Source organism: Cricetulus griseus, assembly GCF_003668045.3.
Source record: "Cricetulus griseus strain 17A/GY chromosome 1 unlocalized genomic scaffold, alternate assembly CriGri-PICRH-1.0 chr1_1, whole genome shotgun sequence".
NCBI lineage: Eukaryota > Metazoa > Chordata > Mammalia > Rodentia > Cricetidae > Cricetulus > Cricetulus griseus.
The window spans coordinates 99,004,521-99,146,047 of record NW_023276807.1 but is presented as its reverse complement, the minus strand read 5'-3'; the positions used below and the strand labels follow the sequence as shown (position 1 = coordinate 99,146,047).

The 141,527-nt window shown below is 44.8% G+C and overlaps 6 protein-coding genes and 1 long non-coding RNA gene across 20 annotated transcripts in view; 4 read left to right on the top strand and 3 right to left on the bottom strand.

Annotated features, from left to right (window-relative positions):
* The window catches only part of LOC100768060 (ankyrin repeat domain-containing protein 36A), a 236,859-nt gene extending 221,213 nt beyond the window's left edge, over positions 1 to 15,646 (top strand). The window contains exons 25-27 of the mRNA XM_035452430.1: positions 1 to 11; positions 9,056 to 9,159; positions 15,505 to 15,646. The exon at positions 1 to 11 is cut by the window's left edge and continues 83 nt beyond it. Of these exons, the coding sequence (XP_035308321.1) occupies positions 1 to 11; positions 9,056 to 9,159; positions 15,505 to 15,517 (128 nt within the window). The 3' untranslated portion in view covers positions 15,518 to 15,646. The remainder of the gene's footprint in view (positions 12 to 9,055; positions 9,160 to 15,504) is intronic.
* Positions 15,647 to 25,881: 10,235 nt separating this feature from the next.
* On the bottom strand, positions 25,882 to 29,715 carry Mrps24 (mitochondrial ribosomal protein S24). Its single transcript, XM_027388207.2, has 4 exons — positions 29,586 to 29,715; positions 29,448 to 29,516; positions 29,220 to 29,331; positions 25,882 to 26,300 (listed from the first exon to the last, which is right to left on the bottom strand). Exons 1-4 carry the CDS (start codon positions 29,622 to 29,624, stop codon positions 26,017 to 26,019), a joined length of 504 nt encoding a protein of 167 aa, XP_027244008.1. The 5' UTR covers positions 29,625 to 29,715; the 3' UTR covers positions 25,882 to 26,016.
* An 8,006-nt stretch (positions 29,716 to 37,721) lies between these two features.
* On the bottom strand, positions 37,722 to 85,273 carry Urgcp (upregulator of cell proliferation). Of its 4 annotated transcripts, none has more exons than XM_027388197.2 (7): positions 75,841 to 76,496; positions 75,485 to 75,603; positions 49,984 to 50,010; positions 49,531 to 49,601; positions 45,728 to 45,778; positions 45,456 to 45,494; positions 37,722 to 41,026 (listed from the first exon to the last, which is right to left on the bottom strand). In XM_027388197.2, the coding sequence occupies exons 5-7, from the start codon at positions 45,759 to 45,761 to the stop codon at positions 38,442 to 38,444; spliced, it is 2,658 nt and encodes an 885-aa protein (XP_027243998.1). In that variant the 5' UTR covers positions 45,762 to 45,778; positions 49,531 to 49,601; positions 49,984 to 50,010; positions 75,485 to 75,603; positions 75,841 to 76,496; the 3' UTR covers positions 37,722 to 38,441. The 4 variants fall into 4 exon arrangements, with proteins under 4 accessions (XP_027243998.1, XP_027243997.1, XP_027243999.1 ...); XM_027388198.2 differs by lacking the exon at positions 75,841 to 76,496 and adding an exon at positions 85,138 to 85,273 and having other exon boundaries at positions 37,732 to 41,026; XM_027388196.2 differs by lacking the exons at positions 75,485 to 75,603; positions 75,841 to 76,496 and adding an exon at positions 66,446 to 66,572.
* Positions 65,725 to 68,249, top strand: LOC118239635. Of its 3 annotated transcripts, XR_004772318.1 has the most exons (3): positions 65,736 to 66,787; positions 67,639 to 67,768; positions 67,986 to 68,249. It is a non-coding gene; the product is annotated as an uncharacterized LOC118239635 (long non-coding RNA). The 3 variants fall into 3 exon arrangements; XR_004772316.1 differs by lacking the exon at positions 67,639 to 67,768 and having other exon boundaries at positions 65,725 to 66,787; XR_004772317.1 differs by having other exon boundaries at positions 65,737 to 66,787; positions 67,639 to 68,249.
* Positions 85,274 to 85,315: 42 nt separating the features above from the next.
* Ube2d4 (ubiquitin conjugating enzyme E2 D4 (putative)) lies at positions 85,316 to 103,075 on the top strand. Of its 6 annotated transcripts, none has more exons than XR_004772315.1 (7): positions 85,319 to 85,450; positions 91,642 to 91,705; positions 96,801 to 96,832; positions 96,927 to 97,004; positions 98,002 to 98,107; positions 99,892 to 100,359; positions 102,124 to 103,075. XR_004772315.1 is itself a non-coding variant. In XM_027388203.2 (7 exons), exons 1-7 carry the CDS (start codon positions 85,427 to 85,429, stop codon positions 102,235 to 102,237), a joined length of 591 nt encoding a protein of 196 aa, XP_027244004.1. In that variant the 5' UTR covers positions 85,321 to 85,426; the 3' UTR covers positions 102,238 to 103,075. The 6 variants fall into 6 exon arrangements, 5 of the variants coding, with proteins under 5 accessions (XP_035308324.1, XP_027244004.1, XP_027244005.1 ...); XM_027388203.2 differs by having other exon boundaries at positions 85,321 to 85,450; positions 99,892 to 100,064; XM_027388204.2 differs by having other exon boundaries at positions 85,322 to 85,450; positions 99,892 to 99,985.
* Positions 103,076 to 106,748: 3,673 nt separating this feature from the next.
* Positions 106,749 to 120,806, top strand: Dbnl (drebrin like). 4 transcript variants are annotated; one of them, XM_027388201.2, is made up of 13 exons: positions 106,749 to 106,906; positions 111,651 to 111,706; positions 113,510 to 113,622; positions 114,239 to 114,313; positions 115,462 to 115,608; positions 116,738 to 116,815; positions 117,033 to 117,184; positions 117,315 to 117,363; positions 117,734 to 117,827; positions 118,168 to 118,263; positions 118,365 to 118,474; positions 119,384 to 119,489; positions 120,038 to 120,806. In XM_027388201.2, the coding sequence occupies exons 1-13, from the start codon at positions 106,824 to 106,826 to the stop codon at positions 120,175 to 120,177; spliced, it is 1,299 nt and encodes a 432-aa protein (XP_027244002.1). In that variant the 5' UTR covers positions 106,749 to 106,823; the 3' UTR covers positions 120,178 to 120,806. The 4 variants fall into 4 exon arrangements, with proteins under 4 accessions (XP_027244002.1, XP_027244001.1, XP_035308322.1 ...); XM_027388200.2 differs by having other exon boundaries at positions 117,312 to 117,363; XM_035452431.1 differs by lacking the exon at positions 113,510 to 113,622 and having other exon boundaries at positions 106,750 to 106,906; positions 117,312 to 117,363.
* A 1,069-nt stretch (positions 120,807 to 121,875) lies between these two features.
* Positions 121,876 to 123,944, bottom strand: Pgam2 (phosphoglycerate mutase 2). Its single transcript, XM_027388202.2, has 3 exons — positions 123,518 to 123,944; positions 123,245 to 123,425; positions 121,876 to 122,042 (listed from the first exon to the last, which is right to left on the bottom strand). The coding sequence occupies exons 1-3, from the start codon at positions 123,929 to 123,931 to the stop codon at positions 121,876 to 121,878; spliced, it is 762 nt and encodes a 253-aa protein (XP_027244003.1). The 5' UTR covers positions 123,932 to 123,944.
* Between the last annotated feature and the right edge of the window lie 17,583 nt (positions 123,945 to 141,527).

Below are 141,527 nucleotides of genomic sequence, written 5' to 3'. Positions count from 1 at the left end.
ACGAAGGTTTGGTGAGTCTTCTTTCCTTGTGCCATTCTAAAACTGTTTCCCCCTTGTGGGATTATATGTTGTTTGATGTCAGTCATAGGTGCCACAGTAGAGAGAGAAGCTCTCCTAGATGTGAAGCCTCCATTTTCCAAAGGAGCAGAGGAGTTTAGCCTTCTTGGAAAAGACTAACAACCAGCTAGCTCACTCCAGTTACTTTATTGAAACATATACAAGATTAATTGGGGCTAGGAAGGGTTCCAACTACCAAAGCCATCTTGCTCTTGCTGCCCATGAGAGCAGACAACCCACACAAATCTCAGTCCCTTTAGACTGAGGCAGCAATAATCAAATGTAAGAGCTCCAGGTCTGCCAGGAATGTCTTACAGACAAGGTCAGTGCAGCTGCAAGCTCTCGTGTGGCACCAAGTGCAGACTCTCTAGAGAGACAGCGTTTCTTCCAGGATTAAACAGTCTCAGAACAATTTCTCCGCCTCTACTGATTAAGCCAGACATAGCAAAGGCTTTGCTGAAACATTTCATTCAAAGCCAGACACAAAGTCTTTACACATCATTACAATTATATGGGAATATTTTAGGATATATGAAAAGTGTCATTGATAAAAGTTATTTCCTGTGTCTGGGCATAGTGGCAATGCCTTTAATCCCAGCACTTGGAAGGCCAAGACAGATGGACTTCTGTGAGTTCCAGACCAGCCAGGGCTACATAGGTGAGAGCATGGTGTGTGTGTGTGTGTGTGTGTGTGTGTGTGTGTGTGTGTGTGTCTGTCTGTCTGTCTGTCTGTCTGTCTGTCTGTCTGTCTGTCTGTCTGTCTGTGTCTGTGTGTATTTGTCATTTATAATGCTATTACTTTTTTTACCCAATAGTGGACATCCTCTTGATTTTACAGAAGTTCATTAAAATGATAGCAATAAGGGCCTTTGGTAGCAAGATTTTACTAAACAAGCAGCTAATGAGATAGCTCAGGGGTTGAGAGCATGAAGTTCAGTTCCCAGCACCCACATCAGGAGGCTCACAGCCACCTGCAAGTCCAGCTCCAGAGGATCTGATGCCCTCTTCTGACTTCTATGGGCACCTGTGCACACATGGTACATATACACATAAATGAAAAGAAATCCTTATTAAAAATCATGAATTCACCAGGCATGTTGTGAACACCTTTAATTCAAGTATTCAGGAAGCAAGAGGTAGGTGGAACTCTGAGTTCAAGGCTTACCTGGTCTACATAGTAAGTTCCAGGACAGCCATGGCTACACAGAGAAACCTTGTCTAAAAAAAAAAAAAAAAAAAAAAAAAAAGTTACTAAACTAAATAGGATTCTTATAAAATGAATGGCTTATGATTTTGTATTGTAATTAATAATATAATATCTTAGATATATTATGACATATAACACAATGCTTTAGAACACATTTTGTTTCTCCATTAGCTGAGTAATGGACTTGTGGATTATTTACACTCCATGGTTGCTGTGGAATAAGTGAATCCAGTGGGGAAGGCCCTTAAGCTTAGCAGGTGTTGGAGTGACAAGAATTACCTTGAAGGGGCCCTGCCATTTAGGGGAAAGGGTGAGGGGTGTTGGTCTTGAGGAGAAAAAAGGACCTGGTCCCTGGTGTTAATTGAGTATGCGCAAGGTTTCGTACATGGTTGAGGTAGGGAGTGGTCAGTAAAGTCCCATAGGAGGGAACGGAGATGATGAAGCAAGGGTGTAAGCCGGAGGTCAGGGAGAGATGAGAGTTCAGATGAGAGGTCAGGTGTTAGAACTGGTCACCTCTATATGAGTTCAAAGGGTGAAATGGAAAGGGGTCATTTGGGGAGAGCCCTAAGCCTGAAAAGAGCCAGAAGCAAGAGCTTCACCCAGTCAAGGTGAGTTCATGTGACATTTTAACAAGAATGTTTTTTAAAGAACAGTTAGTTCGTTCTACCTTCCCTGAGGACTAGGGGGGTGATATGGATATGAAAATGCCAAGGAATATTGAGAGCTTTAGACAGGGTTTGTGAGATCTGAGAGGTGAACTCAGGACCATTGTCTTGACTGAGGAGAGGCTGGAATTCCAAACCGGGAAATAATTTCCCTGAGAAGGATGTCAGAGACTGTCTGGGCTTTCTTTTTAGTAGTAGGAAATGCTTTTACCCACCCTGAGAAAGTATCCACTAGTACCAGGAGGTATTTAACTCGCCTAAATGTGGGCATGTGGTTAAAGTCAAGTTGCCAGTCAGTCCCTGGGAGAGAGCCCCTGTGTGGTGGGTGGGAAAAGGGGGGCTATGATACCTGGAGTTAGGGTCGGACATCTGACAGGTTTTACAAAAGGCAGTGATAGCTTTTAAGAAATGTAAGTCCTCAGGAGTGGGTTGGAGGTGAGCTTGACAAAATGAGACAGAGCCTGACTGTTGGGGTGGAAGAGCTGGTGTAGATAGGACAGAATTTGTTGAGTGTTAGGAGGTGGCTGTGAGGATGTGGGTTGTAGTGTATGGACTCCCTGTGGTGGGTGAGGTAGATCTGGGTCTCTGGAGGGCTGCACCCTCAGCTGCTTTATCAGTCGGGTTGTTTCCCTTAGAGATAATGGAGCTGTCCATCTGATGACCAGCAGTGAATAATCCCTATAGCTTTGGGTAGGTGGGAGGCCTTTAGCATGGCCATAATATAACCTGAGTTAGTTATGGATCCTCCTTTTGTAGTAAGTAACCGCGCCCTTTCCAGATAGCAGCATGGGACAGTAGGATATGAAAAGCATATGCTGTGTAAACATTTAGGGATTGTCCCTGTGCTAATTGGAAGGCACGGGTGAGAGCTATTAGTTCAGCCTGCTGGTTAGTAGTATGGGCCGGGAGTGCCCATAACTCCACCACCCTGGTATCTGACACTATGCCATAGCTTTCTCTACGGGTTCCCTCATGTAAAAAGGAGCTGCCACCTGTGTACCAGGTATAGGTGGCTGGAGGTAGTGTGCATTCCTGTATGTGTGAAGGATGGGGCAATAGTTCCTCTAAGGTTTCAATGCAGGAATGAGATGGGAAATAGTATTAGGTTGAGGTAGAAGTTTTGAGATTTTGAGGGGTGGACAGGATTGGAAAGTAAGAGTGGCATCTTCTACCAGCGCCACCTGGAGGGAAAGAACTTGGGAAGGAGGTAGAGTATGTAAGCCTCTGTAAGCTAGGAGAGGAGACAGGTTGTGGTGGGAGAAGACAGTGATGGTTGCCCCAAAGTTTAGTTTCTTTGATTCACGAATAAGGAGCTCAGCAGCTGCTAAAGCACATATGCAGGATGCCCTTCCTTGGGTAGTTAGGTCTAGTTTCTCTTCTTCCACAGATATGCTACAGGTGCAAAGGAAGGTCCTTGCTGGTGACCTACATCTCCAAGGGCAAATCCCTCCTTTTCCAGTACATAGAGGGAGAAAGGACGAGTTAAGTCTGGAAGATGAAGGGCTGGGGCCTGGAGAAAAGCCTGTTTGAGTTTCTGAAAGGGCTCAGTAACAGGATTAAGGGGGGGGTTCATATGGAGAGCCAAGAGCTGCCTCATATAGGGGACAAGCAAGGAGAGAGTAAGAGGGGATTTAGGAGCATAAGAAGCCAGCTATTGCTAGAAACAATAAAATCTCCTCTTTAGTAGAAGAAACTGCAAGAGACTGATTAGGTTCTTTCTGTCTAAGGTAATGGCTTTGAGAGTTGGGGTAATGGTTAGTCCCAAGTAGGTGACCTGAGGAGTGGACAGTGAGACTCTATAACCACTGCTGAACAGGAAATTTAGAAGACCAGAGGTGTCAGTCTGGCTAACTTCTAAGGACGAGCTGCAAAGTAAAATATCATCTACATATTGTGTGAGTTTAGATTTGGGGAGAGACAGAGAGAGCAGGTCAGAAGCCAGAGCCTGGCCAAATAGTTGAAAATGCAATTAAGTGGTAGAGTCTGATGAGGTAGTTAAGGCTGTCCCCTACCCCAACAATAGGAAGACGAGAAGGAGAGGTGGGTCCCCAAAACTCCCTCAGGACTGAGTATATGGCACCAGTGTCCAAAAGGAAGGAGATGGACCGCCCTGATACTTTAATGTCTACCCAGGACTTCCTGTCAGAGATGACAGTGGTCAGGTCAAGAGAGCCTGGGCCCCTTCACTCATCCTCATCCATGGCCAGGGCTAGGAAGTCGGCTACAGGGCAGTTAGTGTCTGATGTCCTCTTGCCACAGGGGCACAGGGACAGTCCACTGACCAGTAGCCCTCTTCCTGGACACGGTTTGAGTGGTGCACAGGGATTAGGGCAAGCTCGGGCTCAGTGCCCCTCCTGACCACATTTAAACCATGGATGCTGCAGTCCTCGAGCCCCAGAGGGCAAGGGATTCTGGGCAGACTCCAAGGCCGGTAGGTTGGCCTTGGCCAGCATCTGGTATTTGTGTTTAAGGGCTTTGTCATCTCTCCCATGATACACCTTAAAAGCCACCCTAAAGACTTCTGCCTGTGGCCGGGTGGTGTTGGCGCACGCCTTTAATCCCAGCACTCGGGAGGCAAACGGATCTCTGTGAGTTCAAGACCAGTCTGGTCTACAAGCACTAGTTCTAGGACAGCCTCTAAAGCAACAGAGAAATCCTGTCTCAATTAAAAAAAAAAAAAAAAAAAAAAAAAAACTTCTGCCTGTGAGGTTAGGGGTCCCAGCTCCAGACACTTAAGTTTAGCTCTAATATCAGGGTAGCTCTGAGAAAAAAATAAATGTCATGAGGAGTTGGCTCCCCTCTGAGTTCTCAGGGTCTAGGTTAGTGTACTGTAAGAAGGCCTGTATAAGGCATTCCAGGAACTGGGAGGGATTTTCCTTTTTGTCCTGAACTATCTCTAGAAGCTTTTCATAGTTTACTGGCTTTAGGGCAGCCTCATGGAGACCAGCCATGAGGCAGGTCGTAAACTGATCTCCAGCTAGAATTTCCCCTGGGGTATTGTAGTCCCAGTGGGGCTCCTGATCTGGAACAGCCTCTGACCCAGTAGGGTGAGCTGCATATGTCTGGTGAACTTTGTCTGCATGGGCTCTAGCCTGTTCCCAAACTTGTCTGCATTCCTTAGGTAGTAGGTTGTTGGTTAAAATCATGTATGTATCATGAAAATTGAGTCTATAAGATTGGGTGAGTTCCAGGACAACCTCCAAAGCAATACAGAGAAATCCTGTCTCAAAAAAAAAAAAAAAAAAAAAAAAAAAAAGATTGGGTGATATACTGAAACTCTTTTATGAAAGCGGTGGAGTTAGTTACAGGTGTAGCCAGGGGAGAACTGTAGCTGGGTTGGCTTTGGTAGGCATGTAGCAGGTAACAGGGGTGGGGGGGTGGAAGTAGGCACAAGAGTTGGGCATTTGGAACAGCCCGGTGTTAGAGACGAAGAAGCTGGAGGGGGCAGAGGAGGAGAAGGAGCAGAAGGAGTAGTCAGATGTTGAGGACGAAATGGTAGAGGTTCGTCAGTGAGATCTAAGTTAGTGGAAGTTTCCTCAGGCTCAGCTTTCATGGCTAGAAGGACATGAGATGGAAAAGAGGAAGAGGAAAGAGAATGTTTAGCAGAGGTAGAAGAAAGCTTGGATGTATGGTAGCTCCTTCCATCTACCTGTCACTGGCAGTAATTGGAAAGGTCCCATAAAATGTCAGATCTAGAGAGCCATTAGATGGCCAATGTGACTTATTATCTAGGGATTTCTAGGCCAATTCTTAGCACAGAGGTGAATGAGTCTGGGTGCCTTAACAAATGGCATGAAGTGAAGGGGTTTTAAATTTTCTAGCAGACATCCCAGTGGAGTGGATGGGCTTATGTCTTTCGTTGGTTTATTTCCCGTGGGTGAAGCAAAAAATGGTAAAAGTTGCTCTTGGAGTTCGTCAGTCTGAGAGGGAGGCCAAGGGGGAGGCCCAATAGGACTCAGAAGTCCAAAAGGCAGTAACAGCCGGAGGCAGAAAGCAAAAAGTCGAATGTACGGCTCAGCGAGGGCGGTGCTAGACCTCACGTGTGGGAAATGTAGCAGAGGTGATAGTCAGCGAGAGGGATCAGCCGCGGCACTAAAGACTGTGGCTGGGGAGGCTCCCCTGCTTTCAAGAACACCAGAAGGGTGCTGGACGATCAACGGTGAATCCTCCGGGTTCAGGGAAATGTTTATGCTGACCGGGAGAAGAGGTACCTTAACGAATCATAGGCACTGTTGAATGGTGGTCCCAGAGAACAGGTAGATGAAAAGTGGGCTGTCAGTTTGGGATCAGGATCCCCGAGTATCTCGGGCTGCCCGCCAGCAGGCGGCAGGAGAGATTATGGAGAGAGTATGTGCAAGTTTCACAGCACAAAATGTTGTTCTTTTGCTGCAGCGACAGGCAATGAAACATGAACTCAACACACCCACGTGGAGTTTATTGGAGGAAGGGAATAAGGGGGGTTAGGTGTTGGCCAAACAGGAGCAGAGAAAAAGGGAGGAAGGGGTGAGGGGCACTGGCTTAAAAGGGGAAGCTTGCACATGCATACTGAGTCCTAACAAGGCCATGATGTAGCCATGATGTGGCCACAGCAGTGTGCATGTCCCGCCCATTGTCAGGGGGCGGGGTCAGCGTAATGCTAAGGTTCCAACATACTTGATGGCTCAAAACTACCTGTAAATCCAGTTGCAGGGTATCTGATGCCCTCCTGGCCTCCATGGACACAAGGCATACACAGAGTACACATATATGAGTGCAGGCAAAACATTTGTGCGTTAGCTGGGCGTTGGTGGCATACGCCTTTAATCCCAGCACTCGGGAGGCAGAGACAGGCGGATCTCTGAGAGTTCAAGACCAGCCTGGTCTATAAGAGCTAGTTCCAGGACAGCCTCCAAAGCTACAGAGAAACCCTGTCTCGAAAAAAAAAAAAAATTGTGCACATAAAATAAATCTTTAAAAAAAAAGAGGCATATTTTATATATTCCCAAAAGATGGATAAGGAATAAGGCATAGAAATAATAGCCACTTTGAGGTCTCCTCTGACTCAAAAAAATAAGAGTTTTTTTTTATTCCCCAGCTCCATCAGTAGCCACTAACTTCTCCAGAATGTCCTGAATATATCAGAGATCACCAGAGCTGAGATATTTTACATGTACAATTTTACAATTTTGTGCAAAGCATCTGGGGTGGGTAGAAAATGGAGCTCTAGCTCACCCAAGCTTCCATCAATATAGTTGAGTTTCCATTTGAAAGGGAATTTTAGAACAATGTTTAGAACAAAGTTGTCAGTGTAGCAAAGGAAAACAAGAAAGGACTGATGATACCTGGATGAAAAAAGTCTACTGTTTAAAAAGAGAAACAAGACAAAGTTTCTGGACAACAGCTCCAAATTGCCAAAGTTCGAAAATGTGACTTTCTTTTTGTTTGTTTTTGTTTTGTTTTGTTTTGTTCTTGTTTTTCAAGACAGAGTTTCTCTGTGAAGCTTTGGAGCCTATCCTGGCACTCACTCTGGAGACCAGGCTGGCCTCGAACTCACAGTGATCCTCCTGCCTCTGCCTCCAGAGTGCTGGGATTAATGGCGTGCGCCACCAATGCCCGGTGAAAATGTAACTTTCAAAGTAGCACCAATCAAAATCAATAGGAAATACACACCATTAGCGTCTCCAATGGAATCCATGCAGTAATGATTGATGGGTGGTAATCCATGAAGACTGAGGTATAAGGAAGATATAAATGAAAGGATGACCTCAATAATAGGCTGAGACTGGAACTGTGGATTAGATGATCTAAAGAAGCCTAGAGGAACTCAGTAAGAAATGGGTGACTTAGAAAAGAAATAGCAGGGCTTCTGCATTTAGGAATGAAGTAGGGCTCAAGCTGACTGTGGAGAAGTGTGGGCATCTCTAGAATCTGCTCATGAGACATAAAACATGATGAGGACTCCAAAATGTCCTTGTCACCCTGTATTTTGTTAATGAATTTGTAGGATTAAATCCTACATTTTAAAAAGTTGGAGAGATGGCTCAATATGCATTTCTCTGGCAAAGGACCCAGGTTCCATTCCCAGCACTCACATGGTGGCTCATAGCCATCTGTAACTCCAGTTCCAGGGAGACTGGTGCCCTCTCTGGCCTCCATGTATGCCAGGTAGGTACACATACATACATGCAGGTTCTCACACATGCACGTAAGGTAAAATAAATCATTTTAACATCAGATTTTAAGTTAATAAAAGGTGATAGGTGATGAAAAGAGATTTTTAGATGGACTGTGTATTAAGGATATCAGAGCCCACTGGGAGGGCTTAATCAGATGGAAGGGGATCCAGAAGAATCAGGCAGAGATGATGCTTTGTGGTGTTAGCATGAAGACTCTCCTTAAAGAAAGATAATAAGTAGAGAAGAAAATTCCAAACTCCCCAAAGAATTCTTACAGAGAATATTTTTTTCTCATCCTAAAGTCAGATGAGAATGACTTAACAAATTAAAGGAATGTAAATTCTAAGGGGCTGGAGAGATAACTCAGAGGTTAAGAACACCGGCTGCTCTTCCAGAGGTCCTGAGTTCAATTCCCAGCAACCACATGGTAGCTCACAATCATCCATAATGAGATCTGGTGCCCTCTTCTGGTGTGGAGATATACATGGAAGCAGAATGTTGTATACATAGTAAATAAATAAAATCTTTTTTTAAAAAAAATAAAAATGTAAATTCTATAAAAATTAATGATGAGGGGGACCTGAGAGATGGCTCATCGGTTAAGAGCCCTGGCTACTCTTCCAGAGGATCCAAGTTCACTTCCCAGCACCCACTCTAGTGGCTTACAACTCAAGCTCCATTACATGTGACACACCTCTTTGGCCTCTGCGGGCATCTGCACACATGCATGGCATGTATACATACACATGCACACACACATGGGGGGGGCACAAAATAAATTTCTTCAAAACTTAATGATAAATATATAAATAAATGAGAGTTGGTTTTAAGGAGTTATTTTTTAATCTGATCCTAAATGGAATGCTACAAACTTGTATAAATGCATATTACTCATAAGCTCATAAGAAATGATTTTCTAAGAGAAGAACAAGGCTCCTGATACTTTTAAATATTTTTAAAATTATTTAAAGCTTGGAGATGGAATGGAGGAACTCATTCAGCAAGCACAATCTCTAGAATGTACTTTGGAAAAACAGATGGATAAAAATGAGGACTTGATGATAGAGCTAGCTGGGTAAGATTTTAATATTTTAAATCTTTTCAATCATTAATTAGCCTCATCACAATGTTATTTCATATTTTTGAGGATTTTATATATGAGTGCCATATCTACTCTATTTCCCTCCCTCTGACTCCTCTCATGTCCCTCAACTCCCTCTCAAAAATACGGCCTCTTTTCCTTTGATTTTCACTATTACATATATATATATATATGTGTGTGTGTGTGTGTGTGTGTGTATATAAATGTATAAATACAGTCTACTGAATTCACTTGATACTGCTCCTGTGCATGTGTTTTAGGGGTGACCACTGGTGTTGTATAACTTCATTGTAATTTATTTTATGTGTGTGAGTGTTTGTGTACCACATGCCTGCCTGGTGCCCACCAGAAGAGGGTGTTGGCTTCAGGGTAAACAACTACCAACAAGTAGTTGCATCTTTCAGTGACATTCACATATAAGTATGTTTTCTACTTCGCCCCAGTTACTAATCTCTGGGTTGCAGATTATCATTTTTGGGGGGGAGTGTTGAGACAGGGTTTCTCTGCATTGCTTTGGAGCCTGTCCTGGAACTCTCTCTGGAGACCAGGCTGACCTGGAATTCACAGAGATCCGCCTGCCTCTGCCTCCTGAGTGCTGGGATTAAAGGCATGCGCCACCATTGCCTGGCCAGATTATCTTTAATAATTTGTGTTTCATGCTAAAATGGATAATAATAGTTACAAAGCATCTGAAGGTGCTTCTAATACTTATTCCTCATGTGATATAAATGTCATAAAATTTTTTCCTCAAATTATTTGTTAAGTTTATAATTTGCACAAGAGCCATAGACTATCTAACAAAAACCCCAACACCAGACATGGGAAGCCAGTTTTTGAGTTGTTAGTCAGAGTTATCCAAGAGACTCCAAAAACAGTATAGGCTATTGCTGTTATCCTTGACTATTTCCCAGAGGTTGAAAGTAAGTTCCTATTGTGGAAAACGGTCCAGGGGCTCCTGAGCTGGAACTGACCTGAATGCCTCCTCCCTAGCTTTATCAGAAGGTGCTATGCAAGATTTCCAGGTGGGGGAAACAACAATAATCCTGCCTAATTATGATGCCTATAGACTACAACAACAACCAGCATGACACAATACCCATAAGGGTGCAACAGTGATATGCATACCTAAGGCCCACTCAACAAAAGTGGAATCACTCCTGGTACAGGAACTTAGACAGTAACACAAGGCCAGTGAAGCCATGGATCTTGGAGAAACACCTACAACCACTACTTTACTAAACCAGTGCAATTTCTAACTATATCCTAAATATCTCTCCTTAAACACACAACTGATCACAATGGAAAGAACAAGTGATTGTGCGGTGCCCTGTTCCAGCTGATACATCTTAACACAGCTCCCCCTCATCAGGCTCAGGTGTCAGGGCAGAAGAAGAGTGGGAAGGCTGTAAGAGACAAAGGAACATGGAGCTTGCTGAGAGAGTGTGTCTCATAGAAATGTCAAGAAGCTACAACCGTGAAATCTCATCAACATGACTTGGACAAGGATGACATCAATAGACACGCTAACATGGAAGGGGGGCTCTCATGGGGCTCAACTCCAGACAAAGAACTGCAGGCAGCTAAGGAATGCTGCGAGTGGAAAAAACAGTCTTCCCCACAAAAGAGCCCTCCAGTTAGTTATTCAATATCAAGTGGTCAGCCCCGAAATTGTATACATACAAGTAACATTTCATGGGTTGAGCTGAGTAAGTTGTCTGTATATATTTAGAACTAAATATATGTAACAACAATTAAAGAAATAGAGGCCAGGAATTAGAAAAAGAAAAAGAGCGATACCTAGGAAAGGTTGGAGGGAGGAAAGGAAAGGGAGAAAATTATATAAGTATTTTAATTTCAAAAAATAAAAAATTAAGATTATAATTTCAGGCTGGGAGAGATGGCTCGGCAGTTAAGAGCACTTGCTGCTTTTCCAGAGGACCCAGGTTCAATTCCTAGTACCCACATGGCAACTCATGACCAGTTCTGTAACTCCAGACCTGGAGACTTGACACACTCTTTTGGCTCCCATGAACATGAGACATGCTTGTGATGCACATACATATGTGTAGGCAAAACACATACAAAAAAATTACTTAAAGATTAGAATTTCATTAGAATATTTTCAATTCATTTTAAGTTGAGACAAATGAGAGATTCGTGACTTACAGTTTTGTTCCTTTTTATGATATTGCATATTGTCTGCTTAAATTATTAAATATTGATGCTGAAAACATGCCAATTCTATACATTTTTACAGATTTAAGAAGTTCTTTGAGGAGACAAAAAAGAAGTTAAATAAGCTTGAAAGCAGAGAGCTTAGTGGTCCTAGTGATTTAAAATCCAGCCAATTTGATATGCATATTCCAATTAATACACTAAGGCATGAGGTAATTTCAATAATCTGTAAGATTCAATATCTCTTGATTTGGGTAAATATAGCTATATGTTCTTTGGCCAGTAAAACAAAGATTTAAAACAACAACTTCACTGAAATCAATGAAAATATATATTTTTTTCTATTAAAGGTGAGTTGTGCTGATTCTCTTTATTTCTTTATCTTATTTATTTATTTTATTCTATAATGTATGAGTGCTTTGCCTGCCTAGCTATATGCCATGTGCATTCCTAGTGCCCTCAGAGGTCATCAGAGGGCATTGTATCTCCCAGAACTGGAGTTACAGATGGTTGTGAGCCACCCTGTGGATAGTTGGCACCAAACTCAGGTCCCCTGGAAGAGCGTCAAGGACTCTTGACCATTGAGCCATCTCTCCAGCTTCTCTTAATGCTGGCAGATGACTTAACAACAAACAGTCCACCATTACAATGTCAAAATTATAAGTACCTTGTCGGTTCTAGTTGCTAGCAGCATTATTGGGCTACAATTGACAGGCTGTGAAAGCCAGTCAGTTGAAGTATACATTACAATTTAGTAGCATGGTATATATTTACAGATACACAAATATCATCTCAATTTTTTACTATTTTTTACTATCCAAATATGTTCTAAACCTCTTAGCAATTGATCTGTCATGCTGAGACTTAAGGAACCCAGTATACGTAATTGCTGTCAAGTTCATCTATCTGAACAGTTTTGTGGAGAGACACAGTCTGCATTCTAACTGCCTTTGTGTCTGGTTCCTTTTATTGAGCATTCTTTTATTGTTCAGCCTGTTCAAACACCTGTATGTATTTCATTTCCATTTAATTGCTGATTAGTGTCCTGTCACATGGGTAAGTCGTACATTTTGTTTATATGCTCACCGATCAATGGACCTCTGGGTTGTTCCCACTTTGAATTTTGATTGCTGACACTGCTCTGAAAGGTCTTAGGTGCCAGTCAGGATCAGTGTCTTTCAGAGCAAGCCTGTAGTCAACACACCAGAGCGGCAGGGGCACATGTACATCCATGAGGCTTCAGTCAAGAGAGGAGCCGGAAGCAGAAGTTCGGCCATGCGAGCCAGTCCTCTTCCTCCACTATAGTACTCTCAAGCCTTCTGTTCTTGTAGCCCCAGAACATCAGAAATTTGGGGCCCTGGACCCTGATTGGCATGCAAATAAGATTATAAATAGGGCCAATCAAGGAAGAGCTGTCAAAAAGCTATCAGCAGCTCCAGTTGCTATGGTATCACCTGTTACTTTTCTGACCTGATCCTGCTTGGGGCTCTGACTGTCAAAAGCCTGGGCCTGCATGCAGCTAAGGAGGGCTTGTGTTACAATAAATCTTACCGCCAAAAGCCACTGAGCCCCGCCACCACGTGTATGCTTTATGCCAGCCGCCCGCCCGAGTTAGGGCCCCAAATAGTACACAGAGACTTATATTAGTTACAAATGCTGCTTGGCCAATGACTAGGATTCTCATCTGTTAGCTCAGTCTTAATTATCATAAATATATATATTTTTATAAGACTTATCTTATCAGACGCCTTCCAATGTCATCCTCCCTTGCCGGAGGATCACATGGCGATTCTGAAGGAAGAGCAGAGGGAAAAAAGGGACCACTTCCTGCTTGTCCTTCCTTAAATATGAGTCTCCCTGCTATGTCACTTCCTGCCTAGATCACCACTTCTTTACTACATTTCCCAGAATCCTCTTTGATTCCTAGTCCCACCTAACTTGCTTCCTCAGTGGCCAAACAATAATTTATTCAAAAATCAATAAGATGAACATACACAGTACATTCCCCATCAGGCTTGGCTCCCCTACATGCAGCTGAGGAGGGGTTAGATCCCCTGCATACAGCTGAGGAGGAGTTAGATCCCTGCATGCAGCTGAGGAGGGCTTGGCTCCCCTGCATGCAGCTGAGGAAGGGTTAGATCCCCTTGCTCTCAGAAAGCCCCTCATGGGGTGGGAAGCTCTTCATCCAGTTAGGGCTAATGTGGCCAGTTTATGCCTGCTGAGTCCCTAACATAGTAAGATCTGGCCTTCAATGATAGCTGGTTCTTTCTCTCTTCTCTACTGAAACATTCAGGCTCTCACCTAGTACTTCCTCTTTGTTCTCATTTCATGGTCACAGAATCTGTTGACCCAGTTCACTGCTGACAGCATTTAAGTTTTCTCATTTCATTTTAGTTCACATCAGTGTTTTTACCAACATGACATCAGCTTATTTTGTTGGGAATTAGATCAATGGTCATCTTACAGATTCCCTTTTGATGTAGTGTTGTGTGAGTTTTCTCGGGGAGGGGGAGGAATGGGGTATGATGACAGACCAAAAACACAAACAAACAAACAAACAAACAAAAACAAAAAACACCAAATCCAAGCTGGGCAGGGTGGTACACACCTTTAAGCCCATAGGTCAGGAAGCAGAGGCAGGTGGTCCTCTGTTTGAGGCCAGCCAGGTACATAGTGAGTTCCTGGACAGCCACAGCTCTGTAATAGAAATACCCTATCTCAAAAAACAAAAAATATAAAGAAATGAATTCATCCAAGCCTAATGAGTTTGTTGTGGTAACTGATAGGAGCATGGGTGACTCACCGGCAGCTGTGTCACCCAAAAGACCGTCTCAGCCTGAGTGATGACTCATGGAAGCTGCACCCCAGGAGTTCTCCTCACAGTTAAAGGCAGCTCTGCAGGAGAGCTCCCTCTCCCAGCTTGGAGGAAGCAGATACAACACCTGGCATCTAACTTTGTGCTAGAACCAAAGTTGATGTTCACAGCACAAACTTGATTCTCGAACACCACAGTCCCTTACATTCACGTCTTGCACCTAAACCACTAGAGTCACACAGCCCAACCCAAGATTCACAGGGTAATTGGTCAGCCCATTAGAAGAAATTCATGTCCAGCCCCTAAATATCTGTAGTAACCAAGGAACACAGCAATGAAATTGTGATCATAGCAATAACTTACTAAGTATTGCTTCCCTAGAGACATCCAGGAGCAAGCTATATCAGACTAAGTGTTTTGTTTTGTTTTTTGTTTTGTTTTGTTGGTTTTTTGAGACAGGGTTTCTCTGGGCTTTGAAGGCTGTCCTGGAACTAGCTCTTGTAGACCAACTGTTCTTGAACTCACAGAGATCCACCTGCCTCTGCCTCCTAAGTGCTGGAATTAAAGGCGTGTGCCACTACTGCCGGGCCTTATATCAGATTGTGTAAATCCCAGCATTTGAAGGCAAAAGCAAATGGATCTCTGTGAGTTTGAGGCCAGTTGGGTCTACACAGAGAGTTCCAGGTTAGTGAGGGATACATAGTGAGACCCTGTCTTAACAAAACAAAACAAAAAACCCATACTAGAAACTAGTTACCAAAACAAGCTCACACTCAGGAGATGGGTCTTATGGGAGAATGGAGCCATGTTTTGAATCCACCACCAAAGAACTAAAGGGAAGTCATCCTAATTCATCCAACTAAATTTTGTCAATACTTTTGTTTAATGTGTTCCTGTATTTTATGGAATGAGTCCAAAGTTTACAAGGCAATGCTCTTAAATCAGAACATATTTGTTTAAAAAGAAAGAAAGAAAAAGAAAGAAACTTAGAGGCACTGAGTATTCAGGAGGAAAGGGCCAGAGACTTCCGTTGGCATGTGACTTATTGTCATGTTATTAATGAAAGAATAAATTAGGCATGGAAAATGACAGCTGTGGTTGAGGCATAAGTGACAAAGATGTATGTAAAGAACATATTTCTGTCATTCCTGCTGTGTTTAATTTTGCTTATTTTCTGGATAATCCAATGGAGTACATTCTAATAGTCTGCTACAGAGTGTAACTTTAACTTATTATAGCTGAACTGGCATCAGTTGTCTACTGGCTTTATGCTAACCTAGCTTCGGTTTTTATCCTTCACCATGAAACCATATTTTTTATTCATACAGTTATACAAGCTGAAAGAAAATTGGGAAACTACATATTACAAATATCTACACATGGCTGTAAAACTTCAGTTTATGGAGCAAGAGCTAATAGCAATAAAAACAGAACAAAAGAAGCGTGGATGCCTACTCAAGGACCTCAGCGCTTAGAAGTTCTCTGCTGAAGAAGGTGGATGCAAGAGCACGAGGTAGGTAGTGTGAGAGCAGCAGAGCCCGCAGAGCCTGAGGAAAGCAGGCAGCTTGCAGAAAGCTTTTTCCCTTTTTAATTAATCTGCAACAAGTCTGAATTCATTTCAGCACAGTAGTAATGTGGATTCTATCCCTTGCGTTTCCTCTTCTCATAGCGGTTGACTTTGTAGACTTCTGAATGGCATACATCTCATTTTAAAGTTTTCAATGTATGTCATTGTTCTGGTTTCTATTGCTGTTAAAAAAAAAAACACTAATAACAACTAGGAGAGGTGTACTGGCTACTTTTATGTTAACTTGACATAAGCTAAAGTAATCTAAGAGGAGGGAACTTCAATTAAGAAAATGCCTCCAGCTAAACTGTGTGTTGCACGACTTTAATCCCAGCACTTGGGAGGCAGAGACAGGCAGATCTCTGTGAGTTAGAGATCAGTCTGGTCTACAGAGCACATTCCAGGACAGCCAGAAAACCTTGTCTTAGGAAAAGAAAAAAAAAAAAAAAAGGTGAGCAAGCCATGAGGACCAAGATAAACAGCACCCCTCCATGGCCACTGCATCAGCTCCTGCCTCCAGATTCTGGCTCTGCTTGAGTTCCTGCCCTGACTTTCTTCCATGAGGGACTTGGAAGTGTAAACCAAATAAACCCTTTCCTCCACAACTTGCTTTTGGTCATGGTGTTTCATTACAGCAATAGCAACCTTAAGGCAGGAGTAAAGTGTTATAATAGGTTTTTACATGTCCTGCTCACAGATCATTGCTGAGAGAAGCCAGTGCAGGAACTGAAATCAAGCAGGGCAGGAACTGATGACTCGGTGGAGGAACACCACTTACTGGCTGGGTCTCCATGGCACTGCCCACAGTGGGCTGGGCTGGGCCTTCCCACATCAATCACTAATCAAGGAGATGCCATATATTCTTGCCCACAGGCCAGTCTGATGGAGGTAATGCCTCCAGGGAGGTTCCTTCTTCTCAGATATGTATAGGTTAGTAACAAATTGACAAAAAAGTATTGATCCTCCACAAGATTTTAGACAATCATTTACATTTTAAGACAACTGAGAAGATAATAAAATTTTCTATGTGAAAGTTAAAACATACTGTTAAATATTTCCTTCAGTCACAGTTTTTTTTTTTTCCACCTTGGTTTTTTGAGACAGGGTTTCTCTGAGGCTTTGGAACCTGTCCTGGAACTCACTCTGTAGACCAGGCTGGCCTCGAACTCACAGAGATCTGCCTACCTCTGCCTCCCGGGTGCTGGGATTAAAGGCATAAGCCACCAACGCCCAGCCACAGTTACATTTTTGTTTTGTTTGGTTTTGTTTTTTTGTTTTGTTTTGTTTTTTCGAGACAGGGTTTCTCTGTGGCTTTGGAGGCTGACTTGGAACTAGCTCTTATAGACCTGGCTGGTCTCGAACTCACAGAGATCCACCTGCCTCTGCCTCCCGAGTGCTGGGATTAAAGGCATGCGCCACCACCACCCGGCCACAGTAACGTTTTTTAAATGTTTTTGAGCTGATTCTTTTGTTCTGTGTCTTGTGAAACTACATCGTGGTTAGCATGAGGGTGACTCAGAGCAGAATTAGCAAACACACAGCCCAGGCTCAATTCTATCGCTTTTCAAAGGAAAAGAGTATACTGATTTTATGTTTTAAACTTTCATCAGGTTTCTGTTGGTTTGGTTTCATTTCATTTGAGACGGGTTCATTATATAGACCAGACTGATCTCAGATTCGGAAATCTACCTGCCTCTGCCTCCTGTGTGTCACCATGCCTGGCTTTATGTTTTAAATGTAATACAGTTGACATTAGTAATAAAAATTTTAAATCCCAGCATCTTATTTAACATACTTACAACTGCTTGTGAGTTGATCATTCTTAACTAAAGGGAACAAGAGTAAAGTAACTGTTCGAAGATTAATTATTTTGAAATTTTGTACTTTTTGCTTTAGACCCAAACAAGAGATCAAAACAACACTAAGGACTTAAGAGACACTAATGAAATTGTGACATTAACCCAGATGGAACTGAGAATTAAAAACTTGGAATCTCCGCTAGCCACCAGGGGAGGAGCTCAGCAAAGTCTCCATGAAGGAGGAGTGCTAGAACCTGACACCACTATGCTGAAGAGAGTGGTATGATGCAGACATTGAGAACAGAGCTTGGTGAGCAAGCCTAACGGAGGCCACAGAAATAGCAGAGCTCATGTGTCTCTGCTGCAGGTTAATGGGTACCAGGGAACTCACAACAGACTGGGAGTTAGAAAATGAATGTGCATTTGAGCTGCCATTCAAGGAGGCTCTTCTTCCCCTTTTCACTTTGGATTTCTATGGCCTTTTGCTCCCTAATGCTCTCATGTAGCTAACATGATTAGACTAGTATTCTAAAGCTTTCTAAATAAGGCATTTATATTCTTATTAAACTACTTTGTGCCATTTTATTAAATAGAAATCTTAACGTGTGTGACTATTTGGGGAGTATTACAACTTGAATGGCTATGGAGAGGGAGTAATGACAAACTTCCCCTGGCATGTTCTGACATGGGGCTGACTTTCCTGGATTGAGATCCCTGTTGACAAACTGTCATTGACAGGTTTCCTAGGTTGTATAAAGACATACTTATAACACAGGAAAGAAGCACACAAATGAAGGGAAAAGTGACCCATAAAATCCTCAAAATGACTGCATCTCAGTGTGAAAGGGTGTGTGGACCTCGGAAAGGACAGGCCCCACCCTGGATGGCTTGGTAATGTCACAATAACAAACTCGGGAGCCACTCTCCCTCCCTCTGATCACCAAATCTGTTTACTCTCCGTCCCCCAGAAACTGTTCCTGCTAATCATCCTCAGGGTTAAATACTTACTTTAGCCCAGGTTTCAGGTAAATTGTGAAGATAGTAAAAGCAAAACTTTAAATGACTTCAAGGAAGGGTTTTTAAAGTCCTAAGCCAATTTACAAAGCTACTTCTAGATTGGTTTTCAGTTTAATTTTTAGTTAAATAGAATTAAGAGCACAATAATTAATAAATTTTGTATAACATGAGGTCTTTTGTAGTCAAACAGATTATTATACCCATTATCCACATAATTTTACTCTTTAAAGTACAAGTATTAGGCTGGAGAGATGGCTCTGTGCTTAAGAGCATTTGCTGCTCTTCCAGAGTAGTAGGGTTCAAGTCCCAGCATCCACAGGGCAGCTCATAACCATAACTACAGTCCCAAGGGATTCAGTGCCCTCTTCTGGCATCCCCGAGCACTGCATGCACATAATACATGGCCATACATGCAGACACTAACACCCATTCACATAAAAATTAAAATAAAGGAATAAAAATTCCTAACACAAACATTTTCATAATGTCATCAATGTTTTTAATTTAATTTTGTGAATTATGTGTACATGTGTGGGTATGTGCACATGAGTGCAGAGGCCAGAGGAGGAGTCAGATTCCCCTGAACTAGAGTTAAAATTGGTTGTGAACACTCAATGTGATTGCTGAGAATTGAACTCAGGTCCACTGGAAGAGCAGTATGTGGTTTTAACTTCAGAGCCATCTCTCCAGCCCCATCTTCAAGAATGGTGTCGGTGGATCCCTTCCTCCCAGAAGGCATGGTGTTACCTTTCTGTTAAGTCATCTCTCGAGCTGGTTAGCTCAGAATCCCTCTAGAAATGTTTATTTAAAGTAATTTTAAATCTATAATTGTGTGCAGTGGCATTTTCATCTTTAAGGCACGGTCTAAATGGGAATTCCGTTTAATTATATGAATCCTCTTAAGGAACTTTTCACTGGGGGAGGAAATACCTTCTGAAGTGTGCGGTCTTTGTGGGACTAGAGAGACTGGAGAGGTGGCCAGTCCACACCCTCCTCGGCTTACCAGCAGGAGAGGATTTGGCCAGGCATTGGGGGGAAGCCTATCCCACAGGCCCTTGTAAGGAGCAGCTTCATCACGGTGTTGTTATGGAGTTTGTGAGCCCTGGGACTGTAGACTCAGTCCAATTATAGTTAAAAGATTGATTGATTAGCTGCTAGCAAGATGACAGCCAAAGCTGAATCTTGGGAGTGTCATGAAGGAGGTATACGGGGAAAGGTTATTTAAGGCAAAACCAACCAGAAGACCTCCAAGCAAGCAAAAGCTGGTCTCTTCCGCCAAGTTTAAGTGGCCAAGGCATCTCAGAATAATCTTTGGGTATTTGTGTAAGAATGTTATAGAAACCAAAAAAGCATTTAGTCATAACAAGTAGAATGGTCATGGCTGGACATTTTTGGGTGGAGGTCACTGAGTCAGGTTGCTGGATGGATGCCTGGCATAAAGTGCATTTCCTTTAGCCATCACATTTCCACTGACTATAGATCATAGGAATCAAATCATTGATTCAAATTTATGTAGAGTTAAAGGTTGATATAAAGTTGTGTTGAATATATACATAATATATATGTGTGTGTGTGTGTGTGTGTGTGTGTGTGTGTGTGTGTGTGTGTGTAATATATTTATATTTAAGTAGCCAGTTTATAATACAAGGGCCAATACAAAACAAATTCCATGGTTTTTTGCATGTGCTTTTTAAAATTGTTTTGGTTTGCTTTTTATGTTTTTTTTTTCTTTTAGAGGCAGAGAACATGAAATTGGGTGGATTGGGAGGAGGGAGAAGATCTGAGAGCAACTGGGAAAGAGGAAAGAATATGATCAAAACATATTCTATGAAAAATTAATAATATGTAAAATACACTTTTCCAAAAAGCATTTGCTGCTCTATCCTAGCAGCCATATCAGGTGGTTTACAACATATGTAACTCCAGCTCCCAGGGATCTATCACCTAGTCTCCTCAAGCATCTTTATGCAAACATGCAGACATACATGCATACACATAAATCAAAAATTAAATAATTTTAAAATATTTTAAAGAAATAATGTTAACCTTACTCATAAATGCAAATAAAGTGATAACTTACAGTGAAATTTGATTCAAGGAATTGTATATTACTGCCTCTAACAGTATAATGCATGATGGTTTAAGTTGGCTTCTATGTCATTTAAGTTGGCTGTGATTCATAACAATTTTAGAGTTTTCCTGCAGCATGAAAGGGTTGACACTCCAGTCAGAGGTGAATGATTCACAACCAAACATATAACCACACATAGTTTTAATTTAAATGAAAATGATATAAATGTATCATATGAAGTAAAAAAAAACTACAAAACTAAATTCCTATTAAGTTCATTTTTCAGTTTCTTAAATACAAGTATCTCATGGATTGCTATATTATGCTACTGCGATTTTATCTTATTTTGTAATTATTGCTGTACACATTGTTGATGCAGTGAAATTTGGATAGTCAAGTTAGAATATATTTGAATTTATCTATAATTGCACAAACAAGTGAGGTACAAGATGACATGATTATACATCCATAAAACCTCGACATTCTGACAATATCCACTCCTGTATTACCCTCTTCATACCGCCTCCTCATTCTTTTCAAAACCCTTCTATATCCTTAGTAGTCCTGTTACTTTACTATCCTACACACGCACACTCAAACATACGCATGCACCTAAATTTCACACTTGAAATAAAACTTGTAATACATAGCTTTGTGATGTAGCTTATTTCTCTTAACATAATGATCTCAGTCTATTTTTTTCTGTTTTCCTGCAAAAAATAACTATCACTATGATTTCATTTTTCTTTCTGGAAAAATAAACTTTTATCATGCTCATATATAGTATTTTGTTACCAATTAATCTGTTGATAGGAGCCTGGGCCAGTTCTGCACCTTGAGTCCTGTGACTGGTGCTGCTGCAGACAGATGCGGGCAAGTATCTGTATTGTCAGCTCTTATTCCTTTTAGTGCATACCGGGAAGAGGCACAGCTATATCTGCCCACAGTTCTAGATTCAGTTAGTTAGTTGAGTATTCGTGCTTTGCCTGTGTGTATGTTTGTCTAGCACATGGCATGCAGTGCCCACAGAGGGAATAAAAGGACATTAGATCCCTTGGGACTGGCTGTGAGCCACCTTGTAGGTGCTGGGAATTGAAACTCTGCAAGAGCATCCAGTGCTCTTAACCAATAAACCATAACTCCAGCTCTGGTTATTATTATATAACATGTAATAATGAAATATATAGGGGTATTCCATACTAATTTGCACGGAAGTACATTTCCCCCAAGTATGTAGAAGGGATATTTTTTCTGCTACCTCACCAACAAATACTTTATAGTTGTTACTTGACTTTATTGAAGCTAACCATTCTGAATGGGGAGAAATGGACTTCCAGTGTAGCTCTGATTTACATTTCCCTGGTGGCTGAGAATAGTGGACATTTCTTCTTGTATTTGCAGGCTGTTTCTACATCCTCACCTGAAAAGTTTCTGCTTGTTTTGTGCATGTGTTTATTGGAATGTTTGTTCTTTGGGCATTTAAGTTTTGAGTTAGTTATTTATATGTGCTGTGTCTCAATCCTCTGTCATATATCTGGAAAATATTTCTCTCATTCTGTACATCTTCAGGCTGCCAATCACTTTCCTTTGTTGTGTGGGAGCTTTTAAATTTTACACAAACGGGGCAGTGGTGGCACAGACCTTTAATCCCAGCACACGGGAGGCAGAGGCAAGGGGACCTCTGTGAGTCCGAGGCCAGTCTGGTCTACTGAACGAGTTCCAGGACATTCTCTAAAGCTACAGAAAAACCCCTGTCTCAAAAAGGAAGAGGAGAAGGAGGAGAAGGAGGAGGAGGAGGAAGAGGAGGAGGAGGAGGAGGAGGAAGAAAAGAAAAGAAGAAGAAGAAGAAGAAGAAGAAGAAGAAGAAGAAGAAGAAGAAGAAGAAGAAGAAGAAGAAGAGGAAATTTTACACAATCTGGCAATCTGGTTGGGTGATTCTTACTGCTCTTTCCTGAGATCTTCAAATCCTATACAGAATAGCATTGCCTCTACACTGAAGCCTTCCCACAGTTATGGTCTTACACTAATGTCTGTTTTGTTTTGAGATGTTTTTTGTATAGCCTGGATCAGAGGAATGTCATCTTAGTCTTGTGTGTCTTCACTTTTCCCGGCACACTTGCTGCCTCTCTCCAATGAGTGTTTCAGGCACCTTTGTTGAGACTCTAACAGCTGTATTGCTGTGGGCTAACATCTGGTTTCCATTCCATTGGTCTACATGTCTGTTTCTGTGCCAGTATCATGCTGGTTTTGTTTTGTTTTGTTTCTTACCATGGCTCTGAGCCGAAGCTTGAAGTCATGTGATGTTTCTGACATGACTGTTTTTGTTCATTTGTAAAATGAAGTGTCTCTTGCTGTCATTTGGATGACATTTTCCTAAGATGGCAGTGGCATCCAGGCTCTTTAAATACCAGCTTCATCAGCTACTCAAAACTGCATGGTCTCTCTCCTCTGGTCTCTGCAGGCAACAGAACACATACATACACACACACACACACACACACACACACACACACACACACACACAATCAAAAATAAGATTGTTTAAAAGAATGTAAAATCTCACTGAAGTTTAAATTCTGAATTTCACCTGACATGTCCTTTGCCTTCTTTATACAGAAAGTCCTTATGGTAAAACCAGAATTCAGTCTGTGCCATCCATGACAGCACAAGCCAAGAATTGAGTCTTTCAGTTGCACAATTCAGAGAGCTGTGGGCAGCTGCCCTCCCCGAGCCTGTCCTCCTTAGTGCATTTTATGGAGACCCAGAACAAAGACAATAAAGTTGCATCTTTCCTCTCTGGCCAGGAGGTTGTCATAGTCTGCGATTCTGCCTTTCCCTCACTATAGTTATCAGAACACAGTCTAAGAATGGAGTCACGTAAGGGGAATTCTGAGTCTTGTGACTTCAGTTTCTTCAAAACACAGAATTGTGCTTGGAATGTGTTTTTGTGTTCTTCCCAAGTGTAGCAGATAAGAGTGAAGTCGGGGAAAAAAAAAATTAGCGGAGCGTTGGTGGTGCACGCCTTTAATCCCAGCACTCCAGAGGCAGAGGCAGGAAGATCTCTGTGAGTTCAAGGCCAGCCTGGTCTCCAGAGCAAGTGCCAGGATAGGCTCCAAAGCTACACAGAGAAACCCTGTCTCGAAAAACCAAAAAAAAGAGTTTACTTCAGCTGTTGTTATTCATGTGCCTCTATGAAAAACATGTTTTTGCCATGTGCAGCTTGTTCTTGTGATTACACACTTCACTCGGGTGACTCTTCTTGACCCTCAGAGTATAAATTGTCTGATGCTCTGAATAAAGTGGGCTACTGCATGAAACTTTAGTCAGCCTCTCCCAGGCCTGCTCTCCCAGGTTCACACTGCCAACTCGAGTGGTAAATAGCAGGGCAGAGTGTGCTCACACAAAGGCCACTGAGGCTCACATTTCTCCTGAAGACGTTGCTGACATCTAGAATGAAGGTTGATTCAGAACAAGCAGAGCTGAACTGTCCACAGTGTGCACATGTAAATTCTTGTCTGCAGACTGAAAGGCAAATATGTTCTTATAGCAAAGAATAGAAGGTGTTCCTGTTTGTCCCCTGAGGATAGTAACAATACCATACCAGCACACACAAAACATGCAGCAATAATGGTAAACATTAAGCCCAGCTGTGGTGGCACACACCTTTAGTCCCAGAACTCCAGAGGCAGAGGCAGGCAGATCTCAGTGAATACAAGGCCAGCCTGATCTACAGAGCAAGTTCCAGGACAGCCAGGCTACACAGAGAAGCCCTGTCTTGAAAAACCACTCACTGTGCCTTTCAGATAAGCCTGGGCAAGATTCAACAGCCTGGAGCTTCCTTCTGCCTCTGCCATGTCCCCAGCTTTTACTGTCTTTGAAGTGCACATCTCTAAGTGCCTCTTGCAGCTTCAAATGCCCCTGAATGACCCTGCGGCTGTAAACTCCTCACCCACTCACACTCAAGAACTGTTTTTCTCATCTTTCTCATCTCACTTCTAGCAATTGTCTTTTTTCAGGGTTTCTCTGTAGTTCTAGAGGCAGTCCTGAAACTCGCTCTGCAGACCAGGCTGGTCTCAAAACACTGTCCTAACATCTTAAAAGCAGATGCAGTAAACACATTTACCCTCTTCTTCAAGAGGAAATGATGCTTTAGTGCTTTAGATAGGGAGTAAGGAAATCTCAGAGCCAGGCATTCGGCTTTAATTCCAGTACTAGGGAAGCAGAGGCAGGAGGACCTGTTAGTTCAAGGCCAGCCAGGGCTATATAGTTGAAATTCTGTCTCAAAAAAAAAAAAAAAAGAAATGTTCCCTCAGGCTAGTACATAACCCTGTATGTTACCATCAGCACACTGAGTCCCATGCCCCAGGAAATAACTGACATCAACTCATAGTGAAAGCACACCTATTTGATATTTAGTAGACTTGCCCAGAACTTACACTTTCCTTAAGGCCCCAAAGAAAAAGGATCCAGAGCTAGCACCTTTGCCCCTACTGTAGAAACCTGTTCATTAAGAACAGCAGAGACTGTTGGTTAAGTGGACCTTTTCATTTGGATAGAAAACAAGCCTAAGGCAAGCCCCTGCAATGAAGTGCAGCCCTTTACCTCGAGTTCCCAGAAAACCCTGAGGACCCTCTGAGACACTCACTCAGGCTCCCACTAAAATATGACTGTCTTTTTATGGATGACCCAGTTCAGTTCTTAGCACTGGTCTGGACCAGCTGTATCAGGGTTCCAGACAGGGTCCCAGGGAGAGGACTGGGGCCAAAAAAAAAAAAAAGGGAGATAATGAGTCAAAGGCTGGGGTCAGAACAGCTACTGGCAACACAGCTCTTCATAACCCTCACTCGGGGAAGCAGCAGACAAATCAGAAAGAGCATCTGACAGAACTAGAGCTCAGATATGTCAGGTTCCCCCTCAGCAAGGTTCCACATCTGTGTCTGAAACATCTGGCCACATACATAGGTGGGAAAGGTCAAGTTCCAGTTCCCACACTACAGCCCCCAGGCCCTGGCACCAGTCCATAGCCGGCCTTGCCTAGCACCACACTCCTGGGTGAGGGACAAAATGCCTACAACCCAACACCAGTGCCTCCAGGGAGTCTCCAATCCATTCTAGACCCCAACATAGCACCTACTCTGGGCAGCTCAGTCACCTGTCACTCCAGCTCCAGGAATATCCAGTGCCATCCACTCACACATACACAGACACACCAATCCACATATAATTAAGTAAAATCTTTAAAAGAGACAGAGAACAAGACATTACAGGGTCTTTATTCAACAGCAGCTTGGAGCTGATGCCTCCATCCTGAAAGCAGGTGTTTCCCCTTGATCCACTTAACTTCTCTGGGTCTTTGCAGGCTCTAGCTTGGTGAAAGAAAGAGCTGTTATATGTACTTGTACACAACCTTGGAGGGCACAGTCTGAAGGTGGAGTCGCACAGGACACTTGTAAAAGTGTGACAACAGAGTCTCACTGTAGCCCACAAGAAAGTAGAATTTGTGTGCTGGCAGCTGCCTCAGGACCACGGCACAGATGTCCACTTGGTTGGCCCGGCGCTTCAGAACGATCTGGTCAGCCAGGCAGCCTGGAAAGGTGCCCAGCATGAATTTTCGAAGGAAAACATCTTCCAGTGTTCTCTCTGCAGCATGGTCTTCTCCATCCAGGTTACCTAAAGAGGGTGCCATAGAAGAGTCAGCCAAGGAAGCTGTGCAGACCCCAGACCTCATATTCAACAGGACTAGACTCTCAATCCTATCCCTTGCCCACAGCCATTTCCCTTTTCTTCTGCTGGAGTAAGACTAACATCTTAAAATTCAAAGCACAAGGATCCCAAGATGGCTCAGCAGGTAAGAATGCTGTGAAAGTCTAATGACCTGAGTTCAATCCCCAAAGCCAGATGCACTTTCAATGTTGTAGCTGCCTTTGAGTCCCTCTGCTCTCATGCATGAAGTGGTCCCATTAAACTCATTAGTTCACACCTCCCACAAAAAAAGCCAGCTGCAATTGCACACATATGTAAACCTAGCACTTTTACAGCAAGATGTCAGGTGGAGACAAGAGAATTGCTCAGGAAGCTCAGCAAACAGATGCCTGGAGTACAAACCATAGCAGACACAAGAGAGACACCCTGTCTCAACAAGGTGCAAAGAGGCAACTGGTTCCTGAAAGCTGCCCTCTGACCTCCACAGGCGTGCCATGACACACATGTGTGTACTTGCACACATACAAGTTTAAATAAATAAACTCAAAGTAGCACATTATTTCCCCCAATCAATCCTTTGAAGTCAGTAATATTACCATCCTCATTCTACAAAAGGCTGACATGAGCTGGAGCACAAAGCTGAGTACAACCTCCATCTACAGTTAGCCTGCTTTCCACCTTCAACTAATCACACAGGCCAAACTGATGAGGCCACTACCCACTTCTGACACCAGGTCTATTAGGGCTTCTGCTTCCACTTGCGGATTGATCCTCAGTATGCCCCAGGTACTCACAGCCATGTGGCATATTTTCAGAGACTTTGACTTAAGGGACCCAAAGCTGTATCTTACATCTTTGAGGGGATGGAAGGGGCTGGGCACTGAACCAGGAACCTGTATCTTCAAAGTTTTACATGAGAATCCTACTGAATTTTTTCTGGTGAGAACTCACATGCTGAAAAATACATTGGTTCACAGCAATTATGTTCTACATTGCCACACACTGAGCTAGTGAGTTCTGAGCCACTGCCCCAGTGTCAACTCACAGCACGGTTCGTGCAAGCCTCTAGTCACAATGATTTTATCAACAGATTAATACATAACTAATTTTATGTGTCCTATTTACAGGATATATAGAAATATATATACATATATATATCTGACTCATTAATATTGAGTTCTTATAATTTAGGCCCAAGTAAAGTTTATCTTACAAGCATTTTCTCCATAAGGCATACCAGTCTTCTTGAGCTTACAGGAACACTAGATAGCATTTCAAGGCCACTCAAAGTGCCACATCCCCAAGTTATGGCACAGTAATGTTTGAAATACGGCTCTAGACTACCAAAAGGGCACATCTGACATCATACACTTGTTCTACCTCCACTGGAAATCCACATATGAGCCTTGCTCTGCCCACATCCCAAAGTGACCTGGAATGACTATGAGGTTATAGATGCATTTTTACCAGTGTAAGGATATGCAAGGGCTGAAGAGCTGGGCAGACAGCTCATTGGGTGTACAGTCTACTAGCATGAGCATGAGCACCTGAGCTGGGATGCCCAGAACTCATACAACAGCAGGTACCAGCATCTGTAATCCCCATGCTCCTATTGTGAGATGGAGGACAGAGGCAGGAGAATCCCCAGAAGCTTGTATGCCAAGCAGCCTGGCATACACAGGTGGTGACAACAAAGAAACCTGTCTCAAACAAGGTGAAGGCAAGGACTGGCCTGAGGATGTCTTGGTTCACATACACAGTCACACATGAATATGTACATATAAACACATGTATAGATGTTTTACACATGAATACCATATACACATTATTAAACACACACACACAACACAACACACAAACACATAGATAGAGAGAGATGGGGGGGATTGGAAGTTGAAACTCCAGTATCAAAAAAAAAAAAGCATGTGAGTTCCAGGTCAGCCTGAGGTATACTGCCAGACTCACTCGCAGATGGCTCAGTGGGTAAAGGTGCTGGTTTGATCCCTAGGGCCCATACAGTAGGAGGAGGGAACTGACTGTGACAAACTGTACATACACACACCATGTATACAGAAATGTAAATGAGTAAGAAAAATAAAAAATAGGATCTCTGTGAGATCTTGGCCAGCCTGGTCTACAGAACAAGTTCCAGGACAGCCAGGGCTACACAGAGAAATCCTGTCTCAAAAAACAAAGGAAGGAGAGGAAGAGAAAACAGAAGTCTTCAAATACAGGTTCTGTGAGTGACAAAGACTGTCTGCAGTTCATTTGTGCAGAGTCCATGCTGCATTATTTGGGGCACTCTCTCCCAGGTCAATGATTCTATGTAGACTTCACTACCTTGTTGCCTCTGAGTCATTAAACATCTCTGTAAATTGTGACCAACCATAGCAATGCCAACTCACACAGAACAAGGAATGTTCAAATTCCTTTCAACATCCTAATCTGTGGGTCTCGCTGGAACGTATCTGGCTGTGCTCCCTCGATGGACCAGTGGAGGAAACCTGGCGTTAACAGCCAAAGTGTTCCTCTGTCACTCACCATTTCTATTGTTTATTTTTAGCAAAGCAGCTACTCTTTCAAGACTGGCTAGTCTGTCTCCTTCATCCTTACACCTCTCAGCAGTAGTTACAGGCCCATCAGGTTTTCTTGGGGGAGTTGGGGCGGATCCTCATGTGTAAGCGACACTGCACTTTACCAATCTTTATTCATCATCCAGCCCCATAACTAGACGTCATTCATTCATTTGCGACAAGGTCTCACTATGTAAGCCTGGCTGGACTTAAGCTCGAGATGTGCCTCCCGATGGCGCCCGGCGCGATCTTAGTTCGGCTCTTAGAAAGAGCAGGTTAAAGTGTCACCCGTGTCCTTCCCAGGTGCCCTCACCTGTATGCAGCGACAGCCAGCCCTTTCTGTGCGCGATGTGGTGCGGGGCGTGAGCCTCCTCGTAGCTCACCGGCTTGTCCCCCTTGGCCACGCGGACTCGAGCCGCCCGGTTCTACGAGCAAAGGGACCGTCGTGGGTCAGGCGCCCCCAGTCGCCCTCCCGCCACCGGCTCTCCAGCCTCCCCCAGCCGCCCCCTGCCTAGCTCGCGGGGCGGCCCGCGGCACTCACCTTGGCGCAGACCGCGGAGGTGTGCAGGGCGCGCCAGGCGCAAGGCAGCTCCCGGCTGCACGACAGCATCTGCGGAGAGACCGGGAGTGAGCGGACCCCGGGCGGCACCCCCAGCCCTCCCGCACGCAGCCCACTCACCCCGACCCCCAGCCGGCGGACGGACGCCGACAACGCCATATTGGACCGGGACGGCTCAACGCGCAGTCGCAGGAAGGAGGAGCCACCGAGCAAGAACGAATAGGAACCCGGGCGGGGGGCGTGGCGTGGGCGAGGAGCGGGCGTGACCTGGGCGGGTGTGTGAGTGCTCCGTTAATTTCCCCGGTGCTGCCCGCTAAGTCCGTGGTCGTACCAGGTGTTGGATTATAAATGCGAAAATTTGATGGTATAAAACATGAGGTTTGGGCCGGAGAGATGGCTCAGAGGTTAAGAGCACTAACTGCTCTTCCAGAAGTCCTGAGTTCAACTCCCAGCAACCACATTACTGGTGGCTCTCAACCATCAGTAATGAGATCTGGTGCCCTCTTCTGGTGTGCAAATATACATGGAAGCAGAATCCTGTATACATAATAAATAAATAAAATCTTTTTTTAAAAATGAGGTTTTTACCGGGTGGTGGCGCACGCCTTTAACCTCAGCACTTGGGAGGCAAAGGCAGGCGGATCTCTGTGAGTTCTAGGCCAGCCTGGTCTACAGAGTGAGTTCCAGAACAGCCAAGGTTAAACAGAGAAACCGTCTCAAAAAACAAAACAAAACAAAAAAAAGCATGAGGTTTTTAACTCTCAAGAAGCAGGTGATAGGGAAAACTTGGCGTCCTGTAGAGAACTGAGAAAACGCGTCAGCCTTAGTCCCCTCCCTTCCGTTGCTCCCGCTCCCACCTGAGCCAGCGTTTTTTTGCCTAAACTCCAGCATCAGCCTCCCTAGGGCTGGGAATACAGTCTTTGGCCTTCATCTGAGCAGATCCCAGAGAAGAGGCTGCTGGGCTGTCTCCTAATCTTTTAAAGAAAGAGGAAAAGGGGGCAGTGTATTGAGGATGTATCTCAATTGTAGAGCCAGCCAATAAAGAAAATTTACAAATGGAAAGGGAATTTATGACGATACGGCAGGACCTGCTAATGCTCAAGCTAGAGCGATGCCAATGTAATTGGTATCCAGGAATTACTAATGGCAGGGGGCATGGGAGGGAATAATAGACAGGTGCCTTCAGAAGCTAACTCCTTCAAGGCATCCTTTCCAGCCCGGCATGGTGATACATGTCTTTAATCCCAGCACTCAAGAGGCAGAAGCTGGCAAATTTCTGAGTTCGAGGCCAGTCTGGTCTACAGAGAGAAACCCTGTCTTAAAAAAGAAGAAAAAAGTGTCCTTTCCTTTATTACAGATAAAGGCGTATGAAACGGGCTGAGTGAGCCTGAAGCACTCTTATCCAAACAAAACCTTAGACTAACCACACCCATATATGTCTACCATTTTACCTTCTTAAATTAGGACTTTAAAATAGGAGTGGTCATGAGCACTTTTAATCTCAGCGCTTGGAAGGCAGAAGCCGGTGGATTGTTAATGAGTTCGAGGCCAGGATGGTCTATAAATGGAGCTCCAGGCCAGCCAGGTGTACACAGTAAGACCTTGACTTAAAATAAACTAAAAGAGCATGATCCGGAATGTACTCAACTGGTTATACTTATGACTAAGCTGACTCTTATACAAATATGCACAGGTTCTCTGGGTAAAACCCTCATTCTTTCCTTGTTCAAGGCCAGTGCTTTGGAAATAACTCCAATGCTACCTTGCCTGCTGCAGGTAATGTTTTTGAGATGGGGTATCATGTAGCCCATACTGGTCTGGAACTCAATGTGTATCAGAAACTATCCTTGAGCACCTGAGCCTCTTGCCTCCACCATCCAACTGCTGAGGTATATACCACCTTGTCTGGCCTCTAACAAATCCTCTACTCTTAGGTCTTAGCTATATTTATTTTGACTTTGCACCCACCAAGAGGCAGACATGTTACATTTGTACAGTTGACCCTTGGTTCCATTACGAAGAAATGGAGCATCTCACCCATAGGGCTGGTGAGGTGGCTCAGCTGATTGAGCACTTGTTGCCCTGACTTTTATCCCCAGAGCCCTTGTAAAGGTACAAGGAGAGGACCAGAAGGAATGAGAATAGCCCCGCTAGGCTCCAATCACCAGGAAGTGGAATCGTTGAGGAAAGATTAGGAGGTGTGGCCTTATTGAAGATGCATCACTAGGAGTGGTTTCAAAAACCCACACCAGTCTCCCCCACCCCAGCCTGGGGATCAGATGTAAGTTCTCAGCTACTTCTCCAGCACATGCCTGCACCTATCTGCCTGCTTGTCGCCATGCTTCCCATTACCCGTGATAATGGGTAAACATCTGAAACTGTAAGCAAACCCCCAAGTAAGTGCTTTCTTTGTTAAGAATTGTCTTGGTCATGTTCTCTCTTCACAGTAACAGAACAGTAACTAAGACACCCCACACATAAAGCATCCTTGAATTCACACACACACACACACACACACACACACTAAATTAATTAAAAAAAAAAAACACTTCTTTGAGCTGTTAGAATGAGGAAGGCTTTTAATAGTCAGGCATAGTGACTCACTCCTAGAACCCCAGCACTCGGTAGGCTGAGGCTGGAGGGCTGCTTTGAGTTCAAGGCTATCCTCATATATAGAGAACATTTGATGAATGGCAAGCTGGTATTGGTTCCATTCGCCTGAACTGTGTGAAGCTGTCAACTTTTGGCTGTTTGGAATATATATGGGTCACCTGATGGTATTCGAACCCCACTGTTTCCTGAGGGAGAAAGCTTAGACCTGTGGGGTGGGAAATGGAAGCAGGTAGGTGGATAATGTCTACATTAACAGTGAGGCAGAGGCAGAGTGACCAGTCTATTGGCTCCCATCTGTGTTTTGAGGCTTAAAATTTCTTTGAATCTGGGTCATTCATGTGGAACTCACTGGGAGTGTTTTATTCTTAACTTTTTTTTTAGACTATAGCCTCCAACTGTTCCAAATATTGGGTAAGGGGACTTACAGGGATGTGGCCTTTTTCAAAATCCACAATTGCTTGTGAATGTAAAATCTTGTAATTTTTCCTAAATAATTTTTTCTTTTTAAAGTTCACATAAAGTGTGATGATTTTATAGTTTGACAAATATAAATTAGCTCCAACATGGAAAGATGGTATCCAGCATCTGAACTATCCAGATTCAAATTTGAACCCACTTCCTAGCTGTGTAACATCAGCAATGACAACTTCTCTCTGGCCGGGCGTTGGTGGCGCACGCCTTTAATCCCAGCACTCGGGAGGCACAGGCAGGTGGATCTCTGTGAGTTCGAGACCAGCCTGGTCTACAAGAGCTAGTTCCAGGACAGCCTCCCTGTCTCGAAAAACCAAAAAAAAAAAAAAAAAAAAAAAAACTTCTCTGCCCAAGGTTGCTAGTGTGTAAAATGGGGTCAATAATGGTGACTGTGGGGTTGAGGGTGTAGCTCCATAGTAGAGCATAACTGTACAGCTTTGGGCTCCATCCCAAGCACTTGAAAAAAGGTGGGGGCTGGAGAGATGACTCAGCAGTTAAGATCACTGGCTGCTCTTCCAGACGACCTGGGCTCAATTCCCAGCACCCACATGGTAGCTCACTACTGTCTGTAACTCCAGCTCCTGTGGGTCTGACACTCTCACACAGATATACATGTAGGCAAAACACCAATGCACATAAAATAGAAAAATTAAAAATGTGAAAACTAATACCATATTCCCACAGTGAGAAATTAAATGTCATCTGGTTTGTTTGGCTGATTGGTTGGGGCCTTATTGTTTCTTTTGCTTATTTTTGCTTTATTGGTCCTCTGAAGCAGAGAGAAGAAAAAAACAGTGCCTTGGGCTACCCTCCAGTCTCTTAAAGGTGAAGTGACAAAGTCATAAGCTCCTCTCTGGTGGCAGCAGCAGGTGGGGCTAGCAACATGAGGAGAGCATGAAGACTGCTTGGCGTTTTTTGTCAATCAAGTGTGCTCTCTTTATTGAAGCCCCATTATGCTGGGGGGCTTCCTCAATCACTCCTTACTATAGTAACTGAAGCATGGGCTCTCCAGAGCCTCTGCAGAGCTCACCAATTCAGTTAGTCTACCTCGGCAGCTTGCTTCAGGGGTCCTATTTTTCTCTTACTTTTGTCTTTTGTTTGTTGTGTGAGACTGTCAAGCTCTGGTCTACAAAAACCATCCACCTCTGCCTCTCAAGTGCTGAGATTACATGCATCACCAAGCCAGGCCCACTCCCTCCCTTAAGCGATGGGATGACAAGCTTTTAGTGGATTTTAGGCCTCCCACTTCTGACCCTCATGCACAACCAACACTTTACCGACTGAGCCATTTCCCTAGCCTAACCAATGGAAACTTAATTTTTAACGTTTATTTTTGTGTGTGCCTGTGAGTATATGCTAGGTGTCTGCAGTGCTGTGGAGGCCAGAAGAGGGTATAAGAACCCCTGGAGCTAGGGATCTGTGAACTGCCTGGTATGGATGCTGTAAGTGTAAGTCCTCTGGAAGAGCAGAAAGTGCTCTTAATCACAGAGCCATTTCCCCAGCGCCAGGTGGAAACTTAAGGGAGACATTTTTCCTATAGTGTGCACTTGTTTTAATGGACTCTGTTCCTCCCATCCATCATGCTGAAGCAGTATCTCCAAGCTGTACAGATGAGACCATGGAAGCTCCAAATTCACTCAGTAGCTGGTGCAGGCCTTGTTCCGAGCATGTGCACTTTTGGTAAGGTGAAAGTTCAGATTCATGTTAGGATGAGGGGATGATCCCAGCCTTTGTGGCTAGTTGAGTGGCTCCTGGATATGGAGCAGCCTCAGCCAGGAGTGATCCCCACACAAATAGCCACAAAACACCCCTCCAGGCCCAATGCGAAGCTGGAGGTAGGCACTGCTCTAATGCGAGTTCTTGTCCTCCACATGACAACCAGGAGCCTATGTGCTCAGAAGTTCCAGACCCTGACAGAGCCCAATCAGCCTCATCTCCGTGGGAAAGCAGCTGCATGTGCTTTTTGAAATCCCCTCAGAGATTAGTTTGCAGTGGAGTTGTGAACTAGTTTGTGATGATGATGATAATGATTATTGTTTAATGTGTGTGATTATTGCCTGCATGTGTGTATACCCACCACATTTGTGCTTGGTGCTGGGTGGGAGGCCAGAAAAGGGCACCAGTTATGAGCCACCATGTAAGTGCTAGAACAGAACCCAGGTCCTCTGCAGCAGCAAGCGCTCCTGACCACAGAGCCATCTCTCCAGTCCATGAACTAGTGTCTTAACTTTTTAAGGGGAGGATGCCCCAAACCGCTGTCTGCAAACCTTCCTGGGGGAAAGACTGGCACTTTTCTGCCCAGTCCACCAGGTGGAGGAAGATGTCTTTAAAATGATCTGTCTATCCCTGCATAGGCAAAAAGACTGAACTATGGAATGACTTCGTGCAAGAGCAACAATCCAGCCAAGAGCACAGGAATGTTTCCTGTAATCACTAGAATCCAGCAAGGTGTTCTTCTCAGTTCCCAGTATAGCCCAATCTGGTCTCCAGTTCATGGTCTTTTCACTGTAGCTTCCCAAATGCACCATCTAATCCAGCCATTGGTTCTCTTTGCATCTGACATATCAACTCATAAGGGCTTACACTCACTTTCTAAACCTAGTTCCTGATAATTCATCTTACCCAGTCAGTAAAGAAGATCCCCAGTGCTTTTCCTGTGAAGCCCACAAGTTAAAGCAGAAAGGAGGGCAACAGGAAGCCTGTGCAGCTCCAACCTCAGTCTTTCTGTGGAAGCACAGGGAAAAGGGGCTAAGTGTGTGGCTTAGCACACACTACAGTTAACTTCAGCTCTGGGGACCTAAGAATGCCCTCTCTTCTGAGAGCCAAGGGCACTCAGAAAGGCTAACAGTCTGCTGCAGGGGTCCTGGGAATCACACTGGGTCTATACCGTTTGACTGCCAAAAGCAGCCCTGAAACCCTCTCCCAGGTCTTGGGCTAGAAACATCAGCCCTTCAAATGGGCATGGTGAACAAGCGACTTCCTGGAAGTCATCCAGTTCAGGCTGACCCCTTCTGTTCCTAACCTAGGTGTCAGTGGTCTAGGTTTGACTCTTTTTTTTTGGGGGGGGGGGTTCTCTGTGGCTTTGGAGGCTGTCCTGGAACTAGCTCTTGTAGACCAGGCTGGTCTCCAACTCACATAGATCTGCCTGCCTCTGCCTCCCAAGTGCTGGGATTAAAGGCGTGCGCCACCGCTGCCTGGCCTTGGCTTGACTCTCAACAGCCACAGAATTCTAACGTGTCCTGCTTTCAGGGGAGCCTCCACAACGTCTTCCTGGTCTGTTGTCCAGGTTTGACACATAAAGCAGATGGGTACTGATATGTGGAATAACTTCATTAATATTTATATTTTGTTTTGAGACAGTTCTGGAGCTCGATATGTAGACCAGACTGACCTTGAACTTACAGGGATCTACCTGCCTCTACCTCTTGAATGGTTGAGATATTTTAGGCAAGGTCTCACTATGTAGCTCAAGCTGGCCTTGAACTATCCTTTCCTGTTTCCCAAATGTTCAGAGTACGATACGTGTCACCACACCCTGTCCTATAATGTGTCCCTTTGAAACTCTGATGAAAGTTCTAAAATACAATCTCTCTGCATATATGTAAATATTAGAGATCCAGATTGAATTTTATTTCTGGGCTGTGGACAGACCTTATGTAGAAAACCTTGTATCTTCTTGGAGATGGGGGTCTTGCTATTTGGCCCAGACTGACCCTGAACTTTGGATCCTTGACTCTCAAGCACTGGCATCACAGCTATGCACAACCAATTCCAGCTGAAGAATCTTTTCCTAAACTGGAATGGATACTGTCTTCCTTGTCTCAGACTTTAGGAACAGTAGGAAGCCATCTTTAAGGATACTGGTTGAAATTCAACAATTCTTGAACTCCTCAGAGTGGGACTCTGAAGTGACTACCCTGGTTTTGTTCCTAGCATGTGTGCCTGTGATGTGTATGCATGGGAAGGTAGCATAGCATGTGTGGAGGTCGGCAAACAACTTTATGGAGTTCCAAGGATCGAATTCAAGTTGCCATGCTTTGCTGCAAGTGCTTGTATCCATCGAACTATCTCACAGGCCCCCTATACACAACAGCTCTAAGAGGGATTTCCTGTGCTTCAACTGGAACTTGGAACTAGGAATATGCTGTGTGAGCTTCCTGCAGTGCAGGAAGATGCCAGGGAAGCTTCTGTGGCTCTGGTAAGAAAAGTGGGGAGGGACATTTTTTGGATTTGTTTGATTATACTCTTGGCTGTCCTTGAATTCCCTCTGTAGACCAGGCTGGCCTCAAACACAGAGATCAACCTGTCTCTGCCTCTGCCTCATGAGTGCTAGGATTAAAAGTGCATATACCGCCATGCCCAGCAGGCAGAAGTGAAATTTTTAAAAAGGAAAAGAAAGGTCTGTGACTTCTAACTGAATCAGCACATTACGAGTCATTTTAATGCTCTAGGCAGATCAGAGTTTCTAGGTCTAAGAGTCAGATCCCCCTTCTCCTAACCTAGTCTAATAGGTTTGTGAAGCCAAGAGGTCATCCTGGGACACCCAGGGAGCCAGGCCAGAAGAAGAGTGAGAGTAGGGCCTTTCTTTGCTTTGAGAAAAGGTTCCAGATCAGAGGGTGGAAGAGTACGCTGAAACCAAGGGCACCTTTGTTGAACCTAGTAAAGGGACAAGACACAGGAGAGGCTCTCAGGCCGCTGCCTGACTTCTCTGAAGACAAGAAACATAGACCAAAGGAAACCCCAAAGCCTCGGCAGCAAGGAGAAGTTAAGCAGAAACCCATACTTGGAGTGGAGCTCTGAAACTTAATGAAGTGATGGCTGATTCCAGCTGAAGAATCTGCTGAGTAAGAGCTCACGCCCCTCACCAAGTGTCTGCCTCACACGGTGGCTACTTTGCTGTGTAGAGACACCAGAATGCCAGGAAGACTTTAGAATGCACAGCAGGTCCTCTCCACTCATGTTCTGCCATGCAGGGACTGCATGCAGTCTGGGGCTTCCTTCTGTCAACTACAAAGTGGGGTAGGGACTAAAGTGCTGAAGTTACTGTGACAGCATTGTTTCCCAGTCAACAGCCTGTTCCCAGAACTCTCCTCAGGCTGAGGCTGTTGTCCTAGGCACAAGGACAATGAAGGCACAGAGAGGCAAAACCTACACATTACTATCATTTGAGCATTCATTCAACTCATTAATTCAACAAACATTTATTAAGCGCCTATGTGTGCCAGGTCCTAGGGACCCAGAGCTGTAATGGTGCTTAGGTCCTGCCCTCAAGCAGCTCACAGTCTAGGGGCAGACAGTAAACACACAAGTGACAATGTGCCATGAAGTGTTGAGAAAGTATGACCAAGTGCTGGAGCACAAAAGGGTGACTGATGAACACTTCCTGGGAAAGGGTCAGAGAGTGCTTCATACACCAGTATATAAGCTCAGTGCCATGGCAGTGCCTTGCACTTCAGTGCCACATCACCAAAACCTTGAAGGGTGGCCCACAAAGGGCCTGTGAGCTGAATGGAAGCAAACCCTCTTTTGCTTCCTCGGAACAACCTGCAACATCCCTGTCTGCCAGCACCTGTGGTGACTAAGGGAGCTGTTCCCTAATTTCAGGGGCCAATGAAGGAACAGCTACCCAGAGGGCCAACTTCCAGGAGCCTTGACATGGGTTAGGAAGAGAGAACTCACTGCTTGTAACACCCCGTCCTGGGCCTCTGCCCTCAATATTTCTGAGCCAGTCTGAGACTGCTTCTTACCACTGTGACGAGGCCCTTAAGTCCTGTCTGTCACTAGCCTTCCTTCTCAGGTGCAGCAAGTACCAGCCAACCCTCAGGTGCCAGACACAGCCTTGCTGGCTGCTGTTACAACAGGCCACAGCAGGAGGCACCACCCTCAAAACATTCACAGCCTCCGCACCAGCTCAATGAGCTGCTGAATGTTTTTGTTTTGGTTGGACAAGCCATTCCTGATGTTTTCTAGCAGGCATCTCTTCAATTCAAAAATGGCCTCACTGTAGCCCAGGCTCACAGAGGCCATGGGTGGCGCTCCATGCCACAGGGCTGGGATGTGCCATACATGTTGCCTCTCTGCCAGGCCTGCCAGTGTCCGGAAGCTACCACCCTGCTTCTCCATGTGAGTAGCAGCCCTGCTCAGGTCGCTGGGCGGATCCAGGGGCTGTCTCCTGTCTCTCATCTTGGGACTGGGGACAGAGAGGTCATGAAGGTTCTGGTATACAAACTGATAGTTGGGCATGTGCCCCGTTTTTTCTAACCTTAGGAAAGCATGAAGAATAGCTGGTGGAATGTCCTTCATTTCAGCTAAACTGACCACAGTGACATTGCTTAACCCCATTAGCAGGGTGGCCAAGGAAGCCTCCTGTTCGAACCTGTCTCCAGCAGAGGCCAAGGCCCCACTGATCAAACCCCCAGAGTCTATCACCAGGATTTGGTCACAGCCTAGGTCCTGGCTGAAGCCCTCAGCTACAGGGAGGAGCTGCATGAAGGACCCCCGGGGACTACAGCTCCTCCCTGTGGCAAACCGCAGGCCAAACATGGTGTTAAGGAGTGTGGATTTCCCTGTGCCGGGCACCCCCAGAGCTGAAAGAACCACTAGTCGGGATCTCCTGTCTAGTCGCACATGCAGCTCCTTAAGAAGCCCAGTGACCCAGCGAACAGGGATGCTCAGGGTAGCCCCATCTACCAGCTCCAGTGGCAGCCCACCCAGCAGCAGTTCCACAGCCAGGCCTGGAAAGTGGGCAAAGCGCCTCTGGGCAGCAGATAGCCTCCCTGCCTCCACCAGGCAGCTCTCAGCCTCATAGAACTGCCCCATCTCCCGCAGGAAGTGCTCCACTCCCAGGGGCTCAGGCCAGAGTGGCTCATTCAAGTCTGAGGCCCCACCAAGTTTCGGTCTCAGGGTAAGAAGGGTCTCTGGAGGCTGTCTTGGCCGCGGAGGGCCTAGTCGAGCTAGTCCCCACTCCATCCACCTCAGGAAGTACTGCCTCTCACCCAGGGAGGGGCTGCTTATCCCCAGAATGAACTCCTGCACCCCTGAGGAGAGCTCTTGGCCATTCTGCTGCACCCGGAGCTCCAGGACCCGCCGCCTCAGCTCAGCCCGGTGCTTCTCCGGGGGGTCCGAAACCCACTGGAGCTGGCAAAACTCTCTTTCAACTTGGGCTGCCTTCCTTGCAGGGTCTCCCTGCAGCCTCAGCTCGTCTCTCTTGTAGGCATCCACATCCTTGATCTTTCTGATGATCTTCTCCATCCTGTCCTTGGCCTTCTGACACTCCTCCAAGTCCTCGTCAATTCTGAGGCCTAACTTCCTTGCCGCATGTGCCATGTCCTCCACGGACACCCTCCTGCAAGGAGAGCGTGCCACACTGCATATAATCGCTCGGATCCGCCTCACAAAGCTCTCACTGTCGGTGCTGCTGACCTTCACAAGGACATGAGAGTGGTCTATCTTCAACACAGGGATCAGCCTGTTCAGGAAGCGCAGGTTTGTGTTCCGTTTCCCCCGGTAGGGACTCAGGATGAAGTAGTACTTTGTGGTTGATTCCTTCATGGAGTACAGCAGTTTGTATTCCTTCTTACTGATGTTGTCAGTCAAAATAAACACAGCAGACGAGACTTCTGTCAAGAGCTTGAACTGCAGCCAGTGAGACCCAATGTCACCTCTCAAGTTCAGAAAGGCCACAGGTTCTGGGAAAACATCCAGGTCCTCCTTACCACTGGGGAAAAACCAGGAGATTTCTACTAACCCATCCGAAATCTCTCGAGGATTGGTGCCTAAATTGAGGTCCCGATGCCAGAAGCAGTCCCACTGCCGGCGAGCTGGGCTGAGGATGGCATTGAGCAGCTGGGACTTGGAGTTGCTGCTGACATCCATGCGCACGAAGGCAAAGGTGGGCAGTCTGGACAGGACCACACTGTCTTCTCGAAAGCTCCTGAGGCCCCGTGGGGGCTGGAAACAGCACGTCCGCATGACACCCCGCAGGGCCCAGAGCAGAAACGTGTGGTAGTGGTTTTCTGAGTCAGGCAACACAAGCGGAAGTGCAAACTGACAGAGGGACATCTTCAGCAGGACCTCCTGCTGCAGAAAGGTATCTGAAGACAGCAGGAGGGCACAGAGAAGGTCCAGGGGGTTCACGGGCGTGTCAGGCACAGGCAGCTCAGAGAAGGAGTAGATGTCATCAGTGGCGATGTCCTCGGCCGGGTCCCAGTAGATCATCTCCTCCTCCATCTGGCTCTCTTTCTCGGCAGGCCAGGCATCTGGAGGCATGTCCAGCACCATGGTGGTGTTCCTAGCTTCAGCATTAAGGGCCTGCAGCTTCCTGAGGAAATGCCAGGGAAGGTCTTTGGGAACCTGAGGAGCGCAGTTCTTCATGCTGTCAAAACTGATCTGCAGGGAGTCCTGGAGGGTGAGCTTCTGTACCTGGTATGTCTCCAGTCCCAACAAGGACAGCATTTCCTGAAGCCTGCTTCTCTCCACTGTAAGAAAAAAAAGAGAGAGAGAGAGAGAGACATAAATGTTTAGCCTTCATTCTCAAGGCCAAGGCAGAGCTGAAGAAAAGTCTGGCAGGGAGGGGAAAGAGAGAGCATTCCTCAGACTAGATGCAGGTCCAAGGGCCCAGGATATGCTGGGCTGACCTAAGGTCAAGTGCACCTCCTAACTAGAATGTATAAGACATTAACTGTAGGAAGGGAGATGGTTAAATGGACATACTGCTTCATTTCTCAGTACCCTCGGCAGGTAGCTCACACTCCTGGGATCCTGCAGCCTCTTCAGGCACTGACATTTACATACAATAGCCACACAGAGACAAACACTCAGACATGTAACTAAAACTCATCTACAGTCAGGCACAGCTATTCATGCCTTTAATTCCAGTTCTACGGAAGCAGAAGCAGGTAGCTCTCTTACAAATTCAAGGCTAGCCTGGTCTTCACAGAGCATTCCAGGGCAGCCAGGATCACACACTAAGATCCTATTTTGAGGGAGGCAAAAAACAGGGAAACTGAGGAGTTATATTTGAGAGTCCAGAGAGTTCATGTGAATGCAGTGGTTTTTAGTTTTTCTGGGTAACTGCAACATCTACCTCTGAGCTCAAGCATAAGCATTAGAATGAACAGCACGTTAGTTGGGTGCCAGACTCCACTTCTCAGCCCTCAAACTGGCCACAAGGTTATCTAACCCTCATGTTCCAGCCCAGTCAGGAATCTGGGGGGCACGGTGGAACATGCCTGGAACTCTACCACTCAAGAAGTTGAAACAGGAGGATTGATGCAAATTCAAGTCCAGCATGGGATACATAGCAAAAGCCTGCCTCAAAACCTGGAGGAAAAAATGTCACCAAGAAATTCCCATGACAGTACAACCATATTCACATTCTGGGTTGTCTGTAAGTTTTTTGTTGTTGTTTTTTTAAATCTTTGTTAATAACTAGATACTATTTTTTAAAGGAAAATAGCAACCATTGTTCAAGCACCCTTTTGCAAATCCAAGACCAGCAACGCAGGGCTCTGGTTTGTGTTGTGATTTGGGATTTTTGTGGTGCTGAAGATGGGGAGCCTTCTGCATGCCAGGCAAATGCTCTCTACATTGAAACTTTATTCATATATGAAGATATATAAGCATATATGTTTAATTTCTTATTCTTAAATTTTACTTATTCATTGATTTATTTGACAGGGTTTCTCTGTGGCTTTGGAGGCTGTCCTGGAACTAGCTCTTGTAGACCAGGCTGGTCTCCAACTCACAGAGATCCTCCTGCCTCTGCCTCCCTAGTGCTGGGATTAAAGGCGTGAGCCACCACCACCCGGCTTTATTCTTACATTTTAAAGTCTTATTTTTGTTTGTCCTGGGACAGGGTTGTTGCATGTAGCCCTGGCTCTCCTGGATCTCACTATGTAGCCTTAGCTACCCATAATCTATGTAGACAAGGATGGCCTCAAAATTATAGATGCATCTGAGCACTAGGATTAAAGATGTACACCACCACACCCAGTGAGTTCTTGATATTTTAAGACAGTCTCCTTATGTAGTTCATGCTAGTCTCAAAATTGTTAGGAGTGTATCTGTAAACTATCACTCTCTGTATAATTACTTGGGTTTTAGTGACTGCGATGGATATTCTTGGTTGTCAGCTTGACTACATCAGAAATGAACTAAAACCAAAAAATGGAGAGGACATACCTGAAAGAATATTTGCTTAATCTGAAGTGGGAGGATCTACTTCTAATCTGGATCTTGGAGGTGGTAAAACACACCTCCAATCTGGACCACTTCTGCTGAAAGCCATATGAGGGACATGGAAGAAGGAAGTTTTTGCTGTTTGACTGCTTGTTCTTATCCTGCTAATAAGTCCATTCCTTCACTTGCATTAGAGCCTACTTCTTCAGGATTCTGGCATATACTGAAGACCAGCTAAGACATACAGCCTCTTGGACTGACCAACTACTAGATTCTTTGGACCATCTATTCATAGGCAGCCACTGTTGGATTAGCTGGACCATAGCCTGTAAGCCATTCTACCAAATCTAAGTTCTGTTACTCTAGAGAACCCTGACTAACGCAGTGACAATGAAGCTTCTGGTGCTGACTGATGCCTGGTAGACACTGAATATTTTAGATATTCAAATGTCCCCTATATAATGCAAACTTTACAAGTTAACTGATGGTGGAGGTCCTTCTGTGTATATGTTTGTCTTATTGGTTGATAAATAAAGCACTGTTGGCCAATAGGGAAGCAAGTTAGGCAGGACTAAGAGTAGAGGAGGATTCAGTAAAGACAGTCATCACCATGTGATCCCGAGAAGTATGGACACATACCACCAGTGTCCTCGATAACACTTTATAAATATATAGATTTTTTTTTTTTTTTGGTTTTTCGAGACAGGATTTCTCTGTGTAGCTTTAGAGCCTATCCTGGCACTCACTCTGGTGACCAGGCTGGCCTCGAACTCACAGAGATGTGCCTGCCTCTGCCTCCCGAGTGCTGGGATTAAAGGCGTGTGCCACCAACGCCCAGCCGTATAAATATATAGATTAATAATTATGGTTGATACTTAAGACAGAGATAGCAGATAAGAAATCCTAGACATTGACCAGCAGCATTGTACCTAATAATAATCTGTGTGTTATTTTGGGTGCCCACATGTCAACGGTGCTCGGGAAGCTTGGCGTAAAGAGTTATCCTTACAGTTAACACTCATAAAAGTTATACCTGTACCCAGATCTTGGCCTGGCATCTTATCAATGTTCATAACCAACATAAGTGGTTCACTTCTTATTTATTTATTTAGCAGTGCTGAAATGGAATCCACATCCTAGGCAGTACTTCACCACTGAGCTATATCACTAGCTCTTTTTTCTTCTTCTTTCAAGAGGGGATGGGGGTGGGTAAGGGTGTTCCCCAGTCTCTTCTCAAACCTATGAACAGATTCAATCTTTCTGCCTCTACCTTGAACTACAGGCATACAACACCGAAAGTGTCCCATAGTGTTGGTTTTAGGGCTTAGAATTCTAAGCTTATTTGCAGACATGAGCTATATCAAGTGTCTAGGTGAGAGGAAAAACCTATAGGAGCCCTAGAACCGATTTTAGCCTGTGAATTCATTTTAAAAACAGAACAACTAGCCTGGTAATATGGTTCAGCAGGTAAACCACTTGCCTCCAAACCTAATACCCACATGGCAGAAGGAGAAAACAGATCCTCAAATTGTTATCTGACCTCTATACACCTGCACATGTACACACAAAAACATAAGTAAAAAACCTTAATTTAAAAAAAAAATTTATGTGTATGGGTGTTTCTCTCTCTCTCTCTCTCTCTCTCTCTCTCTCTCTCTGTGTCTGTGTGTGTGTGTGTGTGTGTGTGGTGGTGTGTGTGTGTGTGTGTCTGTGTCTGTGTGTGTCTGTGTGTTTGTGTCTGTGTGTTTGTGTCTGTGTGTGTGTGTTTGTGTGTGTGTTTGTGTGTGTGTGTTTGTGTGTGTGTGTGTATATGTGTATGTGTGTGTGTGTATGTGTGTGTGTTTGTGTGTATGTGTGTGTGTTTGTGTGTGTGTGTGTGTGTGTGTGTTTGTGTGTGTGTGTGTATGTGTATGTGTGTGTGTGTGTGCGCGCGCGCGAGCGCGCGTGCGTGCATGCAAGCCCATTACGTGCATGCAGTGCCCAAAAAGGCCAGAAAAGGACATTAGATCCTCTGGAACTGGAGTAGCATAGAGCTATTAACCACCAAAAGAGTGCTAGAAACCAAACTGAGGTCCTCTGCAATAGCACCAAGTACTCTTAACCACTGAGTTGTCTTTCCAGCCCCAAATAAATATAATTATAAAAATAAATTAAAAACAGAAAAAGTACACAGGAAGACTGCACTATGGCAGAAATTTTGCATAGCTACTACTCAGTTTTCTCTGTTATGCCCACATGAAGCCAGGGATACACAACCATTGCTACTTAAGTAGCATGATCACCAAAGCAACTTGGGAAAAACCACAAAAAATAATCTTATTTTACATATGTACCCATACCCAGCATTCGGTCCTTAGGAGACCATTCAGCAACTCTGGATCCAAAGTTGCCAATACACAAACGAAGCCATTGCTAGAGTTTCTAAATCTAGATAGCTGGGTATTAGAATCACTTCAGGAACTTGTTAAAAAATAAGATACATGGGGAAGCCTCCACTCACAAAGACAGTAACTCATGGTGGCTGTATTGATAAGTTACAGGAAGTAAGTTCCTGAGTGGTTTAGTTTTTAGCAGCATTACTAATAGTTTATAAAGAGGTGATAGACAAGAAGGGTCTAGAGTCAAACACCCAAGTGATTTGATATAGTCAAGTTTAAGAACTAGCCACCTGTAGGGTATCCTCCTCCAATAGAATGGAAAGCTGAAAAAGAAAGAGAAAATGTATACCTGTTGGGAAGTCATTGTCCTGAGCCTCGTTTGTACCATCTATGAGAAAAAGCAAAGGAAAATAAGGGGGATTAATCTAATAATGTGATAAGAATGTCAAATAGACTGACAAAAAGTAAATTAAGCCCTCTTTTTTTAAACCAAAATTGCAATTCCTTCAAATTTTAACAATATAAAAATATATAACACCATTAAGTCCTAGTTATTTTTCACTTTGCATTTATACCCTCGGCTTCCCCAACCCAGTTTGTCCTAAGTCCCATAGTTTCTACCTCCATAATGGAACCCGCAGTCATCTCCTTCCATTTCTCTCCATTCCAAATCTAGAAAAAAAGAAGTATACAGGCGTGTCACCTCATCAGCCAGTGAGAGCCTTTCTACAGAGAAGTCTGGACTGGCTTTTGTTGACTGTTGGTACTACAGGTTAAGGATTCCTGAAATACTCAGGACCTGAAGTGTCTCCAGGTTAGATTTTGAAATAAGCCCAGTTTAAACAAAAACAAAGACTGGAAAGATAGCTACAGCTCTAAAATATTTTATTTATCAACTTTATGATCCCCCCATAATTAACAGATAAACCTTTTTGTTTGCTTATTAGAGACAGGGTTTCACTACATATCTGGCTCTTCTGGAAGACCAGGCTGGCCTTGAACTCACAGAGATCTACATGCCTCTGCCTCCCAAGTGCTGGGATAAATATCACAATTTAAACTGTCTTTTTGATGATTTTTCTGGAGATGGATATAAGAGAGAGAAAATGGGGGGGGTGTGACTTTTGGAAGCAGGATGATTAGAGTGAAAATACAAAAGGGCTCAAGAACCAAAGCACAATATCCAGAAATTAAAAACATACTCAAAGTGAAAATACAATACTAGAAAGACATTTTCCCCAAAAAAGTCAAAATGTGGCGTGAAAAGAAAAAAATAACTACAGTAGAAAATAATAGCCAAGTATGAGGCTAGAGAGATGGCTCAAAGGTTAAGAGCACTTGATGCTCTTGCAGAGAGGACCTGGGTTCAATTCCCAGCACCTACAAGGTCGTCCATAACTGTCTGCAATCCCAGTTCCATGGATAAGATGGCCTCCTCTGGCCTCTGTGGGCACTGCACACATGTGGTATACATACATGCAGGCAAAACATACATATAATTTTGGTTTTTTTGTTGTTTTGAGGGTTTGGGGTTTCATTGTTGTTGTTTTTGAGACAGGGTCTCTATGTAGCTCTAGCTGTCCTAAAACTTGCTATGTAGGTAGGCAAGGTTGGCCTTGAGCTCACAGGGGTTTGCCTCTGCCTCCTGAGTGCTGGGATTACAATTGTGTACCACTATGCAAAGCTGATCATTTTTTTAGGAGGCTGGCATGATGACATGTCCATATCTTAGGAAGTTAAAGGATTACAGAGTTTCAGACCAACACACATAACTTAACAAAATATGTCTTAAAAAAGAGGCAAGGAATGGGTATGAATGTGACTGACTCAGTGACAGGCCCTATATATCAGGTCTTCATGGGCACCAGGGCAGAGTATGGCCCAGGCTCTACCGTGGAAATCACACCCTGTAAGAACTGTCCCAAGCCCAGGTGGAGGACTCAAAACTGAAAGCATTAAAGCAGTCTCACTGAAACCAAGTCATCTTTCCCTTCTGATTATCACAGCACCCAGCACATACTTGCTAGCTTTCCATTAAGATGTAGGATATTATGTGTTCATGAGGGGTCATTAGTGGCCATTCATGAATCGGGACTGCTCAGAACTGAGGTTCTTTGTGTCTCAATGTTTTAAACTGGAATGCCTGACACAGACATACTTTTGAAGACTCATTCCTGGTGACAGTTAGGTATTGAAAGATTATTGGTTTCTAACATTGAGCAGTGAATGCCAGTTGGCCTTGATGGCCAAGTACTGTACCCTCAGAAGGTTCTTTCCTTCTGTCGTCACTCATTAGTTGCAGAAGCTAAGATGGTAAGCGCGAAGGTGGAGACCATCCAACTTTGGAGGCTGCAAAGGCATTGGTTTTAGGTTTAGATGGAATTTTTTATTCCACAGCTAACAGGATCATGAGGTTTAAATTCAGTCTTGCAAATCATCGCTTGCCCTTGGCAAGTCAGGGGGAAGAAAAGAGCTGTTTCAGGCAGATGTTCTTTTGAAGTCATTAATTTACCATGTCTGCCGTCAGGATCAATAATTCTTACTGTCTCCTTTCATTCTTTCCCATAACTTCTTAGAAGGTGGGGGGGGGGGCGTAGATAAAGGGAGATCAGGATATTGGAAGGAGACCTGGACTTCGGGCCTGGGCTCTAGTCACAGCCTTGCCATTTGTAAGTTGGACGATCTTGAGGGAAGTCACTCTACTTTGAATCTCAGATGACTGAGGGTGTTACAGTGTGCCCTTTGCAGGATTGTTTTCATGAGTAGAGAAGATAAAAAAATTGAAAGGGTGGTGAAACATTTCAATAGGTATTTTATGGGTAGAGAAGTAAGTTGATTAAATTGGAGTATTTAAAAATAATTTCAGTGGGGCCTCTGGCAGTGGGTCAGTATTTATCCCTAGTACACGAATGGACTTTGGGAGCCCATTCCACATAGAGGGATACTCTCTCAGCCTCGGACCTGCTCCAAATGATATGAAAGACTTTGAAGATTCCCTATGGAAGGCCTCACCCTCCCTGGAGAGCAGAAAGGGGGTGGGATAGGGGATTGATGGGGGACAGGAGAGGAGGAGAAGATGGAACTGGGATTGACATGTAAAACAAGCTTGTTTCTGAATAAAAAAGGAAAAAATGATTTCAGAAAAAAAAGATGTAGGATATATGTTACTGAGCAATGAATGAATGTCTACCATGTGACACCTTGAGGCTATTAGCATTGGTTAGAATAAAGCTCATAGGTGGTCCCCCCATCTCACACCACACATAGATAAAGAGAGATCAGGATATTGGAAGGAGACCTGGACTTCGGGCCTGGGCTCTAGTCCCAGCCTTAACTTTAAATGGATAAACAATATAAATGTAAGAATTAAAAATCATGAAACTCAAAGCCAGATGGCGGTGGTGGTGCCTGCCTGTAATCCTAGCACTCGGTAGGAAAAGGCAGGTGGATAGCTGCGTTCAAGGCCAGCCTGGTCTACAGAGCAAATTCCTGAATGGTCAGGGTCACACAGAGAAACCCTGTCTCAACCTCCCCACCACCCAACCTCTGCCAAAAAATCATTAAACTCTTAGAAGACATGTGAGTAAGTCTTCATAATCTTTGACATCGTGCTGGATTCTTAGATGTAATACTAAAGACACAACTGACAAAAGCAAAAGATAAGTTTCAATATTATACTTCTAAGGAAGATATCCAAGTGAAAACAGACCGGCATGGTAGCCACACCTTTAGTTCCAGTACTCAGAAGCAAAAAGAAGGCAGATCTCTATGAGTCTGAACTAGTCCGGTCTATATAGTGAGTTCTAAGCCAGCCAGAGCTATTTAGTTAGAGCCTGTCTTTAAAAAAACAAAAACAACATCAAAAAAAAAAAAAAAAAAAAGGGCAAGCTGGGTGGTGGTGGTACACTCCTTTAATCCCAGCACTCAGGAGGTAGAAGCAGGAGCATCTCTGTGAATTCGAGGCCAGCCTAGTCTACAAAGTGAGTTCCAGGACAGCCAGGGCTACACAGTGAAACCCTGTCTCAAAAGTAAAAGCAGAGCTGGGAATGTAGCTCAATGATACAGTACTTTATACTTTGAGGACACACACACACACACACACACACACACACACACACACACACACACACACACAGTGGGCGCTAAACACAATGGGACAAAATAGTCACATATTATGTATGCATCTGTCTCTAGTAAAGGTCTAGTATTTGCACAACTTACGGCTTTATTACAAAGGAAACAATAATGCCAATAAAAAGTACACAAAGATTTGAACATCTTGGAATGAAATCTTTTTATAGAGAGAAAACAAGCCTTAAGCTTGTTTTAGGTCTACAATCCCAGCCCAGAAGAGTATAGACTCCAGAATCCCAATAGATAAAAGAAACCCCTCTATTTCAAAATGGGTCCAAGTCTGATATTACCTGCAATTGCCACGGATGTCTGGCTGTCTGAAGGTTTTACTTCTGGGGGCACTTCTCCCAGATCTGAATGCCTGAAAATTTTTCAGAAGAAAATTATCATCAAAATAATTTACTACCACTTTCACCTAATCAAATTGGCTGCATATAAAAGTCTCTTGGGCAGCTTTTAAAACCTACAAACTCGGGCCGTTGGAATGGCTAAGTTCCAAGAATACTGCTCTTCTACAGGACCTGAATTCAGTTCCCAGCACCCACACATACACATATACTTATAAGAATAAAATCTTTTAAAATTATAAATTCTGGGTACATCCCAGATCCATGAAATCAGACCCTCTGGGAGCTGCTCCCGGTCATGTCTGTGACTCCAATGTACAGCCCAAGGGAGACACACTAGCCTGGAAATACCACCATAGCTGCTGGCCACTCTGAAAGTCATAAAAACATACATACCCTTTGACCAGTAATTCCACTTCTATCCTAAGGGAAAAATGAAGACTTAGTTACAAAGACGTTGATGTGAGCTTGACATTCAATAGCAAATCTGTCAAAGTCCAGTGACAGGGAATTAACAGCTCTATTCTGCAAGCAGAACACAATATTCTCTGGGCTTCTTTTTGTGAGCAGAGCAATTTTAGATGAACTATTATGGAAAGACACTAAAGGCATGCAAATTAGTAGGGAATAAGTTAGAGAATAATGCAATATATGATTAAATTATGTACATTTAGAGAGAGATCTAGAAATATGTTCATCAAAAGCTAGGGGGCACAGAAGAAAAATGTCTATAGTGTAGAATTGTGTGTGGTAGCACACAACTATAACCCCAGCACTCAAGAGGCTGAGGCAGGAATATCTCAATTTCAAGGCTAGCCTGGTCAACACAGCAAGACCCTGTCTCAAACAAACCAACAGTGTAGACAAGAAGGAGTGACCTTGTTTGTTTTCATTTTGTGTATGTCCATTGCTGAGGTACAAATCCAGGGCCACCCACAAGTTAAATGCTCTACCACTAAACTATAACCCCCCGCAACCCAACACTACAGAGGCTAAGGTAGGAATTACAAGTTCCAGGCCCAAACAAAGCTACAAAGATAGACACTATATACAAAAATAAAATAAAATTTTAAAAATTATTTTAGGTGTATCATGTATCATAGAAACAACAAACATGAGCCAGAGAGATGGCTCCACAGGTAAAACCTGATACTTGAGTTCCAGCCTGACAACCCATAAGAAGCCAGCTGCAGGGCGCTACTATACCTCAGAATTCCTCTGGCAAGAGGTAATATATAAAGCACAGATGGGAGGGCCAGGCGTTGGTGGCGCACGCCTTTAATCCCAGCACTTGGGAGGCAGAGGCAGGTGGATCTCTGTGAGTTCAAGACCAACCTGGTCTACAAGAGCGAGTTCCAGGACAGCCTCCAAAGTCACAGAGAAACCCTGTCTTGAAAAACCAAAAAAAAAAAAAAAAAGCATAGGCCAGCCATGAGAGTGTCTGTACATGTGCACGCACGCACGCAAGCACGCAAGCACGCACGCACGCACGCACGCACGCCCATCCACATGAGCACACATGCACATATTGGACATGCACACATATACACATAAACACAAGTGCATATATGAATGCTCACACAATTTTTTTTTAATGAGAGCAAGCAGCAGGGTGGTGGTGATACACACCTTTAATCCCAGCACCCGGGGAAGGGAGGAATGGACACAGAAACAGGTGGATCTCTGCGTTTGAGGCCAGCCTGGTCTACAGAGTGAGTTCCAGGACAGTCAGAGCAACACAGAGATACCTAGAAGAAAAGAAAGAGAAAGGAAGGAAGGAGGGAAGGAGGGAGGGAGGAAGGGAGGAAGAGAAAAAAGAAAAGTGGAAACAAGCAAACCTGGGGGTGAAGATTCTGACTGAAGATGAACACACAAATACTGGGCAGAATTTACAAAACTTGCAAGGGTGCTGGGTTGAACTGTGACCTCTACATCCATACTCATGTGTGTGCACATGCCTATGTTTGTTTACACATGTCTATTTCCTAATTGTGTCCGCTGAAAGAGCCAGCAAGCAAAGACGGAGCAGAGAACTTGACCATGCCATCCTTTACCATCATGCTACACAAGAGAACTCAGAACTCCTTGGAGATGCTGGCTATCACCTTGACTGAGGAAAAGAAGAGGGACCCGAGCATCTAGATGTAGACAAAACAAAAACTCTGCAAAGTTTTGGGGATGTCTCTGGATTCATGCAGCTGCTCATGGGACTCCCATTGGCCAAAGCTGGAATAACGAGAGCATATGGTAACTAAAATGACAGGGCCAGAGAGATGGCTCAGTGACGAGGAGCACTGGTAGAGGACCTGAGTTCTACTCCCAGCACCCAGATGGGAGTTCACAACAATCCACAGCTCGACTTCCAGGGCCCTCTTCTAACAGCAAACAGGCAGATGGTGCACATAAAACACACATGCAGGAAAAGCACTCGTATGTACAACTACATCTAAAATAGGAAACACTAAAAACCAATCCACTTAATCCCAGCAAGCAAGAGGCAGAGGCAGTTGGATCTCTGTGAGTTCAGGGGGTTTCAAAGTGAGATCCTATCTCAAAACAAACAAGAAAAAAAAACATTGAAAAACAAATTAATTTGTCCATATAGGTAATAAATAGCTCAGGCACTCTTGTGTTCACAATAGAACGGTAAAGGCAGAGGAGTTTTGAAATTAACTGTGCCATTAAGTCCAGCAGTGTCGGGGCGGTGTACTCCTTTAGTCCCAGCTCTTGGGAGGCAGAGGCAGATGGATCTCTGTGAGTTCGAGGCCAGCCTGGTCTATGGAGTGAGTTCCAGGACAGCCAGGGCTGTTACAAAGAGAATGCCTGTCTTTAAAACAAACAAAAAAGAATAGCACCACCCTTGTTGAAATCATAGTAGAGTCAAGTCAAAGTGAATGGTCAACAGGGCTAATGAGGCTAAGCTGCTCACTCAGTCTTAGTGTCCCTAGGAAGCACAGGGAGGAAAAGCCAACAGTAATTATAACAGAGCTCAAGTGACACTTCCTAAGTTGATCCAAACTAATCTTAATAATTAAGTCAGGCCTTAGTGTGTACCACTGTGGCTTCCAAAGGAGGGACTAATACCCTCGCAGTGTTCTGTAAAGAAGACAAAAGCCAGGCCATGATAATAAAACTGAAAACAAACGACATGATGCTAGAGGGTAAGAGATAAAGTGCCTCGGATGTGCATGTCATAAGACAAAGGAAACTTCCCAGAAAACCAAACACAACAGCTGATCCTAGATTGTATCCTCAAGAAGAAACTCTGGGGTGAAATAAAAATGAAATATGGGTCCAATCAATGTGAACTATGTTGTTGGGTATCTTACTTCTTAGGAAAACAGTCCCTGAAAGGCTTAAGAAAAAAAGCACCAGGAAGAAGGCAACTGACTCCCTACAGACGGACGGAATGTACTTGGTACCTCGAAGTCCATTATGCTGAAAGCCTAAAGCCAATGTGATAATATTTGGAGCTGGGGTTTTGGAAGGTGATCAGAAAAGCTCTCATGAAGGCGGAGCATTGGTGGCGCACGCCTTTAATCCCAGCACTCAGGAGGCAGAGACAGGTGAATCTCTGTGAGTTCAAGGCCAGCCTGGTCTCCAGAGTGAGTGCCAGGATAGGCTCCAAAGCTACACAGAGAAACCCTGTCTCAAAAGACCAAAACCAAAACCAAAACAAAACAAAAGAAAAAGAAAAGCTCTCATGAATGGGATTCTTAAATTAGAAAAGAGGCCCTCAGCTAGAAGGAGAGTCTGGCTGGGGAGGTAGGTCAGTGGTAGAGCACTTGAATGGCACGGGCAAGGCCCTGCTGTGAGATCCTGCCCCTGAGGCAAAAAGGAATAGAGCAAAATGATGCTGTAAGTAGGTCATCAAAAGAGATGCTCAGCAGGCTAAGGTACCTGCTGCCAGGCCTGAAGACCTGAGTTCAACCACTTCAGTCTCCGTGATGGAAGGAGAGAACAAGTTGTTCCCTGACTTCCACATGCTTGCATGCACACAGGTGTACACACAGGTACACATGCACGTGTGCACACACATGCACACACACACACACACACACACACACACACACACACACACACACACACTAAATAACTAAAACATAAAGAAGTGTGTCTAGTTAAACACAGTTCCTCAGAATAGAAGCTGCAGGCCTGGCTCAGAGGTCCAAAGGCACTGCCAGAGGATCCCAGGCAGGGATAAACCAGACAGCAGGTTTATATAGCTCAGAACTTTGGTCCAGCCATGTTCCAAGGCTGGACACTTATTCCTAGGACATATATTCTGGCCAGTACTCAGGACAGATATTTGACTTCATCCCTTTCTGTTCCACACAAGAAAACAGTAAGCATGCAGCAGGCAAGGATGCTTGCAACCGTACTCATAGAAAAGTGTGTGTGTGTGTGTGTGTGTGTGTGTGTGTGTGTGTGTGTGTGTGTGTTGGCAAGTTCTGGGCTTCAATCTCATTGGCAAACCATGCCACAACTGAGAAGTGCAAACTATGGCTTGGGGGTCCATCACTGCTCCCGATATATCAGGTTTAACTGGAGGCAGAGCCAGGCTTGTGGCTAGTGCCTTTTAATCTACAGTTTCGCTAACACATGCCTTCTAACAGTTTAACAGACTGATTGTGTCACTCAAAATTCTTCGTTGAAGTCTTCCACCTATGTAATTATATTTGGACTTGAGATCTAACTTAAGATCAAAGAAGGCCACAAGGTGAGGCCTTCATGTGATGAGACTGGTGACCTCTAAGAGGAGGCTACTCTTCCCCGAAGGCAGACACCGAGGCAAGGCCCCCACCAGAAACCAAATCTCATGAACTTAATCTGCTATCTCAAGATCTTCCAGAAAAGTCAACCTCTGTGATTGATGTCCCCAGTTTTTGGTATCTTACAGTGGCCCAAATTCACACCACAAGGTGAAAGCAGGGCTTAGAGCAGTGTGGTGAAGACTGCTCACATCATCAAATATGGCTGGGACCCAAACATGAGCTGGTTCCTTCTAGTACACTCTTTGTTATTGAGGATTTTGCAAAGTTTTTCAGACTTTTCTCATCTTTTTTTTTCTTATGGTACTGAGAGTTGACAAGCATATGTAAGTACAGGCACCCCACTAAGCCTACAATGAACAAGTGTACCTATCAGCCCACAGTGAGCATGTGTACCAATCATCTTACAGTGGACACAAATGAACAAGGGAGCTTGACTGAGAGTAAGCACAGGTAACCATTCATCAACTGTAAACATCAATAGGTTACTACCTGCTTTGGATAATAAAGAACCTCTATGGTTGAAGTTCCCTTTCCCTTATGCCCTACATTTCCAGAAAGTGGCAAGAAAGCCCAAGGTTCCTCTCCTCCTTTGGTATTAACTGGGGACCCTCATCTTAAACCAAAACAATATCCCAAGACATTTGTTCTGCCTCCAAAGTCTCACTTTATGAGACATAAATGTTTAAAAACCCTCTGGATGTGTGTTGTGGGTTGAACTATGTATGACCTTAGTAGGAAACAGGATCCTTGCAAGCCTAATTAGCTAAATTAAAATAAGGTCACAGTCAGGTAAGGTAGTTCATGCCTGTAATCTAAGCTCTTAGGACACTGAGGCAGGAGGTTTATGGCTAGTTTGATGCCAGCCTGAACTATCTAATGAGTTCAAGTCCAGTCAGAGCTATAGAGTACAATCCTGACATGAAAAAGCAAAGGATGATTAAGTCACGGTGGGGTAGGATAGGTCTTTAATACAATGAGCACTTCCCTATGAAGAGAAGGAAACTCGGGCACACATGAAGGACAACATGTGTCAATAGGGTTGAGACCACAGTGACACGCGTACTAAGAAAAGCCAAGGACTGTCCGCAGTCATCATAACTTTGGGGTTTGAAGGCCTCCAGGATGGTGAGAGAATATTTTGTCAGGGGCTTTCTACAGTTGGTGTATAGCAGTTTCCTCTCAGATTGAAAGCTTCCATCTTGGAAGGAAGCTTCTTAAGACATGGTTAAGGTAAAGTGAAAGGAGATTCTGGAACCAGGTGGAACACCCCATCCTTCAGAGAAGCTCCATTAAGACAGAAAGTAAACAACTCAAAATAGATTCAGGAAGTCTCTGAAACTAGGCAGATTCACTTGGCTCCTCCCTCCCAAGAATAAACAGTAAAGACTGCTAAGAGCTACTCTCTGAGGAGCCAGGCTGCACAGAAGACTCTGGGACAAACTAAGTTGCCTGGAAGAAGCAGGGAGCAAACCCAGACTCCTGGACGAGGCTCAGACCAGCTAAGCCACCTGGAAAGGACACTTATATCTGCTGAGCCTCGTACAGCTGTGCAGTGTGCTCAGGTTCCCAGCTTTTTGAGCTGTCACTCATGCTGGGGTGGGCTTTGGTGATGCAGCTGTCTTTGAGTCATTTCTGCTCCTATAAGTGACCCCAATAAAACTGATTGGTTCATCAAATTAGACTTGCACGATATCAGTACTTGGTCTGTCATGGGCTCCATGTTCTGGAATGAGTAGATGTGTGTGGCATCTCCCCAGGAAAGTCTATCACACAACAGTAGTACCTTGTGACACCAGCCACAGGAAGTAGCATAGTGTATGTGTGGTTCAACAGCTGTGTAACCTCATTCACCTCAACCCTTATAGCTTTTGTTCTATGTGCCTGATTCTTCTTCTCTGCTTCATATAAAAACAATGGTCCTACTAATGCAGAGTCTGCCCTAATCCTGTATAAGCCTCATTTTAACTAATCAAATCTACAAGGATCCAGTTTCCAAAGTCACATTCACAGGGGCTCTGGTTCCAACATATCTTATTGGGAGGACATTACTCAGCATACAATAGCACCTACACTAGGTCTGGGGTGAAGCCATTTGTTGTATCTATTTCCTCCAAATTGACACAGTCCCTCCTGGAGGGAAGGGGCGCTAACAAGGCTCAGGGAGCCCAAATAGTTTAAAGAGCCAGAGGGCCTCCCCAAGCTACAAAAGCAATAAACTGCAGCCCCAAGATGGCTCAGCCAGTAAAGTGCCTGGCATATAAGCACAGCAGTGCACATCTGTAACTCTGTGCATAGACAGGCACAGAGCACAGACAGGCAGATCCATAGGGGCTCATTGGCTAACCAGCCTAGCTAAATCATTGCGCTCCAGGTTCAGTTAGAGATCCTTACTTAATAAAAAGTGATTAAGAAGGCTGGAAAGATGGCTCAAAGGTTAAAGGTATATAATACTCTTCCAGAAGACCTGAGTTAGGTTCCCAGTGCCACATGGGGTGGCTCACAACTACCTTTAACTTCAGAACCAGGGGACCCTGGTTTTCTAGCACTCATGTACAAATCCACACTCTGCCATCCATATATAGACAATTAAAAATTAAAATAGAAAAATGGTTAGAGATACCCAACATGGACCTTTAGTTTCCACATACATATGTACATACTACACAAACACGCATACCACATACATATGTGAGTGAGTGTGTGTGTGTGTGTGTGTGTGTGTAAGAATAAGGGGCAATTAAGATGGTGCAGCAGGCAGAAGTGCTTGCTGTCAAGCATGATAACCTGAGTTGATCCCTGGGACTCACAGAGTAGAAGGAAAGAGGCAATTTCCACAAGTTGCCATTTGACCGACATATGCCCTGTGACATGCCCCCCACTACCACCATACACATACAAGCATACATACAAAACAAATACAAATACAAAGTAAGTAAGAATAAAAGCAATGACTAGGAGACTGCCAAGTGGCACTGTCTGCAAACTCCAGGGATGCAGCTTCATGAGTCACCACCCATGCTGCATTTGAATCACCCATGTTCCTCTAAGTAAACTCTCACCCATGTTCCTGTAATTAACCCAATAAACTCAAATGAACCTGTTTCTTTGGTCTGTGCATCAGGCATATGCCTGTAACTCCAGCCTTGGAAGGAAATGGGGGACTGAGATAGGCAGATCCCTGAAGTTCACTGGCCAGTCAGCCTAGATGTATAGATGAATTTCTGGTTCAGTGAGACTCTTTCTCAAAAAAATAAAGGTAAAAAGCAACTGAAGAAAGGCACTGAACATCAACCATGGGCCTATACAGAACACAGGCACAAATACACACACACACATACACACAGGCAAATTCATTTTGGATCGAGTTTCACCTTAAAGCTTTGTTAGGCTTGATTTCCTAACAAAGGGACAGTAGGAAAGGGACAGTAATAGCACTACTGCATAGGCTTGCTATGAAGATTAAACAGTCAAGAGTTAGAACAGGGCCTGACAGCACACTTTCTGGAAGTGGGCCAGATCTAGATTTAAGAGCACTCTCTGGCCTGGAAAGTTCCTGACTCAGAGATTCTGGTTTGTTTCTAGGCACAGAGAGGTCAACAGCAGGACTGATGATGAAGAACTACTCCACAGAGCCAGAACACTCCAGCCTACATTACCCCTGTTAGATTGCCTGGTACACCCATATGGGGATCCCAGGTTCATGGAGCCACTGCAAAGCCTGAATGCTGAAGGCTCATCCAACCATGTGCCTTATACAGAGCTCATGACAGATCTGTGCAACAAAAGTGTTCCTGTTAGATTTTCCCTCAAAGCATGAAAAATATTTTGTTTTCTCCAAGTGTGGCAAGTTAATCTCTCTCCTCTTTCTCCAACCACCAATATCTAGTCCACTCACTCCAGACAAGCCCTTCCACTCCCACAGATGAGGTTGAGTATCTTCAGGAAGTGGAAGAGACTAAAATAAAGCCTTTTAATATCCAGCAAACGTTAATGCAATTGTTTTTAACTGCTCCAAGGAGCAGTGGGATGTCCTTGGGGGAGTGAGCAAAGTGGACACAAGGTCTCCTGATGGGGTAAGTCCTTCTGTGTATATGTTTATCTTATTGGCTGTTGAATAAAGCAATGTTGGCCAATAGGGAAGCAAGATATATGGGACTAGGAGTCAAGGAGGATTCTGGGAAATGTAGTAAAGATAAGTCTTGTGATCCAGGCAGGAAGTGACATAGCAGGCAGACTCAGAATATAAGCAGGGACAAGCAAGAAATCACTCTCTTCCTCCTCCTCTCTTCTCTGTAGTCACCATGTGATCGCCGGCAAGAGAGGGCACATACTGCTGGCTTCCTCAATAAGTTCTTATAAAATATATAGATCAGTAGTTATGGTTGATAATTAGACTGAACTAGCAAATAATAAATCCTAGTCATTGGCCAGCAGCACTGTACCTAATATAAGTCTCTGTGTGTTATTTTGGGTGCCCACATAGTGGCGGGACTCCAGTGGCTTGGCAGAAAGATTTATCGTTACAGTCTCCAGATGAGATTATAAAGATCAAGTAAGTAAGATCAGAACCTGAGAAGACAGTAAGGTAAGGACAAGAGAAGAAGGAAGACGGCAGGAGAGGAAGAAGAGGAGAGAGAGAGGAAGAAGGAAGGAATATAAGAAAGATAGAGAAAGAGCTGGAGAGATGGCTCAGTGGTTAAAAGTACCCACATGGCAACTTGCAGCCATTTCACTCCAGTTCCAAGGGAGCTAACACCCTCATCTGGCCCATGGTGCACATGCAGTAAAGATTTATTTACTTGTTTATATGTATGTACTTACTTACATAAATCTTTAAAAAAAAATAGGTAGAGAGCAGGGCAATGGTGGTGCATGCTTTTAATCACAGCACTCAGGAAGCAGAGGCAGTTTAAGGTCAGCCTGGTCTACAAGAGCTAGTAGTTCCAGGACAGCTAAGGCTACACTGAGAAACCTGTCTTGAAAAACAAAACAACAACAACAAAAAAAAACATAGGCAGAGAGAAAAGACTGAAAGGAAAGGAAGAAAGGAGGAGGGATGGAGGAGGAAGCCCTACTTAGGTTCCTTCCTGCTTAGGCACCAGCCTTGGGTTCCTGTCCAGGGCCGATTCCCTCATCCTGGGCATCACACCCCTGCTTTCGATAAGTTTCCTCACCACAGCCCCACTCAGACTCCTGTCTAACGTGGCACCCCTGACATTTACATCCTCTTCTTCTTCCTCAGCCTGAACATCTTCTTTTCTCAATGTGTGTGATGATCTCAGCCCAAACCAAAATTGATGAGTATGTGTTCACTTTCATACAAATCAAGTGTTACTTGTGGAATGTGAGTACTTAGAATTCAATGTTGTCAATCAGATCCAATAAATTGAGATTGAATATTACTGAGGAAATACAAGGGGCCAAGGAGGAAGCTCCTTACTTCTTGGGGAGGCTATTACATGTATGGAGGTCTATGGAACTCTCAAAATCAATAGCAAAGAGCAAAATAGTACCATTTATAGGAAACTTGAGTGGGTAGCTACTTTAAAATGGTCAAGATCTCCAGCCAGGAAAACCAACTTTTTTTTGGGAGGGGGGGGCGGAGGAGGGGGTGAAGGTGTGAGACAAAGTCTCAATATGTAGCCCTGGTTGACCTTGAACTCACTATATAAACTAAGCGGGCCTCAAACTCTCAGAGATCTGCATGCTTCTGCATCCAGAGTACAGGGATTAAGGATGTTGTGCCACCACAGTTGGGTAGAATTTGCATCTTCGCTTGAATTGTCTAAGAATACAGATGGGCAGCATTACCTCAGACAAAATTAATCATTCTTCACTGAACAGTACAACCATGCCACACAATAGTATACAACTAACAAATTGTAGGTATCTGTTTCTTTTGTCATAGAAAGAATTCCAATATCTGTTCAACAAAGTTCATAGCAGCACTATTTGTAATAGCCAGAAACTGGAAGCAGCCTAGATGTCCCTCAACCGAAGAATGGATAGAGAAAATGTGGTAAATGTGGTACATTTACACAATGGAGTACTACTCAGCAGGGGAAACAATGGAATCTTGAAATTTGCAGGAAAATGGATGGAACTAGAAGAAACCATTCTGAGCGAGGTAACCCAATCACAAAAAAGACAAACTTGGTATGTACTCACTCATATGTAGATTTTAGACATAGAGTAAAGGACTACCATCCTACAATCCACACTGCCAGAGAAGCTAGTAAACAAGGAGGACCCTAAAAGAGACAAACATTGTCCCCTGGAGAAGGGGAAAGGGTCATGATCCCCTGAGCAAACTGAGAGCATGGGAAGAGGGGGGAGGGAGCTACAAGAATGAGAAGGGAAGAAGAGGAAAGATGCATGAGGGAGCAGAAAGGTTGAGTTAGGTGAAGATTAGAAGAAAGGATATGTGATGGGTAGGGTTTTAGTTGGGGGGTAGGGAGGGACGGGAGGGAGAAGGGAACTGGGATTGTCATGTAAATCAATCTTGTTTCTAATTCAAATAAAAAAATGATTAAAAAAAGAATTCCAAGACATATTGTTAGTCAGGTGTGGTAGGTCATGCCTTTAATCCCAGCAGAAGCAAAGGAGACTCTCTAAGGCCAGCCTGGTCTACAGAGCAAGTTCCAGAACAGCCAGAGGTACACAGAGAAATAAAATGAGGACAGAACAATATGACAATATGACCACTCTCTTTTGCTCTTATGTACAGACAGATTAATAAAAGGCAGGCCTGGGTGTCATAAATGTGTAATCCCAGCCACTCCAGAGCTGATACAGGAGGATCACAAGTTCATGGCCTGCCTAAGATACAGAGTGAGTTCAAGGCCAGTCTGAACATGTAGTGAAACCCTGTCTCAAAATAAAAATTAAAAAGAGACCTAAGTAGGATGTACTTCAGACATAGAAGGCTTTCTTAATTTGCATATGTTCAGTTCCCCAGAACCCCTCTCAAAAAACAACAAAAATAAAGAGCAATTAACACAAAAGAAAGTTTGGAGGGTACTCCCCAAACTCAGATAAGGTACAGGGAAACGTCCAATTTCATCTACAAGGCTGTGTAAGTGTAACAGACTACATAAATTACACACACACACAGCAGTTTCACTTTCCAGAATTTTAGTTATTAAAGTCCAACTGTAGGATAGAAATACTAAGCTAAAAAATAAAGACAAAGAATTCCTAAGTTTCAAAGTTCATACTGTTCTGAATAGCTTGAGACGGTCTTCTGCCTCCAGCTCAGTCACACCCAGGACATGATTCATCCCTTTTGCTAGCATATCTTGATATATGTCACCAACCTGTTAGTCACTTAAAAATCTTCCTGATTACCAGGTCAACTGTCACGGTATCACTGCTTGTTTTCAAATGACTCTTATTTTGCTTACTAATAGCTCCAATTGCAAACTGTTATTACAGTATATTGTTATGAATATTCTAGTTTTATTACTAGTTATTAATTTACAAGTTAAACTTTCATAGGGATGTTTGTGTATAAGAAAAAACTGCATACAAAAAATTTGCTAGGAGCTGGGGAGATGGTTCAGGGGTTAAGAGCATTTATTGCTCTTGCAGAAGACCTGGGTTCAAGTCCCAGCATCCATACAGTGACTCACACCATCCATGACTCCAGCTTCAGGGGATCTCTCTTCTGACTTCCTTAGTTCCAGACATGCATGTGGTGCACATACATATATGCAGGCAAAGCACTCACATACATAAATAAATCTAAAAAGAAAAATCTTAAAGGTTTGCTATATTAGCAGAGTGTGATAATGCATGTCTGTAACCCTAATACTTGGGAGGTAGAGGCAAGAGAACCAGGACATCAAGGTCATCCTCAGGTATACAGTTAGTTTGAGGCCAGCCCAATCTGCATGAGATTCTGTCTCAAATAGTTTAATATTAGCCACAGTTTCAGAGATTTGCTGGGTATCTTCGAAGAAATCCTCTCAAGATAATGGGAAACTGACACTAGAATTTTATAATTTATTTTTATTTTATATATATTAGTGTTTTGCCTACAGTGTATGTCTGTCTGAGGATGTCAGATCTTGCAGTTACAGACAGGTGTGAGCTGCCATGTGGGTGCTGATAATTGAACCCAGGACCTCTGGAAGAGCAGCAAGTGCTCTCTCTTAACCACTGAGCCATCTCTCCAGCCCCTACACTATTATTTTAAGGGAGACAGCCTTACAAAAAATTGAAAGGGTTCTTGTGTGCAAACTTGGCACCTTGAGTTCAATTCCAGAACTTATGCAAACCGTGGCATAGATACCCCAGGGAATTCAGGATGGATGGTTGTAGCACTGTTAAGATTAAGAATGCTTTAAAAAAAAAAAAAAGAAAGAAAAAAAGATTAAGAATGCTTTTGAAACTAGGGTGGGTAGAGCACAGGGTGAAGGCCAGTAATCCCAGCATTCCAGAAACTGAGGCCTGCCTGGGCTACACAGTCATACCTTGTTTGAACCCCACAATAGCTAGATTTTGATCTCAGTAAAATATACACCACCCCAATACTACACACAATTTCAAAGAACACGGAGACTCCTAGAAACCAACCTGTGAATTGTGAATCAATAGGTAAACCCACAGAAACAGACATGACAATGCAGAATATGTGTTGAGATTAGTAGAGATGGCTACAAAGTCTGAGGACACCCCAGCCGTCAAAGGGAAAGCATCCCTGACAAGACAGGAAGATTGAGGTGGGTGGGAAATCCACATGAGATGGAAAGGAAGAATGAGACTGGCAGAGATCCAACTTTTACCTCTCCTTTGGGCAGTGGACAAATGCAAGCACTGTTAAAATCATTACTAATATTCTAAAGTTCATTTTTATTTTAAGACAGGTTCCCATATATTCCAGGCTGACCTCTTCTAATTAGGGTGGCCTTGAACTTTTGATCTTCCTGCCTCTACTTCCAGGGTGCTAGGATTACAGTGATGAGCCACCAGGCCCAGTTTATGCGGTGCTGGGGAATGAACCTAGGACTTTGTACATGCCAGGGAAGCTTTCTACCAACCAAACTGCATCTCTAGCCCTAATCAAAAGCACTTGAAGTTCATATGAGCACACCTTCATTTTCAAGGGAATAAAGACATTGGGAGATGAGGCAATGTGATTTAAGTAGTAGTTGTTAGTCTCTTCTTTAAGCAGGCTACTCAGGCTCACTTAGTGGTCAGAGACAGTCTCCAGTGCCGGTGCCTGCTTTTGTGACATTAAGCTCAATAAAAGGTTTCTCTCGAGTATTTTTCTTTTCTTACCCACTTTCAATAGCCTCGGATGAGCTGGTAACAGCAATAAACACAGCAAGGAAATGGTAACATGGGCAGTATACCAGCAGGGGCAATGACACTCAACAGTCAGCAGGACACTAGGAGAGCAAGGCAGCAGGCTGCCCAGCAGACAGAAGAGCAGGCTGAGCAAGAAGAAGGGTGGTGGAGGTAGAGAAGGAAAGCAAAGAAGGAAGGCTGAGCAAAGAAGGCAGGGGAAGCCGGATTAAAAGCTCATGCCTTTATTCCCCCTCGGGAGGCAGAGGCAGGTGGATCTCTGTGAGTTAGAGGCCAGCCTGGTCTCCAGAGGGAGTGCCAGGATAGGCTCCAAAGCTACACAGAGAAACCCTGTCCTGAAAAACCAAAAAAAAAAAAAAAAAAAAAAAAAAAAAAGGCAGGGAAAAAACAGTAGGCTCTGGATACCAGCAGAGTTCCAGAGAACTGTCTTTAGGGGCAATGATATCAAAACCTAGGCCTAAGTGGATTTAAGCACCATGAACCCTAATTTCTGGAGCCTACATATCATAACCTTGTGGGAATAAGGGTGCCAACACTTAAAGCTTGCCCAGGGCTCTAACATGAGAAGGTACTACCTGCTGCTGCTCCCTCTGTCATAACTGCTGTCATTTGCTCTGACCAAACAGAGAGAAATCAAAGTTGCCAAAGACTAGCCCTTGAAGAGATTCTAGTCATTGCCTATGATTCCTATTCAAGTAGAGCAAAAGAACCCTAGCCAGCTGATTAGTAATAGGAGTGAGAACAGTCCAGAAATGGGCAAGATGGTAGCAGATGGGTGAGATCTGTGTCGTGTCTCCTGTCCCTCTCCCCCTCTACACTGCTGTTACAAAGATTCTACAGAGCTGTGATGATGCTGACTGGAAATGCCTTTCAGTGGCAGGCAAAGAGCCCATGGTCCCCACATATTTAGAGACTGCCCCCTCCATGGCTAGCTTCTTCCATCTCTGCCATGTATTGCTCTGCATTTGCTGTCTAAAACATCTAATGTGGTAAGGAGATTTAACGGTAACAGTTGGAGGCAGGGAAATCTCTGTAAGCTTGGGGCCCCAGACCAGCCAAGGCTATATTAGCCAGACCCCAGCTTACAAACAAAAACATTACAGGCAGCTAGCTGAGTGACAGGTCAGGACTCCCAGGAGTCAACCTCTCACCTACCAGAGATGCCTATTAAAGAGGATGCTTGGATGTGAAATCTACAGATATGAACTGCAGTCAATAAGTGTATGCATATCAAACCAAGCACAGTTTTTAAGTCTATTAAAAGTTTTGTGACCTCGGTTTTATTAACAGACTCCCCTTAGAAAATTACAAATTAATATACACCCTGACTTCACTGGGTCACTCACAACAACCAGAACGACAAACATTAAATACCACCCACTATAAAGACAGACCGTGGTTCAGGCATTACTGGCCCACAGAATTATTGATCCAACAGGAGGTCCTCCTCTGACTCATGTCTACAAAGCAGTGTGCTTAGACACGAAATGTGCTAAGACTTCTTACAAGCCTAATGGAAGCCCCCCAAAGGCTCAAACATTTTCATGGTGCTTCCAAGAGGCCCTGTCTTACACTTTCCTAACAGGCAGCGCAAGAATGAAGAGGGACCTTGAACCTCTGGGTCCATCAACCTGGCCTTTCCAGGATGGGTCACTGTTTATTCTCCTTATGAGCTCAAAGTGCTAGATACTCTGCTGGCAATGAAAAGGCCGGCTCCCAGAAGTGCCCGCTGGTCCTCAAGCCTAGAAAGGCATTAGGCAGGTGGAAATTGCCCATGATCTGGCTGGCGCCTGCAGGCCTGGATCAAGTTCAGATTGCTTCATTCACCTTCATTCAGACCACTGTACCCAGCCAAATCACTCCACAACACAGTGCAGACCTTCTTTGTAGGAGGTTTAACTTCTACATGCTCCACCCCAAAAGTCCTCCTGCACCTGTAAGCCCTCTGAACTGCAAAGATACACTACTTGAATTACTACTACCAGTACTGCTGGGTCTAAGATCCTCTGAATGATGGGGTAGAGTCAAAAAAGATGTTTACCAACTAAAGCTATGACCTTGAGTCCCATTTTCCTTTACGTGACATAAAAGCATTAGTCTAATTATGTCATTTCAGTTCTCATAACTAGTAAAAGGGCTGAGATAGTTTTTCATCAAATAAATACAAACTGTAGGTGTTACTGTAATTTCCTAAGAAAGAACATTTTAAAAGAAAAAGCACTAGAAAAGAGGTAATACCAGAACAAGTGTAGCCATCCCACAGAAGCTCCCACCCCCACTCAAGCACAAGCAGGGCCTTAGATCCCGGATCCGCTTTCCGACTCTGGACAAGGGTCCAGCTGAGTCCCCCATACCCTGACACTGACAGTGAACCCAAGCATCAACTTCAAACGCAATCAAGTGCAAACGCCAGAAACACACGTCAGGCCTGCTAAGCCTCCCTGCGGCCTCAGCCGAGACCTAGGACCCCGAGTCCCCTCCCTCAGCCTCCCGGCTGCGCTGATGCAGGCTCCATCTCTCGGACTCCCTGGCCCTGACAGACCGCTGTCCTGACTGGTGCCGACCGCGATCCTGCAGGGAGACCCTGGCCCGGTCCACGACCGCCCAAGGTCGGCGGGGGAGGCCGCGGGTCGCGGACAGGCACCTGACGGGACAGGGTCACCTGGGGTCCGGCCGAGGCTGAGGCAGAGGGGGCGCCGGGTCGCGGACACGCACCGCTCGGCCCGCCCCTCGCCCAAGAGGCGCCCCCTGCGCAGCCGGAGCGCCTCACTCACCCGGGCGACGCCATGAGCGCAGCGGCCTGGGCGCTCCCGCCTCCTCCGCTGCTTGCGCGGCTGCCGCTGGGCGCCGGGGAGGGGCCTGCAGGCTGCCCCCGCCCGCTCCGCTGGGGCGTCCGGCGCCGTGGGCCGAGCTCCGGGTGGAGGGCAGGCCGGCGCCTGGGGCGAGGGAGAAGACGCTCAGGGCCCGAAGGACTTGCGACAGCAGCCTCTAGCCCGGCTCGCTGCCCGGAGGCCGGGATTCACCTGCGGAGCCAGACCTGCCCCGGGGCCACTGACTGGCTGCCAGACGGCGAGAGGGACGTCACCCCCAACCTCCGCAATCTGATGTTAATTTCTGTAAGAAAAGCACTTTCTCTAGCTCTCGGGTATAAAGTGTTATTACTGTTATTAAGGAAAACAATGAGCTGGGCGTTGGTGACACACACCTTTAATCCCAGCACTAGAGAGGCAGAGGCAGGCGGATCTCTGTGAGTTCAAGGCCAGCCTGGTCCCCAGAGCGAGTGCCAGAATAGGCTCCAAAGCTACACAGAGAAACCCTGTCTCGAAAAACCAAAAAAAAAATAAAAAAAAAGGAAAACAATGTCTTTCCTGCTACTAGTTGGCAGTGGTGTTTTTGTGTACTGGCTGGCTTCTCAACCGGTTACCCCTTTTAACTTTACTTAGGACGAGGGTGACTAGTAAGCTTTATATGTTATTACTTAAAAGTATAGAGTTTGGAACTAGTGTAGTGGGATTTCCTACAAGCTATGAATACTTGGACACCTAAATTTTTGAGCTTTGGTTCCAGTCCCTGCCAAATTAGTTCCCAAACTAGTATCTTCTAAGAGAAAATACCTAATAAAAAGCTTTGGACCATGCAGTGCAAACCACTGCTGATGGCATTTTTGTGTTATCACATTAAGCTTATTTATTAAATTTTTTTTCAAAGCCGGGCATTGGTGGCGCACGCCTTTAATCCCAGCACTCGGGAAGCAGAGGTAGGTGGATCACTGTGAGTTTGAGATCAGCCTGGTCTACAAGAGATAGTTCCAGGACAGCCTCCAAAGCCACAGAGAAACCCTGTCTCAAAAAACCAAAAAAAAAAAAAAAAAAAAAAAAATCATACAATATATTTTGGTCATATTTTTTCCTCCCAGATCCTCCCCACCTTCCTAATTTTCTCTCTCTCTTTGCTTTTATTGAGACAGGTTCTCACCATGTAACACCGACCTGGCAAGAACTCCATGTGTAGAGCAGGATGGCCTTGAATTCACCAGAGTTCTGTCTGCTTGTTTCTACCTCCAGACTGCTGAGATTAAAAGTGTGCACCACCATGTGGTACAGGACCCAAAATTAATATTCTTTTCACCACTAAAAATATAAAACACTAAAGAGATTAACCCTTTGTTCAGATGCGAGAATATCTAGGCTGGAAACTGGCTCCACCAATTTATTAGCTATAGTTGCCCAAGTAGAGGGAACCTCTCAAGGGCCACGGTTCCTCATTCCCTTCTTCTTTATGAGGGTTAACTAAATGAATATTCAATTGTTACAGGGCCTCTTTCCATCCTAGAAGAACCCATACAGTGCTTTTGGACCTTGTCCTTTTCAAGAAAACGAAGCCCACAATTACTGCCTGAATTCAGAAGACATCTAAAGATCTACAAAGGAAAGCTGACAATGCTCCTTTCCTAGAGATTCTTCAGCAAGGATGGTCAAAACAAGACCTTTACTTAGGACCAGAATGTCTGTTATCTTGAGTTCAGTCAAAGTAGAACTCCTCTCTCAACTCTAAGCCCAAATAATGCGCGAGAGCACACACAATTTGTCATTTTATTTACTTTTTTTGGGTTTTTTGTTTTTAGAGACAGGGTTTCTCTGTAGCTTTGGAGGTTGTCCTGGAACTAGTTCTTGTAGACCAGGCTGGTCTCGAACTCACAGAGATCCGCCTGCCTCTGCCTCCCGAGTTCTGGGATTAAAGGTGTGCGTCACCACCGCCCGGCACCATTTTATTTACAAAAGTAAATTTTTTTTTAAGATTTTTTATTTATTATGTATACAGTATTCTACCTGCATGTTTGCCTGCAGGCCAGAAGTGGACACCAGATCTCATGATAGATGGTTGTGAGCCACCATGTGGTTGCTGGGAATTGAACTCAGTTCCTCTGGGAGAGCAGCCAGTGCTCTTAACCTCTGAGCCATCTCTCCAGCCCCCAAAAGTAAATTCTTTAAAACAAAATTTTTAAATGTGGAATGTGGCAGTGCACACCTTAAGTCCTGGCAGAGGCAGAGGCAGGAGTTAAGTTTAAGGCTGTGTGCAGATGAGCACTAGGGGGACTGGAATGTTAAGCAGTCAGGGGTTGTTCTTCAAGAAAAAGAATGCAATACCTATTGCCTGCTCAGAAGGCTGAAGCAGATGTGTTTCCTAGCCTGGTGACCTCTTCCATATCTGTGTGGCCAGAAGATTTTTCCCAGCACTGGACCCATCCCCTAACCAATCTATAGAATCTATCTTTATGTCCTTTACAAAGAATTTCGATGTAGTAATTAATGCCTGATCTGTATGTAGCTTACTTTGCTCCTCAAGGAGACTTAAGTATGCTTTGTTGTGTACACAGATTGAATTAATTATCACCAGGATAGTTTTCACTGAATTGTGCTGCACCTGTATATGCCTAAAATAAACCACTTGAAGTCAGACCCTAGAAGTTTGAACCAACACAGGTTACAGAGTCATGCTGAACCGAATGACCTTCTTGACTCCCTCGACTTGTCACTCTGCTGGTGGCCATGAAGGTTGCAGAGACACCCCCCACCCCCCCATTACCCCACCCCCTTCCCCCTTTACAATCTGATCTACATAGTGAATTCTAGGCTAGGGAGGGATATAAAGTGAGACCCTTGTCTCAAAAAAAAAATAATAACAGAAATTAGTAAAACAACTCATATTTTCAACTTAATTTTATATATATATACATTTTTTTAATTTTATTTATTTATTTTTTTTATTATATATACAGCTGTCTGCCTGCATGCCAACAGAGGGCACCAGATCTCATTCAAGGTGATTGTGAGCCACCATGTGGTTGCCGGGAATTGAACTCAGGACCTCTGGAAGAACAGTCACTGCTCTTAACTGCTGAGCCATCTCTCCAGCCCATATTTTTATTTTTTTATTAGTTCAAATTAGGAACAAGCTTGTTTCACATGTCAATCCCTTCTCCCTCTCCCTCCCCTCACCCCTCCTACCCCATCCCAACTACCCCCTACCCCATCTACCCTCCACTCCCCAGGCAGTGTAGGGCCCTCAACGGGGGCTCTCAACTCAATTTTTAAACTTTATTTAACCTACCTGGTTCTACCTTTAGTGCTAGGATTGAAGAAATGTACCACCACTCCCAGTTTTTTGTTTTAAGATTTTTCTTCTTTAAAATTGTTGTTAATTAAGTGTATGTGTATCTGTAATGTGGGCACATGATTGCAAGTAGCTGTGGACTCAAAGACGTATTATGCCCCACTTGACCTGGAGTCTCAGGCAATTGGTTGAGAGGTGCTGGGAACACAACTTGGGTGCTCTGCAAGTAGAGTATATGTTCTCAACTGCTGAGTCATCTCATCTTTCAAGCCCTTTTGTTGAATTCTTCCCCCCCCCATTTATTTTTCTGTGCATATGAATGTTTTGTCTGCATGTATGTCTGTGTTACCATGTGTGTACAGTATCCACAAAGGCCAAAAGAGAGCATTAGATCCCCTGGATCTAGAGTTAGAGATGTGAGACATCCTGTGGGTGCTGGGAACCCAACCCAAGTCCTCTGGAAAAGCAGCCAGTGCTCTAAATTGCTGAGCTAGCTCTCCAGCTCCCTGTATTTGCTGCATTCTTAACGGTGACAGAGCTATTTTATACATTTCATGTAGAGTAAAATGAAAAAAGAATACCTTGGTATTTGGTAAAGTGTAGTATTCTTGTAATTGACAAATAATATTACTTACAAATATATTAGTTATCTATTCCCAGTCTCATATTTACATGGCTTCTTTTCTGACATTTCATTTCACTTGAAATCTTTATATGTGAATTGTCTTAGTTTATAATAAGTAATTTCTGAGTTAGTGTAACATCTTAAATAAATATATATAATCTGTAATCAAAATAAATCAATTAAAAACACTTTTACTCACTCCTTGCCATGCCAAGTGTGCTATGAGATAAACTGACATAATTAAGTAACTATCACCATTTTCATTTTTAGAACTTTTTCATTATCTGGAACAACTTATTCTTTAGACAATAACTCTCCATTCCCACTTTCCCTACCTTATAAGCTCTATTCTGCTGTGGCTATTTCAATGTTCTCTCTCTCTAGAGATCTGTTTAATGAGATCACATCTGTGCTTCATGACCAGCTAATTTCACTTACCACAATGTATTTAAGGTTCATTTTTTGTGTTTGTCTGCTCAGACTATCAAAACTATCAACAAACTGGGTGCCAGAAACAACAGGGATTTTTTCCTTGAGGTTAGGATAATCCAAGATCTATTTACTGTGATTGTTTTCTGGTTGGACAGTTGATCCTTGTGTGCTGTAGAGCCTTTTCTCTGCTTATGCATGAAATGATGAGAACAGGCATTCTCTATGGTATCTTCTTGTGTTTTTGTTTGGTTTTGTCTTTTTTCTTTTTTTAGCCTCTCACATCATTTAATTTTTTTATGTGTATGGGTGTTTTGCCTATATGTATGTAGTTGTATCACATGTGTGAAGTACCTATCGAAGTACCTGTGGAAGCCTTTGTAATATGCCATAGGAATGCTGGGAAACAAACCCTGATCCTCTACAAGAGCAGTGTCAAGTTCCAATTTGCTGTTGCTTTTTAGGAGCAAAAAATTCCTCAGGCCTTTCTTTTTCACAAGTTAGAAGCTTTGTTGGGTGGAAGGGTCTTGCTATATGGGCATGACTCCCAACCAATTCACAACAGGCCTCTCTTTAAACCTCTTATCTCTTTCAGGACAAGCCTTGGCTCCAACATTAAATTTCCAATTTTTTACTTATAGTATACATTTTTGTATGTCTTTTTGTCCCATTTGTTTTTCACTGTGCACCTGTATAAGAACAATTACAAATAACTACACGACAAAGTCAGAACTAGGCTGTCTAGAAATCTCTACTAAAAAGAAAAAAAAATTGAGTGCATTACTTTCAATTTTGTCTAAGGCAGATTCTTAGGACATAGGCAAAAAGGAGCTATATTCTTTGCCAAAATAGCACAAGGATGATCTCTAGAAGTTGCTAATTGTTCCCCTCTGAAACATTGTTAGTGGGCCTCCATAGTCCTCATGGCTCTCTAAGCACCTACTAGGCTTGTTAAGCCCCGTTACAGCTCCAACTATTCTCCCAGTACTAAGTCTCAATATCTTCCACATTCCTCCAAAAAATAACATAGTTGGGCCTGTCACATTAATATCCCACCCCTGGCAGTAGCTTCTGTCTTACTTTTTTTATTTTATTTATTATGTATATAACATTCTGCTTCCAGAAGAGGGCACCAGGTCTCACAATGGATGGTTGTGACCACCATGTGGTGGCTGGGAATTGAACTCAGGACCTCTGGAAGAGCAGTCAGTGCTCTTAACCTCTGAGCCATCTCTCCAGCCCCTTCCCCCCCCTTTTTTTTTTGAGTGAGAAGTTTTATTAGAAAAGAGAGGGAGGGGGAAGGAAAGAGAAAAGAGGTAAAAGGGCACACAGAGAGAGAGGGAGGACAGAAGAAAAGAGAAAGACAGGAGCAGAAAAGAGGAGAGCAGGGAGATAGAAGAGCTGGAAAGAGAGCAAGAGCTTCTGTCTTAATTTTCTATTGTTGTGATAAAACAGCATGACCAACACAACTTATAGAAGAAAGTGTTTATTTGAGGCTTATAGTTTCAAAAGGTTAGAGTATATGACTGTCATAGCAGGGAACATGGCACTGGAGCAGGAGCTGAGAGCTTGCATCTTTTGAGGGATGTCCAGGAATGGTCTGTTGAAACCTCCAAGCCCAGCTCCAGTGACACCCTCCCCTTCAACAAGGCCAACAAGTTCTACCAACTGGAGACCAGGCACTAAAACATATGAGCCTATGGGACCATTCTCATTCAAACCACAAGCAGCAAGTGCTTTTAACCATTTCCCATCTTTCCAGTCTATCTTCTTTTTTTTCTTTGCAGATTTTTTTTATTTAAATTAAAAACAAGCTTGTTGTGGGGCTGGAAAGATGGCTCAGGGGTTAAAAGCACTGACTGTGCATGCCCTTAATCCCAGAACTCGGGAGGCAGAGGCAGGCGGATCTCTGTGAGTTCAAGGCCAGAACCTGATCTCCAGAGTGAGTGCCAGGATAGGCTCCAAAGCTACACAGAGAAATCCTGTCTCAAAAAAACCAAATAAATAAATAAATATAAACTACTGACAGCAAGACAACATTTATTCTCAGAAAACAATAACTTGTCAAACACATGAGAATTCAGTGTAGTAGATGCGTCAAAATTTATGTTAAGACATCTATAATCCCAGTACCTCTTGGGAGACGGAGGCAAGAGAATCAGGAATTCAAGGCCAGCTTCTGCTACATAAGGAGTCTGACGCTAACATGAAGTATATGATATATGAGACTCTCTCAAAAAATAGCTGGTGAGATGGTTCAGTGGGTAAAGGCACCTGTTGCCATGCCTATCAACCTGAATTCAGTCCCTACTAGGACCATGTGATAGTATAAGAGAATGTACTGCCATAAGATGTCCTCTGACACATGGACCCTGACACACATGGTTCCTGCCCTAACCCCAACTAAACAAATAAAATGTTAAAAAACAAAACCTTACAATCAGAAATAATTTCAGATAGCTTGAATTAATATTTTAAAAGCCAACTAATAAATTGATTTATTTAATTTGTAGTGCTAAGATTGAACCAAAGACCTTCCTTCCATATGCTAAGCAAATAGTCTGCTAAGCACAACTGAATGCTTTATTAAACCTTTTAAAAAGATTATCTTATGTGTATGAGTGTTTTACCTGCATGTATGTCTGTATACCACATGGATACCTTGGGACTGGAATTACAAGCAGTTGTGAGCTGCATGTGGGTCCTGGGAATTGAATCTGGGTCCTCTGCAAGAGCAACAGTGCTCTTAACCACAGAGCCAACCCTTTAAACCCAAATTGTTCATTTTTAGTTTTTTGTTTTTTTGAGACAGAGTCTCTTGTGTAATAGCCCTATCTGTCCTAGAACTTGCTCTGTAGACCAGACTGGCCTCGAATTCAGAAATCCATCTGCCTCTGCCTCCCGAGTGCTGGGATTAAAGGCATGTGCCACCACTGCCCAGCTATTAGGCCCATTTTTTAAAAAAATTAATCTGGCCCTTAACAACTTGCTCTAAGTCAATGATGACTTTGAACTTCTGATTCTCCTGCCTCCACTTCCCCAGTGCTGGGGCTACTAGCAAGTACCACCACAGCAGATGTACGTGTTGCTAGGAGGTGAAGCTAGGGCTGTATGTGTGCTAGGTCAAGATTCTACCAATTGAGCTGCATCACCAGTCCCCAAAGTTGTTTCTTGTGGCTAGAGATGTCTAAGATAGAGCATATACTGCTCTTCCAGAGGACCTGAGTCCAGTTCCCAGCACCAATATCAGGTAGCTCACAGCAGCCTGAAACAACTCTAGCTCTTAGAAGAGCTAATGCCCCTGGCTTCTTTGGGCACCCAAATGTATGTGCACATAGACCCCTCCCCACACACATATACACACACAATTAAAAAACAGGTTTTGTTTCTTGAAAAAAAATTGACATTTTGCCAAACTGACAAAGGGGGGGCATATACAACTAAATTCAGAAATATTAATGGAGGCAATGCTATTAATCTTATGGGAAAAGATCAAAAGAAGAATTGAACACCAACAAATTAGATATACCAGATGAAATGAGCAAATTTTCAGAAATATAAATTATTTTGAAGTTATTAGAGTAAAGAGTATCACTAGTATGCAGACACATGAGCCATGGGGGACATTTCACATCCAAACTATAACATAAACCAAAAACACATAAGCCATGGGGGACATTTCACATCCAAACTATAACATAAACCGAGTAAAAAAAAAAAAGTCTGAAAATATGGGCATGCAAGATGGCTCAACAGCCGGGTGTTGGTGGGGCACGCCTTTAATCCCAGCACTCGGGAGGCAGAGGTAGGTGGATCTCTGTGAGTTCGAGACCAGCCTGGTCTACAAGAGCTAGTTCCAGGATAGCCTCCAAAGCCACAGAGAAACCCTGTCTCAAAAAACCAAAAAAAAAAAAAAAAGATGGCTCAACAGGTAAAGGTACCTGTTCCCATGACTAAGGACCCATATGGTAAAAGGAAGAACCAACGCCCCCCCCCCACCCACACACACACACAAACACAAGCTGTCTTCTGACCTTCATGGACATGCCCACACAGACACATATATAAATAAAAGAAAAATCCTGAAAATCTAAATGACCCTGTAAGAAGTAAAAACATTGAATCACTATCAAAAACTTCCGAAGTCTAGGATCAAATGTCTTCACTAGTGAGTTCTTCCAAGTTTTTAGAAAATTAACACCAATCCTGCTTTAAAAGCAGAAGAGAAAGGATAGGCTCCTAATTCAATGCATAAGGCCAGCATTACTCTAATAACAAATCCAGGAAAGAAAGGGGTTGGTGTTGAAATAAAGTAAAACTAGATAAATAAAGTAATCTACTGACCAATATCCCTCAGAATTTAGCTACAGAAATCCTGAAATGGCCAGCACTAAGAGGCAGACACAGGTGAATCTCTGTAGGCCAGCCTGGTCTACAGAGTGAGTTCCAGGACAGCCAGAACTACACAGTGAGACCCTGTCTCAACAACAACAACAAAAAAAGTGGTTTTAAAAATGGTCTAGGTCGTGGCAGGAGCTCAGCAGTTAAGAGCACACCACAAATTTTCCAGCGATTCTCTACACCTACATCAGGGGGATCAGTGCCACCTTCTGGCTTCAATGGGCACCTGCACTTGTGCACATACCTGATTCGGGAGATCCTTCTGTGTATATGTTTGTCTTATTGGTTGGCGAATCAGGTCACCATGTGATCCCAGGAAGACGGGATGCATAAGGCCAGCCAGCATCCTCGGTAAGATAAGTCCTTATAAAAATATATAGATTAGTAGTTGTGGTTGATAATTAAGACTGAGCTAGCAAATAAGAAATCTTAGTCACTGGCCAGCAGCACTGTAACTAATATAAGACTCTGTGTGTTATTTGGGGGCCCTAAAGCAGCGGCAAAACCCAGGCAGCTGGCGAAAAGAGTTATCGTTACACATACCTACACAAACATATATATAGTTTTTTAATTAAATAAATATGGGCTGGGAATACCTACCATATGTGAGGCTTTGGGTTCAATCTCAATCTCTCTCCACCTTCCCACCGTCTCTTCAGGAGTAGTGGCTTGCCTGTAATCTTAGCACTCAGAAGGAGGCAGAAGGATTATAAGTTTGAGGCCAACTGGGGCTACATAGTGAAAACTCAGGGAGGGAGGGAAGAGGAGAGGAGACAGAGAGGAAGGGGGGCACAAGCAAATTGAATCCAACCTCATATTAAAGGGATTGTATACTAAGCTGGGGATATACTCAGTTTGTAGACTGCCTATAGAGGAAAAAATAGTAGAATAATTTTATCTAAGGAAAACATTGGAATGAAATAGTTGTTTTCTATAAGTACCTAAAACTTGCAGAAATCGTTTTCTGTAAAGCTGTTTTTCTGAAGGAGCTTTACAGCCTTTGCATGACTTTGGTCTGGCACACCTGGATCATATTGCATTATTGGGTACTGCAAACAGTACGCCATAAGGACTAAAGTTGCAGGGTGTGATGTTTTCATTCAGAAAACATATAGATTAGATCAGGGGCTTTGGTATGAGGAACTTGTTTTACCCAAAAAACAACTTTGTAGCCAGGTAGTGGTGGTGGTGGCACACACCTTTAATCCCAGCACTCAGGAGGCAGAGGCAGGTGGATCTCTGTGATTTTGAGGCCAGCCTGGTCTACAAAGAGAGTTCCAGGACAGCCAGGACTGTTACACAGAGAAGCCTGTCTTGAAAAAAACAACAACAAACCCAAAACTTTGTGTAACAATCAATAAATAAGCCTTTGCACAGCTGTTCTGGGTTCAGTTCATAAAAACTGTTCCTCCCTGCTGTCAGAAAGCCTCAACTACTTTCTGGAGTGACCCTCTTTCTTCAACTGATCCTCAAAAGACAGAACTAAATGGTGGTTCACATCAGTAATGCCAGCACTCAGGGGGCTGAAGCAGGAGGACTGTGAGTTCACACCCAGCCAGGGCAATACTTAGTGAGTTTGAGGCAAGTCTGGACTTCCTAGTGAGACACTGTCACAAAAAAAGAAAAGGAAGGGAAATATGGGGAGGAAGGAAAAGGGGAAGAGGAAAGAGGGAAGAGAGAAAGAAGAGAGGGGAATAAAGAAGGAAGGAGAGAGGGGAGAGAAACCTATTTTAATCACTTCTATAGGGGTTTAGTAATAAAGGACTAAAAATTCTATCAAGGCAATTAGATACACATACAAAAACAATTTACAGAAAAATAAAATGCTTACAAATGGGGAAAACTGGATGTGGTAGCAAAGCCCTGTAATCATAGCACTCAGAGGCAGGAGCAGGAGAATAAAAAAGTTCATGGTCATCCTCTACTATACAGTGAGTGCTGTAAGCATACTATGCCAGAAACAACCATGTATCTTTCTATGGTGTCGAAAGTATTGGCAAATTCACAAGATTCAACGGTTTCGGCGGCAGCCAGGTAATCCTGTTTACCTTGGGTAATCTGGTCAAGGCAAATGCAGGTCCTTTCATCACAATATTTTTTTTTTTTTCCTGTAGCATGCATGCATATGTGTATATGGAACCCTGATGGTGATGCTGGAAATGAACACCATCCATTATTTTTATTCAAGGAGGCAGAGTCTTCTCAATCAAACCCCAAGCTTAGGCCAATAGGGCTAGTGTTCCTAGTTGGCTTATCTGTGCACAATCTGTCTCTGCCTTCTGAGGCTGAAATTACAGTTGCAACACCCACTTGACATTTATCTTGGTTCTAGAGATCTGAATTCCAGTCTTCAGACTTGAATATCAGGCACTTAACCACCGAGTCATCTCCTCAGCCCCAATTATTCCAAACTTAATTACTAATATTAGTCTGACATCACATAGCACACAGTAAATATATCTATATGCATACATATATATATGGTTTTCAGAAAGAATACAAGGAGGCTACATCAGAGTTCAAGTGGGCCGAGAGAAATGCAAGTAGAATCTATATTGCTAACATAATGAACCCAACCAACCACTGGTGTGGTGGTCTGAGTAAGAATGGCCCCCATAGGCTCAGATATTTGAATGTTTAGTCAGGGAGTGGCATTACTTGAGAAGGATTAGGAGGAGTGGCCTTGTTGGAGGAAGTGTGTTACTAGGGGTGGGTTCTGGAGTTTCAAAAGCCCAAGCCAGACCCAGTCAATGTCTCTCTCTTCCTGCTACCTGCAGATCAGAACATAGACCTCTCAGTTACTTCTCCAGAACCATGTCTGCCTTCCTGCCACTGTGCTCCCTCCCTGATAATGAACTAAACATCTGAAATTGTAAGCAAGTCCCAATTAAATGCTCTTTCTCTTGTAAGAGTTGCTTTGGTCATGGTGTCTCTTTATAGCAGTAGAACACTGACTTAAGACAATGGAAGAAACTGTTGTTGACAGGGTTGAAAGTAAAGCTGCAGAGTTCCAGCTCCAAGGTCAAAGGCAGAGAACTAGTTCTCTATATTTCATACCCCAAGGATAAGATGACAGGGTAGGCGGATCATTGCCACTAGGTGTCTACCACTTTTTGAGGTCCAGGTTGAGGGAATTACAACTTTTCCCCAGGCTAGCATGTCAGATAAGTTCTTGGACCTGATTTATTTGATATGATTTTAATCTGCCCACACACCCCAGCATCTCCATTTACCCCAATAAATTTACAGAATCGCCCCATCTCTTTTTCCAGGAGTAAGTCATTAACTAGTCTGTGCTCCATGGGTGGTACCCACCCCTGTTGTCGGCAGATGGTGGTGTTTATTTGTACATCCAGAGCAAGATCCTCCAACTTCAAAATCAAGTCAAAAGCTGCTTATAAAATGCTCTCAGGGCAACCCGCAGGCTGTGCCACTGTTTTACATTATATGGGATGACTTAAGAGTACAACCATCTCTCTAGCCTCTAGAATGCGTTTTTTGAGGGGATGACACACCTTTGTCTTTTTGCACTACTGCTTGCCTTTCCAGCTTTTCACCAGGGAGCACTGGGAGGCGGAAATTGAGGAGTTACAGCTGCCCAACCTTATGTGTCTAACTGCCAGAACTGTGAATTAAGTGAAAGTTACACAAGAAACAAAAACTGGCTGGGCAGCTGGGCATTGGTGGAGCACAAGGTCAGCCTGGCCTACAGCATGAGTTCCAGGACAGGCTCCAAAGCTACACAGAGAAACCTTGTCTCCAACTACCAGCCGCCCCCCCCCCAAAAAAAAGTGGCTGGGCAGTGGTGGCGTATGCCTTTAATCCCAGCACTTGGGAGACAGAGTCAGGCAGATCTCTGAGTCTGAGGACAGCCTGGTCTACAGATGGAGTTCCAGGATAGCCAGGGCTAGGCAGAGAAACCCTGTCTCAACAAAACAAAACAAAACAAAACAATAAAATAAAATAAAATAATAAAATAAAATAAAAAATAAAAACCGGGCCTCATAAGTCTAGCCTGAAATCATATTTAAGATCCCTATACCTCCACTTCCTAAGCGCTAGGATTCCAAGCATTGCTGTCGTTTTGTTTCTATGATAAAACACTGACCAAAAGCAACTTATGAAAAGGCTCACTGACTTAAAATTCCAGGTCACAGTTTATCACTGAAGGAAGTCAAGATAGAACTTGAAGGCAGGCCTGCTTGCTCTTCCACCAAGCATTATCTCCAATCATGGAATTTACTTCATAAAGAAATAAGGCAGGGACCAGGGAGGTTGCTGCTTGTTAGTTGCCACACTGGCTCATGCCTAAACTTTCTTACATAATTGAAGATCACCTGACTAGAGAATGGAGTTGCCCACAGTAGGCTGGGCCCTCCCACATCAGTTATCAAGACAATATCCACAGGCCAAACTGATCTAGATAACTTCTCAACTGAAGCTCTTCTCAAGTGATTCTAGTTGGCTTCAAGTTTATAGTCAATGCTAACCAGGACTAGCATGCCCATCACCCTGGCTCTTTTCAGCATCTGCATCTCTTTAGTTGCCCTGGTATCTTATGCACACATACTTTTCTTATATTTTCCACATTATCTATTAATTCTCAGAACATCTTTAAGAATTTATCTTTGAGAGGGCTAATGAGATGGCTCAATAGGTAAAGGAACTTGCCACCAACCAAATTTAAGCATGCTGACCCAAATTCAATCACTGAAACCCACATGATGGAAGGAGAGAACAGACTCATATACCTACCCATACACCCATCCACAAATAAATAAATGTAACTTTAAAATGTATCTTTTTAGCAGCTAGGAGATGGATCAGTAGTTAAGAGCACTGACTGCCCCAGCAAAGGACCTGGATTATACTTCCATCACCCATTTTACTAGCTCACAACCATCTATAACTATAGTTCCAGGAAATCCAGTATCCTTTTCTTGTTTTCTCAGGCACCAGGCACACATGTGGTACACAAACATAATGTATACATAATTAACTGTTTTTCATGTGTCTTAGTTAGGTTGCTGTGAAGAGACACCATGACTATGGCATCAACTGTAAAGGAAAACATTTTTTTGTTGTTTACATTTAATTGGAGTGGCTCATGTACAGTTTCAGAGGTTCAGTCCATTATCATTATGGCAGGAAGCATGGTGACATGAAAACAGACATGGTGCTAGCTACATCTGATCTGAAGGCAACAGGAAATGGACTGTGACACTGGGTGTGGCTTAGATACATATGAGACCTCCAAGCCCTCCTACACAGTGACACACTTCCTCCAAAATGCCATACCTACTCCAACAAAGCCATACCTCCTAGCAGTACCACTCCCTAAAGCTTGTGGGGGCCAATTACCCCCCCCAAAGAAACTACCATATCATGTATCTTTAAAAAAATGTAATGGGGGCACACATTTGCTTGCATATATGTATGTGCATGCCTGGTGCCTGTGAAGCCAGAAAAGGCATTAGGATCCCCTGGAACTGGAGATAAGTATGTTGTGAGCCTCTGTGTAGGTGCTGAGAATCAAACCTGGGTCCTCTGCAAGAGTACCCAGTGCCCTTAACTACTAAACCATCTTTCCAGCCACCAAAAATATATCTTTGAGCTTGTTATTGTTTGAGACAATGGTCTCATATGGCCCTGACTAACTTATTATACAGCGAAGAATGACCTTGGCTTTCTGTTTCTCCTGCCTCCACTTCCCTCCTCAGTGCTGAGGTCACAGTTATACACAATGCCAGTTTTTGCTTGAAGTTACGTTATGCAGAGCTGCCATGGGGCTTTTTTCAGGAATATACTTTTTTCCCCTTTTGAATGGGCCATATTTTTCTCTTTGAATGCCTTCTGATTTCTTTATATGGGTATATTAAATCTAATAAAGTAGTAATTCTCCCCTTCCCACAGATGTTTTGTTGTTGTTGCTCTGAGTCTCATATAGCCCAGGCTGGCCTTGAATTTGCTATATAGTTAAGAATGACCTTGAACTTTAGATATGCTTGCCTCTGCCTTCTAAGTGCTAGGACTATTGGTGTGAGCCATCATGCCTGGCTTATTTATTTACTTATTTGCATTATTTTATGTGTGTTTTGCCTGCATGCAGGTATGTGCCTGATGTGCATGTCTGGTGTCCAGAGGCCAAAAAGAGGGCATAGATCCCCTGGAACAGGAGTTACATATGGTTGTGAGCCATATGGGGATCCTGGGAATGGAACCTAGGTCCTCTCCAAGACCAACTAGTGCTCTTAGCCACTAATCCATCTCTCTAGGCTAATGCCTAGCCGTATTATTTCTGCAATGCATCTATATACCTAGTATTATTTCAGAGGGCAAAACATTAAATACTATGCATAATAAAAAGGTTAGAAAGTTATGGGCTAAGTCACCAACAGAAAGTAAAAATCAAAGTTTTCCTTTTTTATTCTGTGGGGGTTGGGTTAGGGTTTTTCCCCCCATTATGAAAATAATCAAATTCCCCTGTACAAGATTTTGAAAATCAATTAATAAAGCTTTTACCCAGGAATAACTATCATTACCATTTGGTTCACTAGGCTTTTACTCTTAGACAAATACATTAACTCTTACAAAAATTTGGGGTCAGGTGTGTGCAGAGGTTTAAATAATATGAGATGGGCAGCCCATGAACTAACATTTGCTTATTTATTTTTATTCCAGGGTTTTGTTTTACTAGGTAGGGTCTTAATATATAGCAATAACTGCCCTTGAACTCAGTTATCCTTTGGCCTCTGCCTCCCAAGTACTTATGATTACAAAAAGTGAGCTGATCTTTTTTCTTTTTAATGATTTTTAGTTATTTTTTGAGAATTTCATACACTGTATTTTGATCATATTCTTTCCCTCCCCGCACCTCCCTACATATCCAACTTCACAGTCTTTTCTTTGGAGGCTGTCCTGGAACTAGCTCTTGTAGACCAGGCTGGTCTCGAACTCACACAGATCCACCTGCCTCTGCCTCCCGAGTGCTGGCATTAAAGGCGTGAGCCACCACCTGCCCGGCCACAGTCTTTTTTTTTTTTCCCAAAGATTTATTTATGTATATGAGTGATCTGTTTTCCTGTACTTCTTCATGACAGAAGGCATCAGCTCCCATTATAAATGGTTCTAAGGCACCACATGGTTGCTGGGAATTGAACTCAGAACCCCTGGAAGAGCAACCAATGCTCTTAACCACTGAGCCATCTCTTCAGCCCTTTTTCTTAAAACAAAAAACACAAATACATGAAGTCCAAATTGTGTTGACTGACTGGAATGTGGCTGATATACCAGTGTCACTCCATCGAAGGGAATTGATTTTCCCTCTCCCAGCAGCTAACACTTGCAAAAAGCTTCTTGGCTAGGGATGGATGGGATTTGTGTCCATTTCCCCTCTCGGTGCTGGGATTTTTTCTGACTTGAGCTTGTGGCAAGTCTTCTTCTCTTTCGAGACAAGATTTTTCTGTGTAGCTGTAGCTGGCCTGGAACTCAGGAATCTACCCAATTATGCCTCCTTGTACAAGTCTTGTACATGATACCAGTCTACCAGTCTGTGAGTTCATTTCTGTATGCATCTGCCCTGATGTATATGGAAAAAGCTCTTTCCTTGAAGCCATCCACCATTTCTGGCTTTGACCATCCTTCTGCCCCCTTATCCACACAGATCTCTGAGCTTTGAGGATGTGATACAGATGTCCTATTTAGGGCTGAATGTCCCAAAGGCCCTTATTCTCTGCAAGGTAACCAATCTTGGGGAAAGGGTTGTTTTATTGTTCATTTGCTTGCCTGCTTTTTTTGAGAGACAAAATTTCACTATGTAGCCCTGGTTGGTGCTATATAGACCAGGCTGGTCTCAAACTCACAGAGATCTGCTGCTGCCTCCTAAGTGCTAGGAGTAAAGAAAGGTGTGTGCCATCATGCCTGGTTCTTTTTGGTTTTTGAGACAAGGACTTACTTTGTAGTCCAGTCTCACCTTGAACTATCAGCAACCCTCTTGTCTCAGCCTCACAAGTACTGGGATTACAGGTACAAGATCCCCAGTTATATATCTTTACATGTTTTAAATGTTAGACTCTTATATATTGCCCAGGTTAGTCCCCAACTCACAATATTCCTGTCTCAGCTTCCAAAGTTGCTAGAGTACAAGTGAGAGCCACTGCACCCAGCTGGAAATGAGTGCTGTGAAAATATGACTTCAAAAGGCAAGCCTTTTAGCCAGGCGGTGGTGGCACATGCCTTTAATCCCAGCATTTGGGAGGCAGAGGTGGGTGGATCTCTGTGAGTTAGAGGCCAGAATGGTCTATATAGAGAGTTACAGGATAGCCAGGGCTATATAGAGAGACCCTGTCGATAGATAGATAGATAGATAGATAGATAGATAGATAGATAGATAGATAGATAGATAGATAATGAAAAAGACGTATCCACAGAAATTTCCCCCTTTGGCCAGGTGTTTTCGACACAGAGACAGGGTTTTTCTGTATAACTCTGGCTGTCCTAGAATTCTCTCTGTAGACCAGGCTGGCCTGGAACTCAGAGATCTGCCTGCCCCTGTCTCCTGAATGCTAGGATTAAATGCATTGTGCCACCACTGCCCGGCCCCTAAAGAAATTCTTGATAGCAGAACTAGATGTAAGTAAGTAAAGCTCATGGACACTAGATCCTGAGGGATCACAGAGAACCCTGAATGTATTCCTATAGGCTATGGGACTTCCTTTAGGAGTCTGGAAGAGGGTGAAGCTTGGTAAGGCTTACATTTGGAGGGCAGTTCATGACGGGTGTGTTTAGGACAGGTTAGGGGAATAGGAGAAGGCAATACAGGGAACTAGCTTTGAAAGCAGCATGTACATGTCCAAGGCACTGTTTTTGTTTTGGGCAGGGTCTGTATGCATGTGGTGTCATGCAGGAGCATGACAAGAGGCCAGAGTAGAGTGTCAGGCATTTCTCTATTCCCTACATTACTGCCTTTGAGGCAAGGTCTGTCACTTCACTAAAAGCTCACTGTGTAGGCTAAGGAAGTTCTGGGGAGCAGCCTTGTGCCACCACCCCCAATGCTGGGGTCAAAGGCATGAACAGCCATGCCCCACTTTGTATGTTGGTGCTCATGAACTCAGGTCTTCATGACTGCACAGCAAACACTCTGATTCACTAAGTCATCTCCTCAACTCCTCCGAAGTGTTTTTAATATTCCTTTTGGGATTTTTCCCCCCTTTTTGTTTTTTGAGACAGGGTTTCTCTGTGTAACCTTGACTGTCCTGGGATTCACTCTGTAGACCAGGTTGGCCTCGAACACACATCGACTGTCTCTGCTGGGATTAAAGGTGTGAGCTTTTTTTCTCTTTTTAAAAACATGCTCTTAAAGCTACACAGAGAAACCCTGTCTCAAGGAAAAAAAACCAAAAAAACAAAAAACATGCTCTTACTCTGTAACCTAGACTGGCCTCAAATTCACTATGCTGCCCAGGCTGACCTTGGAACACCTTTGATCCTGGAGTTATTGTATTAGCATACCCTATTAAGGATATCTGGCTGGATAAATGTTATTTATAGATGCCATAACAGAACTTTCCAGACTCTTTCCTGTAGGATATACGCTGATATAGTGTATTTTATTGTATCCTACCTCGTTTTTAAGATGTTGGCTATAATCCATCACACCGATTTTGTGACATATTGATTAGTTGTTAACTAATGTTACCGATTCTTGGGGGAAAGGAAAGCAGAGTTCAGCTTGGGGTGTGCTCTTTAAGAGTCTCAACCTCGGCAGTGCATCAAAACTACCTAAGTACTACTGAAAATACAGCTCTCCAGACATGTAGATGTATCTGTTCTCAGCACCTACGGAAATATATCTAATACTTCTGCCCAGAAAGCATACAAAAGCGAATGAATACTTACAGAGCTGAGAACCACTAAGCTCAGAAGTTATGTGACAGCCTGGGGAGGAGCCCAGGCGGGGGCAGAGAGCATTGCGTGTGGCACCTGCGGTGTCTGATATGTCCCGGTGACATTGGCCAAGTAACTGACAATGCGCGACCGGGTTCTCAGGCGCGGGCCCGTGGCGCGTACGCCCCACAGTGCCCCGCGGCGCGCACGCGCAGACCGCGGCTCCCGGCGTGCAGCGCTGCGGCCCAGCTGGCCGCCTCAGGCAGCCCCGCGGGGCCTGCCGGGCCCGAGCAGCTGGAGCATGGCGCTGAAACGGATCCAGAAGGTAAGAGTGACGGAAACGGGGTCCTCCCGCCCTTCCACTCCGCGGGCTGCCGCAGAGACTAGAAACCCGAGCTGAGGCGCGGCGGGGCGCGTTGACACCTGCCCCGCGCGAGGCGGAACCGCCGCCGGCGCGGATTTAGGAGGTGGGTGCGTGCGCCGAGCGGGCGGCTCGGGGCGGGGGCGGGGTCACGCGACCGTGTCACGTGCACGCGCGGCTGCGGGCCGGCGTTTAGGGAGGAGTGGGCATGCCGAACACGGTAACTAGCAGGATAGGATGAGCCCGCCGCTGGAGTATTCCATCCTATAGGTAACAGTCTGGTATTGATCCATTAACCTAGAATTTGGGGAACGCATCGAAGAAAAACAAAATAAAACCCAGTTCTGTTTCCCCTCACCACCCGGATACCGTTCTGTAAACATTTTAGCATATCTACTTTTCGTTATTCTCTTCCCGAAAAAAGTGTTTGCGGTAATTCTGTTTTGGTTTGTTTTTCTTGGTATTTTGAGACAGGGTCTCTGTGCAGTCCTAACTGGCTTGGAACTCGCTATGTCGATCAGGCCAACCTTGAACTCACGGAGTTTCCTGTACCTCTAAAGAACTGGGAATAAAGGCGTGCACCACCGTATCCCGAGTTATGCTGTATTTTGTGATTCACATTTTCACATAGCATTAAAGGTTCAAATTTTCTATACTGAAGAATAGTATTTATAACCCTTTAAAAATATTTATATACTTTACCTGGGGGGTGGTGATGCACGCCTTTAATCCCAGCACTCAAGGGGCAGAACTGTAAGTTCAAGGCCAGCCTGGTCTGCAAAGCGAGTTCCAGAACAGCCAGGGCTACACAAAAACCCAGTCCTGAAAAACAACAACAACAACAACAAAATTTTTTAAAGATGTATTTGGGGGCTAGAGAGATGGCTCGGAGGTCAAAAGCACTGGCTGCTCTTCTAGAGGTCCTGATTTCAATTCCCAGCAACCACATGGGTAGTTCACAATCATCTCTAATGAGATCTGGTGCCCTCTTCAGGCATGCAGGCAGAACACTGTATACAAGTAAATAAATACTTCTTTTTAAAAATGTTACAATACATAAGTAAGTCCTTTTTTTTTTTTTTAAAAAAAGATGTATTTATTTTTAGTTGATGTGTGTAGGTGTCTTGCACATGTTGGTGGAAGTGCCCACAGAAGCCAGAAGAGGGCGTTTGTTCCTCAGGAACCCATGTGGTTGTAAGGCACTTGGCATGGGTACTGGGACTGTGGAAGAGCAGTGCATGCTCTTAACCACTGAGCCATGTCTCCTTTAATATCACACAAGTGATTCTTTCCACCAAGTGGACCCAGGGTATGTGGCTTAGCCAGATTTCTGTGCTGTGATAAACACAATAACCAAAAGGAACTTGGGGAAGAAAAGGTTTGTTTAACTTACAGGTTACATGGTTCATCATCACAGGAATCCAGGGCAGGAACCTTGAGGCAAGAACTGGAGAACTCCACTCCAGTGGAACAGTGCTGCTTACTGGTGTGTGCCTTCTGGCTGGCCCAGTTTGCTTTATTACACACTCCTGGACCACGTGCCCAGATACAGCACCACTCATAATGGGCTGGGCTCTCCTACATCAATCATCAATTAAGTAGATGTCCCAGAGGTTTGTCTACAGGACAGTCTGATGGAGGAATTTGTTTTATTAAGGTTTCCTCTTCCCAAAGGACCCTATCTTGTATCAACTTGACAAAAAACTAACCAAAACAGTTGACCACTTGTCAACTTAATACACCAATACATTACTATTCAGCCATAATCTTTTCTTTTTTGTTTAACCCCAAGATCTCATATTACTATCAAAACATAAAACACATACCAACTTGTTTTGGCAGGTGTTGGTTTTGTTTTTGACGACAGGGTTTCTCTGTGTAGCTTTGAAGCCTGTCCTGGAACTCACTCTGTAGACCAAGCTGGCCTTGAACTTGCAGGGATCCATCTGTCTCTGCCTTCCAAGTTATGGAATTAAATTGTGCGCCACCACTACCCAGCTCCTACTTGTTTTTTTTGTTTTGTTTTGTTTTGTTCTATGTTTTATTTGTTTTATGTTTATGAATGTTTTGTCTGCATGTATGTCTGTGCATCACATGCATGCCTGGTACTCTTGTGGAGGCCAGAAGAGGGTATCAGATTCCCTGGAACTGAAGTTACAGATGCTTGTGAGTGACTATGTGGGTACTGGGACTCAAACCCTGTCCTCTCCAAGAGCAGCAAGTGCTCTTAATTACTAAGTCATCTCTTCAGCTCCCTTACCAACTTTGAAAAGTCCCATAGTCATTAGAAACTCAAGCACTTTACAAGTTCAGCCTCAGGCTAGAGAGATGGCTTAGCAGTTAAGAGTACTTGTTACTCTTACAGAGGACACGGGTTTGAGTCCCAGCACCCACTTGGTGGTTCATCACCACTCATACTCCAGTTTCTGGGCATCAGATGCCCTCTTTTTTAAGATTTGTTTATTACGTATAGTGCCCTGCCTGCTTGTATTCTTGCATGCCAGAAGAGGGCACCAGATCTCATTATAGATGGTTGTGAGCTACCATGTGGTTGCTAAGAATTGAACTCAGGACCTCTGGAAGAGCAGCCTGTACTCCTAACCTCTGAGCCATCTCTCCAACTCCCAAATGCTCTCTTCTGAGCTTCATGGTCACCAGGCTCATTTGTGGTGCACATACATACATGGAGGCAAAACATTTATGTATAAAATATAATTAAAAATCTAATTTTAAAAAGTTTTTAAAGTTCATTCTCTTTAAAATATACAAAGTCAAAGCCATGTGGTGACATATGCCTTTAATGCCAGCTCTCAGGAGACAGAGACAAGAGGATCCCTAAGTTCAAGGCTTGATCTACAGAAGGAGTTCCAGGACAGCTAGGACTATACAGGGAAACTTTGTCCCGAAAAACCAAAGTAAATAAATATCTAAAGTCTCTTAACTATAAGTTCCTATAAAATCAGAATGTTACAAAGATTCTATACAAAGAGAAGAATCAGGGCACAGTTACAATCAAATCCAAATGAAACCCAAATCTTCTCTGAAGTGTAAATAGCTCAGTGTGTGACTTATGGGGCTCCAAAGGGCTTGGGCAGCTTGGCTTGCCTGACTCTGCCCTCCACAACACACATAGTTAGTCTCACAGGTTGATGCCAGGAGAAAGGAGATGGAGAAGAGGAAGAGGGAGAATCATACCTTTGAGTTAGGCTTGGAACTCAGCCAGCAAGCAGCTACATGGCAGACAAGAAGCCTCATGGGGTAGGGAATGGAGCTTCAGAGAAGTGAGGATACCCAGAGTATTAGGAGAGCATTCCAGACTTAGGCCCATAAAGGGGCTATTTATTACCCCTTCTCTTTAGCATGGTCTTAGGTTAATCCTCTTCCTAAAATATGGTCTGAGCCAGGTGATTGACCACCCAGCTGGATTAACTATTATGTTTTGGGTAGCTTGTAATATTAGGTCTCCATCCAAACCTGAAGTTGATTCCACTGTCTTGATCAGGAGATAGCTTTCCCTTAATGGGCCTCTAATGCCACTGTAACACTCACACTTCTGAAGAGGTAATCCCAAAACCATTTAAGAGATGATAAGTAAGATTGAGGAATAAATAAAAACCTATAACTATCATGAAAATCCAGAGATACAGTTCCACAGTTCTTCACTAGTAGGGATTAATGTCTGGACTGAAGTCTCACAGTGTCCAACAGGGGTGCTCATTCAGGAGGAGTTAGGAAGAAACCATGGCTCCTTACTGGCATTCTTAGCCAAGCAACCAAGACCATTCCTACAACTGCTGCTTTTGGCATCCCTGCCCCAAGCTGTCTAGCCAGTCTCTATCTCTCATTCTCTCATTTCCCCCTCCTGAAAACCAGCCCAACTACCATTAGGGAATTAGGATGACAGTCTATCTGCTTCTTTCAGCTGATTGGGGTCATCAGGTATGACAGTTGGGTTACCTTTCCAGTGGGCCTATCTAAGGGATACTGAAAGTACACTAATGGTCCCACTAGCCAGATGCAGTGAGAAAAGGAAGTTCTTGACTGGTACCTGGAAAGAAACACCAGGGAGAGGTAAAACTGGAACCCTTTGAGTTGAGAAAATGATTCCATTCCCCAAGATCAGGCATGAGATATAATAAAATCCTAGGATTATACACTCTAGACAGACAACCTAGAAGACAGAACAGAGATCATTTTAAAATGTCCAAAGTCTATTAGAATCCCTTAGTAGGCTCTCAAGAACATGCATTCACTAGGCTCCTCCTTGGTTGTTTTTTTTCTCTCTGGTCTCTAAGGCTTGACTCCACAGTAATGATACCAGGATGTACTTTTAGGCAATTTGATAGCTGTTGGACTGGCTAGGCTCACAGTGCAAAGTCCCTCAGATGGCGTATTAGCCGGGGTTTTATAGATGCACAGTTCCCTGTCCTGACTGCCCAGTCCCAAATAAGTACACAGAAGCTTATATTAATTACAAATGTTTAGCCAATAGCTCAGGCTTGTTATTAGCTAACTCTTATATTTAAATCAACCCATTTATATTAAACTATGTATTGCCAAGTGGCTTGTGGCTTTACCTGTCCTCTAACATTTCTTGCTTCCTTGGTGGCAGCTGACTGACAACTCCCCTAACTCTGTCTTCCCTTCTTCATTCTATCATTCTCAGTTTGGCTCTCCCACCTAAATTTCTGCCAAGCTACTGGCCTGTCAGTTTTTTATTAACCAATGAGAGTAATACATATTCACATGTACAGGAGGATTATTCCACAGAATTTCCCCCTTTGTTTGTCTAATTAGAAAAGGAAGGCTTTAATATGGCCATATAACCATAGTAAGATTATACACAAAGAAAACAGTTATTATTAAGAATTACAGTTAACGCCGGGTGGTGGTGACACACACCTTTAATCCTAGCACTCATGAGGAAGAAGCAGGTGGATCTCTGAGTTTGAGGCGAGCCTGGTCTACAGAGCAAGTGCCAGGACAGGCTACATTGAAAAACCCTGTCTTGAAAAACAAAAACAAACAAAAAAAGAATTACAGCTACAATATCCAGTCCATTTATATTTGACAAAACTAGTGAAATTACTGCTTTCTGTCTTATCTTCATGAGACCAAAGTTTCACATCTAATTTATCTTTTATCATAACTAAGAAAAATTGTAACTATGACTATCTAGTCTTCAACTCTGTCAAAGACCCCTGAAGGACAAAATGTTGCCTAGTGGTTTTCTAGAGGAACAGAACTGATAGAATGGGAAAATGTATATAGGACTTGGTAGAGTAGACAGGCAGTGAGTGGTCTGGTTAGTCCAATAGTGACTGCCTCTCTTTGGAAAAGTGAGGAATTTGGTGATGGTTTTGATCACCACGCTAGATGTCTCAGTTGGTCTTCAGTCTCATGGAATCCCAAAGAAGTAGGTTTTACCACCAGCAAAGTATTGCAGGATAGATGAGCTTCCCAGCAAGAGTGAGGGCAAGCAGGCAAACAGCAAAAGCCTCCTTTTCCCGTGTCCTTTTACATGGGCTGCCACCAGATGGTATGGCCCAGATTTTGCATGGTTCTTGCCGTCTCACATCATCCATCAAGAAAATCTCTCGAAGGCATGCCCAGCTGCTGGCATTTTAATTGATTCCAGATATAGCCAAATTGACAACCAAGATTAGCCATCATAGGTGGCTTCACAAGTTGTAACGAGGAGCCCCGAAAGATGCCATCTGGATCTCATTTTGATCTTCCTTTGGTTCCTAGATACAAACTGTTCATCACCTTGAACTGCCTATTTTTATTTTGTTCAGATGTCTGTGTGTCTTTGTGTATGTCTATGTCACATGTGTAAAAATGTCCTTGGAGGCCAGAAGAGGGTGTTGGATCCCCTGGAGCTGGAGTTATGGTAGTTATAAGCCCCTTGAAGTGGGTGCTGGGGTCTGAACTCTGGTCTTCTGGAAGAGCAGCAAATGCTCTTAACTGCTGAGCCATCTCTAGTCTGTTGCCATGAACCATTTTGTAGCCACCTCTGTAAGTAGCCTCCTGCCTGGCCTTCTTTCCAGCCGTCTCTGAAGGTCTTTTGCCAGAAGACTTAGCTATGGCTAGATGACCAGTATATAAAGGCAGCTCCCTAGGCAAAGCAACCTAACTCCTGTCTTGTATTCTAGGAACTGACTGACTTACAAAGGGATCCTCCTGCTCAGTGTTCTGCAGGACCTGTAGGTGATGACTGTAAGTATTTTCCTAGAAGATTTCAGAGGGCTTGCAACTAAAACCTCCAGTGTTATCAGGGACCAGACAGCATTCCCACTTTCCTCAGTTGAGAAAATCTAATTGTTTTCTTTCTCATGCTTTGAAATTGCTTTTTGTATGTTAGTTTTTGCTTTGTTTTGAGATAGCTGAGGCTGGCCTGGAATACATAGTTGTACCCAGGTTGGCCTCAAATTCTTTATTTTCCTGTCTTCTGGATTGCTGGACTTATAAGTGTGTACCTTGTCCTTTGTTGTTGAAGCTCAACAACATTTTTCATTGTATTAGAATTTTAGAACAATAACAATAGGACTGGTGAGCTGTAAATACCATCAATTGCCAAGAGAAGAGAGATGGAGAAGAGGAGAAATAGTTGCCTATTAAGTTAGAGTTCATGAAAGATGTGTTCAGCAATGGAGCCCAGCTTCTGTATGAAGTTTGGAATTAGCTTCTTCAGAGACATAGTGAGAAAGTCTAGGGAAGAGGCGGTCTGAGCATGCTTAGGATTTTGACCAGTATCCAAAAGGATAGAGGGAGGGAAAGTTTTAGAACTCAGTAAAGTGGGCAGGCTAAGCATTGAAGATCTGCAGGCTACTGCCTAAATTGCTTTTTCAGTGGGGATCATGAGCTCACCTCAGTGTGACTAGTCAGGTCACATTCCAAATGGAGCCTACACTGTCTGAAATCATTCTTTCTGTACTGAGTCATAAGGAAGACAGGTTGTCCCAGATCAGACATGGGATACTAGTACAAGTGGTACAAAGCTAGTTGAAGAGGACTGTACCTCTGAGCCATGCTGGCAGGAGACTGACAAGGGGTGTGGTAGCTGCTATATGCCTCTGCCAAGAGAAGAAGATAGCATGAGTAACTGTTCTCCCACCTCTGAGCTTCTCCACAGAGAGACTAGAAAGACAGCTCTGGCCAGACCTCTGCCTACCTCACAGCAGACTGGCTGGAAGCTGAGTCACCTACCACTAGGATTTCCAGGCCCTCGTTCTGCTCACCATCTCCCTTCAACTTGTGGACTGTTGGGGCTCTGGACAGTCCTCTTCATTATACAGCGATTACAGTGACAGAAAAACTGTGCAAGGAAGGGTGGAATCTTCCACACAGCAAAGAATTGAAGAGTGGGGTCTAATCCAATGGGAACAAACTATGATAGCTAATCTGGATTGACTCACTATAGAAACAAACCTCAGCCTTGCCTGTAAGAAATTCTAGATTAGGCTGAGGTGAGAAGATATCCTAAATGTGTGTGGTACCATTCCATGGATGGGAGTCCCAGAATAAATTAGAAGAAAGCTAGCTAAGCATTTGTCTCTCTGTGCTTCCTGTCTATGGAGGCTGTGGTCAGCTGTCTGGAGCTCCTGCTGCCGTGACTTCTCTGCCATGATGGACTGTACTCCAGAACTGTGAGCTGGAATAAATCCCTCCCTCTATAAGTTTTTGTCAAGTGTTCTATTGTAGCAATATGAACAGCAGCTAATACAGTCACAGGGCCCATCAGGTGAATGGATAGATAAAACGTGGACACAGCTTGTTTCCCAGCACTCACACGATGGCTCATAACCATCCCTAACTCCAAGTCCAGTCCTCTTCTGGACTCTGCAGGCACTCATACATTCATGTAGGCAAAGCATTCACACAGAAAATAAAAGTAAATCTTATAAAAAGAATATTAATGCATATAATGTCACTGGACTTGTTTTGTTTTGTTTTTAGAGACAGGGTTTCTCTGTAGCTTTGGAGCCTGCCCTGGAACTTGCTCTGTAGACCAGGCTGTCCTCGAACTCACAGAGATCCCCCCTGACTCTGCCTCTCAAGTGCAGGGATCAAAGGTGAGCACCACCACCACGCAGCTGGATTGTACATTTAAAAGCTGTATAAATGGCCAGGCATAGTGATATATGCCAGTAATTCCAGCACTTTAAATTCAAGAACACCCTGGGTTATATAGTAGACTTTGTTTCAAAACATAAAACACAAAGCTGGGCAGTGGTGGTGCCCACCTTTAATCCCAGCACTCAGGAGGCAGGGGCAAGCAGATCTCTGAGTTTGAGGCCTGTATGGTCTGTAGAGCAAGTTTCAGGACAGCCAGGGCTACACAGAGAAACACTTATAAATATATAAGTAAATCACACATGCACACAAAGCCATTTATACAAATTATGTGTGCATATGGGGGCCTGAGATATTCCTCACATTATTTTTTAATTATTTTATTATTATTATTTTATATATACTTGATTATTTTATGTGTATATATGTCTATTCACAACAGTGCCTTCAGAAACCAGAAGAGGACATTGGATCTCCTGGAACTGGAGTTAACAAGCAGTTGTGAGCTGCCATGTGGGTGCTTGGAATTGAACCTGGGTGCTCTGGAAGAGCAGCCACTGCTCTTTAACAATCCATCTATTTCTCCAGCCCCTTCATCTTATTTTTCTTTTCCCTTCATCTTATTTTTTGAGACAAAGTCTTTCATTGAACCAACCTGGAACCTTTTTGACTAGACTGGCTGGTTAACTACCTAGCCCCTAAGATGCACATATCTACACACACACACACTCACTCTCTCTCTCTCTCTCTCTCTCTCTCTCTCTCTCTCTCTCTCTCTTCACTGAGTCATCTCCTTGACCCCATAATTTTTTTTCTTTTAGACAGTATAGATAGCCTTAAATTTTGAGCCTCTTGTAAATGGTTATTTTTATGTTTATATATATATATATATATATATATATATATATATATATATATATATATTTTATTCATTTATTTACTTTTTTAGATTTATTATTTATTATATATATACTGTTCTGCCTATATGTATGTCTGCACAACAGAAGAGGACACCGGATCTCATTATAGATGGTCATGAGCCACTGTGTTGTTGCTGGGAATTAAACTCAGGACCTCTGGAAGAGCAGCTAGTGCTCTTAACCTCTGAACCATCTCTCCAGCCCCTGTTAACATATATTTTACTATCACTTAATAAGAATTTTTTTAAAGGATTGAAGAGATGATTCAGCCAGTACATAAGTATCTGAGTGTGATACACAGTACCCACCCTGAAGTTACATACCTGTGATCCTAGTTCTATTATGATAGCTAATGGGTAAAGAGTACCTTTCAAACCTGGCAACTTGAATTTAATTCCCAGAGCCCATGTAAAAGTGGAAGGAGAGAACTGACTCCCCAGAGTACTGTCCTCTGACTTCCACATGCATACCATGGCACATGAGTAGTCCTATACAGACATCATATACACAATAAGAATGAATAAAAGCTTAAGAACCAAATAATTAGCATGAGATGGAATTAAAACAGTCAAAAGCAAAAGAAGTGATATTTTCAAGCTAGTAGTGACTCAGCCTGTAAAGGCACTTGCTGCTCATATCTAATGACCTGAATCCAATCCCCAGAACTCAGAGATGACGCCAGTCTTCTTCTGACTATATGTGCACTGTGGCACCATGTCCATGCAACAATAACAATTATAAAATGCTTTAAAGAAGGGATATTTTCAGCCAGGTGGTGGTGGCACACGTCTTTAGTCCCCGCACGTGAGAGGCAGAGGCAGGTGGATCTCTATAAGTTCTGAGGCCAGCCTGGTCTACAGACTGAGTTCTAGGACAGTCAGGCTACACAGAGAAACCCTCTCTCGGGGAAGGAAAAAAAAAAAAGAAAGAAAGGATATTTTCATTAGCTCAGGCAACTGTAAGTAGGCATTTGAAATACTGAGGATGATCTATGAGCTTTTTGGCAGCCTTTCTGCAGGAGCTTCTCTTTAGTCCTAAACATTAGTATTGTCTCTGTCCTGCTGCCATGGACTAAGCCTGTAGAATATTTGAACAGGTAACAGGAAAACCAAGTCAGGTCCAGACCTTAAACCTTGCCCTACTTCAGTACTTGTCATGAATTTATATGAGATGAGTCCTCTTGAGATGAAGACCTCTAAAAACTCAGAAGCCCACCCCATGAGTGAAAAGACAGCTTCAACAGAGGCTCTGGAGTCCATTGCTCTGAGGTACTCTGGAGCCTTGGTTGGATGTCACTATTTGGAGCATTCAGGGCAGCTTTGATAAGCACATAGGAGCTGCTTTGGGCACAGGCAGAGCAGTAAAGACAGCCCAAGACCCTGGAGAGACCCGGAGGTTAGATAAGAAAGTCTGGCTGCCAAAGGGCAGGAAGTTGAGAAGAACAGGAAGACATCTTGATTTGTCATCAAGTCCTCAGAACACTGCTGGGTCACTGGGTGAAATGAGGTGAGTGACCAAGAGGCCCCACATCCCGAGAGAGACTCTGAAAAAGGGCTTCAAATGAATCAAGGGGAAAACTGGGAAACAGAAAAGGTTTGTCAACAGCAACATGTAAAGTGACAAAAGACTAGCTAAGGTGCAATCCTATGCAAAGAGTTCTGGATTGTAGTTATGTCTATGCAGTAAATTTGTTATGGACTGAAGAAAGGTCTCCCGGGTAAGAGCACTTGCTGCTCTTTCAGAGAGCCTGATTTCAGTTCCCAGCACCCATGTGGCATACAAAACTGTCTTCAACTCCAGTTCCAGGAGATCCAACACTGCATTTAGCCTTCTCAGTACCAGGCACATATGTGGTACTCATACATACATGCAGGCAAAATACCCATACACATCAAATAAAAATAAATCTTGAAAAAATCAAAAGAATTGGTCTTAACTAAAAAAGATGTGAGAGATCTTTAAACCTGATCTCTGAGAGATGCTCATCTGTCGTGTCACAATGGAGTCTTATTAATGCTCAGCACTGCTGCACAGGTAAGCATTCCTGATGGGCAGAACTGTGTCTAGGGAATTTAATTTGGATCTATGTCACTTTAGTAACTATAATTTGGATGCAGTAGCTTCCAAGGATCCCTGGGAGTCCTGGTGAGTTATGGAGCTTGAGAGTGCTTTTCAAAGCCCCAAGCTTGTAGTCAGGTGTCAGAAATGAGGCCATTCTGTGCGGACCTTGTGCCCTGAGCTTAGCGGCACCTTCTCACCAGAACAGACACCCTTCACTGAGGAGTCCCTCACATGCCCATCTCTCTTTTGTCTTGCAGTATTCCACTGGCAGGCCACCATCATGGGCCCGGTAGGTAGTGCTGCTGCATGCTCAGCTCTGGTTTGTTTCTCGTACTTGATGTTCCCTTCAAGCATTGATTTCTTCCTCTGTCTTGCTCTTCCAGAATGACAGTCCTTTCCAAGGAGGTGTTTTCTTCCTGACCATCCACTTCCCGACAGATTATCCTTTCAAGCCCCCAAAGGTGAAGTTGCCCCCAACACCCATAATGTTTTGATAAAGGGCTTATGGTGACCTACTGTGTCACAAGAGCTGTGTGTGTACCTTCTCCCAGTGCTCTGCCATTCCAGATCAATGGTTACAACCTGCTGGGACATTAAACTGCAGATATTCATAATTAGTCCTTGTCTTAAAGTTTCTCTTGCTGTGATAAAATGTCATTTTCCAATCACTGTGGAGAAGAAAGGGTTTATTTCATCTCTGACTCTTAGGTCACACTCCATCACTAGGGCTATCAGGATAGAAACTCAAGCAGGAACCTGGAGACAGGACATGTGCAGAGACTATGAAGGAGTGATGCTTACTGGCCTGGCTTCTCATGGCTTGCTCAGCCTGCTTTCTTATGCAACCCAGAATGGCACCACCCACCATGAGCTGGGTCTTCCGACACTAATCATTGATCAAGAAAATGCCCTACAGCCAAATGGTGATGCATGGTCTTTAATCCCAGCACTCAGGAGCAAAGACAGGCATATCTCTGAGTTCAAGGCCAGCCTGGTCTACAGAGTGAGTTCCAGGACAGCCAGAGCTACATAGTAACATCCTTTCTTGATAAAAAACAAACAAACAAAAAATTCTTTTTCATCCTAGCCACCCAGACTAAAGCAGCTAAGCAAAGAGTGAGGGAGAACTTTATCTGGCTGTTTCTTATAGTGGCTCTGCTTCCTCATTGTAACCATAATTAGAATTGGTTTTTGCAGATATTGGGCTTTGGGGTTCTTTCTACCACCCTGCTTGTTATTCTTCACAGCACAGTTCATAGGGAAGTTGGCATCGGTCCCCCATGTTCAAAATGAGAATCCAGCAAGAAATGGGTCAGGGTGCTTCTCTTAGTTGTCTGCCTGTGCCCTCTTAGGAGCTGGGGTGCGCTGCTGACACAGCTCAGCAGAAGCTATTTCTTCGCTTGGATTCTTTTCCAGATTTCCTTGTGGCTTATCTGACTTGATGTCTTGTTTTTACAGGTTGCTTTTACTACCAAAATCTATCACCCTAATATCAACAGCAATGGCAGCATCTGCCTGGACATCCTGAGGTCCCAGTGGTCCCCAGCATTGACTGTGTCCAAAGGTAGAAACACTGACATGTACTCAGCATGCCTGTCTTATATACTTTTACCTCTTTGCTGGCTAGTGTACATGGAAGCTCAGGAAGAACAGGCAGACCGCAGAACCCTGCCACCTCATTCTCCACACTGTAAGGAGATGGCATATAAAGCTCAGGACCTATGCCCTAGTAGTTCTCAGCAGCCAGTTGCTATGTGATGCTCAAAATTACCAATTGGGTACAAGAAGACAGTATCAGCTCTACTTGCATTTTTTACCTAAAAGTCAAAAGGCACATATTAAACTTTTTCCTTCCTTCATCCATCCAAGGAGGACATCCATAGATGATAGTGATGTGAGTCATCTCTGAAAGACAGATGCAGGACCTGATCTCAAGAGTCTGTGATGAAACTCCCTTTCCAAAAACAAGTGATAATGAGCATGTTGGTGGATGAGATTAAGAATTCAGTTTAGCCAGGCATGGTGGCGCATGCCTCTAATCCCAGCACTCGAGAGGCAAAGGCAGGCAGGTCTCTTGTGAGTTCTAGCCAGCCTGGTCTACAGGACAGCTAGGACTACACAATGAAATCCTGTCTCAAAAAACAATCAAACAAACAAAAAAATGAAACAATCCCATGTAAACCATGCTATAAAACTATAGGTACTCCTGAACTAAGACAGAAATAGGTACAGGGAGGTGGAATACCAAAAGCCACCCACCCCCCAGATAAGTGGGGCATAAGGCAAAGCAAATGGCAGAGCATCTGGCATTGGGAGAGGCCCCAAACTGGGACATCTGACAAGACAGGCTTTGGAATGCTAGAGAAGGCCTGCAGAAGTAGAAATAGTAAGTCCAGGACAGAGCCACTACCCTCTGTACTGTACAAGATCACAGTAGACTCTTAACAGCCTGACATATCTAGGAAACAGGTCAACATTCTGCCAAATTGACTCTTCTCTGAGGTGTACCTCAGCTGGGCAGCTTTATCCCACCTCCCAAGAAAGCCAGAGGCAGCCATTAGAGTCTGCCAGCCCCCAGGGCCAGTGGCATCTTAGGTAAGCAGTCAAAGAAGAGGGAGGAAGGGAAAGTAGTGGCAAGGACATTTGAGAAAGGGCAGGCAGCACTGAGTGGGGGGGAGGAAGGCCTACAGCCCTCAAGGGGCAGGCTTCCAGAACATTAGAAGAATTGAGTCTCTTCACTAAAGGGGATCCACCCTTCCCATAGGTAGCTTTAACTGTTGTTAGGACTTTGAAGCCAGTTTGTTTTGAGTCATGGTAGATTTAGGGAAAAGCACAAATACAGTTGTCAAAGTTTCATCTGCTCTTTAGCAAGCCCTGGTAAATGACTTCTTTGTTCAAGGTCTTTGACACTGTCCCCAACATAGGAGAGCACAGAAGCAGGAAGATGCATTGGCTTTGCAGTCCTGGTTCAGAGACTCACTCTAACTTCAGTATTCTGAGTTCCTGTTTTCTTACCAGTAAACAAAGACTTGTAGGGCACTAAAGATGTGTGGTATGGGCACAGACGAGGGTTTTGGAAGAGTGTGAGAGCTGAGACTTCAGGGGCTTCCATGAAGTAGGAAGGTTAAGGCCTGACCACACAGGGGAGGGAGTTGTCCTAAAACACTATGCTAGAACTACACTGTGATGTGCATCATGCTAGTATTTTAACAGCAAATATAATGGCTTGAACAGAATCATTAAACTGGATGTTGAGGGAAACAGAAAGTACAGTTTAGGAGGTTCACTGGACACAAGTAACACACAGGCTCATGGCCTCGGCTGACTGACCCTTTCTTTTCTTCCTAGTTCTCTTATCCATCTGCTCACTGCTCTGCGACCCCAACCCTGATGACCCACTGGTGCCAGAAATAGCCCACACCTACAAGGCCGACAGAGAGAAGTATGCGTCCTCTTTGGGTTGGCTTTGTGTGCGGCTGCCCAGGTTCCCACGGACATCTTCCTGCCCAAGCCAAGCCCATGTATGCAGTGGGTGTGCCCTGGGCTTAGCCTCCTGGTTCTTCCTAACACATCCTTTGACTCAGAGGAGGGAGAAAGGATAGAAGCACTTTGCCTTCCTGGATAGCTCACCAACTACCACTGCTGAATCCTAAAATATTGTCAAGCCCTGACCAGAGGACAGCTAAGTCAGTGGTCAGCCAACAAAGGACTCAGAAGAATATGACAAGAAAATTCTGGATTAAATTAGAAGGTTTATGACCAAATAAGGGGGTAATCTGCTTGGACATCCCCAGAATGAGGCTGAAACCAGTCAAGGTGGGCAGTACTGCCAAAGTTAGTTTGCTGGTGAAAGTTAGAAGTCCAAAGTGTGTGGCTGTGTGATCAGCAGACCCAGCCCTCACTACCAGCTGTTTACACACTGGTTTCCAGACCCAGAATTGTAGGACTCCCTCCCTTGGCCAGACATAACCTGATACTGAAGCTTGGCTGCTAAAACACATGCAAGAGTCACTAGCATGTGTCAGTTTCTGAACAGAGTCCAGTGTGGTAGAGCCTAAGCAGCAGATTTACTGATGGCACAGCCCACTGTGTGGCTCTTTTCTTTTTTTCTTTTTAGATTTTTAATTTTATGTGTATGTGTGGTTTGCTTGTATGCATGTCTGTCTGTGTACCATGTGCATATGTAGTACCCAAAGAGGCAAGAGGGCATTGGCTCCCCTGGAACTAGAATTACAGAGGGTTGTGAGCTGCCATGTGGATATTGGGAATTGAACCTGGGTACTCTAGAAAGAGCAGTCAGTGCTCTTTGTTGTTATTTGGTTTGGTTTTGGTTTTTGGAGATAGGGTTTCAATTCCTAGCATCCACATGACAGGTCACAATTGTCTATAACTCCAGTTCCAAAAGATCTGGCGCTCTCACACAGACATTTGGGAAAACATCAACACACATGAAATAAATTAATTTTTAATAATAGCAAAAAGAAAAAGCTGGGCAATGGTGGCACACACCTTTGATCTCAGCACTCTGCAGGTAGTAGCAGGTGGATCTCTTGGGTTCAAGGCCAACCTGGTCTAAAGAGCTAGTTCCAGTACAGCTACGGCTACATAGAGAAACCCTGTCTCGAAAAACAAGCATAAAGAATAGGAAGCATTTTAGTTCATCAGTTACTTTTGTCTGAAGAGATTAGGATAGAAAGTTTTTTTAAGCTTCTTTCAGACTTTATAAACTTGATTTCCTTAATGAAGTTTCCTAGTACCAGTCAAAGTGAGTTTGAACTGACTGGAATGTAAGATTTTTGTTTGTTTGTTTTGGTGGTGGTAGTGTTTGAGACAGGGTCTCACTGAGTAACCCTGTCTGGCCTTGAACTCAAGATCTACCTACTTCTGCCTCTTGAGTGCTGGGATTGTAATGTACCACCGTGCCCACCTAAAGCTGTATTTAGTATTTAGTGTGAGCTGTTTTAGATAGAACAAAATTTTTTCAGTATCCTCTAATTACACATTTTTAATTTACTATTGTGTGTATGCCATCAGTTCTCATTACAATATGAAGCTAAATGCACACACCTACAGAACCTCCACCAGGTACCAGGTGTGGCCCATGAGCTTTACACAGGCTTGTCTAGTCCTCCCCACAGCCTCACAAAGCAGATGGTGTTTCGTGTTTCATGGTAAACAGTCAAGGGATGTGTTAAGCCATTCACAGAGAGGTGGCCCAGCTACAAAGAGTCACGTGGATTCACAGACTATTCCAGTGTTCTGAGTTTATATGCCAGACAGCCTGGAATATTCCAAGCTGAACTCCTTCCGCATCTTGCATTTATACAGAAGGGCATGGGAGGGAAAAGATGAGGTTTGCATTATTGCATGTGCCACCACAGATAGTTATGGAGGAGCAATAGGAATCACCAAGCTCATGGGTTATACCCATGACTGAAGTGCTTCTCTTCCAAAGAAAGCCTTCATTTCCCTTATCCATCAGTCCCAGATGCCTGACAAGCAGCAAACAGCCTTACCCCCTCATGTTCTCTACTCCACATTTCAAGTGAGGGTGTCGCTCCATCTGCTTTTTTCTTCCAGATACAACAGACTAGCAAGAGAGTGGACACAGAAATATGCTATGTAAGTGCCTCGAAGGCTCCATGGGAGACACTGTCCAAGAGAAGCTTGCCAGGCAGAGTGGCCATCCTGTGAAGCTCTGAGCTATTGGCTAAGGCACTCACAGAACATCCTACGTTCATACATGTGTTGACCACTCACTTTCTCTGGCTGCAGCATGTTGGTGCCACTTTCAGCCATTGTGGCCTTGACAGTATCACACCTTTGATGCCAAATCAGCAACCATCGTTATGATCTGCAGTCTTCCTGGTTACTAGAATTGGTCTATGCCCAGCTTGTCTGCTTGTCTCTGGGGAATCAAGCCATGCATGCCTCCCCTACTTGTCCTCAAATGGTGCCACTAGTCACCATGGCACTATACAGGGGCCCAGTCTGCTCCCTAACCACATGCCCTTTGCCTTTAGAACACAGTGCTATCCAGAGGGCCCAGGGCAGAGTGGGCTTTCTCCATACTCTTGTCTGCCACAGACCCATGTCCTCAGGAGTCCAAGTGTATCCTGGAGGCTCCTGGAATTGGGACAGCATCACGAGAAAGTGCTTCTGCTGCCTTCCGCCACCGTCCTCTGTAGTGCTATATGCTGCATTTCTCTCCTCACACCAAATAGCAAGTGGGGAACATCAGGATCTATAAAGCATGTAACACCCCAAGAAAGAGCGATGACACCATCAGACGTGGAGAGATCGGGAATATATATATATATATATATATATATATATATATATATATGAGGCTTTCCCCGCTCTTCTCCCACTGGGAACTTAAAATGAAGTTCAAGCATAAGCCATTCACAGACTGGAACACAAGAAGAAGAGGGACTTTAAATGCAAATAAAAATGGAATTCCCTGAGAACTGTGAATGACAATTGACACTCTTTTCTCCTTTCAGACAGTATAAACTTGACAGGTTCTCCAGAGATTTGAGTGGGCCTTGAGTGCTTGGCTTCCTCTGTGGGCTCTCTGATGGAGCAAGGTTTGCTTTCAAAAGGTCAGAGCTTTGAGACTGACTACCTAGGAAAAGGCAAGAATGAGTGCATCTGTGTGGGGGAAATGTATTTTCTGAAGACAGTTTTGTTACATAGCCCAAGCTGGCCTTGAATTCTGGTTACTTCTGTCTCAGTCTTCTGAAAGTTGTGCTTACTAGCATGTGCCACCACATCTGGCTAGGAAAGGAAGTTCTAGAAAGGACTGCAAAGGAGAAGGAGAGCTGAGGAGTTTCTCTATAGGGCTCTTTGTATTTTTGTTGAGCTTTCACAAAATAATCCAGACTGGCCTAAAACTAGAGATCCATTTCCCTGAGAGACAACAGGTATATCCATGACACCTAGCCTTAACTTAGTCTTCTGAATTTGTTATAAAGCTAGTCTGTTCCCAGGGATTAATGATTGGTGAACCAGAACAGGGAGAGGAGAGAAAAACTGCAACCCAAAGACCGGGTGAGGCCTATGAGGGCAAGGAGGAAGACATATACTGATCTAACATTTGAGAATCAACCAAATGAGATTGGTTTGCTCTGAAAACAAGTAGCCAGGTATGGCTGTGCACTTCTGTAATCCCAACATGCAGGGGCAGTGGAAGAAAGATATTCAAGACCAGCTTTGGCCACATAAGACTGTCTAAGAGAATATGATTCTGAGCCCATCCACACCACTTTGGCTAAGTCCTGAATTTGCCCTCATTTAGGATCTCATTAGTCTTTAGGGCTCTTGTTCCTCACCCTATTGAGAATTGCTTTTTAAATTTCTGGGGTTTTTTTGGGGGGGCGGTGTTTTTTGTTTTTTTGAGACAGAGTTTCTCTGTGTAGTTTTGGAGCCTATCGTGGCACTCGCTCTGGAGACCGAACTCACAGAGATCTGCCTGCCTCTGCCTCCCAAGTGCTGGGATTAAAGGTGTGCGCCACCAACGCCCGGCTTAAATTTCTGTTTGTTAAATATTAGGGGAACAAATGTTCCTACTAAAGGGTCCTGCAGGACTGTTATCACATTTTCTCCTAAGCTGCAACACTATGTGCTATATGAAGTTGTTCATTTCAGCAAAACACAGCATTTTGTAGATGATAACACAGTCAGGAAAGGGACATAGTTTCACATCAAAGGCAGGCTGACAGGAAAGTCCTGTCCCAACATGGTGTTAAGGCTATGAGCATGTATATTTTAGTCTTTCAAGCTTAGTAGTTTATAACTCCAAGCAAACATCCCTTTTTCTAGGTCTGGAGTATCCGCAAGCCAGTCCTCTGCTGGAGAATGAGTAGTAAGTAGAAAAAGTAAAAATAGCCCTTTGATGTTCCCAGTGCAAATTGCTAATGGATTGCAAGCCTAAAATGAGCTTCATACCTGCCAGACTACTTGGACAGTCTTGTACTTGGGCAAATCCCTTGGATACTCTGCCATTGAGAAGGGGGCCCACCTATTTGTCATGCTCCCAGGGCTCTGGTCAACCTGGGGAACAGGCTCTTGGGTCAAAGGCCTTATTTTGATGACCATGGTGTGGTTGGTCCTGTGTCATATCTGTGAACACTATACTTTTATCCCCACTCCCCCACCCCCCGACAGGATTGCTCTTTGTAACAGTCCTGGCTGTCCTGAAATTCACTCTCTAGACCAGACTGCCTGCCTCTGCCTCCGGAGTACTGGGATCAAAGGTGTGCACTACCACCACCCAGCTTCTTCTAAATGCAGTCCTAGATCAGTAACTGAACAGCAGATCTGTAAAGTCAACTGTAATGTGATCTCCCCCTGGCCCAGTGGACCATAGAGGTCAGACAGATGCATGGTTTAAGTCAGTGGTTCTCAACTTGTGGGTAGAGACCCCTTTGGGGGTCACATATCAGATATTTACATTACCGTTCATAGTAGCAAAATTACAGTTATGAAGTAACAACAAAATAATTTCATGGTTGGGGCTCACCACAACATGAGGATCTATATTAAAGGGCTGCAGCATTAGGAAGTTTGGGAACCACTGGTTTAAGTGATCTGTGAAGAATAGATGACTATTGGGGCTGAGGGGCTGGCTCTGTGTGAAAGAGCACTTTTTCACAAACTTGAAGACCTGTGCTCAAACATCCAGTACCTGCTTAAAAAGCTGGGTTTGGCTCTTTATAAACAGTACTATGGGGAGGCAGAGACAGGAAGACCATGACTTACTGGCCACCAGCTTGGCTTCAAGTTCAGTGAGAGACCCACTTCTACGGCATAAGGTGGAGAATGAAAGAACAGGACACTTGACATTGTCTTCTGGTCTCCACAAAGCACACAAGTATTCATGCATTCCCCGCCCCCCAACCATTTGCATGTACCACACACACAAGGTATGTTACCTCTCTTGGAAGATTTGGGTTTTGTTTGTTTTTGAGACAGGGTCTCACCTGTAGTCAGGATCTCACCGTGTAGACCTGGTTGGCCTCAAACTCATAGAGATCTACCTGCCACTTGCCTCCCGGGATTAAAGTCATGTGCCATCATGCCCATCTTACTTTTATGTATTTGTGTGATAGTTTAAGTGCACCATGTCCATGCCTGGTGTCAGCAGAGATCAGAAGAGGGCATTGGGTACCTTAGGATTGGAGTTACCTTGGTTCCTGGAAAAGCAACCAGTGCTCCTAACTACCAAGCTATTGCAGCAGCAGCAGCAGCAGCAGCAGCAGCAGCACTAGCATCACCACCAACACCACTTATTTTTTATTTTTATTTTTTTTTATTTTTTGTCCTTGAGACAGGGTCTCTCTGCATAGCTCTGACTATCCTGGAACTCGCTATGGTGGCTTGCCTCTGCCTCCCCAGTGCTGGGGTTAAAGGCATGTACCACTACACCTGGCTTTCCAGCCCCGTTCTTTCATCATTTTAAATGTAACTTTTAGTATCATTTCTCTTGCTGTAATAAAGTACCTGACAAAAAGCAATTTATAGAAGAAAAGGTTTATTTTATTTTACAGTCACTGATTGTGGTTCATCATATGGAAGTTCAGACAACTGTTTTTGAAGTAGATAGAGGTGAAGCGCAAAGTAGGTTCTCTTCATTATCGAGCCTTTTTTTTTTTTTTTTTTTTTTTTTTTTTAAGATCTAGATGATGCCCAGGACGACCAGAACTCAAGCTTCTGCCTGTCTCCTGACACAGGTGCGCGCCACCACGCAGGATACCACAGATTAAATTTTATCTTTTCTTTTTTCTCCAGTCAGGGTTTCTCGGTGTACACCAGGCTGTTCTGGAACTTGCTCCGTACATACACCACGCTAGCTTTAATTTAAGAGATCCGCCTGCCTCTGCTTCCCGAGTTCTGGGATTAAAGGAGTGCGCCACCGCGCCCAGACGGGAGCACACGTCTGGAGAGAGATTTGGGCATCTAAGCTTGCTCTCAAACAAAATAACTAATACAAGAATGGGAAAAGAACGAGCGAGGTGCTCTGACTCCAGGCCATGCCCTGGGGACTTTTGTGGACGAGGACACAAGACCCCGCCGCCTCTTTCGGATTCTAATTCACCAACACCTCGATTTTACCCGCAAACTAGCTCTCATAGTCTCTATTTCTACTTCCGGCCTCATGGGCGCGGTTTCGGCACCTCGGAGGCGAGGCTTCCGGCCTCTGGGGCGGAGCTTCCGGTCGCCAGTGGAGGCCGGTGGAAAGCTGAGGCTGTAGCATAGCTGGGACTGTGGGGCGTGCCATGGCGGTGAACCTGAGCCGGAACGGGCCGGCGCTGCAGGAGGCCTACGTTCGCGTGGTCACCGAGAAATCCCCGACCGACTGGTAAGCAGCGAGGCGGGTCCAGGGAGGCGCGGGAGCTGGAAGGTGGGGGCGCGGCGTGGCCGTGGTGTTGCTGGATCACCTGCCCCCTTCCCTGCCCTAAAGAGGTGCTACCCCGCCCTCGCCACCGCTGTCCCCCAGCGGGACCCAGCGAGTTCCCCCAGTCCTTCCCCCCACCGCTTAGTGGTCGGTTCTGCCCTAGGGGTCTCCTGAAGGTTTCTGCCTGGTTTTGATTGCTGTCCGTCTGGGACTTTGCTGGACAAAAGGGTCCCGCGCAGCTCCCTAACTCCTTAGAAGGCGGAAGCCGCGCCCTCGTCTTTTAAACCCTGATTCAGGAATAGACCTTGAAAGCGGTGTGACGGTGGGGTTGAGGTCATGAGCTCACACTGAAGGTGCAGCCAGGGATGTCAGCGGTCTGGGTCCCTGGTACTCTTGTATCACATTTCTGAATTATAGGAAGGGGACTGAAAACGGGATGCTGTCAACCTGTTTGAGAAAGGCTCCATCTTTCCCCCACCACCCCAGGACATCCTCTGCTAGGCTGTCAGTGTTTAGGTTTCGTCCTGCAATTTATTCGGGCTTTACAGTACTGTGATCTAGGATCTGGAGTTTCAGTAGTGACCCTGCTGAGCCCCTCCCCCTTCGGCTTTCTGCATACCTATATATAGTAATTCTCTTTCACTTTCCTATCTGCTTACATCGTTTCCATTAGCCAGTTTTTAGCGCTTATATTTCTGAGAAATACGTTGTATGGCAGGTTAAGGTGAACAAATACTGGAGAGTACAAATTGCACCTGGTGAGATCGCCACTGCCCTGTGGTCAGCACTGAGGGGCATCATACTGAGTCTGCCCATGTTGAGTCTTCCATGGAGACTTCCCTATTGCATGGTCCTGTGATCGCTCCTTTTCTGCCCCTTTGCATTCTCAATCTTCTGCCCTTCAGTTTTCACAAGAACCATTTCTGGGAGTGATACCCCACAGACTAGCTAGCAGTGTCCTTCTCCCATGCTTCCTTGAGCTAGCTATATGCTTGCTTTTGAGACAGAGCCTCACTCTGTAGCTCTGGCTGGCCTGGATCTCACTGTATAGACCAGTTTGGCCTTGAGCTCACCTCCCTCTGTCTCCCAAGTGCTCATTGAGCCCTTCCTGGAATCATCTGCTCCACTTTGGTCTGGCATTGTCTTGCCTCATTCATTCATTGTCCCTTCTGAAGATGCAAAGCCTTCTTTTTCTTCATACAGTGTTCATCTGCCCAGGCAGCCATGTTACTGCCCAGGTTCCTGATGCACTGCAGACTGCCTCTCCAGTTGAACGAGGCCTCCACCCTCACTGCCATAGCCATCTCAGTAGTTACTCAGCAAGATTGTGTGGCAGGTCCCAACTCGCTAGCTGAGAACATATCTGAGCCATCTCACTTCCCTGCCCATAACTGCAGTAGCTTCCTGTTGCACTTTGAATAAAGCCCAGACCTCTTGCCCCTCCTGCTTACTACACTGGCCACACCTGTTGACCCCCCTTGTACCAAAGTCTTTCTCTTCCTCAAAATCGCAAGCTAGTTCCTCATCACAACCTTCAGTCTTACTGCTTCCCCTGCATGGAACATGCTTGTACATCATCATCTTGATGGCTTCTTATCCTTCATGTCTCTACACTGAGGTTGTCTTCTCAGAGAGGCCTCCAGGGTTCCTAATATGTGGACCATGTGTATGCCTGATGCTTTCAGAGTCTGGAAGAAGGTGTGGGGTTCTCTGAAACTCTCCCAGTTTCATTTCACTTCCTTGTGATATAAATAACACACATGCTAGAAACCTTCATGAAAGGAGGGAGGATGTTGTGTGTGTGTGTCTGTGTCTGTGTGTGTGTTCTTCATCTCTTCCCCTAAAGTGATGGGGTAGGCCTGTTTCTGTGCCTAGTGCCTGATTGTTATATTTCTGGTAAATGGATGAAGCCATGTAGAAATAGACTGTCGAAAAGAGGGGGGTCTTCAATTTGGTAGTCACAGTGGGCTCCACACAGAGCTGGTGGGCCACAGCCACAGCTTTCGTGCCCGTTGTGGTCTAGCTTCAGCTTCCTCCCCAAAGAGCTTGGTGTGACCTGTGCTCGTCTGCTTCCTATTTCACGCTGCACACACTTCACTCCCTGACAGTATGTTAGCATTAGGTGTGTGTTTGCCTCTCCCGTTGGGGGGTGAATCCCAGGGGAGGACCTTTCAGGGATTGTTCATAGCTGCTGTCTTGTCAGCGGTTCACATATTCAGAGAATGGCTGGATGCTAAGGTGCTTTCTTGCTGTTCAAAGCCCAGTTCATCATGCTTTCTTCACACTGATTTCAAAAAAGAGTGGAACTCTGTTGGTGGTTAAAAAAAAAAAAAAAAAAAAAGCCTCTGAACTAGAAAATTTATTTTGGGCTGTGTATATGTGTTCATTAGCAGATGCATTAACAGGTACAAATGGATATGAATGTGTGTGGAGGTCAGAGGTCAATGTCAGTCTTCCTCAGTCACTCTCTGCCTTACCTTAACATGTTTTTTAAGATTTATTTTGTGTATGAGTATTTGTCTACATGTATGTGTACCATGTGTATGCCTGGTGCCTGCAGAAACCATAAGAAAGCATGGGTCCCCTAAAACTGAATTTACAGATAGTTTTTGTTTGTTTGTTTTGTTGTTTGTTTGTTTGTTTGTTACTGGTTTTTCAAGACAGGGTTTCTCTGTAATTTTGGAGCCTATCCTGGCTCTCGCTCTGTTGACAGGCTGGCCTCGAACTCAGAGAGAACTCAGAGATCCCACTGCCTCTACTTCCTGAGTGCTGGGATTAAAGGTGTGGGCTACCAATGGCCAGCCTAGTTTTGTTTGTTTGTTTGTTTTTTGAGTGAGAGAGAGGGTCATTCAACCTCATTCTCACTAGTTTTGCTAGACTGGGTGGGCAGGAAGCTCCAGGTTCCATCTGTCTGCCTCCCCAGCGCAGGGGTTATAAGCACTGTGCCTGGCTTTTTCATGGGGACTAGAGAGGAACCTCAGATCCTCATGCTTTGCCTAACATGCAAAGCACTTTGTCAACTGAGCTACCTCCTCAGTCTTAATAGGTTTTTGTTTTGTTTTGTTTGAGCCAGAATCTAGGCTGGCCTTGAAGTTGTGATCTACCTGCCTCTGCCTCCATCCATCCCTGCCTTCTGGTGCTGGGATTACCAAGCATGTGCCACTGTGCCTAGCTTGAACTGAAAAACCTTCCTGAAGGTAGTTTTGAATAGAACACAGGAGAAAGTGAGGTGAGGTTGGAGGTCAAGCTCTAGACACCAAGCAGGTTTTCTTTGCTGCTAGATCCCATCCATCTGTCCTCTGCTGCTTCTTCCAGTCCCCCTGTCCTGACAGCCAGGGTTCATCACTAAGAGGAAGGGACTTGTTTCTTCCAGAGAGATCTACCAATTCAGGCTAAATATTAAATGTGCCTCCCAAGTCATTGTCCTTGTTAGCTGGGGTCTTTGCTCTGGGGGGTCCTCTGTTCTAGAAAGCAGCAACTCCTTCCTGGTTACCTCCTGTCTGCAGCCCTGCCTGCTGAGTCTGTCTCACTGACTCTCAGGACATGTACTTGTGGCAGTGATGACCACTTGGAACTTAGTCTGGAGCTTCTGTCTACCTGCCTCTGGCTGAGTGACAACGGACAGATTTGCTGTCTCCTGGGTCAGTCCCTGTACCTCATGACTGTTGCCTCTGCTGGGGTTGTTAGTGTTGGTGCAAGACTTATGCTAATGGCAGGGCCCCACGTTGTGACCCTTAGGCTCAGCTTGCTTGTGGGAGAACACCTCTTCAGGATTGCTCTTCTTTAGTAACCTTCATTCTGGTCAGCTGACTTCCATAGCCCGGGCTAAACACATTCACCATATTTCCTCACTGCTTCTAGAGAGCAAGTTTATAAGCTAAAATCATCTACAGAGTGTTATGCATAGTTCTACACACCCAGCTTGGTCAACTTAAGGTTCTGCTATATGGAAAACATGCCTACGGGCAATTGTCCATTAGATGCCTTTGTTTTTCGAGACAGGGTTTCTCTGTGCAGCCTGGCTGGCCTGGAACTCACTCTGTAGACCAGACTGGCTTGAACTCACAGAGATCCACCTGCCCCTGCCTCCTGATTGCTGGGATTAAAGGCGTGCACCACCACCACCCAGCTTGGACCTGTGGTCTTAACTGGAACTCGATATTTCATTGTCTGTTTTCTGTTGCTATATATGCCTGGTAAAGTACATGTTTGCCAGGAGAGTCTCAAGATAGGAAGATCTTCTGCTATAGAAGCAGGTCTGATACACTCGGGAGTACCCAATGCATCTTTCTCCTTCCTGCTTCTCCTTTAGGTATTTGGGTTCAGGAATATGTGGACATATTTTGCCTTTTGCAATTTATGTGCCTACAAGCCAGCTGAGTCTTTCATGAGTATGTAGAAAGAACACACAACTCTGCAGCTTGTATCTTTCTCTAATCTTTCTCTAAATAGGTGTGTGTGTGTGTGTGTGTGTGTGTGTGTGTGTATGTATGTATGTATGTATGTATGTATGTATGTCCTTCCCCAATCTCCATGGCTTTCTCCTATAGGGAGTCCCATGGCTAGCTAGCCTCAAAGTAGCCTGTTGAGCTCCTACCAGGCAAGGTGGAACAGGGCACAGTGGAACCTGTGCCTGCCATGGTAGGTACAGTGAAGGCACATAGAGCCCTGGGTGCTGGCCGCTTAGCCTCCTTGTGTTTCCTTTCAGGGCTCTTTTTACCTATGAAGGCAACAGCAATGATATCCGTGTGGCTGGTACAGGGGGTGAGTATGAACCCAAACCGGCCCTCAGCACCAGAAAAGAAGAGAGTGAGATACACAAAGGGGAGAGGATGTGACTAGCCCTGCAGAAAGGGGAGTCAGGCACACAGGCATCTCCTTTCTCCAGCTCAGCTACAATGACCCTTCTCCCAGTTGAGCTTTCCTGCAGACCTTTTACCAAGTTAGCTCCATTAAGGGCTATTTCTAATCTGATTGTGGACAAGCATCAAGTAAGACCAGGGCCAGCCATGTCAGCCATGACACACTGATGCATTTCATAAGTTTGTTAATGAAAACATTCTTCTTTGGCTGTCCTTGGTTGGACCAGGGCAGTGCTGCTGTCTTAAGAATCAGCCCGCCCTCCCGCTCACGGGCAGCACTTGTTCAGGGCACTGCCAGTCTTCAAGCTGGTGCAGTGAAAGCCCACATATGTATTCTTTGATTCTGTCCTGCCCTGTTCTTGGGCAACTACATGCAAGGGCCTGAGGGATCGGCAGTGTTACTGCAAGTGGTCACGAGGACCTTGATTTGGTGGTCTAAGTGTCTGCAGAAATAACACCTTTTGGCCACTGCTGGGAGAACCGGGCAAGTCAGCTAAGCCAGAGATGCCTGAGGTGTAAGACATACCTGTCAGCTGAAACCCTTGACTCTCCCATGCTCAAGGCAAGTATGACTGTCCTTGGGGCCTAGCTGACCACTCTCTACTCCCAGCTCCAAGTGAGTGTCTGCAACACACATTCTGCTCTGGCAAATGGGAGTGTGGTTTTAGTTACTATTGATCGAAAAGTCCCTTTCCACTGTGAGCTGTTCTTGCTGATGCACCCTCTTTCTAGAATCGCCACTAATTGGCCATCTCACGTGACACTGTAGGTGCCTGAGAGTTGTGGATATCAGCAGTTGGAGCTCTCTGCTGGTACAGAGCAGGACTCTGTGCTGCCCATCAGAATGCTGACTGCCCTGGCTTCTGTGGAGCCCTGTAGCTGAAATGCCTGAGCCAGCTCCTACTGTGAGCTGGGGAGTTTAGAGATTGAAGCACAGTGTCAGGGAGAATGGCTTAGGGCAGCTCATCCTGACCCCAGCCAATACTGTGAGAGTTTTAACTAATTGTTTATCTTTGGAGTGTTCCAAAAGGTCTGAGTCCGGTGACCCTGCAGTCTGAGTGGACATGTAGTTTATGACACGGGAACATTAGCAGGCCTATTGTCCCAGGCCTTCCTTGGTAAAATTGTCATAGAGATCTTTCATTCGGAAGTCTGGTGGTGTGCAGGTATAGTGACGCACACCTATGACCCCAGCACTAAGGAGACAGAGGCAAATGGGTGGATCTCTGTGAGTATGAGGCCAGCCTGGTCTACAGTTCCAGGACAACTAGGTCTATATAGAGAGACCTGTCTCAAAAACAAAAAAGACAGAAAAAAAGGTAAATATAGTAAAAATGACTTTTTAAAAAATTTCTAATTTCTTTCTCAGTTTTGGAGAAGTGGTTTTTAAAAAAAAAAACAAACTATTGTGGGTAAAAAGGCGGGGGGCACCTAACATGCCTTTCAGAAATGCACATTCTTGGGTTCACCAGCTCTTCTAAGTCAGTTGAGAGGGGTTGGGGCCCACAAACCTGGTTATTTGTTTGTGTACTTATTTGCTTATTGTTTTGTGGTACTGGAGGTTGAACCCAGGACCTGATGTATGCTAGGCAGGCAGTCTGCCGCTGAGCTGCATATTCATCCTCAGGAGTGATTCTCAGGCAGGTTGGGTGAGCACTGGCGGGCAGGGTGTAGGCTGCCTCTGAGCCTTCCTGTGACTCTGCAGAGGGAGGTCTGGAGGAGCTGGTGGAGGAGCTCAACAGCGGGAAGGTGATGTACGCCTTCTGCAGGGTGAAGGACCCCAACTCCGGCCTGCCCAAGTTTGTCCTCATCAATTGGGTATGTGGATCGATCTCCTGTAATGTCATTGGAGAAGTCCCTTGTCTCCTTTCCATTGACTTAACCTTGGCAACAGAGTATGTTACCACACCACTCAGTAGCTCAACAGACCCTTAGTTAAAAATGGGTGAGTGACCAGAGTAGATCGACCATTCATTGTGAACCAAGGAATAAATGGCTTTGCCTGGCATTTACCCTCTAACCTCCTAGTGATTCCTACAGAATGGAGTAGAAATTATTACACGAAAATCCCCGCCCTCTGATGGCTCTGATGGGGCAGAGGGCCTGCGATAGTGTTCAGGAGCCTTGGGAGTATAGAGATAGGAGCACCAATAGAATAGGTTCCCCTAGTTGGGGACCAGGGATGTTTGAGAATGCCCCCACTTAGGAAGCCAGCAGCCATGCTTCTCAGAGAAAATCCTGAGCTCCCTGGAAAGTATGAGGACTGAGCTCATCTATATGACTCATTTGGGAGAACGGCTTTGGGTTTGACCGGGATGGGGAGGAGGAAGTGTCCTTTAGGAGACATAGGGAAACTGTTGGATTCCTGGGAATTGTGGGCCAGGAAGTGGCTTTGGAGGAGGCCTGGGTCATGCTATCTGTGCTTGTGTTTCAGACAGGCGAGGGTGTGAATGATGTGCGAAAGGGAGCATGCGCCAACCACGTCAGCACCATGGCCAACTTCCTGAAGGTGAGGGCTGAGCCAAGCCCTGCAAGGGGTCTTGCAGGATCCAGTACTCTAGATTCCTGAGTACAGGTGAACTGAAAGAGAGCTGGAGTAAGGGCAGGACCATGACTAATGTTCTGGCTGCCAGCAGGATGTGGGCAGAGCATCCTCTGCCTGGCTCCAGTGGGCAGGGCTGAGCTCTGGCATAATGATTCCCAGCACTCAGGAGGCTGAGGCAGGCATCTAGTGCTGCCTAGTGAGACGTTGTCTCATACAACTAAAACAAGAGGGAAGAGTTAAGCAGCAGCAGAAAGACTTGAAGGAACAGCTGCTGGTGCTCCTGCCCCATGTATCCCTCTGATGTAGTCATTCCTTTCCTGCCCGTTTATACAAGAAACCCTGTCACTCATCCTACAGCTGCAATTTTTCCCAATTACAGAGACATTTCTATTGCAATTTATAATTCAGTTGTCAGCTGACTTTTGCATTTCTTTGGTTCCTGGCAAGGAGGTTTGAGGCTGATTTCTGTTTCTGCCAGTGTGTATTTAGACATGCCTTAGTTCTTCCATCTGGTGTGGAAGCTTTTAATTGAGTTGTGTGTTTTTTTTTTTTTTTAAGATTTTTTATTTATTTATTACATATACAACATTCTGCTTCCATGTATATCTGCATACCAGAAGAGGGTACCAGGTCTCATAACGGATGGTTGTGAGCCACCATGTGGTTGCTGGGAATTGAACTCAGGACCTACGGAAGAGTAGTCAGTGCTCTTAACCTCTAAGCCATCTCTCCAGCCCCTTAATTGAGTTTTTAAAAATTTTTGCAGTGCTGAGGTTAAATCCAGATTCTCACATGCTAGGTGAGTACTCTGTTCCCAAGTACTCATTGAGCTTCCAAGCTTATTAGTAGAATAACAGTAAATGAGGTCACAGGTCAGCTACTCAGGAAGCAATCAGTGAACTTTCATTGAATAGATGGAAGGTGCCTGAGCATCTGTTGAACTGCAATAGGAACTGTGTAGCATCCACGGCTCGGGGAGAGCTGGGCCTTGGTGTCTTCTGACATTAGTCTTGTGTGCAGTGCTGGCTTTTGCTATATTGGACAGATAAGCATTTGGCCTGTCCTCTCCTAAGCTTGCAAAGCTTATATTTGAAGTGCTGTTTCTGTTTTAGGGTGCCCATGTGACCATCAATGCACGGGCTGAGGAGGATGTGGAGCCTGAGTGCATCATGGAAAAGGTTGCCAAGGCCTCTGGAGCTAACTACAGCTTCCATAGGGAAAGCAGCTGCTTCCAGGATACTGGGCCTCAGGCCCCAGTGGTGAGTACTGCCCTGACACAGACCTTTGTTCATGAGTGAGAGCAGGGGACCAGAAATGTAGTTTCTAGTGTCTGGATAACTAATTCCTTCTGCTTGGCATCTTTAGATGGTAATCCTAAGCCCTGATGGGCACCAACTCTACTGGTTTGGCTATTCTAGGGCCAGCTTGTGGCAGAGGCTCTTCAGCAACTGTCTACAGCTGTGATAGTCTAATAACCCCAAGAGCTACAGTGTCAGTGTGACTTAGATGGTCCCTGGTAGTAGCCATTGTGGAGAACTTCTGGTGGCTTTATTGCAAAGTCTGAAACCACACAGGCTTGTGGCTCTGGCATCATGTGGAGCTCATGGCTGCAAACCACTTATTAGTCATACAATTGAAATCCATGGTGATTCTTTAGGATGCTTTTAGCAGTCTGAGGAGCAGCTTACTTTAGAACTGCCAGGAATCTGGAATAAAAATCCTTTCCTGTCTCCATCAGTTAGGACCAGTTGCCACCATAAACACACATGTACATGGACATATACCCTGTGTTTTCAGGATGCCATACCCTTACTGGGGTGGTCTCCTGGGCTTTTGTTGTTTTTTTTTTTAAAGGCGTATTTTATCTTTTTTTTTATGTGTAATGTGTATGGGTGTTTTTGCCTGTATTTATGTCTGTGCACTACATGTGTATGGTGCCTGCAGAGGCCAGAAAGGGTCACCAGATCCTCTGGAACTAGAGTTCCAGACAAGCTGTTCCATGTGGGTGCTGGTCCTCTGCAACAGCAGTAAGTGCTCTTAGCAGCTGGGCCATCTTTCCAACCCTTGTTTGTTTTGTTTTGTTTTTAAGAGAGGCCCTTGCTCTGTAGGCCAGGCTAGCCTGGAACTCAAGATCCTTCTGCCTCAGCCTCCCGGGTCCTGGGATTACAGGTGTGTATATACTACCACACCCAGATCCTAGACATTTTTCTGAACTTCTTGGTGTATCTCCTTGTGGGTGGTAGGCCAGACTCCCCTGAGCCTACCAGGTGCAGTCCCAGTAGGTTTCACTTGCATTCTAGAGCTGGCAAATTCCCTTTACCCTGCCCCATTGCATGCCTGACCTTCCACATGGGGTTAGACCTCTAGTGTGTGCTATGTCCTTTCTAGGGCTCTGTGTACCAGAAGACTAACGCCATATCTGAGATCAAGAGGGTTGGCAAAGATAGCTTCTGGGCCAAAGCTGAGGTGAGTGCTGTAGTCGTCGGGATGGACACACTGACAGGTACCCTTCTGGGCATTATCCTTTACAGCTAGTTGACCCGAAGGCATGTGTGAGTTAAGTCACAGTGCATGAGGGGCTATAGTGTCCCTGCTTTGACCATGGCCCTTTAGGGACCCAGTCCCTGGCAGGATTTGAGGCGAAGGGTGCTGTACTTGGCTGAATGCATAGTTCCCTCTGCAGAAGGAAGAGGAGAACCGCCGACTGGAGGAGAAGCGCCGGGCTGAAGAGGAGCGGCAGCGGCTGGAGGAGGAGCGTCGTGAGCGAGAGCTGCAGGAGGCTGCCCGCCGAGAGCAGCGCTACCAGGAACAGCACAGACCATCTGGACCCCCAAGGTTAGCCCACTAGGTCAAGGGGTTATGGCTGTCCCCAAATATCTGTTCTGAGAGGCAGGAACATTGAGGGAACAGCATAAGGAGCTGCTATTGATGAGCCTCAGCTCTCCTATCTTGGCCCTTCCAGCAGAACGTGTGAGCAGGAGCAAGAAGTGGTTTCAAGGAGCAGACAGGAATGGGTGAGTTTGGGGAATCAATTCACAGACCTGGGAACTTGCTGGTTTGGCTCTGTCTTGGCCACTTGGTGAAATCCTTGTTCCAGGATCGAGCCTTAGCCCAGACCTCTACCTACAGTCAACCTGAGGCACATCTGTGCACCTTAGAGAAACAGTGGGGGGAAAGCCAGGACAGAGCTTTTGGCATGGCTCGAAGCCCCGTCTTGAGAGAGGCCCTGTCAGCTCCTCAACTTCCTAGTCCCCACTCTTAATGCATCCTACACACCCTTATCACTGCTTTGAGGGTCTGCTTGTGAGGCGGGCATAGTCAGGTGAGAAGCCTTTGGGTTCTCAGTCATGCTGGGGTCAAAGCATGCTTCTGTCCTTCTCCCAGGAGTCTGCGGGCCAGCAGGCCCCACACCCACGAGAGATTTTCAAGCAGAAGGAAAGGGCTATGTCCACCACCTCTGTCTCCAGCTCTCAGCCAGGTGAGACTTCCTCTGGGCCTGGCCACAAAATAGAGTGGACTGAGGGGAAGCCTAGAGTCCCATGCAGGAGCCTCCAAGGCATGTGTGTATTAAATGAGTAAGGAGAGCCACCCAGAATCCAGGTGGCCTTTTGCCCTGAATTAGTGACCATCCTATACTACTGTGACCCTTAAAGGACAACAGGACTCTACTGCCCACAGATTTACCACACAGCCCCAAACCCTGGGTTCTTTACCTGTGCTAGCCAGGGACCTACTTCAGATACACCTAGGCAGGTGTATAGACTGTAGGTGTTGTATCTGAAGTAATATAATGCATATGGTGTTTTCTGGTTTGTTAGGCAAGCTGAGGAGCCCCTTCCTGCAAAAGCAGCTCACTCAACCAGAAGTCTCCTATGGCAGAGAGCCAACTCCCACTGTCTCAAGATCAGGAGCAGGCAAGACTCTTGTAACCTTGTACAGCCCTGGAGGGGAATGATGACTGAGAAGGGGACTTCTGTAGGAAGAATATCACATCTTGTTGTGTCCTTTGCAACAGGTGTGTGTGAGGAGCCAACACCTAGCACTCTGTCTTCAGCCCAGACAGAAGAAGAACCCACATATGAAGAACCCCCAGAGCAGGACACCCTGTACGAGGAACCTCCACTGGTGGGTTCCCGGCCAAGGGGTTGGACATAGACCTGAGTTTTCTGTGGCACATTTTAGGGTACTGGGTGTTTATTTTTTTTCTGTTTATTTGTTTTTATTTTATGCTTGTGAGTATTAGGCCTGCATACATATGTGTGTGTAATGCCCGTACAGGCCAGAAGAAAGCATCAGATCCCCCTGGAAGTAGAATTACAGACAGTTGTGAGCTGCCATGTGGGTTCTGAGAACCCAAACCTGGATTCTCTACAAGAGCAGCCAGTGCTCTTAACCGCTAAACCATTTCTTCAGTCCCCCCCCTCCCTTTTTGGGGGGCAGGGTTTGAGACAGGGTTCCTCTGTGTAGCTTTGGCTGTCCTGAAACACTCTCTATAGACCAGGTTGACCTCAAACTCAGATCTGCCTGCCTTTGCCTCCCAAGTGCTGAGATTAAAGGCGTGTGCCACCACTACCTAGCTTCCCTTTGCTGCTTTTCAAAGACAGGATCTCACTGTGTAACCTTCAGCTGGAGATCTCTTGACACAGCCTTCCTGAGTACATGGATTGCCACCACGCACAGCATAGTTTTGTTTTGTAGTGTGGATGATAGACTCCTCGGCCTTGAGCATGGTAGGCAAGAAGCCTACCAGCGAGTGTACTCAATTGCCTGGGAACCATGCTGTGCTTTAGGTTGTGTGGGCCAGTGCTCCTGTGTGATTGATGGTAGATGTCAAGAGCTCCTTGTAGTCCAAGGCTGGAGGGATTTGTGTGCTCCCTTTGAGATGAGAGCCGTGCTGCAAGTGTACCAGGCAGTAATAGCCCCTGGCCCCAAAGGGCCCTCCTGTATTCTGTGCCCTTGTCCCACCTCCCAGCTTAATCTGAGACTCAGGTCAAGGCTGAGTTTGGGGTAATGCCATCTTTCTCCCTCTGACAGGTACAGCAGCAAGGGGCTGGCTCCATACACATTGACAACTACGTGCAGGGCCAGGACCTCAGTGGGCAAGGGTTGTGCGCCCGGGCCTTGTACGACTACCAGGCAGGTAAGATTTCCCCTGCTGACCGTAACAGGTCTCACATCCTGTGATTAGGGAACAAGAATGTGTATAGGATCTTTCCTAATCTGGGGATTAGTCCCAGAGGGTGTCTGGAAGAAAAGATATGAGGTGGAAGACCCTCTGGAGTAGGAATGCCCATGGCCTTGGACTGTCTGTCCTGAAGAGCACTGTGCCTCCAGTAAGCTGCCCACCATCCACTGGCAGGAATCCCTATAGCCATCCTTACTGTAGACCTCCCCAGTCTGATCAGAGAAGTGAAGCCTGGTTATTGGCTCCCAGCCTTTGTGGGGGGTGGAGGGGGGGGAAGACACGGGACACGACACTACCTTTTACAGGAGTGCTCTGTAGGAAGCTGTGCCTTGAGAAGTGGTGGCCACTGAAGTTACAGTCACATTGGTGCCATCAGGCTGGATGGCGGTGGCTGTTTTTGAGTAGGAAGCAGGCCTCTGAGGAGAAAAGGCTGGGCTCCCTGGGGTCAGGTGAGGGTTGCAACAGGCAACCAAGATGCCATCCTTCATCTTTCCTTCCTGCAGCTGACGACACAGAGATCTCCTTTGATCCTGAAAACCTAATCACGGGCATCGAGGTGATTGATGAAGGCTGGTGGCGTGGCTATGGGCCTGATGGCCACTTTGGCATGTTTCCTGCCAACTACGTGGAGCTCATCGAGTGAGGCTGAGGCCTGTCTTCCTTCTCCACTGGAAGTAGCTTCCTTGTTCTGAAAAGAGGCCTAAGAGTTAATTTTTGGCACTCTTCCAGGAATGTAACTTCAATGAGGACAAGGCTCCCTCTGCCTTGAGTGCTCTGTTACCCCAGATGTAGCAGAACCCTGCTCCTCCCCCAAATGCTTACCACAGCCTCCAGGACCTCCTACTAGACTCACACTTGACCCCAATGGGAATGGCATGTTGAGCCAAGCTTAACCTGTGGCCAGCTCCTGGGTGATCTCTGTCTAAAGACGGCAGCCATGAGAAGCTGAGGTCAAAGCAGGGACATCTGGGTCCAGAGTCTTCATTTGCCTCTTTCTCTGTGTGGTTTCTATGGGGTGGTTGTTTGCATCTATTTAGAAAGGCCCTTGGGAATCATGAACTTAAGAGAATTGCTTTTAGCGAAATCTTGACCAAAGTCAAAATAGACCATGATGGTTTTGACAGCAGGGAGGTTTTCTTACTAGGGGCTTCCCTACCTCACTTCATTTCTGTCCCCATGTCTGTGCTGTGGGAAGAAGGATGGGATGGCCAAGCTCCCATCTCTGGGAATGTGAAAAATCAAGACAAGACATGAATCGTGTGACTAACTCAATGTCTGCTGCCTCCACGAATCTGTGTGTGATAAATAGTCTAAGAACTGCAGTGAATTCCACAGCTCACCTCCCTACTTCTGATCTAAATGCTCCCATATGGAAGAAACCCCAACCAGGGAGGGGACTCTATCTTCATTGTACCCCAGTATGCACATGTGTGTTTACACATATGTGCCTCAGACAGACTGACTCTTTAGCCTCCTGTAAGAAGTATAAATGAGCCAGGCATGGTGGTGTATGCACGCAGGAGATGGGCAGGTGGATCTCCATGAGTTCAAGGCCCTAAGGCCAGCCTGGTCTTTATAGTTCTTGGACAGCCAGAGCTACAGAGACTTGGTCTCCAAAAGAGGGAGCAGGGTGTATAAATTGTAAGATGTGACTGATGTTGGAGCCTTCCTACATTTCAGTTCTAGAAGAGGCCACTGTTGTACAGTTGCCTCCAGGAGTCTCTACAACATGGTCCAGCACTTATTTGCCTGGAGATACTGGGTGGACATCCTTGACTCCCAGATGGCGGCCTGGAGTGGAAGTGCACAGGAGAAACCGCTGGCCTCAGGCTGTGGTCAAGCCTACTACTTCTCCCCATTTCTCCCTTCTTTTAGGCTTTATGGTGATGACAGCAGGCCATGGAGGCCCAATGAGCTTAAGCTGTTGCAGGCTTAGTTTGATAGGCTTGCCCTGGCTGGGAGATACATTTAGCATGCCATTTAAGAGGTCACAAGGATAGCAGAAAGCTACCCTGAAGGAAGTTGGTCAAGAGTCACACTTCCTGTTTCTCATGGAGAAAGCCAGGTCACATTGCTTTTCTCCCTAATAACCAAAGTGACTCTAGAGCTGCAGGGTCACTATAGGGGATTGGTCACACTGCAGAGGTTGTGCATAGTCCTGATTTAGCCCCCAGTAGCCAGAAATGGGTACTGGGCTTGTGCCTCCATCAATGTTCTCTTAGGGATAGCTGCAACCCGAACCTAGGAGCCATCATGACTAATGAGTTGACCTGGGCAGACCAAGGCTGGCCATGCTAAAATCAGTGCTGCACAGAAGTAACTTTATTGCTGTTGTCCACCCTCACTTTGCCTTGCCCTGGGCAGCAACAGCTTCCATGGCCTTGCGAACCGTGTCTTCATCTCCCAGGAACTTCATGGGCTTGGTAGGCTTCAGCTCCTGGTCCAGCTCATACACGATGGGAATTCCTGTGGGCAGGTTCAGGTCCATGATGGCTTGATCTGACATCCCTGGAGGAGAGGAACAGTGTTCTTAGCCCCTTCCACTTAGTTCATACAGTGTGCCCTTTGGTATGGGATGCTGCCAGTTAAGCCATCCCTGACAGCAAGGCCGCAGAAATGTGCCTAAAAGTCAGGGCAGACCTGCTTACTGAAATAATCCAGCAGCAAGACAAGAACATATCCCATGAATAGCTATGACCTGAGTGGTGCCACACATGCTCTCAACCCCGGGTAGTTGGCCAGACTAAAGAGGGTTGGGAAGAACAGCGTCATTTGGTTTCTAGAGGTTCTAAATTGTAAGCAGTAGAGGAACAGGAAACCTGACCCTGTCTGCTTCTGCAGCCCTGGCCTGGAATAGCAGTTCAACCTTTACTGTTGCCATCACCCCAACCCTACCAAGCAGGAGTACCCTGGTACTCCCAGAACCCAGCCCAGGGAGGAGGGGCAGAGGTGTCACCCTCATGTTGCACATATGTGCATTAGTACCCAGGAGCTGGAGAAATGGGCCACACCCCACTCCCTTCTTAGGATCCCAGCAAGCCTAAAGGTCATCCATAATCTTAATATAGACTTCTGGGACCATAATTGGTAACCTCCCTATGCCCACATACCACCCCCCTCCCAAGGCCTATCTGTCAGCCCTTGCTCTTGAATAGGAACCCCTTGAATAGGTCGAGTAGCTCCATAGCTCTGCACTCAGGCTGCTTTTTCCCTAAAGCTTTGGAAGGCAGACAACAATGGTTTAGCTTTGTGCAGGTGGGCGGGCTGCTCGTTGTAGCCTACATCTGAGACCAAAGGACCTCAAATGCAAGGCCTTGTTACATAGAGACTACATACCTTGAGAAGAAAAGAAGGAAAAAGGCAGCACTAGGAGAGATGACAAGAGTTCTGTAGCAACTCAAATGACTTGTCCAGAGTCCAGAAGGAAGCCAGCATTTGAGGCTGAATACACAGAGCTCTGGTCCTTTTCCCCTGTGGGTGCCTCAAGCCTACTCAGCTCCTGTGGGGTGGCTCAGCTGTGCTATGCAGACCAAACTCACCAACTTTGCCATAGCCCAGTGCATGCTGGAAATGGGGGTGGGGGGGAGTATTTCTCAACTCTTAACCTCAGTCTACTTTTGAAACCCTCATGTATGTAAATATCTGAAGCAAGTCATGGTTGTCTCCCTTGCTGACTTTGATCTCATGTTTCTCCTGAAGGTGGGCCTCACCTTGTAGATGCTTCACAATGCCTCGAAGACTGTTTCCATGGGCAGCAATAAGCACTCTTTTGCCAGCCTTAATCTTAGGTGCAATCTCCTCATTCCAGAAGGGCAGAGCCCGGGCAATGGTGTCTTTGAGGCTCTCACAGGCAGGCAGCTCTTCAGGCTTCAAGTCCACATAACGCCGGTCCTGGGGACAAGGGCATAGGGACTTGTGTTTGCTCCCTGAGTAGCCCTCCCTCCCAGGCTCCCAGCCTTACAGCTTCCCAGCACCTGGCCCACCTTGCTGATGGAAGTGTAGTAAGGGTGTTTCTCATCCATGGGGGGTGGCGGGGTGTCAAAGGAACGCCTCCAGATCTTCACCTGCTCCTCTCCGTGCTTTGCAGCTGTCTCGGCCTTATTGAGGCCTGTGAGGCCCCCATAGTGCCTCTCATTGAGGCGCCAGGTACGCACCACAGGCAGCCACATTTGGTCCGTAACATCCAGGATGGTCCAAAGGGTTCGGATAGCTCGCTTCAGCACCGATGTATAGCAGATGTCAAACTCCATTTTGGCATCTTTGATGGCACTGCCCCCACGCTTGGCCTCCTCAATCCCCTTCTCACTCAGTTCTGCATCAAACCAGCCACAGAAACGGTTCTCTTGGTTCCACGAGCTCTCACCATGGCGAACTATTACTAGGCGGTGGGTGGCCATGATGGTAGGGGACACAGGCACTCCAGGTGACAGCTGCTAGCTTAACCTTTTCAGCTTTATAACAGTTTTACCAGCCCCCACCCCAGCCCTAACTGCCAATCAGCATTCCAAGAGCTGCAGGCAGAGGCAGGCAACCAGTAGTAGAACAGGGGGTGGGGTGTAGTCCAAGGAGCTGAACTTAAAAATAGCCCACAAAACCATCGGCTATGCCTGGGCTCAGATGACAAGTCCATAACCAGCTGGCACCTGGGGCTGGGCTGGCTGGGGCTGCTGAAACGACCAGGGTGAAGGGTAGAAGTCAAACCTGGGGGTGTTCTACATGAAAATATTCTTTGACACCAGGGGTTTTTAGTGTCTCTACCAGCCCTCTCCTGCTCAGGCAGAAACAAAACTATTCTGGGCCCACTTCTGATACTTTAGATAGGGTTTAACAATGTGTCCCAAGCTGCAATCCTCCTGTCTCAGCCTTTTAACACAGTAAGACAAGCCCAAGCCTGTCTCAGGAAGGAATCTAGCTTAGAGTCAAAGTAAGTCAAGCAGTATGTGTATAGGTCATCCATCTGAAGAGGTCAGTGCAAACATTAATGTGTGTGTCTGCAGCAGACAACTTTTCTCTGCCTAGGTGCCTGACTTAGCACACATGCATTGCCTATGTTAGTGTGTCACAGGCACACGCTTGTTGACAGGAGAACCCCTCTCCCCTCCAAACCCCACCTTACGGCTTTGCTGCACTCAACTTAGTTGAGAATTATTTAGGCTGGAGGCCTTCCTCAGTCTCCCGATCACCTACCTCCCTGGCAGGGCTCTCTTCTGCCTTCCACAGGCACCCAAGCTAGGAGGGCCCTTTGGTAGGCAGAGGAGAAGGAGAAGTCATGGCAGAAACAGAGCAGGTACAAGCCATTGCTTTAGGGAGGTCCAGCCTTGTAGAGGACAAGTACCAGACAGCAGCCTGGGCTGAGAACCCCTCTTGGTTTGGTTTCCAGAACAATCAGAAGAAAAGGACTCTCCTCTCTGGGTTCCCTTGCTGAGTGTGAGCTGTCATCCAAGCCAGGCTTTCCCCTCCAAGCTGAGACCAACTTGGAAAAGAAAATAGGATTTGTGGCACCTGCAAGCCCACACTTTCTAGGGACAGGACTACACCGAGTTATAGGGGTTAGTTATAGGGTATGTTCATCCCTTCTCGGGGCAGGCACCCAGGGATAAGCTGAGACATGGAATGGGCAGCACGGAGTCTAGAACATCTAAAAATCTGCATTTGAGCTTGGAGGACACAGTCTCCCCACACAGTCCTACCTCTCCCATCTGGAAATGAGAAACTGTGGGTGGTGGGAGCCTAAGCCTTGTATGCAGGGTACCCTCCATAGTGGTCCCAATCCACACAGAGGCTCTGCAGACCAAAGCTGACCCAAGAATCCTGGCGAGTATAGTTAGGGGAACTGCAGATCTCAGAGCTTGCAGGTGGAACCCCATCCCTCCTTGTGACACCACACTTAGGCCTACTGTGACTAGTGCTGGGTGCTAGGAAGGAAAGGATATGATGGGATTGGGAAGGAGGGGAGGAACAACTGCATTGAGGGGTGCGTCAGGAAGAAGTAGCTCTCAGATAATACTCAGATGAACCTAAGGGGCTCAGCTGTGAGCACTACAGGGAAGGGATGCTAGGCTGGGGTGCCAGTAAAAACCAGAAAGCCCTAGGGGCCCTGAGAAATGGCTCAGCAGTTAAGAGTGCTTCCAGAGGACCCAGGTTCAAACTCCAGCACCCACTTCACAGCTCACAACTACCTGTAGCTCCAGCTCCAGAGGCATCCAACAGGTCTGGTCTTAGTGGGTACCTGCACTAGTGTGCACATCCCCCCCCCCCACCAGACACACAATTAAAAATAAAAACACTTTAGAACTGGGTGTGGTTGTGCCACCTTTAATCCTGGAACAGGTAATGCTGTTCAACCAAGAATAAATGAAGGAGTGTCAGGGCCATTTGTCTTCCTTTCTTTAAGGCAGGGTCTCACTGTGTAGCCCTGACTGTCCTGACATTCACTCTATAGACCAGGCTGGCCTAGAACTCACAGAGATCTGCCTGCCTCTATCTCCTGAGTGCTGGAATTATACTATCTGGCCCAACACAAAGCAGCTTGAAACCTCTGGAGCAAATGGAAAGGATTCCAAAAGAATCTGCACCTACTGAGAAACAGAGCCTCACAGATCAGTTCAGAGAATGCCCCTCCCCCCTCTGCTTCTGTTTTCCCATGGAATGGCTGCAGTGGTAGTGACAACTGAAACCTGAGAGGGGACCTGAGGCCTTAGGAGCATAAGGATGTTGACTGCTGTGTACTCTTCCCCTATACTGAGCCTCAGGCTGTGGAGAAAGCCAGTGCAAGGTAGGAAATTAAAATCCCATGTTAATATTAATAGGTTTCTCCACCAGCTCAGTAAGCCAGATCAAGCTGAACTGAAAAAGTATAATAACAGGTTTATTTGAGCAAAACAACTCCCAGATGGGTTCTCCAGGCCCAGAGATCCAGGCTGAAGAAGCCACATGCCTGAACTAAAGCAGGGTGCTTATATAGGTGAGAGGTGATGATGTGAGTACCACAAGCTGGCTTTGTGCCCAAGTATGGTCAAAAGCCTGAACACTTTAGGCAGGGTCTTGGGTGGCTGGCAACTTCAGGGGAGGAAGCAGCAGCCACTGCCAAGAATTTTAAACTGAGCTTTTTGGTGCCTTCCCTTTGTTCAGAGACTCTAAGTGGGTGGGGCTTGGAGAAACAGGGATGGGGTTTTCCAGATCATGCAGGGGTGAGCTGGAGGTTCCAACCAAACAAATACCCTTAGCAAATCTTCAAGTTTACATCTTTCCCCCATTTTCATCTACTCTTGTGCCTGGCCAGTAAACTTTAAGTTTTGTTTATTGTATTTTTCAGTTCAAAAATGTGTTCACTCTTTGTTGTTGTTGTTTTGGTACTTTTGTTTTTTGAGACAGGGTTTCCCTGTGTAAACATCCCTAGCAGTCCTGGAACTAGTTCTGTAGACCAGGCTGGCTTTGAACTCACAGAGATCTCCCTGCCTCTGCCTCCCAAGTGCTGGGATTAAAGGTGAGCCACCCAGCTAAAAAAAAAAAGGTGTTCACTCTTATAGCTTGTTTTCTGCCTGGTAATTTTTATCTTTACATCCATTTTAAGAATGTTTACCCCTTTTTTTTTTTTTTTCTTTTCCTGACAGAATTTCACTATGTAACCCAGGCTGGCCTGGAATTCTCTATGGAGACCAGACTGTCCTCAGACACATCCTCTTCCCTCTTCAGTTCTGGTATTAACAGTGTATACCACCATGCCCAACACAATGTATTTTTTTAAGGACAGGGCCTCATGTAATCTACACTGGTCTGGGGCTTACCTTTAGTCTACTATGAACTTGAACTTTGTTTTGTTTTGTTGTTTTGTTTGAGACCGGATCTCATCATGTACCTTTGGCTGGCCAGTAAAAGTGTTACAGTTCTGCTCCTCTCAGGCAAAAATCCCAAGAAAGACCCCAAGAAAGAAGGTCTCGTCCAAACCTCATTCAAGAGACTGATTGGGAGGGAGAAATCCAGGAAAATAGCTGCCTCTGCTAGGGTGGAAAAGGCAGCAGCAAACTGAACAGTCACAGGGCTTATATGGGGCTTCTTGGGGGCGGAGTTATTCCAGGGTAAAGAGTTCAGGGTGGGAATTGGTCAGATTTCAATCCTTGAGTTTGGACAAGCTCAGAAATTGGCTGGATTTCCTGCTCAGGGATTGTTGGTTTTCCTGCTCAGGGGTTGGTTGGTTTTTGTATTGAGTTGGTCAGGGGCAAAGTGTTTCTTTACCTCTGGTTTCAGGGCCAAAGTGTGTTTCTTTCACTGGTCCTTTTGAACCTTTTAGCTCTGGTTTCAGGGCCAGGGTGTGTTTCTTTGGCTGGCCCTTTTACCCTACACTGACAATGAACGGCCTGTCATCAGACACTGCAAGTTCAATTCAACTTTAACAAAGTCAATCTGAACCAAAGTTTCATTCTCATCTCTTCTGAGGTTTGCTTTCCTGCCTGGACATCTGCAGAGTCTCCCTCAATAAACACTTTCAGCAAATTAGCAGGATACAAAATTAATGCACCAAATTCCATAGCCATTGCATCACAGCACCTAAGACGCACACCTGGAGTATTCCCCATCTTGAAAAGCCAAAAAGTTGAAGTTAGACAGATTGCTAAGGAACTAAACCTAGAATTCTGAAAGATTAGTGGGAAAATCTAACCGTGGGAAGCACAACAAGCAACTCCTTTCTAAATGACCCTTGGATCAAAGAGGAAACCTCAGGGGAAACAGAAAATGTTTTCAGCTGAATAAAAATAAAAATACGGAGTATGATGGTGCATGCCTGTAATCCCAGAAGTAGGAAAGCTGATGTAAAACAACTGCAAGTTCAAGACCAGCCCAGGTTATAGAATGAGACACAGTTCAAATAATCAGACCAACAAACAAAAGGAGAGTAACAGGGCTGGAGATATGGCTTAGCAGTTAAGGGCACTTGCTCTTGCAGAGGATCTGGGTTCAATTCCTAGTACCTACATGCTGGTTTCCAGTCATCCTTAACTCTGGTTGCAGGGGATCTGACATCGTCTTCCGACCTTAGAATGCACCAAGCAGCCATGTGGTGCACATACGTACGTGTAGGCAAAACACTCATACACATAAAGTAAAATCCAAATATCAAAACCAAAAAGAATAACAAAGAAAACACCCTGATTTCCCCTACAATACAACATAGTAAAATTGTGAGATAGTAAAATCACAATCAGAGGTAAATTTAAAATGTCACATGCTTAGGAGGGAAGGCATGCCTCAACCTAGGCTTCCACTACACAGGATAGAGCAGAGAAATTGATGAACAAGAGGGAAGTAAAAAGCAATGAAGGATAAAACCATAAGGAAACCAATACAGAAAGACAATGCTTATCAATCTGAGGAAGGAGACGGGCCAGTGTGACAACCCAGATGCTAAAAACAGAGAAAACACTATTGACAACTCTGCAAGCATTCAACAGTTTTAATGAAATAGACCTCTGGTTTTAAAAGTCACAAACTACCAATACTTAACCTCTGGTTTTAAAAGTCACAAACTACCAATACTTAACCAAGAAGATAGAACCAGAATCATCCTATATCTCATAAGAAAATTAGATTCAATCGGGTGTTGGTGGCGCACACCTTTAATCCTAGCTCTCGGGAGGCAAAGGCAGGTGGATCTCTGTGAGTTCGAGGCCAGCCTGGTCTCCAGAGCGAGTGCCAGGATAGGCCCCAAAGCTACACAGAGAAACCCTGTCTCAAAAAACCAAAAAAAAAAAAATTAGATTCATAGCTTAAGATCTTTTTTGAAAGAATCCTCTTTCTGGATGCAGTGGCCCATGCCTCTAATCTCAGCACTCAGGCAGAGGCAAGTGGATCTCTATGAATTTGAGGTCAGACTGGTCTACATAACAAGTTACAGGCCAGTCTCGAGAAAGAATTCTCTAGACCCTGTCTGTTTCCCTAGTGAGTTCTAAACATTTAGAGAATAATAATTTTTTAAAGATTTATTTGTTTATTTATGTATGTGAGTGCTCTATGTTTTATGTCAGAAGAGGGCATCAGATCCCATTATAGTTGGTTGTGAGCCACCATGTGGGTGCTGAGAATTGAACTCAAGACCTCTGGAAAAGCATCCAGTGCTCTCAACAGCTGAGCCATCTCTCCAGCCCGAGAATAATTTTTATAATCTCTTCCAGCAAACAAGAGAATCATAACCTAAGCAATAACTTGATCACCAGGAACCCAATAATCAAATCAGACACTACTACAAGCCAGTCAGTGTTCTTCATGAAGACAAACACAAAAATCCTCAGCAAATACTAGCCAAACAATCCCAGCCACATGAAAGAGCATACCCAAAACAAGGGAGCTTATTCCATGAACTGACAAGTAATTTAGTATCCAAAAACCAAATGCTGACAGGCTGAAAACAGAACACTAGACGGTGGGGCTCACTCCTTTAATCCCAGCACTCAGGAGGCAGAGGCAGAGGCAGGCAGATCTCTGTGAGTTTGAGACCAGCCTGGTAGACATGGTGAGTTTCAGAATAGTCAGGGCTACAAAGAGAAACCCTGTCTTGAAAAACCAAAACAATCAACCAATCAACTAAACAAACAAAAACCAAAAAATAAAATAAAAAGCAGAACATTCACACAGTCATACTGTTTGATGCAAGAAAATCAGCTACCAAAACGCAACACTTAGTCATTATAAAAACTTTGAGGGTTGGTGACTTGGCTGAGTGAGGAAAGGTACCTGTTCCCCAGGACCCAAGGTGGAGGGACAGAGCCAACTCCTGAAAGTTGTTGTCTGACCACCACATGTGCAGTGTGGTATTCATGTGCCCACACACAGCACGTAAAATTAGGTGCAATGATATTTTTTAAAAACTTTTCGGGGGGAACATTAATAAAGGGTGGTTATCTTAGCTTGATAAAAAGCATCTACAAAAAAACTAACTGGTGGTGCTAGACACATGGCTCAGTGGTTAAAAGCACTGGCTGCTGTTGCAGAGGACTCAGGTTTGGTTCCCAACTCCCACGTTGCAGCTCACAACCATCTGTAATTCCAGTTCTAGAGGATACAATACATTCTCCCAACCCCAAAAGTGCTGCATGCAAGTATATGAGTGTTTGTAGGGCTGGTTACCTTACAGTGGCCAGGAAACATGAGGACAACATATATCAAGGCAAGACCCCAGAAACATACTTTCTCCAATGAGGACCCACCTCTGGCTTCCATGCCTCTCCCCAAGTAACACCTTCAAAGTATTAATCCATCAGTGGATTAAATCACTGATTATATCAAGTACCTGATGATTAATCAGACTTCCCCAAAGCCCCATCTCTGAGGCCCTGCATTAGGGATCAAACCTTCAACACATGAGTTTTTGAGGGGTATGTTGTATACACGACAATGAACTACTGCTTCAGCCCCATTACAACATTAAAATGAACATTAAAATAGGGGGAGTATCCAGGGCAACAGCCTCCTAGGAGACTGTTAACTTAAACGGATTGATGGCTCACATTGTGATAGAACCAAGGTTCCTCCATCTTGCCTCTGCCTGAAGCAGCTAAGATTTGACTGAACACCCCTTCTCTCCACTTATACCACCTCCTGTGGGAAATCCCTTAGGAAATTAACCAACCATGTCTCAGGGACCTGAGGTTAAGATGCCCCAGATAACTGCTTGCTTATACTTCTCCCTGCAACTGCCAACCAGGATATGATTTTTGCTTTTAAAATTCCCTGCAGACAGCAAGTCAGGGTTGCTCTGGGAGAACTGTTTCTCTCCAGGTAGTTGCTGGCCAGCTTAATAAAGATTCTCAAATTCGAACTCTGGTCCTTGGTGTCTTTGCCCAATCACAACACTGACAATGAGCTGCAAAATGTCAAAATCATGCTGGACAACAGGTTGCTCTTATAAACTTAAACATAAACTTGCCGCTTATGATGGCTATTCTTGGTTGTCAACTTGACTACACTTGGAATTAACTAAAACTCAAAGAGTTGGGTACACCTGTGAGAGTTTTTTTTTTTCTTAAATAATTGATCTTCGAGGTGGAGGATATGCCTTTAATCCAGATCTTTTGAGATGGGAAGACCCAACTATAATCTGGGCCACTCTTTCTGCTGGCAGCCTATATAAAGAACATGGAAGAAGGATGTATTTTTTTTTTGGTTTTTTTTTTTGTTTTGTTTTTGTTTTGTTTTGTTTTTTCGAGACAGGGTTTCTCTGTGGCTTTGGAGGCTGTCCTGGAACTAGCTCTTGTATGTAGACCAGGCTGGTCTCGAACTCATAGAGATCCACATGCCTCTGCCTCCTGAGTGCTGGGATTAAAGGCGTGCATCACCAACGCCACCAACGCCGGTGAAGATGTATTCTTTCTTGGCCTGATGCTCTTGCTCTCGCTGGCAAGTCCATTCATTCACTGTCATAGAGCTACTTCTTCAGAATTCTGGTGTATATTGAAGGCCAACTGAGACATCCAGCCCCACAGACTGAACAACTACTGGATTATTGGACATTTTGTTGGTAGAAAGGCATTGTTGGACTAGCTGGGCCACAGCCTGTAAACTATTATAATCCCCTCTCTATATATAATAAGATAGATGATGATGATGGTGATGATGATGATGATAAAGATAGATAGATGGATAGATGGATAGATGGATAGATGATAGATTCTAGAGCAACAGATGCATAAGGATGAATTGTTTTAAGTATCTGGAATAGGCTCTCCAGGTTGCCAATGCCTACAGTCACTGAAGCCTCTCCATCACTGGAGCCTTTTCAATCACTGAAGCTTTTCCTAGAAGCTCAGAGAATATTGAAAGCTCACGGTGTAAACTATTTTATAGCTGTAAGGAGACAAATGCATTTGATTATCCTGAGTCACCAATTGTGAGAGGCAACTTTTGACTATTTGTGGAAAAATAAGGAAAATGATGATGCTGGTTGGTTGCTCCTAGTATTTTTTGGTAAGCTGGCAAAGGGAAAGCATGAGCTCCATGATAGAATTAATCAATCTGGTGGTTTGAATGAGAATGACCACTATAGGCTAATAGATTTGAATTCTTGGTTACTAGGGAGTGGAGCTGTGTGAAAGTGTTAAGAGGTGTGGTCTTTGCCGGGCGGTGGTGGCGCACTCCTTTAATTCCAGCACTTGGGAGGCAGAGGCAGGAGGATCTCTGTGAGTTTGAGACCAGCTTGGTCTACAAGAGCTAGTTCCAGGACAGCCTCCAAAGCCATAGAGAAACCCTGTCTTGGGAAAAACAAAACAAAACAAAACAAAACAAAACAAAAAACAAAGAGCAAAGAGTGTGGTCTTGTTGGAGAAAATGTGTCATTGGGGGCGGGCTTTGAGGTTTCAAAAAGCCATTCCAAGCCCATAGTCTCTCTCTTCTTTCTGCCTGTGGATTGGGATGTAGAACTGTTACAATAAACTTTCTGCCAAAAGCCACCTGAGCCCCACCACCACGTGTGAGCTTTACGCCAGCCGCCCACCTGAGTTAGGCCCAAATGAATACACAGAAACTTGTATTAGGTTCAAAGCTGCTTGGCCAATGACTAGGATTCTCATCTGCTAGCTCAGTCTTAATTATCATAAATCTATATATTTTATAAGATTTATCTTATCAGACACCTTATTGGTGTCCCTCCTTGCCCGTGGATCACATTGTGTTGCTGGAGGAGGAGCAAGGGAAAAAAAGGGACCCTTCCTGTTTCTCCTTCGCTTAAATATGAGTCTCCTTGCTATGTCACTTCCTGCCTGGATCACCACTTCTCTACTACATTTCCCAGAATCCTCTTTGACTCCTAGTCCCATCTAACTTGCTGTCTCATTGGCCAAACAGTATTTTATTCAACAATCAATAAGATAAACATACACAGAAGTACTTCCCCCATCATAGAACTCTCAGCTACTTCTCCAGCACCATATCTGCCTGTATGCTGCCATGTTTCTGCCATCATGATAATGGGCTAAGCCTCTGAAAGTTTAAGCCAGTCCCAAGTTAAATGCTTTTCTTTATGAGAGTTGCCATTGTCACGGTGTCTCTTCACAACAACACAACACTAAGACAACCAACTTCTAGCATCTCAGAATATGTGAAAGACAACAATAAACTCAGTGATAAAACTGACCATCTTTCAGATACACATAAAAGGTCCAAAGGTTTCTAAGTGTGCCCTGGAAGAGAAATCTCAGCAGACACAGAGCTTAAGTTCAAAAAATCAAACCAAAGCCTGCATTATAAGATTGGCTAAATTACAAAGAAAATCCAAGTCACAGGCTCAGAGGGTATTGGTGGGTAAAATGTGGGCATTAATTGGTAAGGAAGGGGATCCTGTAACTTGGGTGGGGGGACCCTGTTGAGGCTGAGAACTTTGAATTCTCAGATTCTCAGGGGTTTATCTCACCTGAGGAAGTAGTCTCTCCATCCACAGCAGATGTACTCTGACCTCTGAAATACCTCCTTTTCCTCAGTCCTTTTACTGAGAAAACCAATCCTTCATTGTATGCTAAAACAACAGTGATTTTTCTCTGAAGGAGACACTGTACCAGGCTTTTTCTTTTCGGCCACCAACCGGCTCCCAAATCATGACACAGAGACTTATTAGTTTTGAATGCTTGGCTTAGCTTAGCTCTTTTCTGGCTAGCTTTTTTAAGTTAATCTGTTTCTCTTTATCTACCTTTTGCCTGGGGGCTTTTTACCTTTCTTTTTTTCTTTCTGTATATCTTACTTTCACTGCTTCTCCTGTCAGCTGGCTGCATCTGCCTGGGGCCCCAGGTGTCTCCCTTGTTCATTCCTCCTCCTTTTCTCCTCTCTTCCTTCTCCAGCCTAGATCTCTCCTCCTTGGAGAGATTTATTCTCTTGGCCCACCAGCCCTGCCTAGCTATTGGCCATTCTGCTTTTTTATTAGATGAATCAGATGCCTTAGGCAGGCAAGGTGAACCAGATGCATCACATCTTTACATAAATAAACACACATCATTACAACGTTAAACAAATGCAACATAAAGAAAAGAAATAAACCTTTACACAGTTAAAGTAATATTCTGCAGCATAAACAAATGAAACACATCTTTGCCAGTTAAAATAATATTCCATGGCAAGACAATACAGATGTCTCTCAGGACCCAACAATAGTTGCCTCTAGACCTATAACCTGACTTAAAACAGACTTCTAGAGCGGAGCTAACAAGTGTAGCCCATGAGGAGGTACGATACTCTACTAATGAGCATAATGAGCTTGCTAATTCATTCAAGCAGAAGTCTGGGGAATAGGTTTGGGAATGGACTTTAAGGGCATGGGGTAACAGTGGAAGGAACATAAAACCAGATCAGGCTGAGTTTATTGATATGCGTCCTCTGACTGGAGATTCTAAGTTTAACAGAAGCTTACACAGTTTTGTTTTAAAGTGTCAAAAGTTTGTTTGAATGGTTGGCTGAAAGATGGCCTAGCAAAAAGGAGTTGGAGATACCTGATATCCCTTGGCTTAGTGTTTGATGGAAGGGTGCTGTGTAAAAACCTAATCTTCTCAGTGGGGGAGGCCCAGAAGACATGCCCTTCTCTAATTCTGTAAGACATAAAATGGTGAGAGGGGAACCCACACATTTGAAGAGCTTTGTTGTTGCTCTTTTCCTTGTGCCAGACCTTAGGGTTGGAGATGCTACTGCTTAATTAGATGAAATAAATACTGTAAGACCTTCGGAAAGCTCAGGCTTCCAGGATCTTAGCCCAGGACCTCGGCCACCCCAATCACCAGGCTGAGTCGAAAGCTTGATGCAAACTGCATGAGGCTTTATTGTTGTTTAACGAGCTAACCCCATGTTAGCTCCGGTCTTTCACCCACCCGCCATGGCGGATGGCTAGCAAAGACAGTTTGAAGGAGCTGCATACAGATCTTATAGGGCAACGTAAGGGGAGTGTCTAGGGGTACGCACAGGTTCAGGATTGGTGTGCCTCCAGGCTTGGAGGGTTTGCCCTGTGTTGATTGGTCAACTGGTTGTTATGGCCCATAGGCCCTCCCAGCGTGGTTGCTATGCTCTGTGCGTCATTGCTGTGCACTTGTCCATAAAGCACACCCAGAGCTGTAAAGCATAGCACCACCAGCTAACTTCTGATTGGTTCCTTGCCACGAGGCAGGCACCTAACCTCTAGTGACCAAAGCAAGGTCAGAAAAGCACGTGTCCGGCTGTTATCGATGCCCAAATGGGGAGCTGGTCCCTTCAATACAATGGGTTTAATTGAGTAGCAGGGCCTAGGTGGCAACACTGAATATTCAAATCTGAGGTGATCATGGTTATCATAATGGGCAAAGCAGTGTCCATAATAGCCTGACCCATAATGGGCAGCGTAGGCAACATGGTTTTCATGGTGGCATGACATGTATGGACCTTTGATTCTGGCTGATTAACAATGGTGTTTCCAGGCATGAAACAGATTTGAGCCAGTTTGCAGACCTAGGACCCTTGAATGAAGGGACAGCCAAGTTTCCTTGAGGAAGAGCCTTGATAAAAATATCTAATAAGAGTTTTATTGTTTCTACCACAAGATCCAGCAATTCCACTCCTAGGCATATACCCAAAAGAAGCACATTCATAAAACAAGGACATCTGTTCAATGATGTTCATAGCAGCACTATTGTAATAGCCAGAAACTGGAAGCAGCCTAGATGTCCCTCAACCGAAGAATGGATAGAGAAAATGTGGTACACTTATTAGTACAATGGAGTACTACTCAGCAGAAGAAAACAATGGAATCTTGAAATTTGCAGGAAAATGGATGGAACTCAAAGAAACCATTCTGAGCGAGGTAACCCAATCACAAAAAGACAAACATGATATGCACACACTCATATGCTGATTTTAGACATAGAGTAAAGGATTACCATACTACAATCCACACTGCCAGAGAAACTAGTAAACAAGAAGGACCCTAAAAGAGACAAACATTGTCCTCTGGAGAAGGGGAAAGGGTCACGATCCCCTGAGCAAATTGAGAGCATGGGAAGAGGGGGGAGGGAGCTAGGAGAATGAGAAGGGAAGAAGAGGAAGGATGCAGAGGTCATGAGGGAGCAGAAAGGTTGAGTCAGGGGAAGAATAGAAGAAAGAATATGTGATAGATAGGGTTTTAGTTGGGGGGTTGGCAGGGGAGGAAGGGAGGGAGAAGGGAACTGGGATTGTCATGTAATTCAATCTTATTTCTAATTCAAATTAAAGAAAATTATTTTAAAAAAGAGTTTTATTGTTAAGTTTTCTCCAGTTCTTCCCCAGAGGGACCTATGGCCTTTTACAAGGGTAATTGTACACTGGGGGAAAGGAAACAATCAAACTTTCTAATGTCTTTTGGTGTGGTGGTTTGAATAAAATGGCCCCATAGGTCCATGGGGAGTGGCACTATTAGGAGGTGTGGCCTTGTTGGAGGAGGTGTGTCACTAGGGAGGGGCTTTGAGCTCTTGGAAACTTAAGCCTGGCCAGTGTGCCATTGCCACTTCCTGCTGACTGCAGATCCAGGTGTAGACTCTCAGCGTCCTCTCCAGCACCATGACTGCCTGCCATGATGATAGTGGACTAAACTTTTGAACTGTAAGGCATTCCCAATTAAATAAACCTTTTTCTTTATAAGAGTTGCTGTGGTCATGATGTCTCTTGACAGCAATAAAACCCTAACTAAGACAGTTAGATACTGGTTCTGAATTGATACTGATTCCAGGAGACACCAAGTAACATTGTGGCCCTCCAGTTAAGGTAAGGGCTTATGGAGATAAGGTGATTAATGCAGTTTGGCTGAAGACCAACTCAACCTGTTATCTTCCCAGTCCCACTTTAGAATTGCCCCTGCCAGGGAAAATAGTGAATTAAAAATGGTATCACTGCCAGGATAGGCTTCAAAGCTACACAGAGAAACCCTGTCTCAAAACAACAACAAAATGGTATTACATCCCTGCAAGACCTGCAGAAATTAGTGACCATTGAGGACTTGAAAGATGCAGGGGTTGTGGTTCCCACCACATCCCTTTAACTTTCCTATCTGACCAGTGCAGAAGACAGATGGATCATGTCGAATGACAGTTGACTGTTGAAACTCAGTCTAGCAGTGACTTCAATTTCAGCTGCTGTACCAGATGTGGTGTCCTTACTTGAGCAGATTAGCACATCTCCTGGTACATGGTATGCAGCTATTAATCAAGCAAATGCCTTTTTCTTGGTACCTGTCCATAATGACCATCAGAAGCAATTTGCTTTCAGTGGCGAGGCCAGCAGTATACCTTTACAGTTTTACCTCAAAGATATATTAACTCTCCTGCCCAGTGTCACAACTTAGTTAGAAGGGATCTCAATTGTTTGTCTCTTCCACAAAACATCACATTGGTTCATTATACTGATGACACTATGCCGATTGAACCAAGTGAGCAGGAGGTAGCACCCTCTTTGGACTAGTTAGTAACACATATGTGCATCAAAGGATGAGAAATAAATCCAACCAAAATTCAGGGGCCTTCTACCTCAGTGAAATTCTTAGGAGTTCAGTCGTATAGGAATGCGGAGATATTCCTTCTAAGATGAAGGATAAGTTATTGCACTGGCCCCTCCCACCACCAAGGAAGAAGCACAACATTTAGTGGGCCTATTTGGATTCTGGAGACAGCACATTCCCCACTGGGGTGTGTTACTCTGACCCATATAACAAGTGACTGGGAAAGCTGCTAGCTTCGTGTGGGGTCTGGAATAGGAGAAGGTTCTTCAATAGGCCCAGACTTCTCTACCACTTGAACCATGTGATCCAGCAGACCCGATGGTACTTGAGGCATCAGTGGCAGATAGGGATGCTGTTTGGAGCCTTTGGCAGGTCCCTATAGGTGAATCACAGAAGAGACCTTTGAGATATTAGTGGAAGCTGAATGTTTGACAACAGGCTTACCAAGATACCATGTGACCTGAGCTGCCCATCACGAGATTGGTGTTGTCTGACCCATCAAGTCATAAAATGGGACATGCATAGCAGCAATATATTATTTAATGAAAGTTGTATATATGTGGTAGGGCCCAAGCAGGTCCTGAAGGCACCTGCTATAAGAAAGTTACATGAATAAGTTGCCCAAATGCCCATTGTTTCTACTCCCTAATACAATGCTGTCTGCTGCTAAGCATGCACCTATAGTCATATGGGGTGTGCCACACCAGCTTCTGAACCAGGAGCTCACTTCACAGTCAGATAAGTGTGACAGTTGCCCCACAGCCGTGGAATCCACTCGTCTTACCATGTTCCCCACCACCCTGAAACAGTTGGCCTGATGGGTGGAATGGCCTTTTGAAGACACAGTCTCAGCACCAGTTAGGTGGCAGCAGCCTGGAGGGCTGGGACAGGGTTCTCCAGGAGGCAGTATATGCTTTGAGGCAACACCCCATATATTGTATGGCTTCTCCCATAGCCAGGATCCACGGGTCTAGAATCAAGGGGTGTAAAAGGGGACAGTTCCACTCACTACCACCGTTAGTGAACTACTAGGAAAAGTATTCTTCTTGTTCCCATGACCTTCATTGTGCTGGCCTAGAAGTTTTGGTTTCAGAGCAGGGAGCAATCCTGCCAGGAGACATAACAATCATTCCATTGAACTGGAAGCTCAGACTTCCCCTGTCCACTTTAGACTTCTAATGCCCTTAAGCCAACAGCTAAGAAAGGAGTAAGCGTTAGGAGGTATGACTGATCCAGATCACCGTGAGGAAATTGGATTGCTTCACCACACTGGAGGTAAGAAAGATTATGTCTGGAGTTTCTTGGTCCCACTCATGTCCAGTGATTAATGTTAATGGGAAACTACAACAATCCGGGCAGGAATTAGACCTGCCTTCAGGAATGAAGTTACGGGTCATTCCTCCAGAAAAAGAGTGAAGACCCACTGAGGTACTTGGTCAAGGTGGAGGAAATACAGGGTGGGAAGTAGAGGAAGGTAGTTATAAATATCAGTTAATACCATGTAACCTTTTGCAGAAACAAGGCTTGTACTTGACATAGTGTTTCTGTTATAGTTTGTTAATGTTGTGTTTGTACAGATATTTGTGTTTTCTTTATCATGTAATATAACACCAATTGAGAGGTGCACATTTAGGTTTTGAGATTCCCAAAGAATGTTTCTCAGGAACTTTGACACCTATTCTAAAATGCACAATGTGTTTGCAGTTATGTGAGGGATAGTTACATCATGTTAGGTGTAGTTAGGGCCTGGTTAAATATACACTGAATTGGCAATTGTACATGGGATAGACTATGTTAGGCGTAATTATGACCTGCTTATTGTTTTCACTTGGAAATTAATCATAAGGCTGGGACACCCGTGAGGGACTTTTTCTCTTAATTTAATCATTTGAAGTGGGAAGACCCTTTTTGTTGTGGTTCGAAACAGGATTTCTCTGTATAGTTTTGGAGCCTCTCCTGACACACTCCTCTGTAGGCCAGGCTGGCCTGGAACTCGTGGAGCTCCACCTGCCTCTGCCTCCCAAGTGCTAGGATTAAAAGTGTGTGCCACCACCACCTGGCTGGGAAGACCAATTTTTATAATACCGAATCATTAGAGGTGGAAAGATCCATCTTTAGTCTGGGTCCCTCCTTTTGGTGGCAGCCTATATAAAGGATATGGGAGGAAGCTCTCTCTTCTCTCTCTGCCTTCTTGCTCTCCCTCTTGTTGGCAAGTCCATTTATTCATTGGCATTACGGCCTATTTCTTTGGTATTCTGGTGTATACTGAAGACAGCTGAAACATCCAACCTGACTGAACAATTACTGGATTCTTGGATCTTCCATTGGTAGGCAGCCATTGCTGGACTAGCTGGACCACAGCTTGTAAGCCATTCTAATAAATCCTCTTTTAAATTTTTTTATTTAAATTAAAAACAATCGTATTTTACATACCAATCCCAGTTCCGTCTCCCTCCAGTTCTCCCATTCCCCCCACTATCTCCCTACCCCACCCCCAATCCACTCCTCAGAAAGGGCGAAAACTTCCATGGGGGAATCCTCAAAGTCTGTCATCATTTGGGGCAGGACCTAGGCCCTCACCCCATGTATCTAGGCTGAGAGAGTATCCCTCCACAGGGAATGGGCTCCAAAAGCCTGTTTGTGCACTAAGGATAAATACTGGTTCCACTGCCAGCGGCCCCATAGACTGCCCAAGCCCCCAAATGACACCCACATTCAGGGCGCCTAGTTCGGTCTTATACAGGTTCCCCTGTATATCTGGAGTCCCTGAGCTCCCACTTGCTCAGGTCAGCTGTGTCTGTGGGTTTCCCAGATTGGTCTTGACCCCTTTGCTCATCACTCCTTCCTCTCTACAACTGGATTCTAGAAATTCAGCACAGTGCTTAGCTGTGAATCTCTGCTTCTGCTTCTGCTTCCATCAGCTACTGGATGAAGGCTCTATGATGGAATTTAAGGTAGTCATCAATCTCATTAGAGGGCTGATCTCTAAAATATACAAAGAACTCAAGAAGCTAGTCACCAAAACACCAAATAATCCAATTTAAAAACTGGGTACAGACCTAAATAGAGGAATCTCAAATGGCCAAAAGGCATGTGTGTGTGTGTGTGTGTGTGTGTGTTCATTCTGTAAGTTTAGAGAACCCTGACTAATACACATGACCCAATAATCTGAAGCCTGGCTATTTACCAAAAGAAATAAAGACATATTTGTGATGGTGAATATTATCAACTTGACAGTCTTTTTTTTTTTTTTTTTTTGGTTTTTCGAGACAGGGTTTCTCTGTAGCTTTGGAGCCTATCCTGGCACTCGCTCTGGAGACCAGGCTGGCCTCAAACTCACAGAAATCTGCCTGCCTCTGCCTTCCGAGTGCTGGGATTAAAGGTGTGCGCCACCAACGCCCGGCTCAACTTGACAGTCTTAACATCACTTGGATGACAAGCCTCCAGGCACACTTGTGAGGGATTGTCTATAGTAAGTTAACTGAGGTGGGGCAGACCCACCCTGAATGTGGGTGACACTTTTCAGCTTG

Bases quoted from the DNA above. Each gene is read 5' to 3' on its own strand.
- Mrps24 (XM_027388207.2), bottom strand. From the start codon at position 29,624: ATGGCGTTGTCGGCGTCCGTCCGCCGGCTGGGGGTCGGG. The intron at 29,517-29,585 runs GTGAGTGGGCTG...GTCTCTCCGCAG, and splicing joins TCCGCCGGCTGGGGGTCGGG to ATGCTGTCGTGCAGCCGGGA. The intron at 29,332-29,447 runs GTGAGTGCCGCG...CTTTGCTCGTAG, and splicing joins CCTCCGCGGTCTGCGCCAAG to AACCGGGCGGCTCGAGTCCG.
- Urgcp (XM_027388196.2), bottom strand. The intron at 49,602-49,983 runs GTATGTATGTTT...AAAAATTTTCAG, and splicing joins GTGGAATTACTGGTCAAAGG to GCATTCAGATCTGGGAGAAG. The intron at 45,495-45,727 runs GTAGAAACTATG...TTTTTCTCATAG, and splicing joins CTGCGGGTTCCATTATGGAG to ATGGTACAAACGAGGCTCAG.
- Ube2d4 (XM_027388203.2), top strand. From the start codon at position 85,427: ATGGCGCTGAAACGGATCCAGAAG. The intron at 91,706-96,800 runs GTAAGTATTTTC...TTTGTCTTGCAG, and splicing joins AGGACCTGTAGGTGATGACT to TATTCCACTGGCAGGCCACC. The intron at 98,108-99,891 runs GTAGAAACACTG...TTTTCTTCCTAG, and splicing joins AGCATTGACTGTGTCCAAAG to TTCTCTTATCCATCTGCTCA.
- Dbnl (XM_027388200.2), top strand. From the start codon at position 106,824: ATGGCGGTGAACCTGAGCCGGAACGGGCCGGCGCTGCAGGAGGCCTAC. The intron at 116,816-117,032 runs GTGAGTGCTGTA...TTCCCTCTGCAG, and splicing joins GCTTCTGGGCCAAAGCTGAG to AAGGAAGAGGAGAACCGCCG. The intron at 117,364-117,733 runs GTGAGTTTGGGG...TCCTTCTCCCAG, and splicing joins CAAGGAGCAGACAGGAATGG to GAGTCTGCGGGCCAGCAGGC.
- Pgam2 (XM_027388202.2), bottom strand. From the start codon at position 123,931: ATGGCCACCCACCGCCTAGTAATAGTTCGCCATGGTGAGAGCTCGTGG. The intron at 123,426-123,517 runs GTGGGCCAGGTG...CCTTGTCCCCAG, and splicing joins ACTACACTTCCATCAGCAAG to GACCGGCGTTATGTGGACTT. The intron at 122,043-123,244 runs GTGAGGCCCACC...CCTCTCCTCCAG, and splicing joins CATTGTGAAGCATCTACAAG to GGATGTCAGATCAAGCCATC.